This window comes from Carassius auratus, chromosome 38 (assembly GCF_003368295.1).
Source record: "Carassius auratus strain Wakin chromosome 38, ASM336829v1, whole genome shotgun sequence".
NCBI classification, from domain to species: Eukaryota; Metazoa; Chordata; class Actinopteri; order Cypriniformes; family Cyprinidae; genus Carassius; species Carassius auratus.
In genome coordinates, this window is record NC_039280.1 from 22,506,027 (window position 1) to 22,633,751 (window position 127,725).

Consider the following 127,725-nt stretch of genomic DNA (forward strand, 5'->3'; position numbering starts at 1 on the left):
AGAGACCATTTCAAGGCCTTTGCAGGTGTCAATTAGCAGTTTAGAGTGGGGCACCAGGTGTCTTCAATATTGAAGGCGAACTAATAATTCGATGTAACTGGATCTTTTTGAACCAGTTCACCAAATCGAACTGAATCGCTTTACTCGGTTCGCATCTCCAATACGTTTTAATCCACAAATGCCTTAGCTGTTAACTTTTTTAATGTGGCTGACACTCCCTCTGAGTTCAAACAAACTAATATCCCGGAGTTATTCATTTACTCAAACAGTACACTGACTGAACTGCTGTGAAGAGAGAACTGAAGATGAACACCGAGCCGAGCCAGATAACGAACAAAAGACTGACTCGTTCTCAAGTTTGTCGGGTTGAGTTTGGGGTTGAATTTAGAGGTTATCACAATTTCTGAGCATTTCAGAAAACCAAAAAAGCCAATAGGAACATTGCATCTAGGGTACGAGTGGTATGGATTGAACGGTAATTTTGGAAGGTGAGATTTTGGAACCAGTTTGTAAGGATGTCCAGAGTTATAGGTTGACTGGAATTTGTGTTTGATGGGCAAGATCACTGAATTCCTTTGATCAGAAGAGAAGTTTGAGAATTATTTATTTCGGAGAAGGGGAAACTGTGGATTAGTTTATGAAAAAATTTAATGCCACTTAAGTAACCTTTAATAGACCCTGCTTGCAGGTTCACCACAGAACTGAGGTAGGAAATAAATGAAGTAATTGTGAGGAGAGAAACATCTGGAAATGTCAGGTTAGGTGAATAGTTTTTAAACATTTCCACGCTGTTAGATGAGAATGGATGCTTGTAGGATAGAGTCGATAGATGTTTCTATGAGGTGTTTAAGGGAATGAGTTATGGGAATATGAGTTGTGAATAGAGAGGTCTTGGGATTTGGTGATGATTCTGCCTCCGGAGCCAGCGCTCTGAATTTCTGAGAGAATCTGCTATTTAATGATACTAGGCACAGGAGGTGGTTGCAGAGGGGCTGCCTTCGGTGAAGTAGGTAGAGGGGTCACTGTGAATAAGTATACTGTGGTTTAGCTTTGGTGGAAAGTTAGAAGGAAGATAAGGAGGGGCCATAACCGTTTGCAGAGGCAGCCTCACGCACAGATTATCCACTGGTGCTTGGGGAGGCCCGTAGGGAGATGGATATAAAGAGAAAGATGGAAATAAAGGAGGGGCTGTAAGCATTTGCAGAGGCATCCTCATGCATGGATTAACCCTTGGCGCTTATGGAAGCCTGTAAGAAGAGGAAGAGAAAGATGGAAGTGAGGAAGGAGGCCAGTATATGCTTGTGTTGCTGGCTGAAGATGCCCAACATGGAGGAACCATTTCTGTAGCTCCTTTTGCCAGCAGATTCATCACCTCTGAGTGCAGGACGTGAGTGTCCCTGCTTTGCACTAAGGTGGGGACCAAGCTGCTAAAGTGGTTGGATGAACTCAGGTGACTGAGTTGGGTATTGGCAGTCTACAGATGGTACTGATTGAGTTGTTTTTTCTATCTATCTATCTATCTATCTATCTATCTATCTATCTATCTATCTATCTATCTATCTATCTATATTTTATATATGTAGTTATGTATTGATTGATTGATTGATTGATTGAAACTATCTTCTTGGTTTTTAATGGTGACTGGCATCAAAGTAATAGGCACATTTTCATCACAGTCTTCTCTTGTAGGGAACAGAGTTTCTATTCATCAGTTCTATTCTTTTCAATTTATAAGCCTTTTTTCTTTAATAAAATCAATGAAAGCTTTACTATTTTCCTCATTTGACCATCTTATTACAACCTCAATATTTATTCCTGAACTTTTACTCCTTTCATCTAACATATTTTTTCTTTTCTGTTTGTATATAGTCGTCAAATCTGTTCGTATATAGTCATCAAACCTGGACATATAAAAAATGGAAATGGTGACTACATTAGGACTAAATTAAGGATTAATTTCTACAACAAATTCATACCCAGATTTTATTATTATTTTTCTCTTATAATTCTATAATCTATATTTAAAAAAATGTAGCCTCTGCCAATATTAGCTTGCTCTGAATATGAAGAAATCCACTGGAGTGATGCTGTCAACCTAAACTGTATATCCCCTAATAATGTGATTTATTCTACCTAACTGGGATGTTCACATGTTGCAAAACTAACTTATTAGATTGCAGACATGGAAAACCAGTAAAAAAAAAACATTCATTTAGCTGAGGAAAGCAACAATATTTCTAATTGAATATTTTATTCCTGTATCACTTTTATTCAGCCAAGAATTGGACTGTTTTACTGGCCTGCTGGTATGTCACATGCCATTTAAAAGATGTTTATATTTGGAAAGATTGACAATAGAGCTTTTTATAATGTGTGGAGGATACAGTCTTGTAAAGTTGTCAGGTTTTATGTCTTCTTCACAGAATGAAACTGCGGCTGCAACACTGTCTTAATGTGTGTGTACCTGAAGGACATACAACAAGGTGAGGGGCTAGGTCTTCTTCAGCTCACAATCCCGATCTCAGCAGCCTACAGAAGATAAATGACCAGTATTCGATGGACATTTCCTTATGGGAGAATCTCTTATTGGGACATTTATTTCTGAACAGGGAGCTTGTGGAAATAAGGGCTGTCAAATAAGACTTGTAAATGGAGGAGAGGTTATATGCTCTTTTGCTTTCCACAGGATCCCTCAAGGTGTCTCGGGTGGACAAAACGCAGCAGAGAGGGATAGCCAAGCAAATGCATGCAAAGACCTTCTCCAGTGTCATACATTAATAACTACAATATGGCCCTCAAGTGAAAATTAACTGTGTGTGAGCTTGTGGTATGTGTGTGTGTGTGTGTGTGTGTGTGTGTGTGTGTGTGAGAGGGTGCTTTGTCATTATCTGCAGCCGCTATGCAGCACATTCATTACTGCTAGATAAGGTTAAGTACCTTTAATGCATGTGTGCGTGGACCTACAGGCGGTGTCTCCTAAATGTCATTTAAAAGGGTCAATGAAGATGTCTAATAACATTTGAAGAAAAGAGAAAGCCACCCACAAGATGAAGCATTTTTGTTTGTACTTCCTACCATGTGATACATGACATTTAAAAAAGTGAAAATGCCTCAATCAATTAAAAAAACAACTGGGAAAAAAATGACAAGCAGCTATTAGAGGAATTCAGCAGGGTATAGTTACTGTAAAGAAGTATACACAATGCACTTAGTCACAACTGTTCATCATCTCATCCCAAATAATAAACTTTGGATTGAGTAGACTTTGAACTTTCACCTATAATTCTGCAAAGACGTGTACTTGTGTCAAAGAACAGAAAAACAAAATTAACACCTGCCAAGAATCAAATGCTAGTAAATGTTCAGTTTAGCAACCCACTAAGGTGGGTAATAATTTCATCATCAATTAGTTGAAAACGGGCTGTGGCACGAATAGCCCCAGTCAGTAACATCAATTACAGAAGAAAAAAGCAATTTTGTATTGCTACAAAAATCCACACAATAACTTAGATCAGGGATCCTAAAATCTGGCTTGAGAAATCCACTTTCATAAGCATTAGAGATTAGATCTCACCCTAATCAAACGCCTGAGCATGCTAATCAATGTCTTCAAGATCATTAGAAAATTACAGTTAGGTGAATTTGATCAGAGTTGGAACGACGTTATTTTTTCAGTAACGCGGTAATCTAACTAATTACTTTTCCCATCGTTACAACGCCGTTAACGTTACTGAACGTTAAATGTGGTGTGTTACTATGCATTGATTGCGCCAGCGTCGCCAAACACACACACGCAACAGCTACACAGAGATTCGCAGCAGAGATGGCGAGATGGCGAGTCAGGAGCAATCCGATGAAAAGTTGGCATTTTCAAGGTGAAGATATAAGCACTACTTCAAATTCATTGTGGTCAAAAGCAAGAACGTGCATGTAATGCACTACAAAGCTAGTGGCCAAAAACACCCTTTCTTACAAAGATAAAAAAAGTAAAGTGGCATTCAGCCAAGTATGGTGACCCATACTCAGAATTTGTGCTCTGCATTTAACCCATCCGAAATGCACACACACAGAGCAGTGAACACACACACACACACACTGTGAGCACACACCCGGAGCAGTGGGCAGCCATTTATGCTGCGGCGCCCGGGGAGCAGTTGGGGGTTCGATGCCTTGCTCAAGGGCACCTAAGTCGTGGTATTGAAGGTGGAGAGAGAACTGTTCATGCACTCCCCCCACCCACAATTCCGTCCGTCCCGAGACTAGAACCCACAACCCTTCGATTGAGAGTCCAACCCTCTAACCATTAGGCCACAACTTACCCATAATACCATAATACTTGAAGTGCAGGATAAAACTCTTGCTGTCTGTTGAAGTGCAATAAATATTGAAAGTTATGTACCTGTCTGTTCTACACATTTCAACTGACTTGTGAAAACTGCAAAAAAAATAAATAAAGTACAAATTCTCTGACATGTAGCTACTTTCTTTTTTCTTTTTTTTTTCTTTTTTATAGTAACGCAAATAGTTACTTTCCCTGGTAACGAGTTACTTTTGTTATAGAGTAATTCAGTTACTAACTCAGTTACTTTTTGGAACAAGAGTAACTATAACTAATTACTTTTTTAAAGTAACGTTCCCAACAGTGTTGATAGCTGATTTTGCAGCTAGGAAATGTAGGCGTGTGCCTCTGTAGGGCCTCTGACAACTGATGGTAGTAAAAATGTTTAATATAGTTCTATAGAATAGCAGAATGGTCTCTTTATAGAGATGTAGTCCCTCTGTTGAGTAATTTCTACTGTGCAGTTATGCATGGTTATTTGCAGTTTAAAATGTGCACTTTAAAATTCATACTTCATAAAATTCATACACTTATACTGTTATTTGCACTAAACTTTATTTGCACTTTTAACTTTCTGTGTTTACATTGTTCAGTTCCAATTATTCATTTGCAGCAGTTATTTTGGAAGTAAAGAGAACCTAACTAAGAAATTCTGAATGGTAGTTATTTCTTTGGTTGGTGGGTGGTTGGTTGGGGGGGCGACGAGGAGGGGGGGGGGGGTGCACCGCCTAGCATTTGTGCTTCGGGCACCCAAATGGCTAGCGCCGGCCCTGATCCCTTATTATTTTAGTTGAGATAAGGCAAAGTTTGTTTATATAACACATTTCACACAATGGTAATTCAAAGTGCTTTATAATGAATTAAATGAATTAAAATAATCATTAAAAAATAAAACAAATCTATCAACAGTAAAAATAAAAAAAAAAATGGTGTGAAGGTCTGTCTAGCTGTGCCTGGTTCCATAATGAAACCATAAAGACTATTTTTGGAAATGCTATATTGAATTTCAATTTTCGACTCCTTCCACAAACGCTCAGATTTTCTGTATTGTCTTTTGATGCCGCCTTCTGCTGTTTATTGTACTATTTCTATTAGTTCTCACAATTTGTAAATGAATTTATTTTTAAAGAAAATGCCATTATATTTTTAAGAAAGATGTCCCTTAACTTAAAAAAAAATATATATATATATATTTCAAGTTGCTTCTGTATAACACATAATTTCATTTCAGAATTGCATGTATTGTAACCCTCTTAGAATTATTATATTATATTGTTTTTTATGCTTATGAATGTTGTGTGTTTTTTTTAATGGCATGACAGATTGCCTGGATTTTTTTCTCAGTGTAATCTCAATCAGAATTAAACAACTAAGACACTAAAGCAATTTCATCTGTGATCTTCCCTATGTGAGTTGTGCTGGATTTGGAAGGCTAACAGTGAATTATTGATTAAAAGATGGCAGCGAACAAGTATAAGACCTGCTAGACATCCCTTCCTCCCTAACAACACTCGTTGATACAACAGCCCTATGACAATGGCCAGAGGAGCTAATAGAAACAAACACACACACATGCACAAACAAAGAGAAAGGGCAGGCCTCAGGCCATGATGGACTTGCACTGAGGCAGAGGTCGATTGTGGCTCAGATGAAAGGCTCATCGAGGTCTGTGATGATGCTAAGCTATTCTGATATGTGTAAACCTGATTGAAAAGTACCACTTCACCACACTCCAAAATAAACAGAGGATCAAGCAACAAACTTCACTTTCATTTGAGACATGCACTTCAGAACAATTATTTACTGCAGGAAATTGATGAATATTTTATACAACAATGGTGCTGTAAAACACAATGATAAATAATCAGTTCTTTTTCGGAGTGTACTCAAGTCTATCTGTCCAGAAGAGCAAACCTTGAGACTTTCAATGGTTGAAAACCTTTCATTCAGCTGCTCATAATCCAACCTGAATAAATAAAATATACTGTACAGAACATGAAAATAGAGACACCAGCAACCATAGTCCAATGTTTACTTTGAGCCAGAGCACCTGACATCTTGGCAAAAAAAAAAAAAAAGTGCTGGCTAATGCTAAATGCAAATACAGTAAGATTGTTATTCACACCGGCGCTAATGATCTTTGACTGTTCCAGTCAGAGATCACTAAAAACAACATAAAAGTGGTGTGTGAACTTGCAAGTATGATGTCAGACACTTTAATACGATCTGGTCCCCTCCCTGCTCACCATGGTGATGATACACAACAGACTATCATTACTCATTTGCTGGATGTCTAAGTGGTTCCTGCAGAATAAAATAGGTTTAATAGACAATCGAATGAGTTTTTGGGGCAGAACTGACCTGTTGAAAAGAGAAGGAAGTATACAGAATGGCTAAACTGACCATCTGTTAGCCATCTCATGCCACAGAATTCAGTAAATTCTCAGCACATAGGGACTCTTTCAACTAGATATCACACTATAGAGACTGTGTCTGTTCCCCGAACTAGAAAATATAAGAACAAAGCCCAAACCAATTTAAGATTAACAATTTAATTGAGGTTCAACAAATAATAATATTAAAAAAAACATATGTCATAAGGATGAACAAATGATAAAGCTTGGCTTATTGAGTATCATGTCCCTTTCTACAAAACCACTTTTTGTAAATGATATGATCACTGTTCATAACCTAGATGTGCTCTGTTTGACAGAAACCTGGCTAAAACTGAAAAAAACTTGATGATTATATTATTTTAAATTAGTCCCCCCCCCCCAAGATTACTGTTATAATTATGAGCGACATCCAAAAGGCAAAAGGGGAGGTGTTGCTTCAGTTTATAACAATATATTCTATATTTCTCAGAGGACAGGCTTCAAGTATAACTCATTTGAAGTAATGGTGCTTCATATAACATTATCCAGAGAAACATGTTAATGATAAATCCCCTGTGATGTTTGTACTGGCTACTGTATACAGGCACCGTACAGACTTTATTAAATAATATGCTGATTTTATATCCGAAATAGTGCTGCCTGCAGATACATTTTTAATTGTTGGTGATTTTAATATCCATGATGATAATGAAAAAGATGCAATATTCATAGGCATTCTGAACTCTATTGGGGTTAGACAACACGTCTACTCATTGTCAAAATAATACTCTAGATTTTATACTGTCACATGGAATTGATGTGGATGGTGTTGAAATTATTCATCCAAGCAATGATATCTCAGATCAATGTTTAGTCTTGTGCTAAAATCCTTTAACGGATTTGGATATTAACTTCATATAGTCAAGTCAAGTCACCTTTATTTATATAGTGCTTTAAACAAAAAATATTGTGTCAAAGCAACTGAATGACATTATTTAGGAAAACAGTGTGTCAATAATGCAAAATGACAGTTCATCATTGAATTCAGTGATGTCATCATCTCAGTTCAGTTTAAATAATTTCTGTGCAATCATTTGCAATCTAGTCAATGATTATCACTGTAAATGAAGTGTCCATAAGCAAGCCAATAAGCAAGCCAGAGGCGACAGCGGCAAGGAACCAAAACTCCATCGGTGACAGAATGGAGATTAAACCAGGCTCAGTTGGGGGGCCAGTTCTCCTCTGACCAGACGAAACCAGCAGTTCACTTCCAGGCTGCAGCAAAGTCAGATTGTGCAAAAGAATCCTGTTTCCTGTGGTCTTGTCCTGATGGTCGTCTGAGACAAGGTCTTTACAGGGGATCTGTATCTGGGGCTCTAGTTGTCCTGGTCTCCACTGTCTTTCAGGACTGTAGAGGTCCTTTCTAGGTGCTGATCCACCATCTGGTCTGGATACATACTGGATCCAGGTGACTGCAGTGACTCTCTGATCTGGATAGAGACTGGATCTGGTGGCCACGGTGACCTCGGAATAACAGAGAAACAAACTAATATTAGTGCCATTGTTCTAGTGATGTAGCAAGTACATTGGGTGTTATAGGAAGTGTTTCTGGTTCCGGTTTACCTTATTAATGCAGCCTAAAAATCCTTTAACGGATTTGTATATTAAAAAGATATTAGTATGTTATGTGTAAGCCAGGTTAAAGAGATGGGTCTTTTAATCTAGATTTAAACTGCAAGAGTGTGTCTGCCTCCCGAACAATTTTAGGTAGGTTATTCCAGAGTTTACGAGCCAAATAAGAAAAGGATTTGCTGCCCACAGTTGATTTTGATATTCTAGGTATTATCAAATTGCCTGAGTTTTGAGAACGTAGCGGACGTAGAGGATTATGATGTAAAAGGAGCTCATTCAAATACTGAAGTGCTAAACCATTCAAGGCTTTATAAGTAATAAGCAATATTTTAAAATCTATACAATGTTTGATAGGGAGCCAGTGCAGTGTGGACAGGACCGGGCTAATATGGTCATACTTCCTGGTTCTAGTAAGAACTCTTGTTGCTGCATTTTGGACTAGCTGTAGTTTGTTTACCAAGCGTGCAGAACAACCACCCAATAAAGCATTACAATAATCTAAGCTTGAGGTCATAAATGCATGGATTAACATTTCTGCATTTGACATTGAGAGCATAGGACGTAATTTAGATATATTTTTGAGATGGAAAAATGCAGTTTTACAAATGCTAGAAACGTGGCTTTCTAAGGAAAGATTGCGATCAAAACGCACACCTAGGTTCCTAACTGATGACGAAGAATTGACAGAGCAGCCATCAAGTCTTAGATGGTGTTCTAGGTTATTAAATGCAGAGATTTTAGGTCCTATAATTAACACCTCTGTTTTTTTTTCAGAATTTAGCAGCAAGAAATTACTCTTCATCCAGTTTTTTATATCGACTATGCATTTCATTCGTTTTTCAAATTGGTGTGTTTCACCGGGCCGCAAAGAAATATAGAGCTGAGTATCATCAGCATAACAGTGAAAGCTAACACCATGTTTCCTGATGATATCCAGTGGCGGTTCTACATTGAAATACACCCTGGGCGAGACCCCTTTCGAGCGCCAAAACACACACAAAAAAAAATAGCAAACAAAGTTCTGCACAAACAGCAATATTTTATTATAACAACTGTTTTCATATGATGTGAGATCATTGCATGCATGTCTCCAATTTGCCATTCCTGCACTTGTTAAATTGATGTTCCTCTTGGAAAACAATTTGCAGCAGAAGCAAAAGAGGCTGTTGTTCTTGATTGAATAAATCAGCCAACTTCTTGCCATCTTTTCACCACTTACTAATGTCTTCTTAAAATATTAGTGGTGGCAACTTCTCCCATTACTCTCATTCCTACAGAAAACAAAGCCAGGTGGCACTTTACTTGGTCCTCTGTGAACCAGCTCAGTCCGAATCCTGTCAGTCAGATGTGAGGGCCAGTGGGGCTCAGTGGGGGTTCAGCTCCAGGCATTTCTATCAGACAGCATATTGGCATATTACTCAAAACACATAGCAGTGAAAAAACACAGTCCTACTCATAAATTATCAGAAATATTAAAATTACATTAAATTGCAGTTGTCTTGTAGCCCACACACACACACATACACACACACACACACACACACACACACACACACACGATATTCACACCTGAAAGCTCATGCTAGGTAGAAGTAGAGGCAAAGAGGTCTTTTAACAGTTTTATTGCAAAGCACAATATTATAAATTAGATCTCGTGATTGAGTTGAAACCAAATTATTGTTGTATAAGCATAGCAAGCATCATAGCAAAAAGGTTAACAAAGACTTATACCCACCACCAATTAACATTAGCCCTTCATTCATGAAATGGATACTGTAATCATACAGAGACAATAGTTGCATACCTTTATCTTTTGCTCGTTTCTCCTCTTCTTCTTTTCTTTTTTTTCGAAATTGGGCACCTGGCTTTACCTTTTCTTCTCCATCTCTGTTTATTTGGCACTCGACAATCAATAGATTTCCCATCCCCCCAACTGTCACTCAGGACCAGAAGTCAGGACTAAACCAATTCACCTTGATGACCGCATAATCGTCTTGTATTACCTAGTTTCATTTGCAGGAACTATAGGCCTGTATTATAACATTATGAATGAAATGTGCGTTATTTGGAAGAAAGTCGAGGTGTGTGACTGACTTTAGCCTATTATTAATTATATTACTAGTGTGGATCCCCCGTCCCCGTCCACCCCCGCCCTGTCCGTTCCATTTGAGAGAGACCCAGAGGTGAAATGTCGCACGCGCCTCTCGCCCCACTCCCTTACACTTCTCTCACAACACAAAGCTTCAGTGGATATTTTCAGCAAGCAGGGGCGCCGGCAGCTGCAGGGAGCGCCAATTTGCCAATTCCACACACAGTGAAATGATATAAATGACGAAAAACCGCTTCGCGACACAGAGGATTTTTTGGTTATCTGCTCGTGCTGCCGCCCCCAATGTGTCACGAAAAAATGACGCCCCGGGCGGCTGCCCGGTTCGCCCGTGCCTAAAACCGCTACTGATGATATCTCCCAAGGGTAACATATACAGCATGAAGAGTAGCGGCCCTAGTACTGAGCCTAGAGCTACTCCATACTGCACTTGTGATCAATATGATACCTTTTCATTCACTGCTACGAACTGATGGTGGTCATATAAGTCATATGTAACCCGGTTAAAAAAGCATGAGCTGATACGTGATGATTGTAGTAGGCCTAACATTTAATTAACAGAGTGTATAAATAGTGTGATTTAAAAGGTTGACATTCATTTAAAAAGTTGTTATAAAAATGTTAAAAGCAGTTTAAAAATTATTTTGTTTATTGTTTCATGGTAAAAGATTATGTTATTCTGAAAACTGTCCAAACCAGCATTTATGTGGTTAATACCGATGGGGCGGAGAGTCAGAGCTCGCGGGTTTGTTTTGAGCACGGACAGCGAGAGGAAAGAGAAAAAAAGAGTGTGTGAGACGAACTGAGATTTTCTGATTTAATTTGTGAGTTAGTAGTGCACAAACCAGTGTGTAGATTGTGTCTTATGATTGTTTACACAACAACCGGTGAGAGTGACAAGCTGCATATTGCAAAACGGGAGGAATTTCTGCACGAAGTTCAGTGACTGTTTATTTTTGTGTTACTGCTAATATTAACGATCAGATAAATTTAAGTATAAGCTGGAGTCCGTTCATTACAAGTGAATGACATTTTCTAGCCAAAGTTTGACTAGCTCAGTTGAACTGTTTGAGGGGTTTATCTGCTGTTTTCGACCTGAAGACGGAAGGGACTGATCTTGGATTTACAAGGATTTCTCTCGTGAGTTTTACCGAAACTGTGAGGAGAAAAGAGAAACAAATAGAGTTCGTGCTGAAAGGCTGATCGGATGTGGAGCCTGCTCATTTGATTGTTGGAGAAGGACTGGACAGAAACGTTATCATCAGGTATTTTTTCCTTTTGTTTGCTCATTGACGAGCGAAGCGGCCATTACTTTTGGGCCACAACGAACACAAGCCTCGCATCAGGCCTGCTATGGTATTTTGTTTTATAAGAATTTTGTTTGCCGGCTTTAGATTGTATTAAGGTGTGTGTGTGGGCCCACAAATTATGTTGGTTTAAGTGATTTTGAAGTTATTCATCGAAGTTTTCTGAATTAAGCCAATTGAAGATTAATAGGGTTTAAATTGTTGTCTGTACATTTATATATACAGTTTTGACAGTATTTTCTTTTAAAAAAGAGAGACATTTTATGTTGAAGGTTTAAAAAATAACAATCATATTCTTATTTCGTTTTCATATTTCATGGGAGATAATAATTTCTTTGAGTAAATAATTGAGATATATTTTTCTAAAATCTTGTGTTGTGTTACTTTATTACTGAAATAGGTAATCATTTTGTTTGAGTAGAGACATATACAGACACAGGGGTAAAAATCTTCATTAAAACTATAACTTAAGAACTGTGAATTCATAAGTTAGTTATAAAAACCTTTCTGGTGTGTACTGTAAAAGAGAGATCCAAGATAACATTTAAAACTGAGTTAATCAGGGTTAAAACACATGTGATAAATACCTTAAAAGAACCCAAAAGCCCTGCCCTTAATAACATCCAGTTTGAGGGGAGCGCTACACATATAAGATTTAAACCATGCTAATGCACTTCCATTAATGCCAACAACGTGTTCAAGTCCATGCAAAAGAATGTGGTCAATTGTGTCAAACACAGTACTAAGATCCAATAGAACTAATAGAGAGATACAACCACGATCAGATGATAAGAGCAGATCATTTGTAACTCTAAGGAGAGCAGTCTCAGTACTATGATACGGTCTAAATCCTGACTGGAAATCCTCACATATACCATTTTTCTCTAAGAAGGAATATAATTGTGAGGATACCACCTTTTCTAGTGTCTTGGACAGAAAAGGGAGATTCAAGATTGGTCTATAATTAACTAGTTATTAGGGGTCAAGTTGTGTTTTTTTTTTGATAAGAGGCTTAACCTATTAGCCGGAACCCCACATTATGGGACTCACAGCTGAAAGTGCTCTACCAAACTTATAATTGTAACAGTTTCCTACTTCAGTCTGTTAAAGTCTGTCTTAAAGTCTGTTACAAACAGAATTTTGGTGTCTTTGAAAAGAAGACCCTTTGGGCTTTACTTTTTATCAACCAGATTTGATAATGCTCAAAAATATTAAAAGTTATATACACTGAAGTGCTTTGAATTTTTTTTTTACCACACTTAATTTTTTTATTTTTATTATTTGTTATAAAAATACATGAAATGAGTCCAGGAGCAATCTAGAAAAGTAATGGGTTGAAAGCCACATGTCTCATGAGTTTCTATTTCAAATCTGAATAAAAAATCAGACTCCTGCATATATTTTTCTGAGACTATGTCTAGACCCCCACCCCCCAAATATAAGAAAATATATTTCCCAATAGTATTGAAGGCTTCTACAAACTATTTAGTCAGTAAACATACCACTGCATAGTTTTTTCACTTATAAAACACTAGACAGAAACTTAGACATCACATAAGTGATTTATTTGAGCACTAGAAAAATAAAATAAGAATAATTTGAGTAAGAATAATAAGAATAATAAGAAAAATAAAAAAAAGATTTAACTTTGTTTGCCAATTAAAGAAAATCCTGAGATTGCTAGAAATGCAGTATTTACAATGAATTACGATGCAAATAAGTGCTGATTTGCTGATGGCCACTTATATAGAAGGTAATAACACAAATGTGCCAAAGTAAATAATCCACTCTCTCTATTCATATAGACACGTTCACTTTGATAGCCATGATCATACAGTAATAGCGAGCTGATTTGGGCTGATTTGTACTCAAACAGATGGTAATCATGCAGATACATTCACATTCAACATAAAACACACTCTCACATTTATAAAAACTGTTGAAAAATAATAATAAAAAAAAAAAAAAGCGATCACTATAAGTTCCGCCTTCATCAGCTGACAGGTGTTTCAGAGGGCGTCACGACGGAGTGCCAAATTCAAATAAACTATCTTTCGTCTATCTTTCATTCATTCTTTTTTCCGGTGGATCGCCTCATTCTGTTTGTGACACTGTACGCTGCAAAATCATGCTGTTTTTTTACTACCAAGACACAGTTTCCGACCGTGAGTTATTTCAAAACGGACGCAAACAGTTCTATTGCTGAAGAACTGAAACGTAAACAAAGGAATTATGATCCATATTACAACATTATTGCTTAGTTGGACTAAACGTGCTTCATGAGATGTCGTTTAGTGGACCCTTAGCTGTGGATGTGATTATGACTCGTTATTACGACGGATCTGGTATGTACAGTGTTACCATCGCTCATGTTTGTATGTGTACTGCTTACACATGTGTAGCAAATACAGTCTTTATAAGCTTTCCATTGAAAAACAGCAATCTGTCGTCGATGCTTGAGGCTTAGATTTTTATAATGATACATAATTTGTCAAGATTAAATATGCGCCGTTTCATTTAATATATTAATAAACACTGACCCGTGCAAGTTGAGAGGCTTTCAGGACAAGGGCATCGGGGTGCAGGCTAAGAGGTTAAAAACAGCCAGTTTGAAGGTTTCGGGGACATATCCTAATGACAATGAGGAATTAATAATAGTCAGAAGAGGATCTTTGACTTCTGGAAGCACAAGTTTTAGGAGCTTAGATGGTACAGGGTCTAACATACATGTTGTTGGTTTAGATGATTTAACAATTTTATACAATTCTTTCTCTCCTATAGTAGAGAATGAGTGAAACTGTTCCTCAGAGGTCTATAGTTGAAATGACTGGTGAAAGGAGTGGCAGGAATCAAGTGCGAGTAAATAGATATTTAATATAATGAAGTACACACAGTACATGAAGATGGAAACACAGGTGATACATGGCTGGGGATACACAGTACGAGAAGATGCAGGTGAGTGGAGGATCCGAAGTGCGGTGATGAGTTGGCAGCAGGAGAGGGTGACACAGGAACTGCAGGCCAGCGAGCCGAGAGGTAAGTGAGGATCCAATGGTGAGATGCGATGAGTGTGATTGCATCATATAATAATTGCTGTTAATAATGTTCATTGTCTGGCTGACTACGTCTTGTATAAATTTTTCTGAAAAATTAAACTGACAGTCACCACTTATAAGCTACTACTAAATATTGTAAAACGTAATTTTCTGTAAAGTTGCTTTGTAACGATTTCTATTGTAAAAAGCACTATAAAAATAAAATTAAATTGTATTGAATTGAATCCTCACTGATGTGAACGCAGAGGAATTTAAATCACCAATGTTGATTGGTGTGTGCTTGCTGCTCTGTCTCTGAAATCCACCACCAGCTCCTTGGTCTTGTCGATGTTGAGTAAGTGGTGGTTCCCCTGACACCATTTAGTCAAGGTACTCACCTCCTCTCTTTAGGCTGTCTCATCGTTGTCGGTGATCAGGCCTATCACCATTGTGTTATCAGTGAATTTGATGATGACATTGGAGCTGTGTGTGGCTGCACAGTCATGTGTGTACAGGGAGTACAGGAGTGGGCACCAGTGTTGTGGGTCAGTGGGGATGAAGTGTTCTTGCCCATTCTGACCACCTGACTTCTGCTTGTCAGAAAGTCCAAGATCCAGCTGTTATTGATGCCCTGCCACATGCTTCTTGCATAGTTGGTGTTAAATTGTTTTTCAACTTTGTTTTTATATTGTCATTTGCCGGCTTTGATGGATTTCCTGAGATCATAACTGGCTTTTTTGCGAGGGTTAGGAATTCCAGATTTAAAAGCAGATGTCTATGCTGATAAGGCTGCTCGAAACTTGCTGATAATCCATGGTTTTTGGTCGGGGTAGATGTAGATTGTTTTTAGTCAGCACTACATCATCTACACACTTCCTGATGAAACACGTTACAGTTTCTGAGTACACTTCTATGTTGTCATCAGACTCTGCTTGGAACGTGTCTAAGCCCACGTGATCAAAGCAGTCCTGTAGTATATTATCTGATTAGTCTGACCAGCATTGAATTGTCCTGAGGGCGGGTGCTTCACATTTCAGTTTCTGCCTATAAGCAGGCGATCCAATTTGCCGAAAGGTGGGCGGGGGAGGGATTTGTAGGCGTCCTGGATAGGAGAATAAGCAGTGCTTACTTAGGCATGCTAAAGGTGACATGCTGAATATATATTTGAGCTATTGTTCTGAAGTTGGCTTTGTTGGCTTGAGGGGAGATGTAAATGGCTGTGATAATGATCTCTGTACATTCCCTCTGTAGACAGAATGGTCAACACAGAAGCATATGAAATTCCAGATAAGGAGAGCAGAAGGATTTAATAGAATGTAGGTTCCTCTCATCACACCACAAGTTGTTGATGATGCAGCTAATAATGCACCATGCCCTTGTTTCTTGTTTCTATGAGGTGCATGCCCGCAGTTCTCAAAGCTGTGGGACTTCCCCCTTTTCCCACAGCTTTTCCTCAGTAGCAACCATGCGTGCCAGACAAAGGGCTCTGATGCAGTGTCTGTAAAGAAAGCACCGGCATTCAAGTGTGGTTTGCATTGTGCAATGTTTAAAAGTGTGTGTTTATTGTAGACAGTTATGCTAACAACATCCAACATGTAGACCAACAAAATAACAAGTAACGCATACCAAAAACTGCAGCAACACGGCTGCCATGCTCTGCGCCATCTTGACCTGAAGTCTTGGCCTTCAGGGCAGATAGCAGCTTGGCCCGTAGGACTGTGGCTTTGGTGGTGAGCTGCCATCAGCTTACAGGCTTTGGAAAGGAGACGAGGATGATTCTTGCAAATGGTGGCATTTTGCTGACACAGGTGCACCAAAGCCGCACTCACCACCTGGGGAAGGTCAACGTAACTCCTAGCCGCCCTGCTATTGAGAGTAGTGAGATAGGCAGATGAGCGGCTTCTGGCCAAAAAGGGGCTTTCCACAACTTCATCAGCTCCTCATGCACCTCCGGAATGAAAGGAACCAAGGCAGGGCATAGTCTCGAGCCATGCTCCATGCTGAAGAACCAATCATCCTGCCGTGAGGGCTCGGGACTAGGAAGTGTGTGTGCGTCCAGCCCGATGCTCATGGTGGCCCGGGAAAGCATGGCTGTCAACTCTGGTTCTGATACGGCAGTGGCGACAATACCTGAAGGGAGTAATCTTCATTCAATAAGGACAATGATCTCACGATGCTGCTATCAACATCTGATCCTCTATCGGTGCACAGAAATAAATATTGAGCACGCCGTCAGGTGGCACAGCAGAAACACCATGGAGCTGGAGGAATGAGAGATCCACGGGGACTGGCCCGGCAGAGAGGCTCTCACTTTAGTCCTCAGATTTCCTAGAGCAATAGCTGATGGTTATCTGCTTGTGGCAGAGAAGCCAGTGCAGGTAGGGATAGAGGGAGCCCCTCCCTTCCCCATGAGGAGAGAGAGGCAAGATTACAACACTGCCATGGTTACACGCTCATAGTGAAAGCATAAACCATCTACAAATGCAGCTTCAGCAAGCTGGACACCCAGACACTGAAGATAATGATAGTGGCTGTCAAATGAGGATAGGAAATGACCCCGCAACCAAGAGGACACAGATGGAACAGTGTCTTTAACAAAGCCATCCATGATGAGAAACTGTTCTTTTAAAAGAAAAACCATGGGCAGTCTGTGAATTAACATGGAAGCCACTGATTTGGCCATAACGCCACCCAAAACAACCACTTATTCCAGCAGCAGAATTAATTTGCCTGGTGAAATTTAAACTTTGTTCATTCACTCAGCTCTGAAGCAAAAATGTGATGAATGGATGCACCTCTTCATACCCGTGTGCAAAGAGAGTGGCTCAGCATACAATGTCCACTAGACAAATTTAATTGGCAATCAGAGAGAATTCAGACTCAAAATTAGGACCCCATAATGTTGAGTTATGACATAATTTGTACTGACTGACAGATAGGGAGCTGAGGTTACACCATCTCTTTTTTTTTTTTTTTTTTGCTCAATATTTAATTTAGGATTCAATTATAAATTATCAAATAGATAGTTATATATTTAAGAAGATATTGACAACATGTAATGAGTAAATAAGGAGACAAAAAGCAGACAGCTGTATAGAAGAGTACCACACATGTAGCGAGGTCGAGCCAAAGTATTTGTTTTCCAAATAGAACTGGAACGTGTTCAAACAAGTGCACTGTAGAAGCACTGTAGAGATGAATGTAGAAAGCAAATATTGAGTCATTGTCTCAGTGTTTGATAGCACATAAAGTGCAGCTTTGCTAAGACTTATCTAACTTAATTTTCTTATACAACCTGGACTTAGTAACAAGTTTTTTCTCAGTATTAATTACTACTGGTACATGAGTGTGAGTGTGACTTGACTGTTATATATCAAAATAATTCACATTCACAGAGATTTAATATGGTGCTGTCATCTTTATGTAAATATGGTCAATATGTGCATAGACCTTTAGCAACAAGACAGTGAAAAGCAACCAATGTGAAACAATGAGAATAACATAACAAAAACAAAAGTTTAAGGTCAATAAAAATCAAAACAGTATTCCTATAACAATACCAACATAATTTATTCATGCTGTATGTTAGTATGTTAGTGTATCTTTGCTTTAAGATCTTCCACGTTTTATCCTTGGTATCAAAATGATCTGTTTTTTATTCCTCAAACAATTAATGTACACTATGTGATCCTAAAATGCACCATACTATTTGTACCATAGTTTAGGTTACCAGATAACTAGTTCATCACGGCATTCATAAAACATGCAAATCAGGTGTCACTGAGACAAAAAAACACTTTCCCGCTGAAACTATATGCCTTGTAACTGGTCAATCCAACCAAACGGGGTGTTACCAGGAAACCTCTTTCACACCCAAAAAGTGGGTCTTCTTTTAACATGCGGTTCCCTGGAGACACCCATCACCTTGGACACCTTGCGATTCCCCTTCAGGGGGGAGAGTCTTTTGGCAGTTTTCAGCAACTTTGTTGATTTACTTCGAAGCAGTCAACCCATGGATGAAATGACAACAGTTTCACTCCTAACAGGATTCAACAGGAATCTACACATTATACATGCACCGGGACACTTTACTTTTACAGACCAGACACTTTACAGAACCAATGCAAGTATACTCTTGTTAACTATTAAGATTTGCTTCTAGGCTTTGATCCCTTTTAATTATAAGGTGATAATATTATTTGATGGTTCTTAACAGGTTGTGATTTGGTTTATGAGTAAATTATGCCATGACTCTCCACTGTCTTGCGCGTGAGCACTCTCTTTCTTTCTCCCGCTCTATATCCATGCCTTCCTTGCGTTGGCATCTATGTTTAATGTGTGTATGTTTGTGTTTAGTCAGATGTTCTATGTTCCCCTGTAGTGTAGTTTAATAAACATCCATATGTATTCACTCCTGGTTGTCTGTGTTTGCTGCTCACAGGACGAGGTCACTTTAACGTTCCGGTTTCGTGAAATGCTCTGGGAGCAATGTATTAGTAGTAAAAAAAAAAAAAATTGTGGCCACAGAGATAATTTTACTTAAGTCAATAAACGATTAACACAGTCCGCCCTGTGGACGGACAAATAATTTTATTGTGCTATTAATGATATAATGCTTCAAGAAATTCCTGAAGATGAATGTAGTTAATAACCCATTATTATTTATGTGGCGAGTGGGGCGGGGCCGAGAGGCGTGGGAACGAGGAGTGAGGCCAGGTGTAGTGATTTGAGATGAGCTACACCTGAGCCCCACCGCTAGTATCGAGTCCCACGTCTCTCGGCCCCGCCCCACTCGCCACAATTAATTATGTAAGGTCCATTAAGTCAAAAACACACAGACAATAAAAATAACTTAAGAATTTTTATTGAATGGATTGCAAACAAGTTAATGTTCCTGAATTAAAAATTTGGCGTCATGGCTCTGTTCAGGGAGTCTTCTGAACTCATGAGCACCACAGCAGCAGCAGCATTAAGTTACGCTCACATTGTTTAGGACTGTGGGAGCTAAATTATCCCCCCTGTGAACAGATCAGGCAACATGACCTAAAGCAAATGCCACGTTATGCATAAGGAGGAGCTGGGGAGGTGGCAGGCCTGCCTGCATGATGAACAGCGGCTCCTGTGGATAAGCACTGGGGAGGTACCTCAAATAGGACAGCATGGAAATCAGAGGACAAGATACAGTGTTAGACTCAGATATACAAAATTACGCCTTTACAATTTTATCAGTTTTGGAATGTTTTAAAAAATAATGTGATCTGGTGATCATGAATTGAGGCATCAGAAACTGTTAGATTGAGATTTGGGTCAAATGAACCCATGAAAAAGGGCGTGAAGAAGTTTCACCACCCCTTAGAAAACCAAAAAAGGCTGTCAAAATTATTGTTTTGAACAACTGATTGGTGTATGTCCCAAAACACCCATCCCGTAATTTTGATATGATTTGTTTAACCAAAGGTAGAGTAAAGGGAAGCGTTTATCATTGCCTTGTGTAGATTGTCTTTTGATCCCGTTCAGCAAAAAGCAAATGGAAGGATTTTCCAAAATACTGGAGGCAGATTGATCCAGGTAGCGCATAAGGGATTGAATGCCAACGACCGTACTTTTGATGGAAGAAGGTTTTTCGAACCTCAAAGCAGTGGACACTAAACGCAGTAATATATGGAATATTGACAGGCAGAGCAGCTACGGATAAAGCGCAAAACTGATGAAATAAGACCATGCAGAGTCATACGATTTTAATGAAGAACTAGCCATTTATTTATATCTCACTTTGATCTAATTTGTTACATTATTGGTAGAGAATTTAGGGCAACGTTTTAAACCTAGTTATGTGAGCAGACTCAGTAACTTTGGTGTGTTTCTTATGTGTGTTCATTCGAACCAAGACTACCTATCCAAACGTGTGTTTTTGTGAATGAATGTATAGGTAGCCGCTGTTAATGACTTAAGCTAACTGCAGTTTATAAAACTTGACCCTGTAAAATAGCTAAACCTTTTATAGTGTGTGTCCATGCAATTTTAAACGCCCTAAATTGAGCGAAGAAACCCTCTTTTAGCATAAAGAAGATAGCGAGCGAAGTTCCTTAAGCGTGCCTTAAGTTATGTATAGCTAGATCAATGCCATACAACTACACTATAACTCCCTTGGGTTTAACCATTAGTGTTGTTAACTATTGTGTTCCCTCTCACCCGTTCACGGAGCAAAATTAATCTTATAACACTGCAGGTCAGTGTTGGATTAATGATAACCAGGAGTCTTAAAATCTCAATCAAAATTGTTTCAACAACTGCATAAGTCCCATTTATCTGCAAATAAATCCCAGAGGCAGCATGTATAAATAGTTTTATACTAAATATATCTGATATTGGGCAAAGAAACCCCCACTTTCAGTTTTAAATGCATAAGTTTTAAGTCTGACGAAGAAACCTCAGATTAGCTGCATGAATTAAACTGCATGGTGAGGAAATCCCATTGTCAGTGATATTAGAACTGGGCGACGAAGAAATCTTGCAACAGTATATTTGCTTTTATTAGTGATTTGAGCGATGTTCCTGATCTCCTTAGATTAAGGCTTTACTTTAACCATTGCATATCATTGTGGTCAATGAAGTGGTGCAATTGAACAGCGAAGTAATGGTTTAATTCTAGTCTAGCTAACTAGTAACTTGCCATTGTCTGTGAAGTGAATGTGCTGTTTTGATTTGTGAATTAAGTTGCATTGCGTCATAACTGACAGAGCGTGAGTTTCCCATGCAGATTTACAGCAGTGCAAGTTCTGCTCCACTTGCAAGTGTTGTATGCTTGTATCGGTCTCTTAGCAACATCTGATCCTGGAAGTTGAGAGCAGCTTCTTCTGGTTCAATCTGATAACAGCACCCACTTCACAAACCCTTGTGTAACAAACAACTGAGTGTAGCCAAAGCTAACTTAGCATCCGACTAATTACACTTGCTGAGTTTCCACTGAAATTACCCGGAACATTTGAACCAGGAACTTTTTTCCCCAGGAACTTTTTCCCCCCAGACCTGTTGCTTTCTGCGTTTCCACCGCGGTGTAAAGTACCGTGAAGATTAGGCAAATAGACTGGTGACGTAGGTCTGCGTGCATTTCTCAATACAAAGTATGCTGATTTTGGACGTGCATCCTAGGTAGTTCAGACTTTGTGCATGTGACTCGGAAGTGTGATGTCTGCACCGACGTGAATCCGGTAAATATGCAAACATTTTCATTTAAACATAATAACAGCTACAGAAATGTACTTAGTTCAGGGATATATGTATATATACAACCATTATAATGAAACTAAATATTATATAAATTGCCCTTTTTTCACATATAGATAAATTGAATACAGACCAAAAATAACCTGTTATCTGCTATATATATATTGTGAGCTGTGTCCCGGGCACCTATCAGCGTCGCCCTGGCAATGAAGGAGATTCACCTGTACACAATCACCACAGGCTGATCGGTCCCAGCTGAAGCGGATGAGGAGAGGACTATAAAAGCTGCGCCCGAAGATGACACAGGGAGAGAGGATCTCCAGATGACAGCAAACTAATGTTGTGTCTCTTGTCCCTCCAGAGAGCTGGTGAACGACCAGCCCGCCACCCGAGCACCGGACACCAAGTCCCACTGCACTCAGACGGCTGGCGAACAGGATCACGCGGCACCGAGGACGAGCACCTGACACCCTCACGGTTAAATTGTCTGTCAATAAATACACCCTCCGGGGCTTCACTTTTCACTACAACCTGTCGTGTGATTCTTCAGCCTGCTACTGGCTTATGAAGGGGTTTCACAAACCACCATGCGCTGACCCCTCAACAACGGCTGTACAACTACCGACTGAGCTCAGTAGGAATGGTTATCGAGAACGCTTTCGAACAACTCAAAGGGCATTGGCGGTGCTTACTGATATAAATATTATATAATTTGTACTATAAAAAAAAAAATAATTTCATATAAATGCGACTACTGCAGTACTGTGGAATATTCAGCAATTGTTATACAATAACAATTAACTTTTGAAACAGTCCAACTCAAGCTGCAATGATGGCAACGGGTTGAATAGGCCATTTTTTGTATTGTCTGATGTGCTTTGCTGAAAACGGGCATGACGAGCAGGCACATAATAGGGCGTGGGTGCTGGAGCTGGCATACGGCTAAGAATTTTAACTCAAAAAACGTTTTTTGGGTGTCTTGAAGCTCACACAGCATCTGTTTAGCCAGCTCTTCCTGACTCGCTCTCTCCTCAATTGGTTTTCATACTCCCTCTGCTCTGCCAAACGGACACGTTTCCTCTCCTCAAAGTCTCTGTCCATTTAAAAAAAAAGAGGTCCTACACCTCTTTCACGATTAAATCTGTTCTGAACTGGTGTTTTCTGGCTTTTTTTAGCAGGGGGCGATTGAGGTGATTCTGAAAAGACAAAACAATGTGGTTTAGTAACCTGAGGGAAGCATGTGATACATGGCAGACAAAGGACAAACAGTCCAGCAAGGTACATAATAGCATAGTTATGTAACTCACCTGAATTGCTTTCCTTGGAAATTGCCTCGACGGTCTCCGAGCTGGACGCAACTGTGGACACAATGGTGCAAGAAGAAGCGGCTACCTCTGCTGTTGTCTCATGTTCGTCATTCCTACACGGAGACGCCGCCATACTGCCCAGTAATGCTACTGGGTTAGCCGAGTGGCTTGTTCCCCATATGCTGTTGCATAAATCGAAGAAAGGCCAGTCTAATCTTCCACTGCCGCTCCTTCCGTTGTGATCCAGCACTTGGTGATTTTTTTTTTTCAAAGCCTTCAACTTACTGATTACCTCTGCTTTCTCTCTCGAGAAACCACACTGTTGCATTTTTATTTTTATTTGCTCATACACAACCGCATCACGTACCGTTCCACTGAGCTGGCGAACGATCTCAACTTCAGCGCAGATAGTAAGGAGCTCCGTGGTCTCGACTTCTGTCCAGTTTCGCACATTTCTGTTTGTTTAGTTTTAGTTTCTTTTGTATACGAACACTCTCTGTGCCAACCACCTAGCATCTGACCATCAGGATGCACCTTCCATCCAGCTTTACTGATCCACCTGCTGTCCGACCATCATGACAACTCTTGTCTGATGATGTTCGCAGGTGAATTTTGTCAGCCAAAAGGGGGGATTCTGTAGCATCTGCTTAAGATAATGTATGATCGTTTAGGCTTTATGATGTAGGGATTCCTTTATCCTTTTTACATTTGCATATAAATTCCAGTACCTGGCCCCATGGTATACATTTATATGAGTGCTTAGTGGCAAAGTTTACCCGTTATCTGGGAGATACTAAGCAGACCAACTCTCAGGTCTCCCCATCCAACTTGAAACACATTCCGAGATAACTAGATAGCCCTCGATGCCAGACACCAAATAGGCCTACCTGACTAGCCAACTCACATTCTCACAACACACACACACACATTGTATTTATTTAGACTATAATTAATCAGTTACAAATGTATCTAGTATATGCATGTATTGTTTGTGTGTTTCAGTATTGTAGTAGCCTAGTTCCAATACTTTATTTGTATTAGTTAGACTCTCAATGCTTCTATTCAGGTATATTAGTGTACCTTTGCTTTAAGATCTTCCACAAGTTATATCAAAATGATCTGCTTTTATTCTTCAAACAATTATGTACACTATGTGATCCTAAACTGCATCATACTATTTGTACCATAGTTTAGGTTACCAGATAACCAGTTCATCACGCCATTTATAAAATATGCAAATCAGGTGTCACTGAGACACCCGCTGAAACTATATGCTTTGTAATTGGTCAATCCAACCAAACGGGGTGTTACCAGGAAACCGGATAAAACCTCTTTCACACCCAAAAAGTGGGTCTTCTTTTAACTTACGGTTCCCTGGAGACACCCATCTATTGGACACCTATTGGACTCCGATCTTCTGCCAGTTTTCAGCAACTTTGTTGATTCACTTCAAAGCAGTCAACCCATGGATGAAATGGTGACGGTTTCACTCGTAACAAGATTAAACAGGAATCTACGCATTATACATGCACCGGGACACTTTAATTTTACAGACCAGACACTTTACAGAAATAATGCAAGTATACTTTTGTTAACTATTAAGATGTGCTTCTAGGGTTTGACCCCTTTTAATTAAGCTGATAAGATTCTTTGATGTTTCTTAACAGGTTGTGACTGACTTTTGGTCGTTCCTAGGATAGCAAAGTCCACTAAAGGAGGTAGAGCCTTTTCACATTTGGCTCTCAAACTCTGGAATAGCCTTCCTGATAATGTTCAGGGTTCAGACACACTGTCTCTGTTTAAATCTAGATTAAAAACGCATCTCTTTCGCCAAGCATTCGAAATAATGTATCTCTTAAATTGTGACTGTAGCTGCATCTGACCAAATGTGCATTGTTATTCTTTAGCTTGGGTTAAACTAATTAATTTTACTTTGTTAGATCAGCAGCTATGCTAATGATGTCTCTATTTGTTTCTACGTTTTGCCACGGGTTACACAAGCTCCAGTCTGGATCCAGAACACCTGAGAAGAGATGATGCTGACCCTCAGAGGACCTCAGATGATGCTGACCCTGAATCAACAAACAGAACTAACAAATATTGCTACAAGTGTGACTGCATCATATAATAATTACTAATTATTAATAATAGTAATAATGTTCATCTCTGGCTGACTACATTTTGTATTAATTTTCTAAAAATCCTGTAATATTTGCACAAACTGATAGTCACCGCTTATAAGCTACTACTAAATATTGTAGAAACATAATTTTCTGTAAAGTTGCTTTGTAATGATTTATTACAAACACTGTCCGCCCTGTGGACGGACAAATCATTTTACTGTACTATTAATTATATAATGCTACAAGTAATTCCTGAAGATGAATGTAGTTAATACCAACCCGTAATGATTAATTAAGTACGTCTCACTTATATAATTTGTTTGTTTGTTACACCTGTGTCATGGTAAAGAAGGAGCTGAGCTGCAAGGTCAATTTACCGGTCGATCTATATTCCTACTCTCACCTTTGGTCATGATCTGTGGGTCATGACGAAAGGACAAGATCCCAGATACATGTGGCCGAAATTATCTGGGTCCCTTATTCAATGCAGTCTTCCTATTTCTTTGGCATTTTATGTTTTTCCATGAATCTTAGTAGTATAGAAAGACTATTCACGAGCAAACAGTTTTGCGCACCTTTCATCTCGTTAAGAACACTTGCTGAGAATGTCTGCTGTTAAGCCAATTCATAAGAATCATTTCATAAGAAATAAACAGCTGCCCTGTTTGTATGCACACTGCATGTGAAACAGCACAAAACTTCAAAATCACAGCAAAAGTGAAATGTTTTTACTATATGCTAATATTTTTGTATCATAATTTTTTCATAGAAAATATATATTAACATAATATATTATTTCAGTAAAATGTACTAAATGCAGAAGACAACAAACGGGTTTTTATGAATTCAGTAAAGTGCTGTGGTGGTCTATGAATAAATGAACAAACAAACAAGTAAATAAAAGTTGCTTTTAGCTGTATCCATTCAAACTTTGATTTTATTTTATTTTTGTCTGTTTTATTATTTTGTACATTTTAAATGAAATGAAAATGTAATCTATCCTATTCAACATAATGTTTGTGATTCCAAATCCAACAGTGTTCAGGCCATCACAATATTTGCAAACTAAAGTCTGACTGGCAAGAAATTTTAATATCTCAGCTTCTTTGTTGATGATGCTTCATTGCTCCATTTCAAATGTAAATGTTCACACACATCCACACAAACAAACTCAATAAAGAAAAAAAAAGATATCAAGGCTTGTCTCCAATTGTCTGTTTTGCTGTAGTAAATGTACGCTAGTTACAGCAGAGTTGCACAAAATATTCCCACCGCATCTATTTTTCATCAGACAACAGCTTATACTTATCTCAGACTGCTCTGAAAACATCAATATATTATCCACATAAACACAGTCAAAGGGAAAAGATTCCTGTGATTCAGTACCAGCAGAATGAGGTTAGAGAAAATCAATACTTTGCCAGGGTACTTCTGTATTGACATGAAAGTTTTAAGAGTCCTTCTTTTACAAATTACAAACTTTGCAATTACAAGGTTAACAGGTGTTTTTGGAGTAAACTCGTGTCATAAAACTGGGGTGTTTTTAGGGGCGTGATATTTTAATGACGATTGTTTTCTGCCACCACATTTATCAACGTGTGATCATTCATACGTTTAGATTGGCGGCTTACTAAAGTTTCATGAATCACATGTAAACGCTGTCATAAGTTGGTTTGTGTGCGTTTGTGTGTTGGTTTGTTGTGCGTTCTTTCTACATTAGATTGATGAATGAGTCCACTTACTAATGACTGTGCTGCTTATGAACACAGAAATAAGACAGACAAGACCTCACAATGTTTTAAGGCTATCAAGGAATTTAATCCCACTGGTCACAATAGTGACTGTTGAAAAGGTTTTCATTTATAAAGCTATAAAACCTTTTAGTGTAATTCCTCCAAATATGGAAAAAATTAATTTAAAAAATCTCAATTAAATATGTATAATATCATATAATGTTGCAATTACAAAATATTGAACTAAATAAAAAAAATTAAATGTTAAAAAAGTACAACAATGATTTTGTAATACTATTATATATATATATATATATATATATATATATATATATATATATATATATATATATATATATATATATATATATATATATATATTATTTTTATTTATTTATTTATTTATTTTTTCTCAATGGTCCTATCAATGTTGCATATGTTTTTTATGCATGATAGTAACCCTGGAATGTGATCAAAATAGCTGGACTTTTTTTTTTTTTTCGGAATATAAGTGGCACTGGACTATAAGTCGCATTTATTTATAACCAAGAACCAAGAGAAAACATTACCGTCTACAGCCACCATAGGGCGCTCTATGTTTTTAGTGGTAGACTACAGGAGAACTGAGCAGCATAGAGCGCCCTCTCGTGGCTGTAGACGGTAATGTTTTCTCTTGGTTCATTTCTCTCGGTTCATGTCAAATTAATTTTGATAAATAAGTCACACCTGACTATAAATCGCAGGACCAGCCAAATTATGAAAAAAAGTGTGAATTATAGTCCGAAAAATACGGTATTATTATTATTGATTATTTCAAAGGGTTACTAATGACACATCATTTGGATATTTTAATGTCTGCGAAAAATATGGGATTAAATGAGTTAACATTAGGGCTGTGTCTGAAAGCTGAAAGTGCTGGATTCAGAGGATGCTTTCCAAGCTAGGAATTGTAATTGTATTACCTCTTTAATTAATTGTACTCCACAAATTAAAAAGATTTTTAAAAATACTGGATGAATGTTTTAATTAGATGCATGTTTGATCTTTCTATTTAACTATTACATTATATTTCCTCTTTCAAAGGAATCTTGGTCACTCAAGGTGTATTACGCCAGCATCTACACCATGATCACAAACTCTCCTGTCTAATCATTAGCCAGAGGTTATGACTAACTATTAAATAGACCACATCTTGCTTGTTCTTGTACTTATTCTTTAAATAGTGGTTTAAATAGTGGTTCCCCCTACAGTAACCTATGTAACAATGGTTAATTCTATGAAATATGGCCGAACCATGCTAGTATTCCAACAATATTTTATCTACTAACACCCCCCCCCCCCTGAATAGATTTAGTGTGCCCTAACCCTGAACCCAAATTTGCAGTAACATACGCCTACATTGCTAATGCTCTATTCACACGCATCACCATTGTTTTACTCACTGTTACTTGCTTTAATGGTGGATGTGTGTCTACCTTTGAGCTCAGGTGAGGACACATTCGTGCAGCATTCAGTGCAGCTCAAGCTGGAGGCCGTGGAGAAGCAGATTCATAACCTGAAGGTAAGGATACAGTGCACTGCTAACAGTCCCACCACCTCTACTCCATGTATTTCTCTGCACAGCCCCATTGCACCCAGGACGCAATCTTCTCAGATGTCCTTCACTCCAGCACCAGGACACCATGGACCCTGGGTGCATCCGCAGTGGAGGAAGCAAGCCAGGCCCTGGGTCACAACCTCTGCCATTTGACCGCCTCCGGTCTTTGAGATCTCCATTAAGAAGCATTAATCTCATTAAGAACTCCACCCACAAGATGGAACGCGACGCTTTGATCATCAGAGACTCCATGTCCGGCATGTCCGTGTTACTTTAGCCAAAGGTAAAGTTGTTCTCGATGTTGCTGCACAGATACTCCCAATCCTGAAGGGCAATGAGGGCTTCAGGAGCATGATCAAAACACAACGATGATCATTGTGTCAGGACTGCTTCCCACATATCAACGAGGACACAAAAAGTTTCAGTAGACATTTTTACTTTAAATGAATGGTTATTTTCATGGTGTAAAGAACAAAAACTGCTCTTTGTTAATAATTGGAATCTTTTCTGGGAGCGTCCTAAGCTTTTTCGCGCTGATGGCCTGAACCCCAGCAGAGTTGGAGTATAACTCCGGTTGGACAACATCTCCAGGACTCTATGCTACATTTGACTAGTTAAGCCAATTCTCAAATAACTTAAATGATGGCTTTTGTTCCACCCGGAAAAATGCTTAAATGATAGTGTGCTGTCCAATCTGTGTCCAGACTGTGTCTGTTCCCTGAATAGTGAGGACAAAATATACATTTAATGCAGGATCTAGAAGAAATCTCATTGTGATTAAACCAGAAATAATTTTATAAATTAACTAAAACAAATTGTAAAGTTTGGGCACATAAATATTAAATCACTCATATAAAAAATTGTTATTGTAAATGAAATGATCATATATAATAGTTTTGATGTACTCTGTTTAACTTAAACCTGGCTAAAACCAAATGATTATATTGGTCCAAATGAGCCTACTCCACTGTTATAAGCACGAGCCCTGTCAGACCTGGTAATGGCGGAGGTGTTGCAACAATATATATTTTCATTGTTACCCAGAAAACAGGATACAGGTTTAACTATTTTGAAATACTTCTGCTTAAATGTTATACTGTCAGATATGCAAAAGAAGTCTATTATATATCTTGTTCGTTACTGTGTATAGACCACCAGAAAATAATTTCCGAAAATAATTAGCAGATTTCCTGCAGACCTAACCATTAACTTAAGTCACATGGAATCGATCTTACTGATATAGTTATTGCACCTCAGAGTGATGATGTTACTGAAAATGTCCTTGTATCATGCATGCTGCGTTTACTAATATTAACTATATGTCTCTGCATTATCATCTGAGCAGAACTATTGTTCCAGCCACCAAAGACAGATTCACAAATACCTTGACTGATTTATCTCAACTGGTCTGTGTACCCATAAAAACATGTGAACCAGACGAAATGACTAGCAACCTAGGCAATATCTTCTCTAATACATTAGAAACTGTTGCTCCCATTAAATTGAAAAAGGTTGAATAAAAACGTACTGTGCCATCGTACAACAGTAATACCCACTCTCTCAAGAAAGAAACTTGGAGAAAAACTAACTTGGAAGTTTTTAGAATTGTGTGAAAAACAGTATGTCCAGCTATAGATAGGCTCTAAGAACTGCCAGGGCCGAACATATCCACAAGCGCATAGAAAATAACTAAAACAATCCATGTTTTTTTTTTTTTTTTTATTATTATTTAGCACAATGTCTAGATCAACATATAACCAGATGCCATCCGATCTAAATATTCGCTCAGAGTTTAAGACTTCATGAATTTCTTCATTGATAAAATAGGTAACATCAGAAATACAATAAGAAATGTAAAATCTAAGCTAAATAAACTGTAACACTACAAACTCCATAATCATCGGGAAGAAGGAGGTGGGAACCGGCAGACAATAAAATAGAAACTTTAATAATCAAAATAAACATAAAACACTCACGGCCGACTGCGAACACAAACTAAATCAAAATACAAACTAAAAAAAAATTTCCATTCAAGAGTGCTGTAAAAAACATGAGAAATGTATGTATGCCAGGCATGAAGTTAGCTTGGAGGAACACACATTCTCACACATGTACATTAATTTCACTGTTAGTACATCTGACCGTGAGCGTGAAAGCTTGTGTACACATAGTTTTTGTTCCTACGCAGCACTGATACATGAGGCCCCTGGTTAGATTATTGTATGAATTCATTGTCTTTTCAGACTGAGACCTTCTTCTAGAGGTAGTTTGAGGTAGACTGTCACCGGACTAATAATCTTGGTGATAGTAAATGGGGCAATAAATTTGGGAGCTAATTTATTAGATACGGAACGCAGAGGAATGTTACTGGTATAAAGCCAAACCTTTTGACCCACAACGTAAATGGGAGGCTTTGACCGGTGGCGATCGCCCTTGGCCTTAGCGCGCTCCCTCATCCGGAGCAGAGTCTCGCTGGCTCTGGTCCAGGTGCGGTGACACCTCTGGACAAACGCGTGAGGGGACCGCGACTTCAGATTCCAGACTGGGAAAAACTGGTGGCTGGTAACCTAAACTGCACTGGAATGGAGAAAGGCCCGTAGCTGACACTGGTAATGAATTGTGACCATACTCCACCATAGAGAGTTGTTGACTCCAGGAAGAAGGATTCAAACATTGCAACGTCCTCTCTAAATCTTGGTTGGCTCGCTCAGACTGTCTGTTACTTTGGGGATGATAACCCGAAGACAAGCTAACTGACGCTCCTAGCAATTTACAAAACTCTTTCCAAAATGTGGATATAAATTGAGAAACCACGTCTACCGGGAGGCCATAAAGCCTAAAGACGTGATCTAGGACAGTGACCGCTGTCTCCTTGGCTGTTGGTAATTTGGGCAAGGGAATGAAATGTGCCGCCTTCAAGAACCGGTCCACTACGTTCAAAACGACCATCATGCCATTAGAGGGCGGGAGGGCGGTAACAAAATCTAGTGCGATGTGGGACCAGGGTCTCGAAGGGATAGACAGCAGTTGAAGGAGCCCATCAGGAGGTCGGTTAGATGACTTACTACTGGCACAAACTGAGCAAGCCAAAAAAAAAATCGCGGATGTCACGAGCCATACGTGGTCACCAGAATCGTTTTTTAACCAACCCATTAGTTCGACTTATCCCTGGGTGACAAGCCATGTTAGAGCAGTGACCCCACTGGATGACTTCAGACCTTAACTCCTCCGGCACAAATAAAGAGGTTAGTGAATGCAGTCTCAGCTGCGTCCGACCACCTGAACGGAGTACTGGGAGAGGTCAAGGCTGTCAGAGGTGAGGCTAGTTGGCTGAATTTGCTAATGAAACGCCAAATTGGCAAACCCCAGAAACCGCTGTAGGGCCTTACGAGAATCTGGAGATGGCCAATCTATCACAGCCTTAACTTTGTCAGGGTCCATAAGTTTTCCCTCGGATGAGACGATATACGCTAGGAAGGAAACAGACTGTGCATGGAATATGCATTTCTCCACCTTGACAAAAAGCCCATTCTCAAGTAACCTCTGGAGCACTCGTCTGACGTGTTGAATGTGTTCCTGGAGAGATGAAGAAAAAATCAGTATGTCATCCAGGTAAACATATATAAACTGATATACCATATCTCTCAACATGTCATTAACGAGTGCTTGGAAAACCCCTGGCGAGTTGGAGAGCCCGAACGGCATCACCAAGTATTCAAAGTGCCCTCTGGGGGTATTAAAGGCAGTTTTCCATTCATCCCAATTCCTGATGCGGACCAAATGATAAGCATTACGTAAATCCAATTTTGTGAATACGGATGCTACCTGTAACCTCTCGAAAGCTGAAGACATGAGTGGTAACGGATAAGTGTTCTTTATCGTAATGTTGTTCAGCTCTCGGTAATCAATACAAGGTCACAGAGAACCATCCTTCTTACCCACAAAAAAAGAATCCCACCTGCTGGAGAAGAGGAAGGACGGATGAACCCAGATGCTAAGGAATCAAAAATGTATTTCTCCATGGCCTCCCTCTCAGGAATAGAAAGAGAGTATAACTTGCCTTTAAGCAGAGACTTACCTGGCACTAAATCTGGCACTAAATCTATGGCACAGTCGTAGGGATGATGCGGAGGATCTTACTGAACACCTCCTTCAGGTCCAGATACTCTGCGGGCATGTTTGGCTATACCATGTTCTCCTTCTGAAAGACAGAAACAGGGACAACAGGACAAGCAGAAACCAGACAAGACTCATGATAACTTTCACTCCACAATGTGACTGTGTTGGAACCCCACTCCACTTGTGGATTATGTTTTATTAACCAGGGGTGACCTAACACAATGGGAGCTACAGGGGAGTCCATGAGGAAAAAGGATATGGTTTCACAATGATTGCCAGAGGTAAGCAGAGTGATGGGTTCTGTGTAGTGTGTGACGAAAGGCAGTTCCTGGCCGTTGAGTGCGGTGACATGGATGGGAAGAGACACAGGCAGGACAGGAATGTTCAGGTGACATGCAAGGAGTGAAATTACCTTCAGCTCCAGAGTCCAGAAGGGCGTGACAGTCGTGAGTGTGATTCTCCCACCACAGTTTCACCGGAAGGAGAATCAATGATGTTGTTGAGGACTTCCCAGTGGAGATCCCACCCGATAGTAGCCTCAAGTTTACTACCGGGCTGGCTTTTTTACCGGACAGGAGAAGATGGTATGTCCTGAGCCTCCACAGTACAGGCATAGTCCTTGGGGCCTCTGCCGTTCTCTCTCCCTCCGGGACAGCCGATGTCTACCCACCTGCATGGGTTCGTGTTCATCGACGGGACCGAGCGCGTTCTCTCGACTCGAGCGCCCCCTGTCCGGAGAGATGGTATTTGGCACAGGACTGGTCATGCAGGAATCGATCCCACTGTGCTGCCTCGTTCCACTGGCACGCGGCCGCCAGGGTACGGAACTGAATGGAGTGCTCCTTGACTGAAGAGATTCCCTGATGTAGGTCTGAGAGCTGGTGAGCGGCTTCCCTGCCAGCCGCGGCTCGATCGAATACCTTCCTCATTTCCTCCGAGAGGGTGTGGAACGAGGCGCAACACGGATGCTGATTTTCCCACACACGGCCGTCCCCCATAGGGTGGCCTTGCCCGACAGTAGAGTGAGTGTGAACGCCACCTTTGATTCCTCGGTGCATGGAACATTTATCCATGTTCCATGCACAAGGCAAAGTGCATGGAACATTTATTTAGAAAAGTTCTGCAGAAAGAACCTGACTCGACTCTGGAGGGTCAATTGTGACTGTCATCCTGTACAGAGGCACTGGACAAGCAGCCTTCTTGTGCCATGACTCTGGACCAGCGGCTGTCTTGGGCAGTGGTTGATGGGCCGGTGGCCATCTTGGGCAGTGGCGATGAGCTGGCGGCCATCTTGGGCAGTAGTGCTGGGCTGGCGGACATCTTGTGCTGTGGCGCTGGACAAATCACAGACAACAAGCGCTCATCTTCACTGCTCAAAACTGGCATTTGAATCATCAGTGGTAAATCCATTAAATATAAATAACTTACTTATAGTCTGTGAGTCAGAACAGCCAGTATTGTATTCTACTCTCCCAGGATCAGTAAACAGACCTCCATTAAATTTGTTTCACACATATTTTTGGGTGGAACTTTTCTGGAACAGTGTTGTAAATACAGCTGAACCACACACAGCACCTCCACAACATGGTGGCGGCGGCAAGAACAATACAACAGGAAGAATAAAAGTTACACCTTCTTTCTTTGCTTGAACATTTGGATATCCAAATCTGTAGAGGTGGGGGCGTGTTAGAATAAGCCGTTTTATGAGTGGTTATCTCTTAACTTTTATAAGGAATATTTCTTTGGATTTGAGACTTTAGTGTTTGCAACTTTACAGAACTTTTTTATGTACCAATAGCTTGTAACACTCCAAAGAGAAAGGACAAATTTAAATCGCATCATATGACCCCTTTAATACAACTAGTTCCAAACAAAGGTTTTTTCCAAAAAAAGAGCTTTGAAAGCTTCCATCAGTAGTTTTCAGACATTTTGAAGCAAAGGGCTACCTGCACTAAGTGTAGAGTAAGTGCAAGCAGGATCTCTTGATGATGCAAGCACCTATTGTTAAGCCTGTTCACACTGAATCAGCCTACCATTTTTTGGTCTGCCCAGACAAAATGATAAAAGAAACCCACTTAGTGACAGTAGCTGCAGTGTGGCGAGTAAGGAGAGTGGACTTAACTTTTAAGCTCAAATGTGTTTAACCCGTCTCATTCTTTACCCTATTCCTATCTCACATCAGCTCAGATAGGCATTTATTTTAAATAACAATGAAGAAAATACCTGAAAACTGTAAAGAAAGTATACTGCAGGTATTTAATCGGCCTGTAATTGAAATCAGACATGGTGCTCTCGTGTTAATTGGACAAGTTGGCACCAGAGATGTATAAAGTACTAGAGAACCATACTTGAGTAAAAGTACAAGTGCTCTATCAAAAAAGTGACTTGAGTAGAAGTAGAAGTGCTCTTTAAGCACCACACTTAAGTAGAAGTACTAAAGTATTCAACATTTTTTGTACTTAAGTATTGCAAGTATTCTATTTTAAAATTTACTACTCAAGTACTGAAAGTAAAAGTAGAAGTATTGTGTTATGTAGCTATTAAAGAAAATAGTCAAAAGTTTGAACATATTGTTTTTACTATTTCAAATGATTAACCTAAAGGACAGTCACAATTCCTTTGACTGTAACTTCTTGTAAACAAAAAACGGTTACTAGGGTTAGTTAGCCCAATTTGCAAAATGATGTCATTGATAACTTACCCTCATGTTGTTTCAAACCGGTAAGACATCAGAGGGTCATTTAGAATTTTTTGAAGCATCGAAAATACATTTTGGTCAAAAAATAGCAAAAACTACGACTTTATTCAGCATTGTCTTCTCTTCCGTGTCTGTTGTAAGACAGTTAAAAACAAAGCAGTTTGTGATATCTGGTTCGCGAACTAATCATTCGATGTAACCGGATCTTTTTGAAACAGTCCACAAAATCGAACTGAATCGTTTTAAACAGTTCGCGTCTCCAATACGCATTAATCCACAGATGAATTAAGCTTTAAGTTTAATGTGTCTGACACTCCCTCTGAGTTAAAACAAACCAATATCCCGGAGTAATTCATTGACTCAAACAGTACACTGACTGAACTGATGTGAAGAGAGAAATGAAGATGAACACCGAGCCAAGCCAGATAATGACTCGTTCACGAGTCAAGAACCGTTTCTGTCAGACGCGTCCGATTCGTGAACTGATGAGCTGATGATACTGCGCATGTGTGATTCAGCGTGAAGCAAACCGACACACAGAGCATCTGGAACCGAACTGATTCTTTTGGTGATTGATTCTGAACTGATTCTTAATGTTATGAGCCAATGTGCAGTCAACGCCAATGACGCCATTGCATCGAGCGCAAAAGAATCGGTGAACTGTTTTCTTCAACTGGTTTACTGAATCGAACTGTCAGAAAGAACTAACGTTACTGGTCATCCGAAAACCGATGCAACCGGTTCTTGACTCGTGAACGAGTCATTATCTGGCTCGGTTCGGTGTTCATCTCTCTCTTCACAGCAGTTCAGTCAGCATGTGCAGTCTTCTTAATCGCTTGATTCACTCAATGATGTGCCAGCTTCATCAAACCTGCCATCTACAGTTCTGGCAGTGGTTTGTAATGGAATGATTCGTAACATCATAATTGTAACGAGTAACGATGCAGCACATAAAAAAATATCGGAGTAAAAGTATTAAACTCAGCGAAAATATGTACTGAAGTAAAAGTGGAAGTAGGAGAAAAAAATAATATTCTAGCAAAGTACAGATACCGCCTTTTAGTACTTAAGTACAGTAGTGAAGTAGTTCTACTTCGTTACTATACATCTCTGGTTGGCACATTGACCCTACGTGGTATTTATAATGAATTATCTTTTTTTTCTAGCATTAATTATACTGCTTTTAATGTTTAATATTATTTTCTACAGATTTCCTATAGTAATCTCCCCTTTTGCAGGTCCCCTCAATTTGAAGATCATGGGTTTATAATTTTTGCCCAAAATGAATGCAAATAATTTGTATGTATTACAAGCATCTTCATGTGATTTGCTTTCTAGCCTTTTTTATATCTTTAAAATCCTGGACAATCATATTTTCAGAGTTTCTAGGACAAACACTTAGGGGTGTTATTTATAATTAAAGCCACCAAAATGAAGAATGAAGCTGTAACCACAGAAGGCATCTAATCTCATACAGTGATCAGTGATTTAAATGTCGTGGTAACTAGGATTTACACAAGCTCCAGTCTGGATCCAGAACACCTGAGAAGAGATGATGCTGACCCCTCAGAGGACATCAGATGATGCTGACCCTGAATCAACAAACAGAACTAACAAATACTGCTACAAGTGTGACTGCATCATATAATAATTGCTGTTAATATCAACTTCTGTATCAACTTCGTGCGATTGCTTCAGAAATCGACAGTACATACAATTGTTTGGTATATCATCTTCTTCATATGATTTTCAGATAAACTGACTCGTGACATATGCGAGGACATACGATCTTCCGACCAACCGAATTCGCACTGTGTACACCCGTCTTTAGTACTGAACTCCCTGTCAGGTGCTGCAATATGGCGTTATTTTTTGCCTCAATCCTGAGCGAGTAATTGTACGTTTTGAGCACAGAGAACTATTTTTTCCAAGCACAATGCAAGCTCAACCTCTTAATACTGTGCGCGCTCAACTCTTGGGTTACTCCAGGGGTTACTCTAAGTACGGGCCATTCCAGAGCTCGGAGCCCTTCCACGGAGGGCACGTCAAATATGAATTATAATACTTCAGTATATATATATATATATATATATATATATATATATATATATATATACAGTTGGACAGACTAAAATATTTTGAAAATCGAGGAGAAAAAGCTTAATGTACTATTTCCCTGTTTACAAATCAAGCTAATTAGGAATGTATAAATATTATAAAATATAAAATATAAAGTATAGTAGTATAAATAGACAAAAGCCAATATGGACATTTGTGGGGTAATGCTGTCATCCTCAATTATCAACAAACATGCTGTTTCAGTGCTGTGTCCATTCCCTGACTGAATCAGAACTGAACTCAATCAGAATCCTTCATCAAACACAGTCGAGATTCGGTTTTGGTAAAATATATGCCTAATAATTCAACTGTGTAATATCATACCCTGAATGGCCGTAAATAGATTTAAAAGATCTGTAAGATCATCTTGTAGATTCATTTCAGTGATGACAGACAGCTGATCAATGAATTATCAAACTAACTATGTAAAGGGAGAATGCATCTGAATGCTCAGTATAAATCACAATTTAAACCCAGATCTTATCATCTCTAATTTATATAAAAAAATAAAGAAGATAAAATCAGATTCTGTCTAAATCTGTTGTTATTCAAACCTAAACCACAACACTATATAAACAGCATCTAGCGAGGCTAATCTAGATTTATAATACACTGCACTTGTCATAAAACAGAAATCAAAGCTAGTGTTTTTCTCACTTGCATCTTTTTTCTTTGGGCTTTGACTGTCCTCTTGTGTCCTAAACATCTATCTGCAGGTATAAACACATATTGTACTCATATGTGTGTGGTTACATTTTTATCATCTTATTTATGGAAATGCAACCACTTCGTTGCATGTATATTATTGCTACTTTTTGCATGTGTAGTATTGACACTATATAGAAAAGCACCAAATATAACATTCAAATTCCACAAAAACTACTCAAACACTCTCAAATCAAGCCATTCTTCACAAAACAAACATGTAACATAACACGACACGTTTTCTTTTTTATAAATGCTCTTAGCAAAACAAGAATGACACTCTCTACTGTTAGAATTCACTGCAGTAAATCACATGGTCCACGTTTATATTACAGGGCAACATCCCATTCCTCCTCTATCCACTTTTGTATTGATGCAGTGAAGTTGAAAGACTAACGGTGTTCAGCTACATCTAATTGTTTTTACAAAATGTCATCTGTCAGAGCTGGAATATATTTCAGTGTGGTCCTACTGTAGAAATATTACAAATTGCTGTCTTACTCCGTTTTGTATTATGTTAGGTCATGAACTCAAGTTCAACAGTTTTGAGAACCGGAAACAGAGAGTTTCGGTGATGTCTGTGTCTGAGTGAGAAATTAATTTATATAATGTGAAAGACGTAGTCACTGAATTTATCACAGCAATGAGTTTATCCAGATAGACTGTGCTGATGTGTGAAATGTTTAGTCTGTAAGCTGTGTAGCATTGCATATTAGGGACATAAAATGTATTCTACTGTAATCAGGTTTATGAAAAAAAAAATTACAAATATATTAATCAGAAATGGAACATCCTACAGACAGACCACATTTAGAGATAGATAGAGTTCTGTGGGCTGAAATAAGCATCTGTGAACAGGAAACAGAGTGTATATAGATATACGCTGGGGCCTCTGTGGAGGTGTGACAACATGTCTTTACACAAGTTTGCTTTTAACGCAGAAAAAAGTTAGCACTCACATTTGACCTTTGCGTTAAATAGCAGCACTCAATATGCTGCAAGTGAAGGGTGTTAAAGCAGGAGTGTGACACAGTTATTCACGCTGAGTGTGTGAGAATATTGAAAACAGCCTCATATTATATGAGCTCATGCTTTCAGAGATCCTTAACACCAGCTTTAAAAATGGTGTTCGGTACAAGACAGCATCTGAGACATGATGTCTGAATACACTCATCCCTCAGTTCAACTCAAATCACATTTAGCCCTTCAAAATGATTTGCAATGGAAGTGTATTGGTCCAGGATTTCAGAGAGGTAGAAATAAGAGAGTTGTATAATTATTCTGTTAATATTTGAGCTTTTTTTTTTTTTTTACATTATGCAAATTTAATTTCTGTATAGTTTGTTCAATGAAAACAGTCATTTGCTGGTTTATCTTTGCACATCATAAAAAGTTACCAAGTTTACCCATATGTTAGGTGGTCATTACATTTTGATTTTGAGTTACATATTAATCCTCAAGCATCTTTTGGGACAAATGTGGACAAGATGTTTTCATAGTTTCCTTAATGTGAGTGAAAAAATTCAACTACACACACACACACACACACACACACACGCACACACACACTTTAAAGTCAGATCAAAGTCCTACTGCTAGATCTGTTGATTCGAAGAAGAAAAAAACACGTCTGAAACATGCTATCTGTTGGGTTATTGTTTATTATTACCTGTTTGTCTATGAGCATATTTTGGCATCTTTATATAGTCTCACCAAACACAATTTTTGGTAACACTTTCAAATACTGTTCCATCATAAATGAATAACTACACAAGTACTACAATATTAGCACTCTAGTAACTACTATTATCTAACAAGAAACTCTGATTAATGAATTAGTAAGTAATAGTGCTTTACTAAGCTACCTGGAAAGCTATGTAAGTTGAATAAATTTACAATATGTACACATTCATTATTAACATATGCCTAATATAGCCTATGCTAAAAATGGCTTCTTTTCTTCTCCCCTTATGTTGACAGTTACGAATCACACTACATGAATCAAGTCAATGTGAAATGGTTAATACTATATAAGGCAATTTATTTCACAAAGTAGCCTACACCTCTGAAAAATACCAAGGTCCTGACCTCGGTGACCTCATAGCTGGCTAAGGTGCATGTGAGTGAGTAATCAATGACAGAATTTTAATTTTTGGGTGAACTGACCCTTTAAAAGTGTCCTCAGAGGATTGTCGACACCGCCATCTGCTGGCTCAGAAAATTTTACAACAGCTAAAGAATGCACATTTGACATCTTTTGTGTGTATGTGTATATATATATATATATATATATATATATATATATATATATATATATATATGCTATTTACACCCGCTCACTAAAATCTATTTTGATTGATAAATTAACCAAGAAGTTTTTTAAAAAAAAGTAAAATGAAAAGATGTTAAAATACATTATTTTAAAACCAATCAAAATAAAACATATTCATTAAGATGTATTTTTATTTTTTTTTACCTGCATGTCATGTGACCATAACCATCGTCAGAGAACCATGAACTTGCAAATGGGATACTTTGTTATTAACATATTTATTTTATAATATCAGGGATATTTCAAGCTTTTACATACTGATTTAAAAAAATGTATAGCCTGAATGCACTGTGAGTCGCTTTGGATAAAAACGTCTGCCAAATGCATGAATGTAAAATGAATGTAAGTAAATATATTGGGCGAAAGCGGATCAGATGACTAAAAAGTTTGTGTATTTGTGCAATATGTTTGAAAGACAAAAGCCTTCCAAAAACATGTAAATAATATGTAATCATGTAATCTATGAAAAGTAACTGTAGTATGATTACTAGTATTTTAAAATATTATTTTCATTTCTGGAATCTGATTATGTAATCCAGACTACATGTTACTACCCAGCTCTATACATAGGAATAGTGAGCTAAGTAAAGATGTGATATTTTGAGTCCATTTCGTGTTACACCACCTCATCATCAGACTGGTACATCTCTATATCTAGACAGACTCAAGAAAAGAAACAGGAAGTGCTACTAGTTAACATGAAAACAGGAAAATGCTGAGCACTGAAGATTCTCTCCACTGTGTTGACAGTTCTGGACGGGCAGATCAATCTCATTTACTATCAGTTTCTGGTTAAACAACACATTTGCCCACATCCTGTCTCTAACTTAGTGTGAGTTTGTTTTTTTTCACTTGAGAAATTGTCACATGACTGTTAGAAATCCTGTTTTGTGTAAATGCGGAAAGTGAAGAAAAAAAAAACTGTAATGTTTATTTTTAGAAAATGCTGAAGAGGAGACATATTTGGTGCGTAGACAAAACACACCCCCACACTGATCCTCACCCTTAACTCTGTGTGTCTTTTACGAGTGAGCTTGCAGTTCTCCACCATGGGATGGACCTGATACAGTTATTTTCCTGTTTTTGAGACGCTCTGAATGGCTTTGATCCAGTCCTTGCGCTCATCGGCTGTCGCGGCCTGCAGGTAGTAGTGTATCTCATCTGACGTGATGATCTCAAAGAGATTGCCATCCGCCTCGTGTCTCTTGGCTGCAGGAGTTTAGAAGAGAGACAAACATTTAAATTATATAGTCTGCCCTGAACACATAGGAAAATAATAACATTTGGTACACTGGTAGAGGTGGTCCTGAATAGTAATCAGACCAACTCTTGTGTCTTTACGATGTACTCCATAGCGCCACCACCAGTTCAAAAATGCACTTTTTTGTTATAACTTCGGAACACTTGGTCCTAAAAACTAAATTATAAGTTGATCTGATCACACTTATCATGTCTCTTAAAGTCCACATGAAATCAAAATTAAAATTTTTTTAGCTTTTAGTATTAAAATGTTAGCATTAAGGTTATGAATAAGCTGGCGTGTTCCAAAACAATGACACAATTCACATTTAGGAGATATAAGCATTCAAATCTTACAGTCTCTCACTTCTGCTCAAATCACAGATTCTCATGACATCACTTCGCACTTCACCTTCTCATCAAATCTTCTGACCAATCAAATGCTCTCTAGAATCCTGCACTATAAATAGATGCTGAAGCGCTGCTTGAGATTGGTCACTTGTTCACAGTTTAGTATTTCCTGTACAGTGGATGGTTTGTAGTGCATAATGTATTGAAAGAGAATGATTCAGGTAGAGTAAATATGTTTTCGATTCATGAAAATTAGGTCTGGTTTCACGTTGTTTCACGTGAACCGCGGCGCTCACAGTCTGATCCGGACTTTAGCTCCACAATCACATAAAGCGGATCGTACATGCGAGTCGGCATATATTAAAAACTTTTACAACTACACAGCCTTAGCATTATAATGGCCACTATTTTTTTTTTACTAAGAGTTTTATACTGAATGACTGTGGCTGTCAAATGTGGCTTTACTGAGCTCAATGGATCTGCCTGTGGCCCGAGCAGATCTAAAAAAGAAAAATGCTATTGGCTATTTTGAAAAAGGGGGCGGGCTGCTCAATATGCCCCACCCTCACTTACTGTTTCAGCTGAAATTACGTCACCACATAGAATAACACTGCGTGTTTAAAGGCACTTCAGGGGGCCTTTAAATTTAGACTCCAGCCATTACATTATTCATGATTTAAAAAATCGTGTATTATGTTATTTTTGCTGCTCCTCCTTTAAATCATGTTGAAAAATATATAGATGTATATTTTGCTTTCATTTTGAAGTGAAACATGTTATTTATGTTTTTTTTTTATATATTAATTAGTCTCATTAAGATTGCATGTTTATAAAACGGTGGACTGTCAAATGTGTTTAGTTATTTAGATATTCATCATACCATCAGGCACATATTCCACCGCAGTCACGACTGAACCACGCAGGTGAATGGAGCCGAGAGGATCGTCTTCACCCTATAACAGAGACACAAAGAGCAGCCAAAACTTAAACAAAAGTCTTAGTTTTACATGAAAAACAAAACTAACCAATCTTTAGAAATGACAGGAACACGCTTACTTTGGTGGGATCATAGTAGTGGATAAAAGCAGGATCATCTCTCAGAATAAACTTTCTGACTTTCCAGTTCTTTCGCCTGTGACCCTGTGAAATTATGAAGAAATATCTGAGAGCATCTAATATCTTATATTCTTATAAATGTTTAGATTTTGCAAGAAGAACACAATTTCGGGCCTTTGAAGTCAATGCTTGCTAAGTTAATCAAGTTTGGTGTTGAAACACATGCTTGATGTCACAGGTTTTGTGAGAATCACACGTCTACGCTCACATTCAGCCAGCATCAGAAGATCACAGGTATTCGTTCATCGTGTGCTTGTTTGGCACTTACCTGTTTCACCAAACAGCCCTGTTTGACTATGGCCCCTCTGAACTCCTCCTTCACGACCTCGTCTTCATCGCTGGAGTAACCCTCACAAAAGAAACCACTATCTGCCTGCAGATCAACACACATGCACACCCTCAACAACAGCTCTCGCTTCACTGACACGCCATTAGTTCCTGAACGCACCCAATACACCCACATTTAAAATATAGTACAGCGTAAAGTGATTGATTTTAAAGTGATTGATTTTGAGCACTTAGATGAGAGACTTCAGTTTCACTTTAACATAATGCTAAGAATCAAACCATTTTAAATACATTTTTACAATATCTTTTAAATGTATATTTCTTTTCTTCAAAAAACAGACCGTCATGTCACAAGAGTGCTTAAGGTGTCCTAAAATACTGCCTATGTAGGCAGCTCACTAATCTAATCTGTGATGTATACGCTTAAAAATAAAATGTTCCAAAAGGGGGTTTTCACAGTGACGCCTTAGAAGAACCAGTTTTGGTTCCCCAAAGAACCTTTCCATGAACATTCCATTTTCTCTTAGTGTGAAGAACATTGTAATAATCTAAAGAACCTTTTTTTCCAATGTAAAGAACATTTTCATTGGACTGTAAAGTTTCTTTATTGAACAATTTTTAAGAGTGTAGCCTGGAGTCATAATCACACTGTGTTTGTTAACTTGGCCAGAGGAAACTTTATTCACCACAATTCTGACGTTGTTACTTGCAATTGTGAGTTTATATCATACAGTTCTGATTTTTTTTTTAAAAAAGTAAAAAAATAAATAAATAAAAGTTGCTAGAAAAGTTCTGAGTTGCTAGAAAAGAAAATCAGAATTGCAGGAAAAAAATACTTTATATATTTATTTTTATTCAGAGGCAGAAACCGACTTCTATAAGCTTGTGTTTAAAAGACACTTTATCTTCTGCAGCTAAATGAGAACAACCTCTCGAACTTCAACCGAGCTGAACAGTGACAAGTGTCTTTGTAGAGCTGCTTTTCAGCAGAACTTGCAACTTATTTGAAGTTTGCATCACTGATTTAGTATTTCCCTGTTTATGTTTGAAACAGACTGCATTGTATACAGCACTACAAAAATCAAAGTGACTTTTGGAATAGAGCCAATAATAATGTGCATTATGTAATATGTTAACTCACAAAGTAATAAAGAGCCTCGGTTTGGTCCAGGAAAACACACTCTGCTCTTTTTTCGGCGGCTTCTTTGGACACGTCTCCGGCGGGCAGCAGGAATCCCTCGTTCAGCAGTCCGGTGGCTAACATCAGGCCCTCGGGTCTGTTTCTGGCCTTCCCCTCAGAAATCAGCCAGTCGATCACTGTGTTTCCTGCCAGCAGATCCACCAGGAGACTTTTACAGGTCAACAACACTCACGCAAAGAGAGATTTACTGGAGATATTCCTCTGATAAAACAAAGAAACAAAACTCTGACCTGCCGTCCCAACCCCCCCCCCCCCCCCCCCCCCCCATGGGAGCATCATGTCGAGGACACAGTGTGTTTTTAATTGTAAAGGCAAGTTTGTTTTATTTTCACTGTATTTGTGCCAAAGAATGAAGATCAGAAGAACCAATGGCATTTCACTGATGACTGCTTTTCTAATCTCGGTGAGTACAGCGGGATTTTCAAAGCGTTAGGCCATAAAAGAGGGTTCATTACCAACTTTATTTAGAACAAGGAGCATCTCCGAATCACAACGCGAAGTATGATTATGAAGTTATGTGTTTGTTTTCTCCCAAGCGTCTTATCAGTAAGTCGCGCTAGCACTAACAGTTATATGTTTAAACCCTCTGGAGTCGATTATCGCGGATACGCGTTATGAGTCATTTTCCCCTGATAACCCCGAAAAAGTAATGTACAAACACGTCATTAAAATGAAGTGTAACTCCGTGAATACTCAACGAAGAGACATGAGAGAGATATCTATAGAAAGCTTGACATGTCTACTTTAAAACTAAACAAGTGCTGCTGAAATCAGATATTCTGTGATAAAGTAATCCATATGAAAACAACGCGATGTCTGTTTTTCACGTCTCCCTTCACTATATCTAATGTGACCACGCCCCCGCGCTGAATGCGCTTTTCAGATTCAAACTGAAGCGCGCGGCGTGAATACACCCACACAGAAGAAAAAGCAGCGAGACTGATCAAGTTTTTTATTTTACTGTTTGCTTCGCGATGAGAGGAATAAGACATAATTCACCCCAAACAGATGCTAACGCATTGTTTACCATGAAGTTGTGTGCGGAAAAACCAATCAAACCTGACTATGTTAGTTGACCAATCAGAACACAGTATGCTACCGAAAGGTGGGGTTTAAGGAAACTGAATCTTTTGAACAGCTTCGCGCGAACCGTTTGGGGATCTCTGAGAACTGAGGTAATTTTAAAATGATATGTTGACAAAATGATAATGTTTTTAACCTTGGATGGATTAAAACCTGTTGTACAGGACTTATAAACAGTGATAGGAAGCTTAGAATTTTCATCTTACTGGCTCTTTAATGCAGGGAGCAATTCTCACTATTAACTAGTTTCTTATTAGCATGTTGTATTGGATGTTTATTATTACTTATAAGGCAAATATTCTGCATGATTTTATTCTGCCTGCCTAATCCTACCCAATACCTAAACTGAACAACTACCACATTAACTATTAACAAGCTGCAAAATTAAATGGTTTGTTTATGGCGAGAACTGGACCTTAAAATAAAGTATGATTAAAAAAAAGAAAAATCCTCTGTGATCACTGATACTTCTTATTTATGGTAGTAATAAGGTTTGGTCTAGTTCTTCATTTTACCTGTGAAACAGTGACTGAACAGCCTTTTATCCTTCTCTACCTTCAGCTCTTTCACTCCTTTGTCTTGATCTCTCATTAGAACATACAGTTCACTGCGGACAGACAGAAACAAAGGCAGCGTTTAACAGCTTTGTAATTCACAGCAGGGTCTGTCTATTTCTTAGGTTTTAGCAGAAAACAGAAACTCTTTTATTCAGTCATGAACCAAGAACAAGATGAACAAAGATCCCAAGATGAGCTGAATACAAAACAAGAGTAATGCCACTGAGACCACCAATATTTCAAATGCGATACATTTTTATTACTGAAATCACAGTGTAATACCTCAGGTTAACATTTTGTGGTAAGCGAATGGATCGTCGCGTTGACTTCCTGGCAAACTTCTTGCCTCCCTGTAAACAGGTGATGGCCCTCTTGATATCTTTAACCCAGAGCTCCCTCTCCTCCAGGTGAGTCGCTTGGAAGAAATGGTCCTGGTTCTTAGTCGACCTGACCTTAAACACTAGCTGTTGACAAAAGCATATGAAAGCTATTTATGGAAAACTCTGGATATGTCATCAGTATACTTGTCTTAAAGCCGTCTGATTCCTTCACCATTCTTTTAGTGAAATCCTGGCACGGGCTGGTCAGAGTCGCACCCTTCAGAGGGACCATTCCCTTCGGACTGTTGTCTGTCTTCTTCTTGTAAAACTCAATGGCATCATCTGCTAACACCACCCACACCACCTTCCACGAGTTGAGCATCGTCCCCTGTAAAACAACAACCCTTCTCTACTGTAGCTTCCTAAAATTACAGATCAAATTCTGAATCCAAAAGCAGGAGTGCTTAGCTATCAACAAATAGCTTGCTACGTCAATCCACAGCTGAAGGAAAGATATGGTTCAATATTAAAGGATTAGATAAGTGTGAACGTTCAAGTTCGGTCATTTTCACTTCTGTGTTTTAGCTCACACACACAGCTGTGGGTTGAATTGTACTTTATTTTTAGCTGCCAGATTCTGATGCACAAGTGTAGTTTTGTTTTCATTAGTTAAAGACAAGAATATCATCAAATGCTTTTCCAAAACTTTTTTAGGGGTTCAAACCCTTAATAAATAAAGGAATGTGTGGACAAAATGAAATGTGCGTTACAGTACATGCTGCTATGAGCAGGAGGATGTTTCAAAATCTATTCCCAAAATAGAGCAACTTTACAACTTCATGGAAAAACATGACAAAACATCAGCACATGACATCAGTACTGTCATACATGGGATTGTCATGGTGCATGTTCAAAAAACAAGAGAGTACAGCCTTGCCTTGATATTTCTAATATATGACCCTGGACCACAAAACCTTTTTATTAAGATCTGAAAGCTGATTACAATATCTTTCCACTGATGTATGGTTTCTTAGTAAAGGACAATATTTGGCCAAAATACAACTATTTGAAAACTGGGAATCTGAGTTTGCAAAAATATACAGAGAAAATTGCCTTTAAAGTTGTCCAAATGAAGTTCTTAGTAATGTATAGTTTTGATATATTTACAACAGGACATTTACAAAATATTATCATTTAAACATGATCTTTACTAAATAACCTAACGATTTCGGGCATAACAGAAAAATCTCTCATTTTGACTCAATGTATTGTTGGGTCACATTAGCCCATATTGTTCAGTGTCAGCAACGAAAAATATCAGCAGACATACAAATCCTGTTGGGTTAATCTCAAGTCTGAGTTGCTGAGTTAATTTTGTTGGTGTAGACTTTAAAAAAGTTTAACAACTGGAGTTTTTGGATGAACACTAAAACATCTAGTCAATTCTTTTTATGTAGTCCATTGATTTTATATAAAGAGTTTATCTGGAAAATCTATAATTTTACTTATCAGCAAACTTTCCTTTTAAGGTCACCAGTGACACAGACATTGACACATTTTACAGAAAACGTAACGCTCCATATCCCAAACCCTGAAGCACACCACAGAAAAGCTGTTACTGCATCACAGAATCACAGATAAACGGAAGATAAAGCCCAGTCTTACCTTCTTCACGAGGTATCCTTCTCTGATTGTTGTTGGTTCCATAGCTGTGAGGTAAAGCAGTGAGTCTTGGTCTACAGGGGGTGCTGAACACAAGACCCATACAGTTCAGCTCAATCTGTGTCTGACGTCTAACCTCTGTTAACAGTTATAGACACATTTTGTGACGGGGAAAGGGAAGTTACGCACTGGCTGACAGGCAACTTCAAGGTCAGATAGTTTCCTTTGTGTTTTTCAACCCACACAGCTAACGCGTCAGAGGGCAAATGATACACTTGTGTTTAGAGATAACTCACCCACAGTCATACATGATTACTTTATGCTTGTCAATGACAGTGAAAGACTTTTTTTTTTTTTTTGCCATATTTTTTAAGAAGGTCGGACTTGAGTTTAGCGAGTTTTTATAGTCTTACTCATACAACTGCCTGCTGTTGCTTCTGCTTGCTTTTAGATCTAAAAGCTGCCCATAACCCCTGGTCTAGGATCAGCAAAACGAAATAGATTTGGCAAACAATCCAGAGTATCTTCTTCTTTGTAAAGCATCAAATGATTTTACAATGCATTTTCAAGGAGGTGAACAATGTAGCCAATCACAGATGTTTGTTGATTTCTAAAACTCAATGGCCAATCAGAGGTGTTTAGTTTGTAATCCACGCACTCACCGCTCCAGTCACCCTTTTTTTGGCCAGTGCTGAGTTCTGCCATACTTCTAACTTTTTTCTAACAAAGACATTTAAAAAAAAATTATAGTTTTTTTTGTATGTGTATGTGTGTGTGTGTTTGTGTGTTTTTGGAACTTTGTTAGATCGTGATGAATGAGTGACAGTTTTTTTTTTTAATTTAAAGGGAGCACTCTTTGCATGTTGTATACGGATGATATATTTAGAATTTAAATAAACTTGTGCTTTTCATGCTTGACAAGCTGCCAGGCAGGACACAGATAAAGATAACTACTGCACTATACAGAAAAAAAGTTAATTTTAGAAGCACAGATGTGATTCTGCAACCGATCTGGTCCAAACGCAGGATTTATTTAAAGAAACAATTATTATTTGTATTGGCTGCCATGCCAATATTTTTGTGCACATGTATATATATACTTTAATAACAAATAATTGTAACACTTTACAATAAGGTTCGATTTGTTAATCTATCAAAGCGTATTAATGTGTTAATTATTGTAAAGTACTACCTGAATAATGTATTTTGAGCGTTCACTTGAAAATATTAACCGGTGCCTCTCCAACGATTCCCCATAAGCCCCTTGCACCCCCCCCCCCTCACAAACACACACACAAAAAAGAGTGTGTCCTTGCGCCGGCCTGCAAATGTCTATTCTGACCGTAATATGGCCTTTGACTTAACATCTGCAAAGAAATACGTTATCAAAAAATGGTTATTGATAATAAAAAAGGCCCTTTATGAACCTATTTTTGTACAGAAATGAACCAGATTTTAAAGCCTGCACCTTCTGTGGGAATAATACTTCAACAAACTAATCACATTAGAAAAATAAAGCCTTCTATCGCCAAAAAGCTGAATGCTGCGGTGTATATTTGCGTTCACAGAAAAAGGACCAGACCTAGGCTGTGTTCACAGTTTATCTAGAATAATAAAGTACTGTTTTAACACCTGAGAATTTAAAACATTATCTAGTTGTTTACTTGATTATTGAAATATATCTTTTGTTTGTTTATTATTATTGTTTGTTTGTATAAAAGGCGTTTTTCACACATGGTTTTGAAAGGAAGTGAGAGAGTTGGACCTCGGTACATGAGATAATATGCTTTATTTTCATTACGTCATCTGTGCCTTCAGATGCAGCTGAGAGTCAAGTCAAATCAGCTTTATTTGAGCCTGTCTTTCAAAAAATTAAAAAATGACCATATAGGTTGTTTGTGTAAGCACCTTATTATGACCTATATTTGCATTTTAAAGTTAAGCGACCTCTAACGGGCGTAAAAATAATGATTTTTCGTGTTGCATCTGTCGTCATGAAATTACATATTACGTCATTACCAATCAAACTGCACGTTTATATAAATGCAATGTGTGGACATTCGTACACAGGACCGAAGCTGGGGTTATCGGGCCCCCGGTGCAGCTTGTACCAGTGGGACCTGTTTGAAATTTGATTTGTATGCTCATTCTATTTATTTATTTGTGCTATTTACACAGTGTTTAATTTTTTTCAAGTTTGTAAGTGTCCAGATACAGAAACATACCCAGAGACATAACCACACGAACACGACATCGAACACACTCCAAGATGGGTATTTTAATATATTTTGTATGTATTTGAGAGAGGTTTTGTCACAGTGTCTGGGTTGTGTCCCTGGGTTTCCACTAGGTGTCCTCCTTTCCCACGGTGTCTGTCACTTTATGAACTGTCTGTTCCCTTATTTGGTCACCTTCCTCCTTGTTTGAGTTAATTGATTATTCCCCACCTGTCTCCAGTTCCCTCATTACCTTCTGTGTATTTATACCCGGTCTGTCTGAGTATGTGTCACGGAGTCCTTGTCTAATGTCTTGTTATTCCGTAGTCTTGATCCTGCCTTGTGTTTTGTCTGTTCTTATTTATTTGGATTTTCTGGTTTTGACCCTGCCTAGACTGTTTACCCTTTTGGATTGCCCCTTAATAAATATCTTACCTGCACTTGGATCTCTCCGTGTTTCCTGTATCACCGAACGTGACAGATTTAGCCTCGCCAAGCCGCTTGGTTCCTCTTAAATCATCGCACTGGGTCCTGGCACAGCCTCTCCAACCTGAGTGCTCACCCCCCTTTCCCACCGTCTCGTTTTCATAGGTCATACCACTAAATACATACTGTATTGTAATAAATAATTTCCAAATCAAGTACTGTGGTGTTAACATAGTAATAACATCTTTGTGATTTGTATTTTGATACCATGGTTCTGATTCTTGTAAGTGTACCATGTCATTTACACCCTGCTAAAAAACAAATAACAAACAAACAAAAAACAACACATAATTTGTAATGCTTTTACGGGTCATAATGGCATTTATATCGGTCTTAATGGAAACTGCAATGGTCCCTGTGGGTCTCTATGGATAATTTGTCACCTTTTATTGATGGCTTGGTAAAACCACTGAATCCTAATGGAATATGTCCCAAAACATTGTTTTATTTTTATTTTTTTTCTGGTTAATAGTTAATAGTTTGTAATGTTTCTCTAATTGTATTCTATGTTTCTATAGATTTTTATAGATCAGGGCAGTACATACTTCAAGGTAGCTAAAGAAATACCATTGTATTTGATGCCCAAAACCACATGATATTGTCATGGTGCATGTTCAAAAACCAAGATAGTATTGCCTGCCATATTTTTTTATGTTAATATGGTCAACACTGCAGAACTATACTAGTCACACTTGATATCCTTGAGCAAAACAAGCCTGTTGATCTGGAAGACACATACTTTGGCAGAAGCATATTTGACTCATCAAAATGTGGGTTAATCTGAAGTTTGCTCCACCGTCTCTCTCCAGACTGCCAGCTTTCTGCATAGTTTGGCGTCAAGGCTGTGAATCCATGACTATTGGTGGAGTGACTTTTCCCTTGGAGCAGTAGTCTAAAGACCCTCAGTCTGTAGTGTACACTGAGGGAGTAACACAAACCAAATCAAGAGATAGGCAACATTTTCAAGTCAAAGGTGCTAATTGACCTCCAGAGGGGCTGATCGCTTTCCAAATGGGATTTTCTTGAGAAACAAGTATAGCAATGCAGCTTGAGGATTTGAAACCTTGAATACAGGCTGAGGAAGTATGCAACTGTAAAAACAACAGATGACACAGTCTACAACAAGAGAGACCACTGCCAATGGGGCAACAGCTTCGACAGTATTGAGTACGAGTGTAAACCCAACAACACACATACCCTCACGTGGATCAGTAAGGAACTGTTCCTGTTAAAGAGTCTGTGGTCACCAGTGAGATAAGACAATCTTGTGAAGAAAGAGACACTGGGCTAGACAGAACACTGTCATTCTCATTGAAGTATGAATAAGAGTAGGGATGCTGCCTTTCCTGTTAGTGCCGTGTGACGAAGTTTGTGAAGTGGGAGTTTTGTTGGATTTGTCTGATGCAATAGTTGCACTTTACCCTGTTTGCTGCAGTGTTGTCTCTTTTAAAGTTTTCCTTCCAGATGTCTCAGAAGAACCCAGTGAAGATGAAGTTTACTTTTATATTTGAGTTTACAGATTTTATATAGATTTCATGTTAATCCATGTAGAGTTTCACAGTAAATTTTACCCATATAGATATATTTCTAGTGTGTCTTTCTATTTATGAGTATTTTGGAATGGTGCAACGTGATTTACGTATAGTAATTGTAAGTTGGGTGTATTTTTCCATATTTTTGCACTTTTCACAATGGTAATACTGTTTGAAAGAAAAATAAACTATGCCAAAAATGGGATGTGGTGTGCTGTAACTGAGTGGTCTTGGACTGACACATGCATGCAGTAGAAGAGGTTTTCAGACCGTTATTACCGAAATACCCTTATTGTAGATTTTTTGCTCATCCCACAGCTGGAAATGGCTGACAACAGAGAGTTACCAAAATAAAGTAGCACTTGGCTGTTGAAATGATCTCAACATGCAGCCAGCAGGTGGCGCTCTAGCATAGGTTAATGAAATCTAAAGAAGATTAGGTGTTAGTATGCTCATAAAACATTTTAAGATCCTAGCATCTTAAATGAGTTAAGACCCTAAGACCACGATAAGATAAAGTAAAGTGGACCAAGAGCACTTTAAAACCATCTTAAAGGGTTTAGTTCTAATTGAATCAGATTAGATTTCAACATACAAATATATAGGCTACTACAATGCGAACAGTTTAAAAATATACTTTTTTTTATTTATTTTTTTAGGTGATTTTATATAGGTTACTCCAGGCTTTGAATTAAAATATTTGTAATGGTTTTTAAATAATTATCTTCTGCTCACAAATACTGCATTTATTTGATCCAAAAATACAGCAAAATCAGTAACATTGTGAAATATTTTTACTGTTTAAAATAACCGTTTTTCTATTTGAATATATTTTTAAATGCAAGTTATTTCTGTGATCAAAGCTGAATTTTCAGCATCATTACTCCAGTCACATGATCATCATTCTAGTATGCTGATTAAGAAACATTTATTATTATTATTATCATTCATGCGCGTAATTTGCAGGGGGGTTACGGGGGTCATGACCCCCCCAAAAAATCTGATCCAACTAATATAACCCCCTCAATATCATAACATCATTCAGATTAAAATAATATGAAATATTCAGAATGAATACTTTTGTTCGTTTTCTTTATTAATTTAATTTGCCAGCAAGAAAGATAGTATCATATTTTAAATAATCTGTAATGTAAATTAGCATGTTACCTTTTACACAAGAAAATTATTCATATGCCGCGAGTTTAACCCCCCCAATGGTAGACCCAAAGTTACGCCCTTGTTATCATTATTATTATTACTACTACTAATACTATTATTATCAATATTTAAACCAGTTAAATGCATTTTTATTAAAGATTATTTGATGAATAGAAAGATCGAAGCATTTATCTGAAATAAAATTAGCTTTGTAACATTACACACTATACCATTAAAAGGCTTGGAGTCAGTAATTTATTTATTTATTTATTTATCTCTCTCTCTCTCTCTCTCTCTCTCTCGCTCTTCTTTTTAATAATAATAATACATTTTATTAATAATATTTTTTTAGCAACAAATCAGATTATTACAAAGATTTCTAATGATGCTAAAAAAATCATATTTGAAATAAATTACATTTTACAATATATTCAAATAGAAAACAGCTAAATAATAAAAAATATTTCACACTTTTGCTCTACTTTGGATCAAATAAATTTGTCTTGGTGAGCAGAATAGACATTTAAAAATAAAAAACCGTATATACTTAGTACTACTGTACTTCCCCACCAAATAAAAAACAACAAAATGTATTTGATCTCTCAGAGATAATATAAAATGACTAACAGCTGTGAAGTAATTTTTATGGAGCCAAGGTTTCCCGTATGTAGTGTATCGAAGGACCGCCCATCAGCGTCTCTTGTCCCCGCCCCCTTCTCGTCTCGTCCAATAGTAGCGCGCCTCCTCCGCCCCTCCCCCTCCCCGCCCTGCGGCTCTTCCTCGCGTCGCTGCTGCAGTGAAACCCACGGAAACGGGCGGAAAATAGGTTACTCTGCTGTCGTGTCCAAAACAGCCTATTCTTTACAAAACAACAAGACCAGGAGCAGAATTTCCCTCTTATTTTTGTGCTCTCATTTACTGCTGTTCATTTCCGAAGCGGAATTCCGTCGCGCAGGCAGCAAAATGGTAAGTAACACAACGCATTCACTGTAAACAAATACCAAATATCATAGTTTCAAATGCATCCTGCAAACACTGGTCAACAAATACAACGTTTGGCTGAGCTGTCATAACATGAAGATTTCTGGGTTCCCTATCGTGCATCTGCCAGGTTGATGATCTATTCTTAGTCTATTTCATGCAAAGTGGTTGCAAAATGAACGCTTCCCTTAGTAACACAGCACTGAATGCGTCTGCTGCTCTGTGATGCTGTGTGGTGACATTTAAAGTTAAAGCCAGAGCCATTAAGTATGACATTGGCTATTACAAGAAGCCATTTCTATCATTGTATCAACAGTTTGATAAATAGAGAACTGGATGCCTTAAGGCTCGTATTCAGGTTGTCTTTATTATTTAAAGTGTTTCATCTCACCTCTTATAAAATGTTCTTGTTATTTGAATTGTGCACTTATCCATACAATCTAGCCTACAGTAATACAACTCCAGCCCTTTTAATAATTAGGATTATAAAATGGTATCCGATGGTAACACCATGATTTACATGGTACTTAAAAGAAATAAAAAATAAACTTGTTACTCTACAGATGTTGTTGTAACAATGTTGTAAATCTCTGTTAACACTAGAAATTCAGTAGTGAATTCAGTCATGCTTCAGAAACTCATAACAGTTGGTTGTTAATGTGACGAAATACAGATTACGATGGTAACAAGAAGATACAGTCATACTAGTAGAGCTGTACGATTAATCGAACGAGATTAATCACGATTTTCATGTGTGTTTAGTCAGTAAAGCCGGTTCTGTGATTAGTAATAAATCTAAAGCTACGCAAAATCGTGTTCTTAACAGATGATATAATTGTAGGATTATAAAAACCCTGAAAACGTTCTCAATTATGACAGATAAACCACATATTGCCGTAGTCCTGTGTTTATCAGTCATGTTGAATCAATGAAAGCAGTTAAATCTTCTGTTTATTCAGCCGCAGCGACGGACATTTCCTGGATTTCTTCTTCGGGGCATATTTCGATTTTAGCGTGAGAGCGCAATTTGGCCTTTGGATGGATATTTACTGCTTATCATGCAACTGTGCTTTACTGAAAGATACGCAATTAATCAATATTAATTGCCTTTGCGATTAAATTTTGATTAATTGTGCAGCCCAACATACTAGAAGCCTCACTTATAGTAGCCTGCCTTAGAAAGCTGCAAGCTTCTGGCTGATTGTTTCCATTCAAGTTAACTGGAACAAAAACTAGGTCTGGCCTGCCATGTTCTGTTCCAGGTCCTTAGGGCTTCAGCGTTTTAATAAAACTGTGTGCTGTTCTTTTTCTGGAAGAGTCTTGTGACAGACTGACAGCGGTCGGGTCAAACACAGGCCTGAAATACTGAGCTCATGTTGGGACGCGTGTCAGACGAAAACTGAATATCAGGCTTTATGAAGACTGATGTGGTGCTGCTTATTCAGTGCCGGTAATTCATCACTGACTGTGTTACACATATTGTGTTGGTGTTCCTGTAGAAGAACCAAAAGCAGTTTATATCTGCTCTTAAGTGTGCAGACTGTGGCTCTGACAGATTTCAATAGTTTTGAAAACTTTGGTGACGCTAGAAGCGCAGAAACATTTCATGTGGTCATATGATGCTTTTTTATAAAGATCATTATTTTGTGTATTGGGTGTAACAGAATATGTTGACATCCTTTAATGTTCAAAAAACACAATATGTTTCAAATTCTGAACATGTAGGTCCCCTGTGTCCCGTGTCTCTCAAACATGTCGTTTTCTACAAAGCCCCTCCTTCTGACGAGCACAGTCTTCTCTGATTGGCCAGCTGAGCCAGTGCACTGTGATTGGCCAAACACCACAAGCACTGGTCGGAAATGTAACACCCCTTTCCATAATTGCAAGTGTCATCTTTCTAAATATATGTAAAGACAGTTAATAATCTCCTTAGTTTTACAATCAGTTCAAGCTCAAAAGAGGAACGGAGTCGTGACAGACACAGTGATGAATAGGGTAGGGTATCGATTGGGTTTTTTACAATACCGGTGCCATTTCGATACTTTTAAAATGGTATCGGTGCCTAAACGGTGCCAGAACTGATACTTATAAAAAAGTAAAAAAAAAAAAAAGAACCACAAAGTTGCTGTATAAGTTGACTAAGAGCACAATTCATGTATATATTTATATGCTTATATGATAAAGTTTTCATTTCTCTTTTATTTACATTTAAACAATGATTTACAGACATACAGAGAGCATATGTGCATGATTTTTGAGGCACCGAAATCTACGTTCTTCGGAAATTCAGTTCAGTGCATACTGGCTCCATCAGTACCCAACCCTAGTGATGAAGCTCGTATTTGTTTGCAGTACACAAGCCAGGGACAGTTAAAACAACTGACTCCACTGTGTGACCATCTCTCTCTCTCTCTCTCTCTCGTGTGCGCACACACACACACACACACACACACAACGTGCAAAACTCCACATTTGAACATTCCTAAATGCATCTATTTTCAGAAGAACAAATAAAGTGCTCTTGCTTCCGTCTAGATACACACAGCATCTCTGACATGACTGCTTCAACACTGTGTTACTGAAACCACGCCTTCTTTCTTTGCATCAACATGTGGGCGGCATTACACATATATTTCCACATAGTGACATAGACATGTGGGGGCGTGTTTGAATGACCTGTTTTTTGAGGGGGACATGGCAGAGTCTTAACTTTGATAAAGAATACGTCTTTGGATTTGAGACTTTAGTGTTTGCAACTTTACAGATCTTCTTTATGCACCAAGAGAAAGAAAAATTGCATCACATGACCCCTTTAAAGATGAACCTTCTTCCAAGCTTCAGACCATCACGAGGTGCTGTCGCCACTGTAGTTGGCTTATACTGTAAAGATCTAGGCTCCTCTCAGTGTGTGCGGATGATATTGCAGCTAGAGAACTGCTTTACTTCAGTATTTTAGCTGTTACAGCTGTGGGCAAACATCTTCTGCAGTAATGGCTTTTATGGCCTTTCCTTACAGAAGAGTGTCATGTTCATTAGGATCTGCAATTCAGTGAGTCGGGAACTAACACTGTATATATGACCCTATGAAATTACCTCTGTGTGTGTGTGTGTGTGTGTACATTCAAACACGAGTCCATATCACAATGTGATTAATCTGTGACATTCTGCATTGTACAGTGATTTTAATACAGTGTAATTCTGATGTTTCTCCATCGTGGAGAGTTATTATTAGGATGCCTTCCTGGAGTTTTCACTGGACATCATGTAAGGTCTGGTACATACTGCAGTTTATTCTGTGGAGAACCGCCCACATAGACAGGAAGAGTCTGTCTGACATGTACAGCTAGTGTTGTTCCTGCGTGGAGCGGAGATCAATAGGAAGGCTAGCAGCTGGCTTTCTCCAGGTATCACTCACACACTTACACACACACACACACACACACACACACACACACATACACTATAACACACTCATTCACAAACGCACACATATGAACAAACACACACACACACACACACTCACTCACAATAACACACACACACACACACACACAAACACACACACACATCCACACACACAAGAACTGACACACACACACACACACACACACACACTCTCTCACTATAACACCCACACACACAAGCACTGACACACACACACACACACACATCCACACACACACGCACTGACACACACTCACACACACAAGCACTGACACACACACACACAAGCACTAGTCAAGCGGAGGCCGACTCTCAGGCAGTGTGCAGCTGTTTGTGAGCATTAGTCATTTTTCTGTGGGCTTCGTGAAGGAGAATGAAGAACGATCATATCAGTTCTCTTCCCTTTGTTACTAATGCTTGCTATTTTACCAAATAATAATCTTAAGTTTTAGGACTGATATTTTAAGTTATTACTACGTGGATATCAGAAAACATTCTTACGTTGAGAAGCGTCTATTTTAAATATATTCCTATAGAGTCTAATGCAAACCTTATAGAGCCGGGAGAATCTCACAGAACCGGTGTCTATTCTTTGTTTTGTGAAAAACCAGGAATGGATCGTAATGCCATGGCTACGGTTTGAGGTGTGTGTAATATATGATGTCTAACCCCATCACAAACCACTTCTTTACCCTCAAACCGTATTAAATGTAATTGGCCTGAGCATCAAAGACACAGTTATGATTATGGTCAGCCATAAGCAGCATCTCCAGCCATGAAACATCTCTCGGTCTGTTTTACTCTGTGTTATTGAAGAGGTTTGGTGTGTATTTATGTTTGCTTTGCAGGGAGCAGCATTTACGTTCACCATGCGGTCTAATTGACTCTGAATGGCCAATGCATTATTTATGAACTGGACTCTTAGGTCTTCCAGACAATGTTCAGCCCACTAAAGAGTTAATTTCCATCTCAGAAGAGCCCGCTAATGAGTCAGGATTGCATTAGATGCAGTCTTCTCTGTTTTTTGAGCTGCAAGGCTTAATTTTCTCTTATCTACTCATGGATGGTAAGGTCTACTGTGAATAATCACTGCTGTAAATCATGTTTATTTTGGACTCGGGGGATTTGATATTAATAACCCAGTCCCACTCTTCAAAAACACTTCAGATGCCATTTTACTGCGGCTCTGCATTTGCATACACCGCTTCTGCTTTTCACAGTCGGTTTCATAGCTTTGTCTGAGGATGCAGGACAAAACCACAGAGAGTCCTGCAGAATCAGTATAACTCTGTCAATGTAGAAAGATTGTGAATTTGAATTAAGCCAGATGAAATCTACGATGAAATAATGATATTTACCTTTTTTCACTCAAAACAGAAGGAATCCATACTCCTTATGTGTGAATAATCTCTCATCTGTCCCTCAGTGCGGTGACAGATACTGAATATGGGCCTTTGAGCCCTTCAACTGAATGGCTTTATAAATAATAAATCAAAGCAGATGGAGATACAGAGAGTGGAGCCCTTTAGTATTTCATCTTCTAGAACAGAGCGGCAGCGTTTGGCTTTGTTTCAGTGTCTGTGTCAAAGCCAAAACGTTCTTATGCAGAATTATTATCATGATCATGATATTTTCAATGTAAGGTCAATTTGGTGGTGATTGACTCGTCTCTTCACAGGTGTTGAGCTCATCTGACATCTTTCTAATGGTTTACTGACTTTGAACGTCTCCCAAATGACACGAACATGAAATATGATGCTTATTCATATTCTTCTCTTTCACACTAATCTATTGTCTGTATGTATGACAGAAGCCATGTGTAGTGCAGAAAAGCACATGGGATCTGCATGTTCATGTTGCTCATGTTTTTTTTTTCTTTTGTAGGGAAATGAGGCAAGTTATCCCCTGGAAATGTGCTCACATTGTAAGTATCATTACATTTCTAGTTATTTTGCATACGAAACTTTAATTTGCTAAAATGTCTATCAAACCTAGATGTTGCCTGAAATGTGATCACTCATACTATCTAGTCGTCAAACAGATACGAACAGATGAAGTAAAGCTCGTCTCCAGAGATGCCAAGGCTTATTTTTAGCTTTGAAACTTTTCAATTAGTCTTGCTTCCCTTTGATGTGTGTGAATGTTTAACGCATGCAAAACTAAGCCAGAGATCAGAAGCGTCTACGAAGGGCCAGGGAGTCTGACACACGCTAGAGTTAGTCATTGTGTGCCATATTAATGACAACTCATGCAAATGACACACGGCACCAGATCTCTGACAGAGAGGAAGAGAGAAAGACGCTAAGAGCCATAGCTTGGAGTCAGCAGCTCTGTGCACATGAGCTCCAGCGCAGCTGTTAATGAGCTGTGAGGATCTGGCGCCCGTGGGGCTCGAGCCGCTCTCAGTCTTACCTCACCTCACCACATCGTGTGAAGAGCTCTGCTAGGATTAGGGTAGCTTGGGTAACACTGTGTGTGTGTCATGAAACCACAAAAATGTGTGTGAGCTTGACCTGTAACAGCTTTGGCAACTTCAGCAATCTGGAATACAGATGAGGTCAAAAGTTTACACCCCCCTTTCAGAATCTGCAAAATGTTAATTATTTTACCAAAATAAGAGGGATCGTATAAAATGCATGTTATTTTTTATTTAGTCCTGACATGAATAATTTTTGTATTTGAACCCTTTCCAACAATGACTCCATCTTTTCACACTGGGGATCAAATTCTGGAAAACCAAATAATTATTGGGAACTGAAGGATTTTTCTGAAGAACAGCAGGAAACTGTTCAGGACAAACAAGGGACTCATGAACAACTATCACTAAACACAAAAACACCGCTGTGGATCATTCAGCTAACAACACAGTATTAAGAGTCAAAACTTTTGAACCGGGTCATTTTTTTATAAATTCAACTATTATTTTCTCTTATGGACTGTGTAAACATCTTTATGCGAAATATCTTATTCACTTCACCACAAAGTGTGAAGAGCATTTTGCAGATTCTGAAAGGGGGATGTTAACTTTTGTCTTCAACTGCATGCAGCTCTCCCTCTCTCTCTCTCTCTCTCTCTCTCTCTCTCTCTCTCTCTCTCTCTCACACACACACACACACAGGACAGCTGTTCACTGTATCAACTCACGTCTGCTTATGGGTCTGTCCATTTGGAGAGCTTCTGGGTGAAGCGAAACAAAAATTAAGAAAATTTATTTTAGATAAATACATTTTTGCATTGTGATTTTTTTTTTACAGGAACAGTTCAGCCAGATTATAGCAGAACTGTATTAATTACTCCTTTGTTTGTTGATAAAGTACAGTGTTGTTATTGCTTATTTCAATTTAAAGATAAAATTGTTGCAGTTAAACAAATACTACATACTTGAAAACTTAAATGTCTTTATTTTTCTCTTGACATAAACTGGGTGAAATCCTCATTACTGAAAGCATCTGTTTTGATTTTGATTCTTAACTATATAAAAATATTGTAATGAGATATATTAATATTTTCACTGCTCTAGCTCTTTTCTTAAAGCCACTTCACTAATTTGTAAAGATATGGAAATATATTCTTTGGTTTTTCCCATTTTTATGGATGATTAAGGGAATTTGGGCTTTGTTTTCCCTCTTCTTTATATTTCATTGAAACAGGAAACCATGGCTGGATAAGTTCATGTTTATAATCACACTGGAGTGCTCAAAATTGTGAATATGAATGGGAATATACGTTTAGAGATATATTACTCATAAGAATTTATATGGGTGCCAATAATTGTGTCCAATGAGTATTTGAGAAAAACATTTATTTCATAATGATATTTCCCCCCATTTTAAATTATTTTTATCCAATGAAAGGATACATTTTTGTGATCATTTTTTTAAATAAAATATTAAAAGGATTAACAATGCAGATTAATTTTCACAGCCTTTGATCCACACATATATAGCATAATATACATATATAGCATATTTTTTTGCATCTTTTTATTTGTTCACTTTTGGATGAGACGGTGCAATTCTTTTTATCACATTTTAGATTTTAAGCTAAATTTTACCATGGGTCAGTTTTGTTTGATTTATACATAAAGAAACCAACAGAACTAGAAGAAAGTCTGCTGTAGTACACTTGATGTTCAAAAATGCACCGTCTTCAAGTAATCTATTGAACTCTTTTTGAGAGCTGGCGCCTCGCTCATGCAATTGACCTACTTACAGAAGTGTATGTGGAGTAATGTACTAGCATGTGGCGTCCCAAACTGTCTGTGAGTGCTCAAAATAAACCCGGCCCATGTGCTGGAGTCCCGTGTCACTGGGGGTTTTCCTCAGGGCGCTTTTGGGGGCTTCTTATGAGCTCATGGCTAAAAACAAGTGTTCTTGGGGTCTTGCCCAGTGGTCATTAATAGGGTGATGTCAGGCTTTGGCTGTCGGCGACGAGAGTAACGTTTATGGATCTGAAACAAGCTGTGGTACACGAAGAGAAGCTCAGTTCCAGCGCTCAGACTTTATTTATACGTCCATGCAGCTGTAGTCGGCGCATGATGAAACCCAGTTGTTATTGAAGCCCAAGTATGAAATATCACCTCTAGGCAAAGCAAAGCTTTCGAACACTCATGAGAAGCTTAGCTAATTTAGTTGTTTTTCATTTTATTTATTCATGAACCAACTAATCATCTGAATTAAAACAAATCTTAATTATAAATGCTTAATTATTCACAAACATTGATGAGACCATATTTTCTAGTACCATCATACAAGGCTATTAAAAAATAAAAGTTATGAACACTATTACTATTTGAGGGTGCTTGATTTAACTCATTTAGTGGATGAATGGGTTTTGTTGGCTTATGTCACACCATTGAATAAAAAATAAAACAAGGTCATTTCAACTATTTATCTTCCAAAAAAATTCCAAAGCCATCAGAAGGGAAAGGCTGTCTCAAGCAGAGGTTATCCCACTGGATAGTGGATGCTATTGTCCTGGCTCATCAGACTCAAGACCTGCCATGCCCCCTGGGGTGAGAGCTCACTCAACTAGGAGTGTATCTTCCTCCTGGGCACTGGTGCATGGCGTCTCACTAACAGAAATCTGTAGAGCTTGGCTGGGCGACACCTAACATGTTTTGTGAGATTTTATAATCTCTGTGTAGAGCCAGTGTCCTCCCAGTTGCTCGCCCCTTCGGGCCAGTAAGGACCTGCTCGGTGTCAATCCGCTTGCTGCGTCACTCCACTCCGCGGGTTGGATGCGTGCGCTATTCCCCTCGGGTGAGTTCCTGAATTCAGAACCCTGGGTTCCTCCAGCGCTGTTCAGCCCCGAAAGTGTTGTGATTCTCCTTTTTTTTTGAGCAATCCCATGCGTGTATTTCCACAGTAAGTCTCTTGGTAGCATGTGTCTTTCCCTTGGCAAGCCACCTTGCCAGCTCTGTTGTTGAAACTTCCACCCTGCGGGCCGGGTCTCTCAGAGATTCATGTGTATCACCACCATCTGGCTGATACCCTTTGTAAGTTCTCCTATGAGCAGGCAGCCTGCTAGCATACGTCCAGCTGGAATATGCTACCAAGTGCATTCTGTCATGAACTGATATCATGGTCTTTATGATCCGCACACCTGTAGTTGCCTGACAACACAAGTCTGTTAGAGTAGAAGAACTCATTTAAACAGCTGATAATAACATCCATCCAATCAGAAGTGATCAGTGCTGAAATAACCGCAATCAAAAAGGCCATATGTGCACAATTTATTTGATAAAAAATACAGTAATATTATTGCAATTTAAAATAGCAGTTTTCTGTGTAGGTGTTAAAATTTAGTTTATTTCCGTGATGCGCAGCTGTATTTTCAGTCGAAATATTACGAGAATAAAGTCTAAACGTTTTAGCGGAGTATGTTGTGGAAGTTTGACAAATTTGGAATTTTCACAAAGAAAACCGTATAATTTAATGAATTGGTTCACATTAATACAGTGATCTGATCATTAAAGAGCTTGAAAAACACATTATCGTAAGACACAGAATTTGTGTTTCGCTATAAAAGTAATTTTGAAAGCTGAGACTCCCAAAAAGCACAAATCTTATTGATATTGGATGGCTGGTGAACTACAAATGAATGCAATGGAAGACATTAAATATTATTTCCAAACATACTGTCCCATGACACATGGTATGATTTCTGCTTATAACCCCACATATATTTGTAGTGTATTTACAAAAAGGGTTAAGTGAGAGCTACAGCGCCCCCCAAAAGGTAAGTTGATTGGGTGTGTGAGCCGATGTTAAGATAATAGCTTCTTCCTGTTCGGTCTGTTAATGAATATCATTTTATTGATATTAATCTGTTTCCGCGAGTCCTTAAAATTGACTCTTCCTCATCACAGTAAGATGATGTGGCCACTCGGATGCAACAATATTAAATTAAATCTCGGTGGCCTGGAAACTTCTCCCGCTGCTCTCATTCTAATTTATCATTTGCATGTGCAATAAAGGCTATACTTTCAAACGATTATAACTTTATTTCATATGATTTCAATTCTCAAAACATTTAGACTTTATTCTAAAAAAATTTCGACTTTATTCTTGAAACATTTCAACTTTATTCTCATAATATTTCAACTTTATTTGCGAAATATATAAACTTTTTTCTCGTAATCTTAGTATTTTTTTTTTTTTTTTTTTACGTGATACTAAAACGCAGTTGTAGAAAAGAGTTGTGCTTTCCAATATTTTTGGGAAAACCGTGATCCATTTTATTTTATTTTTTCATAGTTCTTTGAATATAAAATTCAGTTAACAGCTTTTTGTGTGTGTGTGTGTGAATTATTAAACCCTGTGCTGTTGCTTATAATCAATATAATGGGTTTGTGCTGAATGAAAGTATTTGTTAAATGGTAGTATATCACAGCTTCCATAAATATATCGATAATAATCAGAAATGTTTCTTGAGCAGCAAATCAGCTTATTAGAATGATTTCGGAAAAATCATGTGAAAATTCAGCTTTAATCACAGCAATAAATTACATTTTACAATATTACACTATAAAAATGTATTCACTATTTAAATGTCAATCATTCACAACTTTATTTAAAGTTCGAGTGAAACCGTTCCTCACCGATACAAATGTGTGCGTGCATTGCCCATGTTTTGCTTGACATTAATTGTATTAGTTGATTGACTTGTATTAGCCGCAGCACATTTCAGGGGATAAAAATGTGACATAAATGTAAAAAATATGTGTTCATCGCTGTATAATGAGAAAAAAATTACAAATGCAATGAACACACAGGTACTCGGATTGGCAAGTATTAAAAAATAAAAGTACCTGTATCGGCCTTGTTCTGGGAAAAAAGCGGTATCAGTGCATCCCTAAAATGCAGTCTCTGTGACTTATTTTAAAAGCAATAAAACTCTCTTGACTGGCAGTGTATGAAAGGGCAGATATGTTTCAGAGTTGTGTAGGGTCATGTGACTGGATCTGAAAGAGCTTACAGTAGTGAGTGAGTCTGATATTCAAGGCTCAGCAGTGCTGTTAGTCAGCGCATGGCTCTTCGGTACGGTGCGATGGGCAAACCTCTGTGTGTGGTGACCCGAGCGATGCCAGCGCGAGCCAAGGATCCCGTCACGGGGTGTGAGTGTCTCATGCTTCCTTCATTTGTTGTGCTGTTTGTCTGGCGCTCAGATAGAGGGGTGAGCGTTGGTCACGTGTGCTGGATTCAAGTGTTTGCTAATGTTGTCCATTTCTGTGTTTGTTGTGCATGTCTGGTGTCTTCTCTCGGTCCACGCCAGTCGATGCTGATGAGATTAAAAGGCTGGGAAAGAGGTTTAAGAAACTCGACCTAGATAACTCGGGATCCCTCAGCGTGGATGAGTTCATGTCCTTGCCCGAGTTACAGCAGAATCCACTGGTGCAGAGGGTCATCGAGATATTCGACACGGACGGCAACGGAGAGGTGGACTTCAAAGGTGAGGCATGCCAGAAATCATTCGGCTGTTTGTTTGAAAGAGGAAATCTTACATTAAATGTGTCTCATAAAACATGTGCAAGTGACAGCAAATGAAGCCTATTTTAGCTCTATGTGACACTGTGACCTAACTTTTATGACGAGTAAGCACATTTGATCCGTTTCACATAAACGAGGATCTCATTAGTGCAGTAAAATGACTTAAATTTCAGTTGAATCTAAACCAGTATAAAGGCAGTACAACAAATAATACCATGACGTGTTAAATTAAACACTTTTTTTTATTTTTGTAAAGGGTTTTTATTTTTTTAAAGTAACTGGGCTATGATGCAAACAGACTAAATGTTAATGTTTCTTAAAATAGCCTTTTTTTTTGATTGTTAGGCTGTGCTACACATGTTGATGAGTTTGGTGAAACTCAAGGTCAATGCCGTGTAATGATTTTAATGCAGAATTGAGGAATGTTTTCTGTGAGAGCACTGCATGCAAACACACATCATGTGTATGAACTCAAACTCTTGAGCTGTGCAGCTGTGAAATGCTTAAATTAGCTCAGACCTGTTGCATCACATCCTGAAAAGAAGCCTTTTGTGTTGTTTGCCAAAAACATTCACATTCTCTCACGCTGATTCTGTCTTGATTAAAAAATCTCTTTTATTTTTTCTTTTTTTTTCTTTTTCTTTTCAGAAGGGTGATTATAGTTAAGTTAGCTAAAATTACAACCATTAAAGGTCCCGTTCGTCGAGGTCCCATGTTTTAAACTTTAGTTAATGTGTAATGTTGTTGTTAGAGTATAAATAATATCTGTAAAATGCTAAAGCTCAAAGTTCAATGCCAAGGGAGTTATTTGATTTAACAGAATTCGCCTACAAAAAACGACCGGTTTGGACTACACCCCTCTAGTTCCTGCAGTAATGACATCACTAAAACAGTTTTTTGACTAACCTCCGCCCACATGAATACACAAAAAAGGGGGCGTGGCCTTGTTGCGATCTGACGGAGAAGAGGAAGAGCTGTGTTTGTTGCCAATTCGTCGAAACGCTGTTATTTTCATCTCTGAGTCCAATCATCTTTGTTTGGGCTTCCCAGGGACGCTGTACTTGGAGATTAATGGTTACAATTTATGTTTAACTCGGTTCCCGAAAATTATAATCCACATGTAAAACTATCTGCAGCACATTTTGCTGAGGACAGCGATCTTCCTCAATCTCAATCAGTTTAATGCCGGATTCGCACAAAGATTATTCCTGAAAGATGGAGCAGTTCCCTCTTTGTCTGGAGAAGGCGTTGTTTATGGACCACAGTAAGTGTATTTTATTATTTAAGTTGGTGCGTTTAACAGTTTCTGTAACTTATTACACAAAGGGCAACACTGTTTAGCTTTGTTAACTAGATGTTAGGGCTGTGCAAAAAAAACAAATGCGGTTTTCATGCGCATCTCGTCAGTAAAAACGCTCCTGTGATTATAAATACATCTCCAGCACATGCTCCTGCACACTTGCTTCTCAAAACAAGTCCAAAACTAGTCTAATCGCACGTTTCCAGGAGGGCAGCGCGTGCTCAGCTGCTGTCGAATCACAACACAGGAACCGCTGGCCCAATCAGACGACGCTGAAAAGGATGAGTTCCAGGATGTGCTCCAGACTGTGATTGATGAAGCTCTGACACATGGACTCAAAATTGATATTTGCAACATCAACGCTCCATTCAGCCGTGAAAAACAGGGTTTCAAAGACACTGCCACATCCTCAAAATGTCAAAATGTGGCTTTGCATATTTAACAAACTGCGTAACAAGAAGCTTTTTTCAGGTTAAGTTGATTCACAAGAAGATGATTATCTAGGCCTTATAAACCTCAAACTGTGGCACCATCAGAGAAGCTTAAAGACTGAACTATTGCAGGAGTCTTCATCCTTCAGCTTGTTTCTCTCTCTATAGTCGATCTGCTTGTATCCGTCCTGTGCACTCAAATTGAGCGTGCTCTTCTCTCTATCATTACTAGACACACACCTTACTGCTGATTGACTACAGATGTGTTTTAGGACTCGGCTCAACACTGCGGTCAACATCAATTTCCAGCAGTATTGTCCACCTGATTGCACAGATACTGAATCACTGAACATTTTGAGTGTTTACCATCATCCTTCTGCATTATTGATGCACTGTTTTTCTATTTAACACTAACTCTGCTTTGACACGATCTGTATTGTTAAAAGCACGATATAAATAAAAGAGACTTGCGATTTCTAAACCGTAAGGGAAATGCCTGTGTGTTCGTGCAGTTATTGGTGTAATGATGTGTTGTTTGTGTGTGTAGAGTTCATCGAGGGCGTCTCTCAGTTCAGTGTGAAGGGTGATAAAGAGCAGAAACTGCGCTGTGAGTACAACACACTTCACCTCTGATCTCACATCACTCAGTGCTGGACTCTCAGTCATCTTCTGCTGTTCTCCCGGACCCAGTCGCTTTCAGGATCTATGACATGGACAAGGACGGCTACATTTCCAACGGAGAGCTGTTCCAGGTGCTGAAGATGATGGTGGGCAACAACCTGAAGGACACCCAGCTGCAGCAGATCGTGGACAAGACCATCATCAACGCTGACAAGGACGGGGACGGGAGGATATCCTTCGAGGAGTTCTGTGCTGTAAGACCATTTCAAACAAACACCACACATTTATCTCCATTTGAACAGCTTTTTAATAACTTTATTATTTTTAAAGGACATTGTATTATAGATAGAAGTGTGATGAGAGAAAAAAGTTGGGATTATTTTAAAATGCAAGACATTTACATTGTTACAAAAGATTCTATTTTAAATAAAGCTGTTCTTTTGAACTTTCTATTCATCTGTGAATCCTGAAAAACAATATCTATCACAATTTCCACAAACATATTAGGCAGCACAACCGTTTTCAACACTGATAATAATCAGAAATGTGTTGTTAGAGCAGCAAATCAAATCAGAATGACTTCTGAAGATCATGTGACTGGAGACAAGGACGAATGATGCTGAAAATACAGCTGTGCATCACAGAAATACATTAGTTTGCAGTATACATGCATATAAAACAGTTATTTTAAATTGTAATTATATTTCACAGTGTTACTGCCTCGGTGAGCAGAAGAGTTTTCAGTCCAAAAAAAGACATTTCAGTATGATTTCTTTAGGGAAATCCAGTCTTTTTTATTTTGACTGTGGTCAGCATGTGTTCCCTCATGAAGATATTGAGTGTTTAAAGTCTGATGACGACTGGTCACACCAGGAGCCTGATAAAAGCTGTTCACAGGTTAATGTTTGCGTGTGTCGTCAGGTCGTCGGAGGTCTGGATATACACAAGAAGATGGTGGTGGACGTGTGAGTCCATCTCCAGCAGATCCGCTTTCCTCTCCATCCACGACGACCTGCTCCAGATATCCAGCAAATGCTCTCTGTGTGTCTCAATGGAAGTATTTAAGCCACTTTTGTCCAATAGAAGTAAGTGTAAGTGTTACTGAACTCCAGTCTGCTCTTAACCTGGTGTAGCACTCGATGGGCTTACGGACTCCATTCAAGAGGAAAGAGCATCGGCTTCTTCATATTTATTTAGGGTTTTTTTTATATTTATTTGGTTTCGTCTTTTTTAAGATCTTAAGTATGATATAATAAGTATATGTAGGTATGATGTGCCAAGAAGAAAACCATCAGAACAGTGCTGTGCAGAAGCTTGTTCGATCGCATGACGTAAAGACGTTGGCTTCCTTCTGTTACACTTTGTGATATTACACTATTTATATCATTCTAGCATTTAACCATGTTTAATAAGCGTTTTGTATCAATGGTGATGTAATGTTTATATTGTTAGGTCCGAAGTGTTGAGAACGGTCCAGCAGAGAAAAATGATTGGGTTTACTTGAGATCTAACAACCAAAGCTTTCATCATTTGATCAGATGATTCGCTCGTGCCATCTTTCTTTCCGTCGTCTGTAGTGCGTGGATTATACCGATGGCCATCTTTTGTGACGGCAGCAGGAGATCCTCAAAACCTCTGAATGTTTACACGCATGAGAGGAGCAGCGTAACCAAATTCATCTCTGATCTCAGCATATGGATGTCATACGTCAGTAATAATGCCACGTCTGAGGCTTCTGCTGTATCTGTGCTTGCTTTTTGCATGATTACTTTCATCTGTTCCAATGGTTTACACCCAAGCTGTGAAATTTCTATCTGATATCAAGAGAACTATGAAATGCATTACATAAGTTGCCAAATTAGATTCAAACAGACATCTATTGCTTTCGGATTCAGCTCACATCATTTGCCCATTCGTTTTGTAAATGCAGATTTAAAAGGTTCTTTTGGTGAATGAAAGCGTGTCTCATACATATGAAGCTCGTCAGTTATGGGATGTCTATTCTGCATGCTGCATCAATTCAACTATTATGGGATATATGGACTGCTTGATACCTTATGAAACAATAAACATGTAAAACTTTACTGCTTGGATCCATACGCGTCTGGTTTTGTTTATTATCATCTGAAGAGTCACATCAGTCAGCGTGTGAATCAGGCCAATATGGCACTAGTATTAATGCAAACGGTGATTTCTGCTGTAGTCCACGAGCGGTGTGTTAAAACCTCTCGGCTGCGCGGCTGGCCACCGCCCGGATGTTGCCATACACCTTCGACGGAGGACTTCCTGTAAAAGTAACATGAAGCAGAAAGATTTCCTCTTATTTTGAACATTTCTTCATTAAGATGCATGCGTTAGAAGTTTTACTTCCACTAACCGAGGATGAGGTTGCATATCGCTGTTCGTGCCATTTTGATATTCTGGAAAGATCCCAAAATATGAACCTTCCTGTGTAGAAGAAAACAACACAAAACCATCAACTGTTCACTATGGATCAAAATACTGAACTTACGGCTTGGTAGCTCTGCATTTCTGTTGCATTTAGATATATAAAAAAATTAAACGTAATGAAACCTGTGCATTAAAATATTGCAATACATTTCAAACCTTTAAATAAACAAATACATTGTGAATATTCATCATATCCCCAGCCCTAACGAAATACTGAGACAGTTTTCATTTGTAGTGGGAATTCATCAAACACAGATTGAAGTGCACTCACGTGTCTGCGAGCACAATCCTGGTTTTTGTCACGTTCTCGATGGTGAACTTGGTTTTCCCTCCTTTCCCTGCGATCCTGCCGATGGCTCTGGATAAATGATCTCCTTTCAGAGGCTTGACTGCACACACGGACAGAAGAATCAGCGCCTGGACACCGCTCTCTCTCTCGTGAAGCGTCTGAGGCTAAAGACTCACCGTCTGTGACATCAAACGTCTCCAGAAACAGCTCGTCCAATCGGATCAGAGCAAGAGCATCCTGTGCAGTGACACAGCAGAACACACTTCATGACATCACTGCAATAATACCACAAGCTCGGAATAATAAGACCATAGAAGAACTACCCAAAGAAAGGGCTGGGTTGAGAATTAAAACTTGGTTTTCTGATGACAATGTATCGTTACATTTATGTACACTGTAAAAATTTGTAAAAAGTTTGGGATTTTTGAGAATACTTTTATTCATCAAAGATTACACAGACATTATTATATTTCAATGCTGATCTTTTGGACAATCTGTCCATCGAAGAATCCTTAAAAATAAAATGTATCACTGTTTCCACGAGAATATTGGGCAGTTTTCAACACTGATGAATATCAGAAATAGGGATATAGTATGATATTTGACTTTAGCCGATCTCTGACAAGTGTCTTCCATGCTGAAATAAGCTGAATATTTTTCATTTTTAACAAGAACTTATCAGTTAGAATTAAATAATGAAGGTTTTTTGACAGTACACTGAAGCCTTGAAAATAACTAATATATATCTCAATCGCTGCATTTTTCCCCAGAAAGATGTTTACATTTTAAGATTGAACATTTTTAGATGGTTAAAAGCAAAAGAGTTGCAAACATTCTGAAAATCTTTTAGAGCTTATGATTGGCTTAAAAAAATAAAACATTATGCATTAATGAATAAGTCAGTATATACAAAATGATTTGTTTCTTTAAATCAAAACATGCTCATTATTTTACATCCATTACTGCTTTATTTAATCAGAAACGGTCCAAAATGTTATTTGTGTAGGCCATTTTACTTTTAATTTTATTAGAAGAAGGCCAACAGCACAAGACATATCAGCATACTTCATATCGGGCTGATGCACATATTTACATTTAAAGCCATTATCGTCCGATATCTGTCCGATAATATCATGCATCCCTAATCAGAAATGTTTCTTGAGCAGTAAATCATCATATTAGAATGATTTCTGAAGATCATGTGACGCTGAAGGCTGGAGGAATGATGCTGAAAATACATGACAGAAATAATGAAGAGACTCATGTATTTGCACCGAGAGGAGACACTCACCTCCACCTGAAAGCCCAAGACAAACGCCTTGACGAAGTCAGCAGCTCTGGTCAGAGCAGCGATGTCTGATGTTTCTCTGCATGTCTGCAACACATTACTACAGATGATCAACCCTCACTAATAACACAAGCTTTAATAACTGCCAGCACTCACTTTGATCTCCACGTTTCTGGTTTTGAGGTTGAACCGCACTTGGAGCTGCAGATGTTCCACGATGGGGGTGAAGATCTTCATCCAGTTCTCTTTGAGAGGAGTGTAACGGTGAGCAGGAACAGGCACCCTGCGCATCTCCACCGAGCCTCCCTGAAACACACACAACCCTTACAACACATTCACACACACACACACACACACACACACACACACACTCATCTCTAAAAACAGCAGCTTGTTCATGTTCATAGTACACCTATCTGTATACCATGCTGATAGTATTTAAAATCTGTAAATTATGTCCATAATACTGCCTTATCTGTATAGTTATTGTACATTTGTAACATATTGTAGAACGTGTATATTCTGTACTTACTGCTTATTACACTTCTGCTTAGATGCGTGAACCTTAACGTTACATGTGCAGTGACGATAAAGTTGAATTTAATCTAAGCAAAAACTTAAACATTAACGTAATTAATTACTTTTTAGATAATAACGCAATATTTTGACCTATTAGTGTTAAAGTGACTGCTCCAGCACTAGTGTCGTGCTCGGAGTGTAGCGCTGTGGGAGCGCAGGGCTCGAGGTGAGTACCGTGAGCAGATCTCCTGATAGCGCGGGGAGCTGCGGTCTCTTGGCCGGGACCGTGTCCTCCTCAGCCGCGCCCCGCGTCCGTTTATGACTCCTCTTGGATGTGACGGTCTCAAACGTGTCCGTGTTTCCGTCGCAGTCCATAGCAGCGCTCGCCTCCGCCGGCGTGTCTGACTCCATCGCGAAGGGATTTAAACACTAACACTTCAGTCACCAGAGAGGATGTTTACCACCAACATGTGGCTTCAGCCGTGTTACAGGAAGGACCTTATTGCTGCCCATTCAGTGCCAAATATTACTACTTATTAAAATAATCATATGCGTCCATGCAAGCTGCCAAAATGATTTAAAATCAAGTAATATTTTAAAAAAAAAATATTACATACAATATTGTTATAGTCTAACCGCATGGTAAATATTTGCTGTTGATTTTACTCAGGCTAGGAGTAGGCCAGCTATGTGCTGTGGGAGGGTCCTTGAAAAGGAAACACACGGGCGCAGTGTTTGTTTGAGCAGCGCTATTATAATCTCTCCTGCTTAAACTGACAGGAGTCCGCTGTTTAGTTGAGTTCACAATAAAAGCAAGATGTCAGCGGCGCTGGAGAAGCCCCAGATCATTGCGCACATCCAGAAGAGTCTGAACTACACGGTGTTTGACAGCAGGTGGATCCCCTGCAGCGCTAAGTTTGTCTGTATGGGGAACCTCGCCCGAGGAAGCGGAGTCCTGCAGATCTACGAGATCCAGCGCGGCGAATTGCTGCTGCTCAGAGAGGTCAGAGGGGTCAGGGCTCAGGGCTCAGGGCTCAGAGAGGTCAGATTCATTCATGTGAAGAGCCACTGTTCTAGAACAGACCTAACGCCTGGTTGTCATGGCAACAGCGACGCGGTTTGTTTACATCCTTCCTCGTGAGAAACCGTTACAGCCCAAACCAGAGCCGGTGTGAAATAGCTTTTAAGATGTAAGTTAATTATTAAGAACCCGCTCAGAGACACGAAATAAAATGTCTGTAGTCTGTCTTGGGGACTATTTTTGACCTTAATTAATTAATTGGCAGTTTTATTAAATAGACTGCTGTCCAATTAATCATGATTAATAGCATTAAAAATAAAAGTGTTTACATACATTTGTTTGCATACTATGTCTCTGTACTATGTGTATTATGTATATAAGTTACACATCGGCATATATTTTGAAAGTATTAACAGGTGCATCTCAGTAAATTAGAATGTGTGTTTATTTCAGTAATTCAACACAAATTGTGAAACTCGTGTATTTGAAAAAAATTAAATGCACACAGACTGAAGTAGTTTAAGTCTTTGATTTTTTTAATTGTGAAGATTTTGGCTCACATTTAATAAAAACCCACCGATTCACTATCTCAACAAACTACAATATGATGACATGCTAATCATCTTATCAACTCAAAACACCTGCAAAGGTTTCCTGAACCTTCAAAATGGTCAGTTTGGTTCACTAGGCTACACAATCACGGGGAAGACTGCTGATCTGAAAGATGTCCCGAAGACAATCATTGACACCATTCACAAGGAGAGTAAGCCACAAACATTCACTGCCAGAGAAGCTGGCTGTTCACAGAGTGCTGTATCCAAGCATGTTAACAGAAAGTTGAGTGGAAGGAAAAGATGCACAGCCAACCGAGGGATATTATGAGGATTGTCAAGCAAAATCTATTCAAGAATTTGAGTGAACTCCACAAGGAATGGACTGAGGCTGGGGTCAAGGCATCAAGAGTACCACACACAGACGTGTCAGGAATCTGCTGAACCACAGACAATATCAGAGGCGTCTTACCTGGGCTAAGGAGAAGAAGAACTAAGCCCCTTTCACACTGCACGTCGGACCCGCAATATTCCCGTAACATTGCCTGGTCGCCTTCTGTGTGAAAGCAACCACGTCCCGGAATTGATTACCGAATTGAACCCGGGTCGGGGACCTAGTAACATTGCGGTAATCGATCCGGAACGAGCGCTGTGTGAACAAAAGCCAGATCTAATTCCGTATCGAAGTGATGGCGCGCGTTATCGCGCGACTCTTTTACCGGCTGTTTTGAAGGAAGATCAACATTCGCGACGAAAACATATGTGCAAACTGTAATGAAGCAGAGATCAGTTCCTCACTTTCCGCGCTGATGCCGAGATCGTTTGCTTGCTTCTGGATCTTCAAGGGTTGTGTGTGAAAGCACGCACATATACTGAGTCATCACTGGCAGTATGAAAGTGCAGAATCTAGCGACCAGGGAACAATTGCAGGAACACTTTACCCCTGTATTTGCCGGAATGGCAGTGTGAAAGGGGCTCTAGACTGTTACCCAAGCAATCAATTCCGGGACGTGGTTGCTTTCACACAGAAGGCGACCAGGCAATGTTACGGGAATATTGCGGGTCCGACGTGCAGTGTGAAAGGGGCTGTAGAAACCAAGGTCCTAGAGTCTGGAGGAAGGGTGGAGAAGCTCATAGCCCAAGCTGCTTGAAGTCCAGTGTTAAGTTTCCACAGTCTGTGATGATTTGGGTGCAATGTCATCTGCTGGTGTTGGTCCCTTGTGTTTTTTGAAAATCAAAGTCACTGCACACGTTTACCAAGAAATCTTGGAGCACTTCATGCTTCCCTCTGCTGACCAACTTTTTGAAGATGCTGATTTAATTTTCCAGCAGGATTTGGCACCTGCCCACTCTGCCAAAAGCACCAAAAGTTGGTTAAATGACCATGGTGTTGTGCTTGACTGGTCAGCAAACTCACAAGACCTGAACCCCAGAGAGAATCTATGAGCTATCGTCAAGAGGAAGATGAGAAACAAGAGACCAAACAATGCAGATGAGCTGAAGGCCACTGTGAAAGAAACCTGGGCTCCAGACCACCTCAGCAGTGCCACACACTGATCACCTCCATGCCACGCTGAACTGAGACAGTAATTAAAGCAAAATTAGCCTCTACCAAGTATTGAGTACATGTACAATAAATGAACATACTTTCCAGAAGGCCAACAATTCACTAAAAAAGGTTTTTTTTTTTTTATTGGTCTTATGAAGTATTCTAATTTGTTGAGATCGTGAATTGGTGGGTTTTTGTTAAATGTGGGCCAAAATCATCGCAATTAAAGGAACCAAAGACTTGTGCATTTATTTTTTTTAAAAACACAAGTTTCACAATTTGAGTTGAATTACTGAAATAAATGAACTTTTTCACAACATGCTAATTTATTGAGATGCACCTGTACATGTATTTACATGTAACTTACATTCTATATAAATATATTTTAAATATATAAACATTAAAAAAAAAACTGTACATGCATGTGTGTGTGTGTGTGTGTGTATTTCTATATACATAACACATATAAACACACATTTTATGTATACAAACAATTTGGATACAATCAGTCGTGATTAATCATTTGACAGTATTACGTTTTACGAACCTGCTTTTTTATTTTATTTTATTATTATTATTTTTTTTGTTCTCCTGTCGTCCAGATAGAAAAAGCCAAGCCGATCAAGTGTGGGACGTTTGGAGCCACATCTCTCCAGCAGAGGCATCTGGCCACGGGGGACTTCGACGGCACTCTGAGTGTTTGGTAGGATAACGTTTGGTTGTTTAGTGGTTTTGGCAGACGGCTGCAGTGATGGGCGATCTGAGATCACACCTTGCTTTGCAGGAATCTGGAGATGCCAGAGAGCCCGGTGTACTCAGTGAAAGCACACAAGGAGATCATCAACAGCATTGATGGAGTGGGGGGCCTGGGCATCGGGGACGGGCCCCGGAGATCATCACTGGGAGCCGAGATGGTGACTACACTTACTTTGACCACTTTTGATCACGCATACATAGACACTGTACTTTATTTGACTAGGAACTGACGCTGATATGTTGGTTCTCAATGTTTTATTATTATTATTTTCTTTCTACGGTGCTTTATGCAGTACAGGTGTTTCAACACAGATGAGGAATGAGCAGTCAGTTCAGTTCAATAAATGTGGAAACCTCATTTATTACGAAACCAATTCATTTCAGCTAGAAGCAGCTCTGCAGGAGGCAGTGATGTCATCGTCCAGCTGCGTTCACGTTTAGTTTGTTCTCATCTGATAATCACGTGTGTGTGGTTTTATCAACAGGCACAGTCAAAGTGTGGGACTCCAGGCAGAAGGACACGCCTGTGGTGAACATGGAGCCCATGGAGGGAGAAACCAAGAGAGACTGCTGGACCGTTGCTTTCGGTGGGGGCTTTTGTGACTCATATTGTAGGCGTCCCATTAAAACATAGGAATAAAGGAGTTCTCATGCTCATGCAAAGTCTCAAAATATCATGAGGGCTTTCCATAGTGTGCTTAACCCTGGGTTATCGTCGTTCTGAACCCTTTTTTATAGTCTGAAAAATTCATTTTAGGAAAAACAGTAATTTCCGGGCTTTTAAACATCATTGAAAATAATAAAACTCTAAAACAACTTCATTGAATGGCCTTTGTGAATGCAGTCTCTGTAACTGTAATTTGATAAAATCAGTCACAAACAAATGCAGGGTCACACGTTCATTGGTCGAAAGGAGCAGAAGCTCACACTGAAATCTGTTCAGAAGTGTAAGGCCCTTAAATACTTCATTTCAAATCAAATCTCCATCTGTGTTTTATCTCCAGATCATGCTTTCAATGAGCAGGACCGCTGTGTGTGTGCTGGATATGACAACGGTGACATCAAGCTATTTGATCTCAGAAATATGTCTTTACGATGGGAGAAAACATCAAAAACGGGGTAAGTGGGTTAGATACATGGATATATTGCTAGATAAGCTTTGATGAGAGATGCAACGATTCACAGTTGCGATGCGATTGAAGATATTTCACAGAATTATTTTCTTTTTATAGCTTTAAGAGATTTAAGCCGGCCGGACAAGGCTTCACAATATGTTAAGGAGCGTAACATTTCCGTCACATGCTTGAGGTTTTCGGACAATCACGACTTTTCACTTTTCAGACCGATAAGCTTTGTGAAAATCTACACATTTCAGAAAACAGGGCATAGAGGAGAAACAATAATGTACAGTATGTGGAAAATAACGTGTTTTTTTTAACCATTAACTGCATAAACATATTTCATTAAGCCAAATACACAACATAATGTTGTTTTTAGCCTTTAACATCTCAACTGACCTGAACTGTCACATATTTGGTTCGGTGTTGGAGATAACCCAATATAATTTAATCAATTACTTTTTCAAATTAACTAGTAAAGTAAAGCATTAAATTAACAAGAAAACATCAGAGCTATGTTTTTTTAAAAAGTAACGCAAGTTACTTTGTTTCCTTGTCTATTCACAGTCCCTGTGTTGAGAGAAATGTAGGCATTTTCTTCAGTCTGAGGCTTATTCACTCACTCTTGGTATGAAAGGGCCTTTACAGTCACCAAAAATATAACTTTTGGTTTTTCTGTTATTAAAAACAAAAAAGCAAACGCAAAAGTAACACAATGCACTAATTACTTTACATAAAAAAAGTAATGCAATTACTTATTCTACAGAGTAATACAATATTGTAATGCATTACTTTTAAAAGTAACTTTCCCCAACACTGATTTTGTTCGTTACAAAACTAAAAAGCTTTTTCAGTGTACATTATTAAAGGCCTCTGGACACCTAATCAGTGCTGTCTAGCTGCCTGTGTAGACTGTGTAGTGTTCACTAGAGAGCGATCGGCTGTGTGCTCAAGTGCACTTCATCTGCAGATAACCTGTGCCCAGTGTCAGCTAGTCATTCACTCTCATCTGAAATGCATGTGAACGTTGCCTGTGAAGAAATACGGTTACAAATAAAGGTTGATTTAAATTCGAAGAGCACAAATGTAATCCGATCTGATTCAGTTTCAGATGGCCAGGGATTATAAAGTGTCTGAGCAGGAATAGGAACAGGGTTTCTGTCACGAACGACGCAGCGGAGGCGTCCGGTGTGGAGAGCTGCTTCATGTAGCGCGAGTAGATCCAGTGAAACAGATTAAAAAACAACTTCTGTGTGTCTTTGTCTTCCGCAGGTGTGCTCTGTTGAATTTGACAGGAAAGACATCAACATGAACAAACTAGTGGCCACGTCTTTAGAGGGCAAGTTTCATGTGTTTGACCTGAGGACGCAGCACCCTGCCAAAGCCTTCGCTTCAGTGTCGGAGAAGGTAGACCACACTCAACACTAGGATCATTTACAGAAATGAACAGTGACTGTCGGGTTTTGATTGATTTATGTGAAGAATGATCATGAAAAATGTTATTTGACTTCATGCATTTACATTTTAAGCTTAAAAAATGATGGAAAAGCGGCATAAAAAGTATTATATAAGATGTGTGCACTACGTTAATTCTTCTAAAGCCAAATGATGACTGTAAGGTTTCAAATCAATACATGATAACAAATATTTGAAGGGAATATTTCATTGAATAAAGACTGAATTCTGTCTGTTCTTCAGAAGACTTAGCTGTAGCACACGAGGCACAGACCTTTTATAATCGCTTTTGCACATTTACTGTTAAAGCACAAACTCTGAGGGGTCTTCTGATCGATCCACTGTTTTAACTGACGTTGATGATGAGCACTGTTTGCAAATGTTGAAATTTGACACATGGTCTTAAAAACGCACCTCTCATGTGCGAGATGCTGCAAAAGATGCGAGCGCACATTTACATAGAAAACTGAGTGAATGAAATATTATTACTCTTATTCTCTTTTCAGAGTGTTGAACATTTGCTTCCTGTATTTCAGGCTCACAAGTCTACAATATGGCAAGTGAGGCATTTGCCTCAGAACCGCGACATCTTCCTGACGGCCGGTGGAGCCGGTAATCTGCATCTATGGAAATAGTAAGTGATTCCTTTGAGAGAATGTCTTTAACATCTGAAGAGTGTTTTGTTCATATTCTTCCTGTGCACTTCTTGATATATCATTGTTGGTGTGTTGTCACAGTGAGTATCCAGCCCAGAGGACTAAAAAGGGTGCGGATGATGTAGACATGGGCGTAGCTGGCTCGGTGAACCTCCTGCAGAACGTGACTCTGTCCACACAACCCATATCCAGTGTAGACTGGAGCCCGGACAAACAGGGCCTGTGTGTCTCCTCTTCATTTGACCAGTCTGTCTAGTCCTCATCGTGACCAAACTCAGCACCGTCTGACTGAACATCTCCAACAGACTGGAATGACTGTTACATGCACATCTCAAGTTCATACTATATTCGAGTTCTTGATTTTTAAGAAAACGATAAATCTTTGTGATATTCGCCGGTGTTCTTATGCACATTGTGAAGACCATGATGAAGTTATTTTATGACTCAAAGAATGTAATTAAAAATATACATTTTGTCTTTGCAGTGTTTTATCAGCTTGTAATAATTTGCTCGGCCTCTTAACTGAGGTGTTTTTCAGGCTGATGTCACACTTCCTCCTCTCTTTCTGTAACGCCTTACTTCTGAAGATCCAGTCAATTCCCCGTCATCCCATCTTACGTTTTCTCCATGCATATCTAGTTTCACACTGACTAAAATATATGTGCTGGAATAGATTTTGACCAAAGCATCGGTTAATATTCAGAGTGCATTTAAATAAGGCATTTCCAGTCTCTCAGCTCCTGGTCCTCCACTGACTTGTCATGAATTCCAGCGTAAACTCTCCTCAGAAGTCTGCTCATGAACTTCCCTTCAACTGCTTCAGTATATTTTGTAAGACATCCTTACGAGCATCAGCAGTAACATTACTCAGACTGAAGCTAAATGTCACACATAAATGGATATACAGCTAAAGAGCAGATCTTTCCCAGTCCCGTGACTTTTTTGGCCAGGTTGGTCAGTAGCTGAGTATGTTCATACAGTTCATGTTTCATCAGAATATGCAGAATCTCTCCTGTAATGAAAGGTTTGTTCACAGACCAGCATCAGCAGGAATCTACTGTAAACGTCCACAGCAGTCAGAGGATCCTCCTCCAAAAGCAGACTGGCCAGCTCAGTGTACACATCATGTTGTACTAGTGAAGTGCACTAATATGATGTGAAATGTGTCCCTGCATGCTAACCAAGACTCCGCTCAAGAGTCATGTCAGTGACCTCCAGGTAAACACGACAGGATTGTTTCTGTGAGTCAGCGGTTCTGGCTTATCTCTGCAGGATCCCCAGATGTCTCAGCCACTGGTTTGACCTCAAGACTTTCACGTTTGTCCTTTTCTTCATCAAGCTTTCCACCATGTCTGCTCTAATTTAAAGGGGTCATGGCCTGAGAAATCTAAATTCCCTTGATCCTTTGACATGTAATATGTCATTGTAACATAAAAACATCCTGTAAGTTTCAGAACTCCAACTTACTTGCTAGACTAAACACTTGCATTGGAAAAGCTTATATTGAAGGCAGTCTGCCGAAACAGCTTGTGGAGTGTTACATTCTTATGATGATGTAATAGTGTGGATAAGCACCACCTCTACAGGAGCAGATCGACTCCTGCTTCTACTTCTTTGCCTGTTTAGCCCCACCCACCGATTCATTACTGTCTGTTTAGCCCTGGGCACTGATTCATTACCGTCTGTTTAGCCACTCCCACCGATTCTACATTACTTTCTATTTAACCCCGCCCACAGATTATTACTGTATGTTTAGCCACACCCACCGATTCTACATGACTTTCTATTTAACCCCGCCCACAGATCAATTACTGAATGTTTAGCCACGCCCACCGATTCTACATTACTTTCTTTTTAGCCACGTCCGCCGATTCCACATTACTGTCTGTTTAGCCACGCCCACCGATATTACATTGCTTTCTGTTAAGCCCTGCCCACCGATTCATTACTGTGTTTAGCCACGCCCACATATTCTACATTACTTCCTTTTTAGCCCTGCACACCGATTAATTACTGTCTGTTTAGCCACACCCACCGATTCCACATAACTGTCTGTTTAGCCACGCCCACCGATATTACATTGCTTTCTGTTAAGCCCTGCCCACCGATTCATTACTGTGTTTAGCCACGCCCACATATTCTACATTACTTTATTTTTAGCCCTGCCCACCAATTACTGTGTTTAGCCACGCCCACAGATTCTACATTACTTTCTTTTTAGCCCCGCCCACCGATTAATTACTGTCAGTTTAGTCACGCCCACCGATTCTACCTTACTGTCTGTTTAGCCACACCCACCGATTCCACATAACTGTCTGTTTAGCCACGCCCACCGATATTACATTGTTTTCTGTTAAGCCCTGCCCACCGATTCATTACTGTGTTTAGCCACGCCCACATATTCTACATTACTTTATTTTTAGCCCTGCTCACCAATTACTGTGTTTAGCCACGCCCACAGTTTCTACATTACTTTCTTTTTAGCCCCGCCCACCGATTGATTACTGTCAGTTTAGTCACACCCACCGATTCTACATTACTGTCTGTTTAGCCACGGCCATCCATGTAGTTTTTAAGCTTTAAGCCCTGGCTCGCACTGGCCCGACAGTTGGAATGCGGCTACTGTATGAGCTTAAATGGCACTTTTCTGAAAATGTGTTTGACTTTGGTATTTAATGTTCATGACTTTATTGTTGTTTTTCATCTCCCCCTGCAGATTTGTTATTCTTAGAGTAGGCCTGTCAAAAACAACACATTTATTTCTGCAGAAAATAAAATAACAATAATAATTTTACTGTTTAATGCATTAAAAATATTTATCTCAATTAATGTAACATCGTTTTTCCTATTCTGACGGAAACCCGGAAAAATCTGTGTTAAGCGGGGATCAAGCCTATCTGTGTTAAGGGTTAATCAAGCCAAAGAAATGAAAGACTAGGTCTGATTGTTATTTAGGTGGAACGGAAGAGAGTTTTGAAAGCTATGGGATTGCTAAGGTGTTGTTAACAATGTTTATAGAAGCATTTGACAGGAGAGTTAGACATTCTCCGGTCGAGCTCTGATTCCAGAACTTTCCAGGCCTCTCTCAAGGGACACTTTTGACCTCTGCATCAGCATGTCAATATATGGAGCTGAAAATATAGCGTTTGGTTCACTGCATACAAACATGACACAGACACACACACACACACACACACTAATGGGAGTGTCAGAATGTATGAAGGGTTCTCTCACCTCTGATGTACTGACACTGGCTCATTTGTTCAGGGCACTTCATGCTAACGGACACTCAAGCGTTCACATCACAGGCCGATACACAGGAAGTGGATATCTACTAACATTTATTGTTATATTCTTTCATTTTCTCAGAATGTTTTTTTTTTCTTCCTCCCTTGGCATCACTTCAGTGAATAAAAGAATGGAAACTGTCAGAGTCCAAAAATGATTTACTTGTTATTAGGTTGTATTACATTTTAAAGTAATTTTAATCACACTACAGTTGCTTTCTTATCGATTACATAGTCACACAAAATTAATAAATTATGCATAAATTATTGATCAATTACATGAATACTGATTAATACCGATTCATTTTTACTTGAATGGTCACTCAGTATGTTATTTTATCATGTATTAATATGTCTTTAGAAAAGCTTTTGTCTTTTTGTCAAACACATTAAAATGCACAAATTTGTTATTACTTAGTTATATTTAAGGATTCCCAAACTTTCTTAGCCAAACTTGTTTCACCTAAAATATTCACTTGAACTATATTCGGAGAATTGAAAAGAAATGTTTTAATGAATTAAGACATTCTGTGACTCTGGTGAATGGTCACATGACATGCAGGAAAACAGTTAAAATATTTCATTTTTTTAGTATTATTGTTTGGATTGTTACTTTAAAATGAATAGCTTTAATAGTTTAATTAATATTTTTTAATTAATAGCTTTTTATCAAAATCATGAACCCAGTTTGAGAAAACTTGATGTAATGCAATGCTTAATGGATTTCATGTAGTAAATTGTGTATTTTTATATCAATATGGTAACATGGTTATCCTTGTATTATGTAATTTGGAATGAATAATAGACTACAATTTGCGAGTAATCTACCCAGCACTGCTAAACTATTAGAAAAAGTATTGCTTATATCGAAAAATAATTTCACAATGGAAGAATATAACCCCAAAATATCATGGACATACTACTCTACACTCTTTGACAGTTTTCGTTCAGACACTGCTAGTAAATTACACAATTAATTATGAGGAAAAGGCAAGTAACATTAAATTAAACACAGCAATTTAAAGCAGAAGGACTGAAAATAAAATAAAAATGAAAACATGGCAGCACTGAGGGTCTTGTGGGCAGTGGCAGGTTTTAGTTCTTACTGGAGTGTTTGCGTCATCTGCTGACGTCACCTTTATAATAATGACTGTTTCTCCCGCATTTAACACGAGGGTTCAGAGCAAGCCATGTCATTCACAGCAGTCTCAGTCATGATAATGCGGATAAGTTGTGGCATTACCTTCCTCTGGCATTATTGCTTGCCCACCCACATCCCTCTGATCCTGATATAAATTGCATTACTAGAACTAAAAATCTTTTTTAAAAAACGAAACATTTTCTTACAAACTTATGTGATTTCTTCTGATAAAATGTCATGAAAATCACAGTTTGCTTAAACTTTGCTATGGAAAGGTAGATCAACTCTGCTGTTTAATGAATGGTATGATGATGATGTGTTTTTTTTACTTATGTTAAACACATCAATATTGCAACATTTTAGATAAATACATTCAGTTTAATGTTTAATATAGGTCATCTTCCAAACTGAGATTGTGACTGGTGAGGCATCATCAGTTCTCTCTATGCTGCCCCCCAATGGATGAATCCGGAACTACCTGGAAAGTTCATGAACTTGCTGGTGCTGATGACACACAGTATAAAGCTGAGAGACTCCCAGAACTGGAGTCAAATCTAAAAGCCTTACGACGCCACCAGAGAGACAACTCGACTGAGGAGCAAAACTAAAAGCCATTGAAAATGTTGAGCCTGCATGGATTCCAGCCTTCCCTCAGCTCATTCATGGGAATGGACTGGCCAGTGCGCAGTCTCTGGCCGGAGATCACATCTCTTTACAGACACGGAGAGGAACTGCAGGAGCTGAAGAGAAGCCTGGAGCAGCTGGAGAAACTTCAGGATAAGATCCTTGAGGAGATCCAACTGATGCCACCCTCACAGGAGATCTACCCAGTGGCCTGCACAATAGAGAAAGAAGGAAGCGGCTTTGCTTTGACGCTGGACACTAAAGACTTTTCCCCAGAAGAACTGTCAGTCAGACAGGTGGGCAGGAAGCTGCATGTCAGCGGAAAGAGTGAGAAGAAGCACGAGGATAGAAAGGGGTCGTACTCTTTCAGAACCCAAGAGTTCAGGCGGGTGTTTGATCTTCCTCAAGGAGTGAATCCTGAGGCGGTGACCTGCTCCATGGCTGATGGAAAGCTCTATATACAGGCACCAGTAAATCAGCCATCAGATGCCGCTGAGAGGATGCTGCCCATTGACTGTCAAACTGTGAAGACAACGCAGCCGGAGACAGCAGACACCAGCACCACCCAGACGAGCTGAAAGCATCGAGGATGAGATCTGCTCAACTCTACTGGACTACATGATGACCTCTCATTTTATATTTTTAGATATAAGTCTTTGGTTATTGTTTTGTTTAAGTGTTGTAATAGAAGAAAAAAAAACACCTTCTATTGAACAATGTATAAATAATGAGATAAAATGTCATCTTCCGTTGATTTGCTCTTCTCCTCATCATAAAGGAAAGTTGTAAATCATACCCTGAGATCATGTCTGTATAAGAGGGAAAAAACTGTGACTCATTTTGTCCAAAACAGACATTATATTTGTGAATACTCATCTACAATAACAAATGCTGGAAAATATTTACAGTTATGAATAAAAAGACCAAATTTGAACACTGACATTTTATTATAATGTTACCGTGGTAAAGGATAAACATCTTAATTGAAATACGAAGCAAAAAAGTGTATATTAAAAATATTTTAAATAAATATTTTACTACAGATGGAATGCCAACACATTTGGTCAGTGTTCATGTCTGATCTTTAGTGTTGGAGAGTTGGGTCACTACAAGCCTAGTGAAGCCGCTAGTTTTTAACTTAACCAGTTTTTCAGTAGTAAAGATGTAGCAGCAGGGTATTGATATAAGCTACAACAGTGTGTTCCTGGATGAAACATAAATCACAATAAGCTTTAGAGCAAAAAAAAAAAACAAAAAAAAACACTATTATGTTTTCTGCTACTATAGTTTTAAAGTTGTTAGTTTCAACCAGCTCTACTTCACCCGTCTCTTGAAACTGGAATTAAACAAACAACAAGATTGAGAATGAACAAAATGGATCCTTTAATTCCCTTTTAGCATAATGAAATGTAAAATTTAAACAGATATGAAGAAAAGAAACAAACAAAAAGGGGAAAATCACATTTTTTTATGTTACCATTTTACTTTGTTGATGTCTTTCTCTTACATAAATATGAAAGAAATTAAAGTAAAATTGTATTCTTCAAAAATGTGAATGTCTTAATTCACTCTGAAAGGAAAGAACATTATGCAAATTGTAATGACTTGTCTTATTTCAGCTCACAATGTAAATGAGCTATAGATTAGTTCTTACATGTCAAAATGTGTAGAACAGCTAAGCTTTCTATAAATGAAAACAAAACAGCTTATTGGGAAAAGTCTCAAAACTGTAATTAACTTTTATTTCTACAGAATTCAAAAATTAAAAGGTTAACTTCGTTACCCTTTAAATGTGTATAATAATCACTCAAAAGCTTGAAGGTGATGTTCACTCAATGTTCCCCATTTTAAACGCTCACTAGCACAAAGTTTACCCCATAGTTCAACCATAAACATTCACAAGTGTTCATTTAACAGTTCAACACCGTTCACAGGTATTGTCCATCCAAAGGTTCAGTAACAATGTTCACTGGTCCCAGGCTCAACCTAAGCTGGCGATAAAATAAAGGAAACAAATTAAAAATAGCCCTTCTGTTGTAGATGTGGATTGTGCTTGGGAGCGTTGTGGCATTAAAGAAAATGCCCCTTCAGACCAGTGAGCAAATATAAAGTACTCACGAACCATAGCTATCCTTCAAGGTTACTTGTTCCAGGTGATCCACAAGCAGGAGAAGGAAGCAGAACGATGAGAAGATGGATGAGAACGCTTCTCCAACATTATCAGCAGAGATCAGTGAGCATCTTGGAAACTGGAGCACTGACTATCTGAAAAGCAGAAACATATGTTTATTTTACATAAAAATCAGCAAACTGCAAAAAAGCAGGAACAGAATTCATCTCCAGTCACCTGTGAGCAGAACAGGATTGGAGAAATGGAAAAGGAGAAAAACACAAGCGCTTCAAAGGTGAGCTACAACATAGCCACATATAGTATTTATAGCCAACCAAAATATTGGCTATTTGAGCCAAAAATATTCATGGTATCAGTATTGGCCTATTTGTTTTTTGTTTTTGTTTTTATTTGTATAGCCTGTGATAATTAATACATTACAAAAACACTCTAAAAATAAAAAACTAGGCTACATTATGAATGAAAAAAGTAATCACACTCCTCTACATCTGTTACTATCATCGCTTGGATTGCAGTGCCACACACTTTCTTTTTGAACGTAACTTTTCTTCAGTCTCTCATTGAAGGAAAATCACATTTTTAAAAGAAGGCACGTGAGGAGGGGGCGAATATTTGACAAATTACGCCATGTCCACAAATACACAGGTATTTTTATAAAGTTTTTCCTTCCGTTTTTAAAAATGTCTGCATCCACATGAAAATGCAAACGTATGTTATTACATGAAGCTGAAGCTCTGTCAAGACCACGCCAAGCCAACAGGTGGCGATATAATCTCAACCGTAAAGCCATGTTGGTCCATCAGAAGTGTGAAAAAGTTTCCAGTAGATGGAGTTAACAGCATAGGCTCTTACATCACAGGCTAAAATCTCCAGTTTCGCTGTCTACAAAAATCTTCACCCTGGCAGGAGTTTTCAAACATCTTCAGTTTCAGTGACCTGATTCTGTGTTTGCATGTGGACGAATGGCCAAATCACACAGAAAAAGCTGCGTTTTTGAAAATAACTGCATTCTTGTGGACAGGGCCTTACATTTTTGCACTGATTGGCTATTAACTGTCAGCAGACAGAGTTTCAATGCATTGGAGAAAAACATTCCAAGTAATGCACAAAACGTGTGTACACACATTAATTTGTTCTTAACCTCATCTTAATGTAAGTGAATTTAGAGTTCTCTAAATAAGCAGCTGCATGCATACGGTCAGTCATTTGCATGGAACACACCCAAAATAAGTGCTTTCCGCACAACCTTTCCTTTACAGCACTTTAGTCAACATATGCCGCTTTCTACAGACACACTCCTGCCAGATCCTTGAGCAATGCCAAGTGTGCAGACTTCAAAATGAGTTCAATCACAGTAAACACCATTTATACAGACCCAGTTTACAGAGTTCTCATTAGCTGGCTCTACATATACATAATCAGTGCAAAACCTCACAGATTCACATAGTTGAATTGAAAACAACTCTGGAATGTCTAGCTTTGAATGTTATTTTATTACCTACAATGAATTTTCACCTTCATATAACACTGCTTTTTATGATGAATTAAGTCTTGTTGCTAAACAACTTGATTCTTATAGAGAAACTGTATGGTATGGTGATTATAATATTAATTGGTCGGGAAAAAGTGGTAAACAAAAATTAAAAACAATTATGACAAAATTTAATTATCTACAAATGATTAAAGGGCCCACTAGGATAACAAGGCAGACCAAGACCCTGATTGATATGGCGTTTACCAATAAACCAGAACATATAACAAGGACGTACAATCTGATAACAGGTCTCTCAGACCACAACATGATTCTGACAGTTAGAAAACTGACCAGCAAGTGGCTACAGTATTTTGGCAAAACTGGTTGTGATAAATTATAATTTATCATTCCTGGAGCTAAAACTGTGCAGTTCGAAAGAGAACTTAATAACTTAAATTGGGAGCAGATCATGGCTTTGGATGATGTAGATGAGTGCTGTAATTCTATGACTACAGCTATTTCAGGATTAATAGACACATTTCTAATAAAAAAAAGATGTAGTAAGAAAGACACTGTACCATGGATAAGTAATGAACTCAGAAAGCTTATGAAGAAGAGAGATCTGGCTCTGAAAAAATCATTATGCTCAAAAATGAATACTGATTTGTTAACCTACAAAAGTCTAAGAAATAAAGTGGTGTTAGAACTACGTAAAGCAAAAGTTTCATATTATACTCAACTTATAGGTAATGCTAAAGGCAATACTAATTCCATTTGGAGACAATTAAACAATCTGACTAATAAACCAAATAAACAGGGGATCAAGGAACTTAACATAAATGGAAAGAACATAAATAACGCCGTTATGGCTAATGAATTAAATTCATATTTTGTGCATTCAGTAGAAGAACTAATAAAATATTTTGAATCTAAAGACTTCAATTATACAACTGGAGTGACTTCTGTAGATTCATTTCATATTACAGAGGTTCCGGAGACAAACATCTTAGAAATTATTAATAAATTGTCTAATTCCAAAACAAATTATTTATATATGATGAATAGTTGTAACAGTGTTAGTTAAACCTCTTACATATCTTGTCAATCTTTCTATAAGAACCTGTACATTTCCTTTAGGATGGAAAAATGCAGTAATTGTTCCAGTATTTACGTAAATCTGGAAGTCAGGACTCTATGTGTAACTATCGTCCCATATCTATTTTACCTATTTTATCTAAAGTTATTGGGAAAGTTGTAGCAGCACAAATGGTTGATCACTTAGAAGCCAATCAGTTCCTCCACCCACAGCAGTTTGGTTTTAGATCAGGTTATTCCACTGAAATTGCAAACTGCTGTTTTATTGAAAATGTAAAGAAATCACTGGATAGGGGTGACGTGGTGGGAGCTGTTTTCCTTGACCTTAAAAAGGCATTTGATACAATCAACCATAGTTTACTTTTAACTAAAATGTCATCTTTTAATTTTTCTACTAAGGCAGTACAGTGGTTTGCGTCTTATCTTCAGGCTAGAGTACAGGGTGTTAAAGTTGACCAGGAAAAATCCTCACTCTTGAACATCAAAAGGGGCATACCACAGGGCTCCGTGCTTGGTCCTTTGTTGTTCAGTCTTTTTATTAATAACCTACCATTACACTGTTCAGGTGCCAGCTTCCAGCTCTATGCAGACGATGCTGTTCTTTATGCACCCGCTAAGTCACCAGAGTTGGCTGCTGATGTTCTCTCTGCATGTATGGCTGATGTCGGACAGTGGCTCAATCAAAATCAGTTGGTGCTAAATTTTACAAAGACAGTCTCTATGTGTTTTTCTATTAAGAAACTTGATCTAAATAAAAGATTTAAAATTAACTTGCAAAATGAAAAAAATCAATCTGTAACAGAATTCACATACCTTGGATTGGTTATAGATCCTCAACTTAATTTTACTTTTTGAATCAGACACTATATACCAAATCAGGCAGCCTTACCGTACATGCATGCTATGGTGCTTTCACATATTTCATACTGCATGACAGTTTGGGGGCAAGCAGCTCCGTCTGCAACAAAACACATTGGTTCACTTTACAATCGAGCAATAAAAATTATGGATAAAAAGCCAATCCGCTATCATCACTGTTACATTCTGGAGAAATATAAAATATTAAGCTTTGAAAGCTTTAGTAATTTATGTTTCCTAAAATTAATCTTCAAGTGTATTAATAATTTAGCACCTGAGCCTCTTAGTAAATTTATTAAAATACAGAACAACCAAAGAGTTACTAGAACTAGTACAAATCATAACTGTACAATACCATACTGTAATAATAATAATAATAATACGTTTTATTTATATAGCGCCTTTCCAGAGCTCAAGGACACGTTACAATAAACAAACAACAATAAAGGCAATTGACAAAGAGAGCAGACAGAACAACAATAGGCAAATGAGAGTGCAAGTACAGTAAGTGAGAATTGTGTAGATGGGGCAGCAACCAGCAGAGAGAGAGGGAAAAAAAATAAAATAAAAAATAAAAAACACACTAAGACCTATAACATTCAGAAAATAGGTGTGTTTTGAGCATGGATTTGAATTCAGAGATAGTGTTAACAAAACGGAGTGATGGGGGGAGAGAGTTCCACATTTTGGGCGCAACAACACTGAATGATCTGCCCCCCATTGAAGCAAGGCAATGCCGAGGGACAACGAGAAGGCTGGAATCAGCAGATCGTAAAGAGCGAGTTGGGGTGTAGAGGAGAAGCAGGTTACAGAGGTAGGGGGGAGCAAGGCCATGCAGAGACTTAAAAGCGAGAAGGAGAATTTTGAATTTAATACGGTAAGCCACAGGAAGCCAGTGAAGATCATGCAGAATTGGGGAAATATGTGCAGAACGCTTGGTGTGGGTGAGTAGTCTGGCAGCAGAGTTTTGAATGTATTGTAATTTGGAAATGGAGCTAGCTGATAGGCCGATGAAAAGTGCATTGCAGTAATCAAGACGTGAGGTGACAAATGCATGGATGACAGTTTCAGCATCTGAGATACTGATAAAGGGACAGAGCTGAGTGATACGACGTAGATGAAAGAATGCCAATTTAGTGATGGAATTAATGTGAGAGTGGAAAGATAGAGAGGAATCAAAAATTACACCAAGATTTTTAACAGTACTAGATGGTTTGATAAGAGAGCCGGCGATCTCACAGGTGAAGTTAGTAGGAATTTTATTAGTGAGTGATGAAGGTCCAGTGAAAATAATCTCAGTTTTGTCCATGTTAAGTTTTAGAAAATTTGAATGAAGCCAATCTTTTATTTCATGTACACAGGCAGAGATTTTGTCAGTTGTGAAAGATAAAGTTGATGTACAGGTAGTATATAATTGAATGTCGTCAGCGTAGAAATGATAATTAAAACCATGACGGCGGAGGATCTGACCAAGAGGGATTATATAGATTATAAATAATAATGGCCCAAGAACGGATCCCTGAGGGACACCTTGCTTCAGGGGGACAGTGGGTGAGCGAAAATAAGTGAAATGTAAAACAGTCTGTCAGAGAGATAAGATGAGAACCAGGAAAGAGCAGCACCAGAAATACCCACATCCGAAATGCGTGAAATGAGTAGTTGATGGGAGACGGTATCGAAGGCAGAGCTGAGGTCGAGCAGCAAAAGCATAGACAGAGAACCAGAATCACCAGAGAGAAGTAGATCATTCAGTACCTTAACTAGTTCAGTTTCAGTACTATGCATAGTGCGAAAACCAGATTGAAAAGGATCAAAAAGATTATTTTCAACTAGAAAAGACTGAAGCTGGGAGGCAACAGTACTTTCCAGTAATTTAGCTATGAAGGGGAGATTTGAAATGGGACGATAATTAGATAAAACTGAGGGATCAAGGTTGGGTTTCTTGAGAACAGGGGTAACAGCTGCAGTTTTAAGTGACAGAGGAAATGAAGCAGAGGTAAGAGAAGCATTGATGAAGTGAGAGATAGGTGCAGAAATAACTGAATGGCAAAGTTTCAGTAGAGTAGTAGGAGCAGGGTCAAGATGACAAGATGAAGGGTTGGATTTCAAGATTAACTCAGAGACAGAAGAAGGAGTAGACAGAGAGAAAAAAGGCAGGGATTGACCAGGTTGATTCAGCAGATGACTAATGTTAGTGGCATCATTAAAGAGGCACTGGTTTACGGCATCAGTCTTTTCTAGCATGTGAGCCAAGAATTAAGTGCAAAGTTCATCAGAAGCTAGAGCAACATGAGATTGAGGTTTGGTAAGTTTATTTATTGTGTTGAATAATGCTTTTGGCCTGTTGCTTGATTTATTGATTATAGCAGATACAAAACTGGAACGAGCCAAACTCAGGGCCGATTTATAAATCTTGATATGTTTGATGAATGCCAAATGGTGAACAGTCAGGCCAGTTTTCCTATAGTAACGCTCAAGCCGTCTACCAGTGGCCTTTAAGATACGGAGTTCAGAAGTGTACCAAGGAGACGAATGTGTGGAAGGGACACTTCTAGTGTTGACAGGAGCATGCTTATCTAAGATATCCGATATTATGGAGTTATAGTTGGATAGTATCAGTGAGGGTGAGGAGATATCAAAGACATCAGAGAGATTAGAAGAGGAAACGGAGGTACAAAATAATGCAGTATCAACAGCTTTGAGATTGCGGTAAGATATGACAGTTGTAGAACAATTCTTATGCATAGGCAGGCTGAAGCTAAAATCAAGAAATTTATGATCAGAAATACCAGTGTCAGTAGAGGTGATGGAAGAGATATTGGCCATTGATGTACAAATCAAATCAAGGGTATGACCACGGGTATGAGTAGGAAAATTAACATGCTGAATTAGATTAAAACAATCAAAAATAGAAAGTAACTGGTTGGAGTTAGAGCAAACAGCATCAACATGAATATTGAAATCACCAAGCAGTAGAATGGGAAATGACAATGAGCAGACAAGGGTCAACAGTTCACTGAGTTCAGAAAAGAAGTTAGACAGGACCTTAGGAGGTCAAGCTGTAGGACAAGCTTTGCACAGACTGCCTTTTCTGTTAAGAGCTGTAGGCTATGGAATGCATTACCATCTGATATTAAGGCCATATCTGACTTCAAATACTTCAATAATCTCTATATGCTGCACATCAGTTACAGGCTTTGTATTGTAGCTATGTTTGCTTGTATGGTCCCTGTTAAATAAATTTTAAATAAAAAATAAAATAAAAACAGTTCGGCTATACGCAACTTCTTACTCTTTCACTGCAAAAAATGTATATATAAATATATATAAAATTATATAATATATATATATATATTATCCTGAGATGAAACATTTATTTTGTATTAATTATGTAGCTTGTGTTAAGATGCAATATAATTTTGACACCGATTATTAAAGGGGTCATATGATGTTGCTAAAAACAACAGAATTTTGTGTATTTGGTTTAATGAAATGTGTTAATGCGGTTGAAGATTCGAAAAAACATTCTTTTCCACTTAATGTACATTTCCCGTCTATTCCCAGCCTTTCTGAAAAGCATTGTTTTTTACTAAGCTCATTGGTCTGAAAAGCGAGGTGTGCTCTGATTGGCCAGCTATCCAGTGCGTTGTGAATGGCCAAATGCTTAAAGCGTCTGATGGAAATGTTACCCCCCTCAACATTAGAGCTCTGCATTTCAGCCGAATTTTTTACGCCCCTTGGGCCGAGCTTCAGGCCAGTTTTCAAATCATAGTTGAGACCCAGGCCGGGCATCGGGCCTGTTTTAGACTTCTCCTTATTCATATATTTTAAACATCTATCAATTAGTGATGAAAAAATTACCATGCTGGTGAAACAACATGAAACCATGCTACCTCGTCTGTCAAGACCAGCTCAAAAGTGTTTAGTGTCCCGCAGCAGCAGCATGTATATATGGTGCGTGCCATCGGCATAGTTCACTATAGGAAACGCATTCACTGCAACTACTTTGTGTCTGGCAGAGCACAGTTAACCAGTTACTGCACTCCAGAATGCTTATTGATACCTGACAGAACAAAAAGGACCTGAAGGATGAAGCCACTGCTCTTTATCGGAACTGATAATACCCAACTCCTGACACCAACCCAGCCCATATGCAAAGACCCAGTAGGGGGATCCACTGCTGTCTGCACACAACTTGGATGGTATCTCCAGGGCCTGATGAGTCCTATGCAGACCTCAAAAGGTAAGCAGCAGTGTCTTAATGTCATGACAGTTCCAGCCCGTTGTAACAATTAGTCTAGAATTCATACGCAGACTAATTGCCACAAGATTTATATTAGGGAAGGAACCACAGGCTATGGTCTGTGTTAGTTCAAATACTCAAAAAGACAAGAAATAGATGCAGAAGTGAGTATTATTCCAAAAGAAAGAGGTAAAGAATACATATGATCATCAATACATGATAGGAAATCACACATATAATAACCAGAGTCATAGGTTTGGGGATGCTGTTTTTTTTTCAAGGGATGCTGTTCTCTGTAGTTTTGCGGCAGTCTGGCACGGGATCCAGAGAGGGCTAAAGCGTACTGCACTGAGATCCAGAAGTTAGAGGTAGCTAGTTATGTTGCCAAGATAACTCCAGGAGAAGCTGACAAGAGTTCAGAGTCTTGGTACATTCCGCATCACGTAGTACATCATAACAGTAAAGACAGCATAGTCTTTAACTGTTCCTTCCAACATCAAGGACAGTCTTTTAATAGTCATCTGCTGCCTGGACCAACTTTGAGACCATCCTAACTTGGTGTCCTCCTGAGATTACGCCAGCACGCTGTTGCTATTAACTACATAAAAGGCATGTTTCACCAGGTACACCTGCTAGAGAGGATCCAGTGCACCTTATATCTCAAAATTTGATTGATGAGGGTCATAAAAGCCATCTGAACAAACACGTGCGTTTCACTTATGGTAAAGTTGTGGCTAAACTTCACTTCAGACCGGTGAAATAAGTTTAGTTTTAGCAAAACTATTACGCAACTATAGACCCCGAGCGATATGTTACATACTACAGGAACCAGGCGGGTAACGGGTTACCAGGATATGCGGGCGGTCCTGTTATGTACGGAGCAGGCATAGGTGGCATCTTCAAATCTCTTTTTAGGATAGCACTACCGCTGTTGAAAAGAGGTTTTAGTATAGTAAAACCACATCTAAAAACTGCTGCTAGATATATAGCTAGCGATGTTGTGACCAGCGCTCTATCAAGATCGTATAACGACAATAATAATAATAATAATGGACAAAATGGCACAGGTTAATGGTGATGTCACAAGGTTCTTTTAAACCACCGGGTGAGCGTCTACATAGGGGGAGTGGCCGTGTGAAGAAAGCTAAACGTCGCAGTAACAAGCGCGCGGCCCCAAAACGTAACCGGCGTCCCCGCACTAAACGTGTAAAGAGAACCGTCCGTACCAAAAGACTTCTGAACACTATTTTCTAATCATGGCTCTATTCCATCGCATGTCTGAGGAGTGTATTAAATCAGAGTTAGACTTATTTACAATCCCCATGACACAGACGTCCACTGAAAAAAATACTTACGTGGAAATACCACCTCTATCCGCAATAACCGATTCATCACCATTAGAATTTTTTATCGCTGGCACGGGAGAGGATTATTTGGATCTTAATAACACTCTTTTATACATTAGACTCAAAATAACCGGAACCGACGGTTCTAATATACCAGACGGATCGCCTGTCGGTTTAATAAACTATCCGGGAGCATGTATATTCTCACAGGTGGATGTCTCTCTGGGGGATCGTCTGATAACCTAGAGTTGCAGTACCTACCCCTACAGATGTTTGATTGAAGCTCTGATTAATTTTGGAAAAGATACACTCGAAAGTGTCTTTTCAGCCGGTTTGTTCTACAAAGATACACCGGGTCACATGGATGCTACTGACCCTGCTGGAGAAAAGATGGGGTTAATGAAGAGAGCTGCATTTACCAATGCTAGTAATGTGATAGAATTACTAGCCCCCATTCATAGTGACATTTTCTTTCAAGAAAAATTAATGTTGAATGGTGTAGATATAAAAATAAGAATGACAAGAGCTAAAGATGAGTTCTGCCTAATGTGAGATGACGCTGTTGCTTATAAACTCAATATTGTGTCAGCATCTCTTTTTGTCAAAAAAGTTACTGTTTCACCAGGCGTCTGGTTGGGGCATGCTCAGGCACTTCTAGGCACTACTGCTAAATACCCCATAGACCTTTTCAGGGGCGTATGATAAAAACCCCTTTGCTTTTAAACATTTTAACCTGGAGTTTTTGGCTTTATATCAAGACGGCGTCCAAATTCCATCCAAACCGTTTCAACCGGAATATGAGAGCGGATTAGCCATTAGGGACTTTTATCAACTCATGACGGCTAACGGAAGACAACTTAAAAATCAACCTCTTGTAATAGATCGTCAGGATTTTCTAGACGGATATACGCTCTACGCATTTAATTTGACCCCTGATGAAGATTGTTCGAATCATGTTTCACTAATTAAATTGGGAAATATTAGACTAGAAGCATGATTCAGACAACCTCTCAGACAATCCATAACCATTATCGTATATTCGATTTTTGATTCAATTGTTGAAATATCCAATCGAAGACAGGTGTTAGTGGATTATTATTGAGGAGGAAGGAAAATGAATACGGTTCAACTAACGTCTGTTATGGATAAAATTTATCACATTACAAGTTTTTTAGGAGTGCTTCCCAGCTATTATCTACCCAAAGTGACCGTAAAGAATACCCCCGTCTATGCTTATTTTTAACTCGGATCCCTCCACAAAACCGGGGTTGCATTGGTTAGCAATTTACATAACCAAGGATGGCGTGAGCTGCTTTTTTGATACCTTTGGAGGATCTCCAAAAGATCCCCGTTTTCCAAAGACTGTACAAACCTTTTTAAAAATTTTTACAACTCTATCTGTGTACAATACTCTAACAAACAGGTTCAAGACTTCACATCAGATACTTGCGGACAACATTGTGTGTTTTTTAATCTTGAATGTATTAACAATATGGTTGCACTGTATAAATAAAGGCAACGTATAGACAGACCTCTTTTTTTCATTTTTTTTATTAACATCAAAAACTTAATACATAACACGACACAATTATTTAAAAAACATATTTACACACACACACAAAATTTTTTTTTTCAAAGATAACCAGGCAGTAGTATCGAGTGAGGGTGAATTAAACAACTTTCCAGCAGTGGCAGTAGATTGTGGCATAGTCTTTGATGTGTGCTTTTTACGACTGCCTTTTTTCATGGGGTTAGGCGATTTCCTTTTAAGGGTTTCAATCGTGCATTTAACCTGCGGATTTGTGATAGTGGAAAATGGTATATTTAAAGTTGCAAAAGCACCCAGAAATTCATCCCAACCGCGCGGTCTGTATTCATCACGGAGGTATTCATCACTAACAGGTGCAGTGGCAGGTGCAGTAGCAGGTGTATTAGCAGGTGTAATAACAGGTTCATTGGGATGAATAGCGTCCATTTTCAGTAGTGAAAGAGTTAAAGTACTACTCTCCAAATCACCTTGTTTTACCATAGTTAAAAACCTCTGTAAGACGCTGGAATAAAGTTTAGCCTTCCCATGCGAATCTAAATCACTCCTCTGCAATACGTTTCTTATAACTGTATCTAAATTGTTCTCCACAGTTTGTTGGATTGTCTCACGAGCACCTGCAGTTCTTAATTTATTCATCTGATTCTGAGGGATTAGGTAAAGTTTTTCGGCATATTCCATTCCTAATGCTGTCTGGAGGTTATTAAACTAGTGATAAATGGTATTGCCACACTTAACAGAGGTACAAGAAAACCGCCTCGTTGATTAATCAACCGCTTTTTACTTTTGATGTTAATCTTTTTACTAGCGGCGTATTTGATCTCCTGTTTTTTTTTCTTTTTTTAACCTCCGGAACTGGTTGGTGTTTAGAGATATGTTGCCGTGAAGTACATTAAGAGCTATCTCACACAGGGATAGAATCAGCTGATCTGACGCTGAGTGTAAAATAACACGGCGTTGTCTCAGTGAAGCCTTATATAATAGTTTTAAAAGAGGTACGTTTTTACAGAGCCTATCACTCATTTTTTTTTTCGAAAACGCTCCGGTGTTTTAGCTTTAAAGTCAATCAAAAGGAATCCGTTAGGCTGATTGGTAGCATCCTTATAACACTCCATAAAGAATTTTGTATTTCCAGGGTAAATCTGGCGTCCTAAAGTCATTATTTGCATCGAGTCTCTCGGACTCTTGTACAAAATAAGATAGTGAGTATTGAGTGCGATAGTCCTACTGGTTTTACCGTGAAAAAACAGATTCTGGGTTATCAATATGATAGAAAATGGTATATGATGCACGTATTGTGTGAAAGCTCGTGAGAGTTCATCGTTTGAAAATGCCTCACACATCAGGTCGTCACAGATAATAAGTACATTGACATTAGGCTTTATTAAAGTTTCATCGGTTAAAGAGTTTGGAATACCTTCAATAAATTTTATATCATACAATGACAACAGTTCATCATACAAAGGTTGCCAACAACTGTACAAAAATACAATACTGTAAATTTTTACATTGATCAACTTGTATGCATTACGCAATAAATTCTTTACAAAAACAGTCTTTCCGCTTCCGGATGGCCCAGAGACTAAGGCTGCGAAAGGATATTGCAAACGAAAGTCAAAATCCTCTTCAACATACACATTTTGTGTGTTAGAAATACCCTTAGTAGCCATAAGGAAGTGTGGTGTAATAAGGAAGTAGCACGCGTTTGTCATAAACCACTTTGAATCTTTTCAAAAATGATCTATTATGCAGAGTGAACTTCTTTTTATTCCGCACAATGGTCTATGTGCATGTGAGCAGGTGGCTAGTGTCACGTGATGTTACATAACCCTGTATCAGACATATCATGCTTTCTAAAGTTACAATTTTCGCATTAGCAGAATGGAGCGTGATCCCTTTAGCTTTAAGAGTTACTTTATTTTTTGCGTTTTTTTACGCGTATGTTTTCGGACCCATTGACGCAAAAGTCCTTATGAAATCTCCATCATCAAGTTCATCCGTCAACTCACCAAGATATGCACCTGTTTAGGTACCCAATCTCCATCTTTCGATACAAAGTTAACGCTGTCTGTATCTACATAAAAAACACGGGGCCCTAACTGATCCATGAGCTCATATAACTCCAGACGCCCGTAAGCCGTGGTAAATGCAGCGATGAACACATTAACATCACTGGCGGGGGCGGAGTCTTCATCGCCATAGCACCATTGAACTAAAGCCACAGTGTCCGACACGAATGAGAAGTGTTTAATGACGTGACCGTTTCCAAAGATATAGCGGGCGAAATCTTCACGGTCTGTTAAAAGCTCCGCTGTAGCTTGATTACACCTAAGACCAAATCTACCCCAAAGCGAGTTGAATAAATATTTATTTATAGATCTGCGTGAGGGGTTAAGCGCTATTTTGTCAAGGTCGAGCTGAACTCCCTATAATAATAATCTGTGGAAAATGCCAGACTTCCTCAATTCTGACTACCGAATAACCTTTATCAATAGCTCTGGAGAGCTTGACAGAGGTCCAAACTCCTGAAATGATTCTTTCATCATCACTGTGCCAACACTGCCCCTGATACTGCGCCTCAGCACAGGTGCGACACAACGCAAATAGTAGTTTCCCCTGAGAGGATTTGACAGGTAATATTGGATGCAGTAGTTTACGTGGGGGCAGTACACTGCATTTAATGAGACTGAAATAAGATTTGACCGGTTCAAAATCTTTTAAAATGATCTCAGGAAATAGGGTAGGTTTTACACGATTGTACGTACGGATATAGAGATGTGAAATCCAGATATGACACGCGTTCGCCCTTGGCGGTCTCGTGGTACAAGTGGAGTGCGTTCGTGAGACCTCCGTAAAGTGCTTCTCTAGGATTCAGTCTCGCTGGTGCATTATAATTACTCATAAATGTAATGACATTGGGATTGTTTTGTTTAGCAGCCTCCCACTGACATTCCCAAATCTTGTGCACTTTGAGATTATAGGTATCACGCAAAACTTTCAGCTTATTGTCAGATTGTCTTCTGAGCAGGCCAAAAGGTGTTTTTGACACCGGATTCAAATCGTTAGGATTAAAACGACAACAATGCCCGTGCCAGAAACATCCAAGAATCTCCAAAGCTATTTTATCTCCATTATCAGCCTCATAATACCCATCCACATGATACGGTCCAAATTTGGCTTCGCCATAATTTAAAGCATGATGAACATTGACGTTTCTGCTTGCTTTAATGTATTCCAACCATTGTATGGAAGGGTTTGAGTAAGATTTGTACTGATTGATGTAGCCATTTTGGTGCGTTAAGGCAATTGTGTCTTTAGTTAAAAAAAGCGTTTTGAACACTTTCATAGCACAGCCGGCTAATGTTATACATCCGAAAGGATCTAAGTTGGTACATTCTATAAACTCTTTTCTGTATTTCATACATCCTTCACATAGCAAAACAACGTCATTCTTGCAGTACAAAGCTAATTGTTTTTTGAAGTCAAACACCTCTCCTGCTACGCCCTCGTACCACGAATCAAATTTCACACGTTCAGCGTCAGACATCGTCTGATATCCATAATACTCTTTTGACGGATACGGGCCGATATAGTTTGCATTCTGCAAGCGATTAAAATGATGCTGAAAGAACCCTTTTTCGCTGGTGTTTAGGTTTAAAGCAGAGGTCATTTTTGACAATTTTATGGGCAAGAAGCTATAGCTGTCGATGTATCTCTGTTTAAAGGCTTGGTCGTACATGTAAACAAGTCTACAGCCTTGGAGTATGATTTTTGGAGTTAGTCCCTGACTAGTAAAATACTCGAGCAGTATAAAAGAGTTGAAACCTCTGGAACATCTGCACATCTGGAAGGTGCACATTTGTGCATTAATAGCTTATCACCCGACCATTTTGTTCTGTACTGTCTGTAACATTTATCACAGTATTTTATGCTATCACACTGAGACTTTGATCCGTCACTTGTGTGTTTGTTTATGCATTTTATAACAGAAATCAGATCTACAGTCTCTCAAACAATCATCGCATTGTACCGATTTCTTGGGATGCGTGTAGCAAGACATGTTCATGCACACATTACATGTAAGTTTGCAATAATGTACACTACGATCATTAAACCCTTGATAGCAGTACTCACAAACATACGTGTAACCTAAGAAGCCTTTCAGATTTTTTATCCCATAAAAATGTTCTTCATGCAGGTACAAATGCAACGTCTTGTGATGGAGCTCATCTGTATTTTTATACACGTCCAATTTACCTGAATCAGATCTGTGAAAGATAACTATTTTCAGGTCTAGAAAGGCTTCAAATTTAGAAACATCATGCAACGAAATTTTTTCTTGTGGATCGTAACCCAGATCGGTATGTATATTTCTGGCTAATGTCATCAATTCTGCGTCGGTACACTGTGGATTTAGAAAATGCTAAAACACATATTGTCTGTGAAATTTTTGGGGACAAACAAATGCATTCTATTTTTCTGTATGATCTGATTATGTACCAGGTCTGCCAAATTCCTACGACCACCACCTTGTTTGTTTCGCGCTACAAAGACACATAACTCTAAAGCGGTATCAAAACTCACATCCGTATTGCTTTGAACGGTTCGTTCGATTTGGTCTACAAATACATTAACGTCGAGATTGTTATCAGGCATTAGAACGGCATTTATATCTGTGGGTAGACTTGCACCTTGCAGAGAGATGTATAAAAAAAAAAAAAACTCGCCAGCTAATAATCTGGAAAGCGTAACAATCTCGTTCAAAATATCATGTAAAAATATATTATACGCTGCAAAATCATCTGTTGCTATTTCACAAAAATTTAAAGTTCTGCAAATTTCTAAACCATTAAATCGAGGTCTTGGGACAATCGTAAAATCACCCACACTACCTCCTTCTCTCACTAGTCTATCTATGTAAGGCTGAGTGAGACCCATATCTGGAGCTGTGGGATCGTAACCTGAGAGATCGTTATTAGAAGGTCATCGCTGTCTATAGCGGCACCCAACCATTCGTGTTGTTCATCTAGAAGTTTGTGTAATCTATCATGTTAAGAGGATTAGACGGTAACATCTGTAAATGATTGTTAATAATTTCATGTAACTGTTGTGTATTGTTTTGAAAATCATATCTGGGCCTTAATGGTCTTTGATCATCTTCTGAAGTGTGGGTATGTAAATCATCATGACATCTTTTACTATTCATTTTGAATTATTATTTTTTATTTTAAATTCGAAAACACACCTTTTCTAAATTTTAAAGACAAGCGTGCACACTCCTGAAAACACCAACACCGATTCACAATGCGATATAGATGACAAAACAGAAACATACAGCAGGTATAAATTCAAAACACCTTTTCTCCGCAAGTAAAACAATGCCTAATATGGGAGACAATAACATGCAATACGGTATAAATCAATGACAACAGACAATATTAATAAATGGAGGAAACTAATGATAATTCACTACCAAGAACAAAACAATAATACATGTAAGAAATAACAAACAATAATGTAAGAAATATTTGGTGGTAATAACGAATCGAAGCCAAAATTTAAAAACAAAAATTTTTTAACAATAATAATAACAAAAAACAACAATATAATACATATCAAGGGCGATCACGCCGGTACAAATCTGATAACATTCTTTGCATTAGATTTAAACGTTCCGTGATCAGAGTAAGAGCATTAACAGATACATTTTGTTCAACTTGTACCTGATGGATTTCTCCGGGTACCCCGCTCATGCGCTGTTGAAACTGTCGAATTTCACCATATAGCTGTTCGTGGCAACTTCTCAAAAATTCAGCCGCGTGACGCAAGGATTTGTTGAGCTGTTGTTGACACTCTATGATGTTCCTCAAAATCGCCACCACATCACTTTGTGCATTACCGACGATCTCTTCTGCACCCCGATAGGACAATGCTTGACCGCTCAAATCGAAAAGTGTGTCAAACCGTCGATTAACACAGCGAAGCATATCATAATCAAGCCTTCTATTTAAATCATGTTCACGGAACAGCTCTTGAGGGTCTTCGTTAGGTAACTCTTCCGTCTCCTCCTCGCTTGCCGAATCGTTAAAAAATGCACGATCCCAGGCGCTCACCATAGAATCGGTCCAGGCTGTTAGTCCTCCTTCGTCATATCCTTGCTCTGTAAATGTAGATAAAGGTTTTTTTATTATTATTTTGTCGAATAAAACGCAAAACATAAAAACAAGTTTTTTCTGCTTTAATACATACCGTTATTCTCCTAAGTCCTTAAACGACTGGTGGTTGGAATATCATCCGTTTCCCACTCTGGTAACCTCAGACGTTTTACCCCCTGACCCTCCGATTGGCGCAGCCTACACGTAACGCTAGCTTCAGTGCGAACGCTTGAGACACCTGGGAGATTGTGAGAAGCTTCTTCGGGAGCCAGAACATCGGCGGGGGCGGGATTTGTGACGTGTCCTAGGTCGTGTTGTGATTCGGCAATAATCACAACCTCTTGTGCAACGCTTTCTGGAGGAATTATCACCGCTTGATTTTTGACAACAGCTTGTTCGTCTGTCAAAAAAAAAGAAAAGCATTTCATCATTATTTTTTTTCTGGCAAGCATGTTATGTGAACCTGTCATTTTTAACTTATTGAGAAAAAGGCTTACCGTTATTAACAGCTCCGGATCCATCACAGGCAAACAACACGTCCTCATCAACTATAAGAATCATAGCAAAGTTATTGATGTTAATATTAGACATTGAATTAATAAAATAAAATTGGAAAATACTCACATAACTCATCAAGGATCTGATCCAAACCTTCATCGAAATCCTGATTCTCAAAACCACCTAGAAATCATCCACGAGACATTAAACAAATATTCACTTTAAAATATATTTAAATCATTTGTATAAAAAAACTCACCCTGGTAGTTGTCTGCCATTGTTTCGTTTATTGTTGGATTTGTAACGTAGCACGGCTTGAAGATAATTTGCAGGTAATGAGTATGACTCTATATATAACACCCTCTGTCTTGTTAATCCTAACATTGGGTGTATGGGTGGCTGGGTTTTTGGCGGTTAAATGACACAACACCAGATGCCGGACATGGTCACGTTTCGATGCACAACCTGAGATGAGATATTTCTTCCCTGCTATATTGTTAAATGGGGATACTTTTAACTACATATGTCTGGTTTATTTACTAGATAACACGACACAAGCGCGAAGGAAAGTGTGTGTGTGTGTGCGTGTTGAGGCTTGGAAAATCAAGGTACGTGTGTTTGTATGACCTGTTTGCATTGGTGTTTGAAAAATCACCTTGTGAATAAAAATACTAAATGTAATTAAAATAAAACCAACAATATCATATATATATAACACCCTCTGAAATTAGTTTCACAAGCCAGTTACAAGCATTTCAAAACCCATTAGATGTTTTTACAGCCGCTTGATGTCTAACTGATATGCAGGCGCCAGTAATCACACAGACACCAGATGCCAGACACATTCGCGTTTCGATGGTTGAGATGACACCTCTTTCCTGCTATATTGTGAAACCGAGTACTTTTAATTACATATGTCTGTTTTATTTACTAGATAACGTGACCGAGCTCTCGTCGTGGGAGGAAAAACCTGTGACGGTGGGCTTTGTGTTTACGTCAATGACGCTTGGTGCCGCGATACTGTTGTAACCCCCCCCTCGCCCACCTCGGAGCCTCAGACCACATCACTGTTATGCTAATGCCTGCATACAGACCACTCATTAAAGTCGCCAAACCAGTTCAAAAACAGATTCAAGTGTGGCCAGAAGGATCATCAGAGATTCGTCAGGACTGCTTCAACACAACTGACTGGGACATGTTTAAACAGGCTGCCACATGCAATAACACCACTGACCTCCAGGAGTACTCGGAGACTGTTACTGCCTACATCAATAAGTGTATTGATGATGTAACGGTCACAAAAAACATCACACGGAATGCTGTCTTCAGAGCTGGAGATGAGATGGGCCTGAGAACAGCTAGGGCCAACCTGTCCAGTGGCATCAGAGAGGCTAAGAGACAGCACTCCAGGAGGATAGCTCACCAATTCAGCGACAGCAGAGACACTAGGAATCTGTGGCAGGGGATACAGACCATTACGGACTACAAGCCCCCACCACGGACCTGTGACAACAACATCTCTCTGCTAAATGAGCTGAACACCTTCTTCGCTCGCTTTGAGCAACAAAACAGCACCACTCCACAGAAGACTCCACCTCCTCCCGGCGACCATGGGATTGCGCTGACCCCAGACAGCGTGAGGAGATCCTTCAGCAGGATCAATGCCCGCAAAGCTCCGGGTCCTGACAACATCCCTGGGTGTGTACTGAAAGTCTGTGCAGCAGAACTCACTGATGTCTTCACAGACATTTTTAACATCTCACTGAGTCAGGCTGTTGTTCCCACATGCTTTAAAACTACCACCATCATCCCAGTCCCGAAGAAGCCATCAACACTTCGCTGTGCAACTGGCTGTTGGACTTTCTGACTGGAAGACCTCAGGCAGTACGGGTCGGCAGCAACACATTCAGCACCATCACACTGAACACTGGGGCCCCCCAAGGATGTGTGCTGAGCCCCCTCCTCTTCACTCTGCTGACCCACGACTGCACACCGTCACACAGCTCCAACCTCTTCATTAAGTTTGCAGATGACACGACTGTGGTGGGTCTCATTAGTAACAAAGATGAGACAAACTACAGGAGTGAGGTGAGCCGCCTGGCCAAGTGTTGCAGTGACAACAATCTCTCTCTGAACGTGGAGAAGACGAAGGAGATTGTTGTAGACTTCAGGAGAGCACACACTCAGCACGTTCCTCTGACCATCAACGGTGCGACTGTGGAGAGAGTGAGCAGCACCAAGTTCCTGGGTGTGCACATCACAAAGGACCTCTCCTGGACTGAAAACACCACAGCACTGGCCAAGAAATCACAACAGCGTCTCCACTTCCTCCGCAAACTGAGGAGAGCCAGAGCCCCACCCCCCATCATGTACACCTTCTACAGAGGCACCATCGAGAGCATTCTGTTGAACTGCATCACTGTGTGGTATGGCGCCTGCAACGCGTCCTGCTGAAAGACTCTGCAACGCATAGTGAGAGCAGCAGAGAAGATCATTGGTGTCTCTCTCCCCTCCCTCCAGGACATTTATGGAACACGTCTCACCCGCAAAGCCCTCTGCATCACAGGTGATCCCACCCACCCATCACACAGCTTCTTCAGCCTGCTACCATCAGGGAGGAGACTGCGGAGTCTCCAGGCCAGGACCAGCAGACTGAAGGACAGCTTCATCCACCAGGCTGTCAGGATGCTGAACTCCCTCCCAAACCTGCCCCCCCTCCCCTCTTCTTCCCCAGGCACCACTGAACTATGAACCCCCCCCCACTAATTATATGATGGCATGCACTAGTCACTTGTGCAGCATTGGTCTGCTCACTCACCGCTCACTACCTCATTCGGCATGGAACTGACGTCATTCCACTACCTCATCAGTCAGTTCAATAACTGCTCTTGGTCACTTGTCACTTTAATCAGACTTAAGATATTCTTAAGTGATTTTTTGCACAAAAAAATCTTTTAACTGAACTGTTGTTTTATTAATAAGTGATTTTTTGCACAAAAAAATCTTTTAACTGCACTGTTGTTCACTTCATTGATTTGCAATATATCTGTCATTTACCTTGCGCTGCTTTATTTAACTTTATTTTTAACTTTATTTTTAATTTTTATTATGTCTTTTTTTTATATAATTCCCTTATTGTATAGTTGTATCTACATTTTATATTTGATCTAGTTATTTTTTTAGGCTTTAATGTTAATGTTATCTGTATGCACCGGGGTCTGAGAGTAATGCAATTTTGATTATCTGTATGTACTGTACATGTGGAAATTGACAATAAAGAAGACTTGAACTTGATATGCCTTAACACTTTGCTGTGAGATCTTTTTTTCTTTTGTTTAACTCTCTGTCAGTAACATTCTCGATTTTTTTTTAAATTGTAGTTAGTGGTAAAGTACAACATAGATTTGACAAGTATCTTGTCTGATGGATTTTATTTTAAATCAGCATAATGCCTACCTCTTTTTTCTTTTGTTTTAACTTTTTCTAACATCGTGACAAAACGCCAAGTTTTCTGGTTTGTATCCTTTAAATTCATTTCTTTTTTCAGTTTGAGGTAAGGTACACATCCTATAAAACTCTGTAATCTAGTTTTCTTTCTTTTCTTGCTGGTAACAAACCTTAAAAGTTTAAATTGTAATGCTACAAGCTCTCACATCTTTTTCACGTGTTGCTTAACGAAAACATATCTGATAGTTTTTGACTCGTTTAATTGTTTTAGATAAATAAACAGTAACCTAGTTTTCTTTTTATTTCATTTGTTGCAACTTTAACAACGTTTTACACTTTTCCAAGTAGGACAAAACGATCATTACATTGTTTCCATTTCGTATGTGTTTATATCCTTTTTCTTGAAATCCACTGTGTACTTAAAACCTTAATAAAAACTTTCCCTTATACCATTTTCGTGATTTCACCCTTTTCAGAGTTTAAAAAAAAAAGCACATAGATCCCAACACATTTTCCCCTCCCTCACCGAAATTCCTTCTTAGGTTCAAAAGTTCATATTTAGGTCACTGGGGTGTACAGGGAGGGGAGGGGAGGGGGTGTACAAACAGGTGTCCAGAACAGATGGCTTTTATGACCCTCATCAATCAAATTTTGAGATATAAGGTGTACTGGATCCTCTCTCCTGCTGCCCAAAGACAAGCCTGCTGCGGTTCCTGTGGAGTTACATGTGCAAAGACAAAGAGCCTGATATTTACATTACATTTAATCATTTAACAGACACTTTCATCCAAATTGACTTACAAATGAGAACAATAGAAGCAATCAGACCACTGAGAGAACAACAACAGTATACAAGTGCCATGACAAGTCTCAGTTAGTCTAGCACAGAACACGTAGCTGTGTGTTTTTTTTTTTTTTTCAAGAATAGAACAGAACAGAAAAGGTAAGTGCTAGTATTAGTTGGTCAAATGCTGGTGAAAAAGCTGTGTCTTTAGATGTTTTTTTGAAAATGAGCAATGACTCAAATTGAGATTGGGAGTTCATTCCACCAGCTGGGTACAGTCCAGGAAAAGGTCCTTGAGAGTGAATTTGAACCTCTTTGGGATGGCACCACAAGGACAGAATGAGGAGAGAGAGAGTGTATTAGTCAACGTGAGCTTTTTTGGCTTATTGAAGACAAGCCTCGCTGCTGCATTCTGGATCAGTTGCAGAGGCTTGACAGTACATGCAGGAAGGCCCGCCAGGAGAGCATTACAATAGTCCAGTCTGGAGAGAACAAGAGCTTGGACATGAAGTTGTGTGGTTTGCTCTGACAGAAAGGGTCTAATCTTCCTAATGTTGTCTAAGGCAAATCTGCAGGACTGGGTCATTATAGCAATTTGGTCTGTGAAGCTTATCTGATGATTGATTACAACTCCTAGGTTTCTGGCTGTCTTGCAAAGAATTATGGTTGACAAACCCTGCTGTATAGATTAGTTGTGATGAAATGATGAGTTGGCAGGAACCACAAGCAGTTCTGTCATTGCAAGGTTGAGCTAAAGGAGATGGTCATTCATCCAGCTAGAAATGTCGCTCAGACAAGCTGAAATGCAAGCAGCTACCATCAGATCATCTGGCATTAATGAGAAGTAGAGTTAAGTGTCATCAGCATAGCAGTGATAGCAAAAGCCATGCTTCTGAATGACAGATCCTACTGGCGTTATGTAGATGGAGAAGAGAAGCGGTCCAAGCACTGAGCCTTGAGGAACCCCAGTAGCAAGAAATTGTGACTTAGAAAACTCACCCCTCCAAGACACCCTGAAGGATCTATGTGAGAGGTAGGATTTAAACCACAGGAGTGCGGTTCCATGCCCATCTTTCTGAGGGAGGACAGGATTATCTGGTATTTAACTGTGTCAAAAGCAGCAGACAGATCAAGCAAGATGAGTACTGAGGATATGGATGCTGCTCTTGCCAGCTGTAGAGCTTCAGTAACCGAGAGCAGGGCAGTCTAAGTTGAGTGCCCGCATTTGAAGCCAGATTGGTTGCTGTCCAGGAGGTTGATCTGTACAAAAAACATTGAGTGTTGGCTGAACACAACTCGCCCAAGTGTCTTTGCAATGAATGGAAGAAGGGATACCGGTCTGAAGTTTTCTAAAAGTGCTGGATTTAGAGATGGTTTCTTAAGCAGTGGGTTTACCCGAGCCTGCTTAAATGCTGAGGGAAGTCTACCAGAGTGAAGAGAGGTGTTGATAATGTGAGTAAGTGAAGGTATGACTGAAGAAGAACTGGCTTGAAGGAGGTGAGTGGGGATAGGATCAAGTGTCACCTTTATTAATTTATATATAGCGCTTTAAAGTGGACAAGTAGTAGGATGATTGGAAAGGATAAGTTTGGAAACGTCTTTCTCTGAGAGTGGAGAGAATGAGGAGAGAGAGTGTGTATTAGTCATAATGAAGTTATCATCAGTCTGCAGTGTGGAGAATTGGTCACAGATGGGTCTTTTCTTATTTGTGATGATAAGTCATCGGCTGTAAGAGACGATGAAGGAGGAGGACAAAGAAGAGAAGAGAAAGTTGCGAAAAATGTGCAAGAGTCAGAACAGTTGTTAATTTTGTTGTGGTAGTATGATGTTTTAGCAGTGAAGACATTTGCAGACAAGGAAGAGAGGAGTGAATTATACACACTGGGGTTGGTGGAGTTTCTTGATTTATGCCATTTCCTCTCTGCAACCCTGAGTTTAGAGCCGGAGAAAGCCATGGGGCAGATGGGGTGGTGCATGCTGGTCTGTGTATCTGTGCAATCATTTGCAATCAAGTCAACGATATTGCTGTAAATGAAGTATCCCCAAATAAGCAAGCCAGAGGCAACAGCAGCAAGGAACCAAAACTCCATCGGTGACAGAATGGAGAAAAAACCTTGGGAGGAACCAGGCTCAGTCAAATTGCCTGAGTTTTGAGAATGCAGTGGACGTGGTGGATTATAATGTAACAAGAGCTTGTTCAAATACTGAGGTGCTAAACCATTCAGGGCTTTATAGGTAATAAGCAAGATTTTAAAATCTATATGATGTTTGATATCGGTGTTGACAGAACCAGGCTAATATGGTCATACTTCCTGGTTCTAGTAAGAAATCTAGCTGCTGAATTTGGACTAACTGGAGTTTGTTTATTAAGCGTGCAGAACAACCACCCAATAAAGCATTACAATAACCTACATTGAGGTCATAAACAAATGGATAAAAATTTCTGCTTTTGTCATTGAGAACATAGGCCATAATTTAGATATATTTTTGAGATGGAAAAATGCAGTTTTACAAATGCTAGAAACGTGGCTTTTTAAGGAAAGATTGCAATCAAATAGCACACCTAGTTTCCTAACAGATGACGAAGAATTGACAGAGCAGCCATCAAGTCTTAGACAGCGTTCTAGGTTATTACATGCAGAGTTTTTAGGTTTTATAATTAATACCTCTGTTTATTTCAGAATTTAGCAATAAGAAATTACTCTTCATCCAGCTTTATAAATCGACTATGCACTCATTTAATTAATGTTTTGCTGGGCCGCAAAGAAATATAGAGCTGAGTATCATCAGCATAACGGTGAAAGCTAACACTGTGTTTCCTGATGATATCTCTCAAGGGAAATATGTAAAGCGTGAAGAATCGTTACTAGTATTGAGCTTTGAGGTACTCCATACTGCACTTGTGATCGATATGATGCCTCTTCATTCACTGCTACGAACTGATGGCGGTCATATACTGTAAGTATGGTTTAAACCATGCCAATGTACTTACATTAATGCCAACAAAGTTTTCTAGTTGCAAAAGTATGTTGTGGTCAATTGTGTCAAACGCAGCGCTAAGATCCAATAGCACTAATAGAGAGATAAACCCACGATTAGATGATAAGAGGAGGTCGTTTGTAACTCTAAGGAGATCAGTTTAAGTACCATGATACGATCTAAATCCTGACTGGAAATCCTCACAGATAACCATTTTTTCTCTAAGAAGGAATGCTAAGAAGTGGTGGCTGTACAAGCATGACCAATCCCTTAAAATCTAACAGAGGTATCAAACTTTATGGGCTTAGCATCGTATTATAGGTGATTTGTAAAGGGCTTTGTAGAATCAGATATACCATTGCATAGACTGAAAGAAAAAGGGAGCATTTCAATGGAATGATTGTTGACAGGTTGCTTTTGAGAGGTTAAAATCTTTATCGTATTACAGCTCTAATCTTATTTTATCCAGACCCCAAATGCCCTTACATCTTGGATATGGATACAAGTGATGTGGGTATTGGGGCTTTTTTGTCTCAGGAAGTAAGTTAGTGGCCAGGACTAGGTGGTGGCATAAGCAAGAAAGAAAATATGCCACCACAAACAAAGAATTGATAAGTTCTGGTTAAATTTGCAATATATTTTAATTAGGTCAACTGGAACCAGGAACACTTCCCACAAAACTCGATGAATTCACTACATCGTAAGAAAAATTATATATACACTATTATTCATCTGTTTCTTTCTTATTCCAAGGTCACTGTAGCCACCCAGATCAGATTGTCACTGCAGTCACCTGGATCCAGTCCGGGAACTGGGTCTGGCAATGACTGGTAATCGGTTTAGAAAATATATATATATATATATATATATATATTTTTTAATTGTGCATTATTCTCAATCAAACTTCAGCTGGGTTATTTTGTTTAGATAAAAAAAAAAAAAACAGCTAACTTACACAATAATAAAAAAAATTGATTATTGAAAATTTCAACAACAAAAAATCAGTTTTTGAAAGTAAGCTCTCCATATACATTGTGAACTAGTGAAACAGCTTTAATTACGACATTACACTATCCTTTAGAAAACAGATCCATATGTGTAATAATGAAGAAACTGTAAATCTGGACACAGTTTTCAGTCCTACAAAAGTCTTAATAATAAGGATGCAGTTTTTACTGCAGTTTTTTTAGGCTGTGGTCCTGATTCCTTGTAATTTATAATCTTGAATTGATTTTCTGAGACATTTAGTAAACATTAAATTATCAGTATGCCCTATTCTAGTTCAGAAGAGCCCCTTTCCCACAGAGTTTAGTTTGATATTTAATTAAAGACACCTGAATCAACAAGCCAGGTCTTTGTATTTATTTAATAACAGCTAGGTGTGTCGAGTAGGAATGAGGAATCTGCTTTACATATTCAAAGACAAACCTGTTTTACACACGTCACTCAAACACAGATGCAGGAAACATGAATCATCTGAGTTCATAGGAAAAGAAACTTAAGGCAGTTGAGCTGTTGTGTATTTGTCTCTGTATTCATGCAGTAAAATGGCAGATGCTAGAATTTTCCAGGCTGAGTTCACATGTCCAGCTTGTCAGGATCTCCTGCATGATCCAGTGGCCATTCCCTGTGGACACAGTTACTGTAAGATCTGTATCACAGACTGCTGGGATCAGGAGGATCAGAAGGGAGTCTACAGCTGTCCTCAGTGCAGACAGACCTTCAGTCCAAGACCTGCTTTAGCTAAAATCACTGTGCTGGCTGAAGTGGTGGAGAAACTGAAGAAGACCAGACTCTCTGCTGACTGTTACGCTGGAGCTGGAGATGTGCAGTGTGACGTCTGTACTGGAAGAAAATACAAAGCTGTCAAGTCCTGTCTGGTGTGTCTGAACTCTTACTGTCAGAATCACCTCGAACAACACGAGAGTTTATTTAAAGGAAAGAAACACAAAGTGACTGAAGCCACTGGACGACTGCAGGAGATGATCTGCCAGAAACATCAGAAGCTTCTTGAAGTTTTCTGTCGCACTGACCAGAAATGTATATGTGTGCTCTGTGCGATGGATGAACATAAAGACCACAGCACTGTATCAGCTGCGGCACAGATGACAGAGACACAGGTATTTAGCACTAGACACTGATGAAATGGTTAAAATAAGTGGAGCTGAATGCAGTGATGTGGGTGATTTTCCATATCTGACTGAATCCAGATTTATCTATTTATAGCTTCAATTCATTTTATTTTCTGGGTCCCTACTATGTCCTTAAATAATAAAAAAAATAAGTTAAATGTATTCATATTATATTGCAAAACACCTACTGTTATTGAGATGAGAAGTTAGGAAAGGTTTGCTGGTATGGGTAGGTTCCAGGTTAGGTTAAGGTGTAAGGGATGGGTCATAATTTTAACTATAAATGTTATTAAAGAAACCTATTACAGATGTAATTACATGCTAGTATTTGTAAAATATGTATATGTATGTATGCAGTAAGTGCACTGTATCAAGTTATTATTTTGAAGGTAAGTACATCGTAATATGAGGTGGGACCTTTCTGTGTAGAGCAGCAGGTCTGTTAAACAGCAGTCATTGTGAAGTTCTATGTCTGAGTCAGTTTCACTTTTATATACTTATGCTTGCAGTGTGAAACAGTCCTCATGCTCCATATTAATGTATGAGGATTGTGACTGATCATCCTCCTTGGAGCTTGAACCTACAGCCACTGATTATTAGTTCAAATAAACCTTTTCACCCTACTTTTACTGAATCCAGTTGTTCATAGTAACTTTCTGTGGTATTTATGATCATTGATTTCTCCAGCACCAGCTGAAAGAGAAGCACAAGACGTTCCAGCAGAGACTCCAGCAGAGAGAGAAAGATCTCCAGCAGCTGAGAGAGACTGTGGAGTCTCATAAGGTGAGTCTGGAGAAGAAGAGAAGTGTGTCTCCGTCTCAGTTCAGACTCACTGAAGCTGAATCACTGTGTGTCCTAACAGCGCTCTGCACAGACAGCAGTGGAGGACAGTGAGAGGATCTTTACTGAGCTCATCCGCTCCATTGAGAGAAGCCGCTCTGAGCTGATACGACTGATCAGAGATCAGGAAAAGACTGCAGTGAGTCGAGCTGAAGAACGACTGGAGCGACTGGAGCAGGAGATCAATGATCTGAGGAGGAGAGACGCTGAGCTGGAGCAGCTTTCACACACACAGGATCACATCCAGTTCCTGCAGGTAACACACATCTAGAAGAACAGGATCATAGTGGACTTGAGCAGATCCTGCTGTGACAGAGACTCACAGAGAAACAGTTCATGAAAGCAGAATGTGACAAAACGTCACTAACATTTCACCTTTTTAACTATTATTTATTTCTGATTTGAAACCAAGCAAAACCTGAACGTGGTCCCGGTCTTAAAGGTCCTGAGTTTTCAGTGTCACTAACGGCTCCAAAGTTATAGCTAAATTATGGTTTGTACACTCATAGCCTTTGAGCTACTTCTGCTGAACAAATCAACTCAACTCTTGATGTGCTCCAGCTGTTAGATGGACATTTATATTCTTAGCAGATGTTTCATCATCCAAGCGATTGTCTAGGAAGTTCACATATAGTGTAAGAGGCAAATACTGGAGTCTGTAGCTCTAATGTGATTTATCGAATATGAGAAGAATGAAGCTGATGCAGTGAAAGTGCTGGACTGAGGTGAAATACTAAAGATCAGTCAAGTCAAATCTGATGTCCCTGCAGGTTATTGAGTGAAGTGTGGAGCTGATGAGTTTGGTTTCTGTTTTCTGTAGAGTTTCCAGTCTCTCTCAGCACCTCCTGAATCTACAGACGTAAATGATGATCTCTTCAGTTCTCTCTTCTCTTCTGATGCTCTGAGAGAATCTGTCCATCAGCTGAGAGACAAACTGGAGGATTTCTGCAAAGAGCAGCTCAAGAAGATCTCAGACAGAGGTAAAGTCCTGGAGATTCATCTGCTCTCAGAAACAAGTCCTCCATCATCTCACAGCACGTTAAAAAATACATTTCTTAACATAATACATTTGTATTTATTATACAGTTTTTATTCCTATACATTTTTTACATGTATATCTTTAATATTTACTTATATACTGTAAGGTTTTAGGATATATGTGAATAAACAATTTACACAGGAGTTATGTGTTTACATGTCTGATATATAATAAAAGACATATTTACAAACCCATTGGAGATATTATTTATGGTTTTATCGGTCTGTTTAAAAAGCACCTTTTATGCCCCTTTTACAAGATTTAAGTCTTAGATGTACTTAAGTAATGAAGTAATTATGCTAATATTATTACAAGTAATACTACAATGAATATTTTATTTCATAAACCCCCAAATATGTCATTTTTGTTAAACATTTGAACATTTGTCCAGTACAGTTTATCTCTCTCTCTCTCTTTCTCTCTCTCTCTCTCTCTTAATTGGTTATAACAAGGTCATAAAAAGGTTTTAGATTTACCTTCATAAAACCCTGTAAATGGAGAATGACTGTTGGCAAAGAGAGAGAGAGAGAGAGAGAGAGAGAGAGAGAGAGAGAACCACATTTTTATACAGTAATTAAGACCCGCTGAAAACCATTCCTTTTTTTGTGTGTGTGTCAGTTGCTGGTGCTACAGGTCCCTCTGTGTGCTACAACCTGTCTCCAGCATATCCTCAGATTTCATCCAAGAAAACTGATCTGATAGCTCCTTCTACAGCAAAGGTGACACCTGTAGAGGAGCTCAAAGGCTCTGCTCCAGTGGCTCCTCCAGCCAAAGTGTTTTCTTTTGGACTGTCTGGAGATCCTGCTAAGAACACCACCAGTGCTGATGTCAGCTTGAAGGGCTTCACATTTGGATCTATGAAAACAGTGTCTTCTGGGTTTAGATTGAAGGATGCTGTGGTTATATCTGCTGGCTCTGGAGCTCAGGCAGAGAAGAAAACTATTCAGACCGATGCACCACAACAGATGAATGTGTCAGCAGCTCCAGTGGTCCCATGTAATACTGCCCCCTGCAGCACTGAAACAAAAAGGGATGCAACGCTGCAAGAAGGGTTATTTTTGGTTAAAAAAGATGGACAGGAGGATTTCCTGGGAGGAAATAAGGCTACATCTAGTCACAGCATTTTTAGTCAGACGGCAAAACCAAATATGAAAAACAAGACCTCTGCTGCTCCGTCAAGCTTCTCTTTTACCTCCAGTTTTGGGTCTGTCTGCCAACCTGCTGCGACAGCATTTAAAGACAATCCAGGCAATGCTCTTAGGTCCAGTACAATAACTGATAAAGCATCCTTAGAAGGCTTCAAGATTGAGTCCTCTACAACTGAGGCTGAAAAGTCATCAAGCGGTTCAACATTTTCATTTTCCATGCCAGTGTCCGGTGGTGTATTCAACTCTGGTATTTCAAAATCTGAGGTAAAAACATCAGACAAACAGTCACAAAATGGATCTGCATCAGACTTTCTGAAAAATGTTGCTGTAGTTCACAAAGAGGAAAAAGAAGAAGCAGCCCCAAGTTCCTCAGATCAGTCTGTAGATGCTTGCCGTCATGATAATAGTCCGCTCAATACCGGTAAGCCTGAATCATTTCGTTTTACCATTCCCTTTGTTATTAAGTCAATATCTTAGGCTTGTTTGAATCTTAAAAAAAAAAAGCAGTATTCAATTTAAATGTAATAAAAGCAAACCTCTACTACATCTTGCCATTTAGATTTTGATTTCACCACTCATACATTTTAAGTAGTGTCCTGTTACAGTAGTTATGGTTGATTGATTTCTCTATTCTGCCATATTTCTGAGTGAAACAGCTTTAAGAATGTGAAAAACTATAGGGTGGGACTTGCCTTTATTTATTAACACAAATACATAAATTCAAGCCAGTGATAACTGTGTTATATGTGGATGTTCTGGTGAACTGTCAATCACATGCACGATTCCTCCAGTTGTTTAGTACAATTAAACTCCTGAAAGCTCACGTTCATTTGCATATGCTTTTGATTGCCATGCCTAGTATCCACGGCTTCTAACTAAACGAGACGGTCTGTGTGATTGTGTGAAATGATTCACCTCAGATATACACCAGTGTATTGTCACTCTGTTGCACAGATCAAGGTTCTGAAGGTGCATTGAGGAATCTGAAGGGAAAGCCTTACGTGGATGGAGCTGATGGAGCATCTGATCATGGTATGGTGCTCTTGTGAAGTGTATTTCTGAGACTAGTTCAGGTGTCAGGGCTCAACAGTGAGGTCTGGCCACGGCTAGGAAAGTCGACTGAGCTACAGTATACTGGCCTGGGGTGCGTTTCCCAAAACCATAGTTGCTAACCTGTTAGCCACTTAGTTGGTTGGCAATGGGAAATTGCATTGCTAACTTAGTTAGCAACTGTTGTTTTGGGAAACGCACCCCTGGTCAGGTTTAGCATTTACAAATTTTTCAGTCTTGCCAGTTTAAACATTCAAGCACAGGAGCAACTTGACTTTGGATCTCTGTGGCCCAAACCTTACTCCGTATTGAAGTGACTGTGCTGTGATTACATAGATCAGCAGCAAACATGTGAGGTTGTCATGGCATGCAAATTACTTAAAAGGGTTGTGCTACATTTATTTTCGCTGTGCTAAACTTTCTAAAGTTCTATGAGAGCAGAGTGTGTTTTCTTCTGTTGGACCTATTCAGACAGGATAAAATCTACAATGAAAAGATAAAAAGCATGATGAGTGAGGATCAGGGTCTGAGAGTAAAGTAAAGGGCCACTCAAACAAGCTTGAAATAATTTGCCTGCTGAATGATGTTTTGTGTTTGACGTGTCTTTGCTCTGCTCCAGCAGGTCTTTCTTCAGGATTTGCATCTGAAAGTTCGGTTTCGTTTGCAGACTTGACCAAGAGTGCAGAGGAGTTTGCATTTGCCAAAAAAGGTCAGTGCCTAATAATTGTCTTCTGACAATAAATAGTTTTTATTGCTTACAGTATATGTCAGCATTAATGCTGCCTAAATCACACAGGTCAGTGCTATTTGTATTCTAATTGAATTGAATTGAATTTTGTTTGACTTTTGAAAATTATGTCCTTAAGCAGATCATAAGGTCTTTTTGGTTGTTTTTAAAGACCTACACGTTTCATTCTTCAGTTTTTATGACCTGAAGATTGAATGATTTACATTTCTTGCATTTTATAATAATGTATTTTCCTGACAGGCTATGTTTTCTGATGTCATGCTACTGTTCAGGACTGTTGTCTAAAGTCTGTGAAGAAGAAGCTCAAACCTTTCAAACATCTTGTTTTATTAGCTATTCAGAATGTGATTGTTTTTTTTGTTTTTTTTTTATTTTTTGCATGTGTCATACTTCAATGGAAGTATTAATATGAATTATTATAATAGTGCCAGTATATGTTAGCACACTGCTGCTGTCAATATTATTAATGTTGGCAGTGTAATGTTTTCAGCTAATTTTTTTTTTTTTTTTTTCTACAGATCCTCATTTTACTTGGTCAAACGCCGGAGCCAAAGTTTTTGGTTGTGCAGTGACACAAAATGAAGAGAAAGAGGAGGGCTGTGATGATGATAATGACGAGATCCACTTTGAGCCAATCGTGTCTCTGCCTGAGGTGAGTGCGTGCTGTAATGCTGTTAGCGCCGATCTTCATGTCTCTTGAGAAGTGTGACCTGTGCTGACGTTTCTCCTGCAGGTGGAGGTGAAGTCCGGTGAGGAGGACGAAGAGATCCTGTTCAAAGAAAGAGCCAAACTGTACCGTTGGGATCGTGAGCTCAATCAGTGGAAGGAGCGTGGCGTTGGAGACATTAAGATCCTCTTCCACCCCGTGAAAAAGCGCTACCGTGTGGTGATGAGACGCGAGCAGGTGCTAAACGTCTGCGCCAACCACACCATCACCCAGAGCATCACGCTCAAGCCCATGAACACCTCGGCTAACGCACTGGTGTGGACCGCCAACGACTACTCTGGTACAAGTCTCACTCATCTCCTCATACACATATCTCTCCTGCCGGTGTCTTCACATCTGCATGTTTGTTCACACACACAGAAGGAGTGGAGAAAGTCGAGCAGCTTGCGGCCAAGTTCAAGACTCCAGAGCTGGCCGAGTCCTTCAGACGAGTGTTCACAGACTGCCAGAGCTGCATGTCGCAGACTGATGCCGCTCAGACGTCTGCCACCGAGGCCCTTTCCCAAGAGTCCAACCCTGTGGTGTTCTTCAACATCAGCATAGATGGTGAGGATGCTGGGAGGATCATCATGGAGCTCTTCGCTCACATTGTCCCCAAAACGGCGGAGAACTTCCGGGCTCTGTGTACGAGAGAGAAGGGCTTCGGCTACCACCAGTCTGTCTTCCACAGGATCATCCCTGGTCTCATGTGTCAGGTGAGAACACACTGTTAATATGTTTTTATGAAAACACAGCATGCATCAGAAATTGAATTAGATGCTCCATGTCAAAACAATCATATCATGCAAATCATATCAATAATGGGCGAGTTAGGGCATATTCCCACTTAGTGTCTTTTTTTTTTACAAGAAAATGATGACAAGAGAGCATGTTTTGTAAAATAAAAAGCTGGCAGTGTTTTGGTTACAAATAACAGCCGAGGGCTATAACAGCTGCAACAGTAGCCTAGTGTGTGGTGCAGAAATGTTGAGAAAGTGGCTCTTGTGTTGGCTTTTGAAGATAACGGGGTGAGAATGTTGGTTCACCACGACATTTGTGGGTGCGCAACTTTATAAGGTGAAGGAAACGGTATGGTGCTTACAACAATTTAGTCCAGGAGCTCTGGTTGAATGATGCACCGTTTGTATCTACCTTTTTCTTGCAATAAAAATGGGCGCAATGGCTAAAAATGGGTCTAGCTTCCTGTTTCATTCGAGTCCAGCTATTTTTAGCTCTGCAAAACAGTTTGTTTTGCTGCCTAATATTGAAAATCGGCGTCCTACCATATTTTTGCATGTATTATCTTAATTATGAACACTCTGGTTTGTAGTGCAAACAGTTTTACCATTTACTGCACGTTGTTATTCTTCACATTATTTAAGAATAATGACCTGGAAGTCTTGCCCATATGCTTGCTTCCACGTTGAAGAAAAAGGTGGATATTTAAGACTAGATATAGCTTTGTGCCCATATCATACAACTCCTTGTGCTCTGAAACTAATACGATCTCTCCACTGGCTATCGTCTCCATTTTTGTCTTGTTGTAAGAGAAATGACTTCAGCAGTTGTGGCCTAATGGTTAGAGAGTTGGACTTGCTGACAGGTTTCAGCACCTAAAACTTAAAACTTTTATTCTAAATATAAACAAAAAGTCATCAAAGAAAATAGATCTGCTGAACATCTTGAGCGAGACGGGTCAATATGGAACATTATGAACTAAACATATCAAACACTAGATATAAACAGAGACTTTAATGGCTGAAATATCTAGGTTTTTATGGTTATTTAAATAAGTGTGTGTGTTTTGTCCTGCTGTCACTCAGGGTGGAGATATCACCAACCAGGATGGGACGGGAGGAAAATCCATCTACGGAAGTAAGTTTGAAGACGAGAGCTTCGATGTGAGGCACACAGGGCCAGGGTTGCTCTCCATGGCCAACCGTGGCAGAGATACCAACAACTCACAGTTCTTCATCACCCTCAAGAAAGCAGAGCACTTGGACTTCAAGCACGTGGCCTTCGGCTTTATCAAAGAGGGCATGGATGTGGTGAGGAGAATCTGCAAGCTGGGCACTAAAGATGGGAAACCCACGAAAACTATCACCATCTCAAAGTGTGGACAGATTAAGTGAATTTTTCTATGCAAACAACTGTTCATCATGTTTGAGATTGTTTTAATAAACTGCACAGCATTAGTTGACAGTGAAACTTATGCTTTGCAAAAAAAAAAAAAAAACTAACGCTTTTGATTAGAGCCCACAATTTACAGCACAAGTAAAAAGAAATAACTTTGTAGCTTTTTTTTTTAAACTACAGTTTACCTATACAAGACACTTTAAAATGTGAATGAAATAAAATATGGCTCCGCATTTGTCCCATTCAAAGTGCATACACAGTAGTGAACACACACCTGGAGCAGTGGGAACATTTATGCTGCGGTGCCCAGGGAGCAGTTGGGGGTTTGGTGCTTTTCTCAAGGACACCTCAGTCATTGTATTAAAGGTTAGGAATGTGAAGGACTCTTCTGAGTTGAGTCTATCATGTTTGTGGCGCTCATGACAGAAATATGTGTGGAAAATAGAAGAAAACTAATCAAAGCAAAAAGGACTGGAGTTTTTTTTTCTCACAACAAAAAAGGTCTGGGTAAAGCCCAGACCTGAACAGTTGAAATGATGCTTGACCAGTAAATCATGGTAAAACCTTGTCAAATCGCTAAAATACACAGTTAATTCTATAAATCTAGAATGAAAAAAAAAAGTTATGCTGTAAATTCTTTTTTACTATCGCTGTAAATTGAGGGCTGCAAACTAAAGAGTTACCCCCCCCCCTCAAAAAATTTTAAAATAATATTTTTGATTTCCTCATGATTACAGGGACTTAACTGAACAGAATGTAAATCTTTGAATACTTTATTTAATAAATGTGTGTATTTTGTTGAAAGTCAACTTAATTTCTATGAGGTCCTACACAAACAGCCATGTTGCTTGCAATTTTCAATCTCCTGAACATTAAACAAGATAAGTGTGAAATAGGCTTCTGAATCAAATTAAATGAATGTACTTTATTTCTCCATTTGTTTTGACCAGTGTTGGGGAAAGTTACTTTTAAAAGTAATGCATTACAATATTGCATTACTCCCTAAAAAAATAACTAATTCTGTTACTTTTTATGGAAAGTAATGCGTTACGTTACTTTTGTGTTACATTTTAAATATGAGCAGAGTTGAAGGTTTGAAGGTTTGAAGGTTTATTTGCACATATAACATTCGAAATACAACTTTACAAATCCATTGAAGAAAAAAAGAAAACAAAATACTGTGCGGGAGAGAGTGAGAAGACCATAAGGTCTTATGAAACCACCTCCCCAAAATTTCATTAAATGAACGTAAAATTACATGATCAAGCAAGACAATACAATCAGTACATCAAACATTTTAATAAACAAATTACCAAGATAAACTTATTTATATGTTAACATTATTTTCAGCTCTCTTTTAAAAAATAATTTAGAGTGGTTTTAGTCTTTAAAGCAGGGTCTAAATGATTCCAGAGGGAAGGCCCTCTGTATTTCAGTGTAGATTGGTTGGCTGTAGTTCTACAAAAAGGAAGATAAAAATCTTTGCAGCGCCTTGTGGAGTGAGCATGAACACCTGAAGAATACATGAAAAAGTTATTAAAAACTCTGGGCATAATATTTGTCATATACACATACTTGTAAATAAAGGTATTTATGCAATAGATGTTAACAATGAATATTGTCAAAATGTTATATTTTATGAAAAGCGGAGCAGATGATGACAATCTATTTGAATTACTCATAATTCTTAAGAATTTCTTTTGTATTAATAAAATCTTATTTAGATATGTTTGGCATGTTGCACCCCAAACAATATTACAGTACAAAATGTGGGGATAGATCAAGCTGTAATATAATGTTTTCATACATGAAATATCAATTAAAGAACGAAATCTACTCAGTATAACAACAGATTTCATTATTTTTCTGCAAACATGCTGGATATGATATTTCCAGGTAAGTTTATGGTCGACAATGACACCTAAAAAATTTATTTGGTTCACTTGGCCAATTTTTAAACCATCACTTGATACCTCTATGTCGTGACAATCTCCTTCTATTTTTAGCAAATGCAAAAGCCCTTTCACACCAAAAAGTTTCATGAATAAACCTCAGGCTGAAGGAAAAGCAAATTCACGTCTGTACAGCAGAATACAGGAGGAGAAGGTTCAACACTCTTCAGCAAGAAAGAAAAAAAAAAGAAAAGAAAACACAATATAGCACTATTGTTAGTTTATCTAAAGTCATTTTTGCTTATTAGTATGGTCGAACTGTATCATCAAAGGCCAGCAGCAAAGACATTAGTTTTTGGGGTTTAGATACATTAGTATTATTTAACATCTTTAATTATTGCTGGTCTGTGTCATATTCTGAGTTTGCATTTCACTGTTTTAATTCATTTTGATGGATACTAAATCTGTTTTTTCTTTTGTTGTGTTTTTTTGCGAGGGGATGAATAAATGCACATTCACATTTAGTCTAGAACTACATCATGTTCACACAGTGCACACAACGCCACTGTACTTCTGATACGGGACAGGAGACTTGTCAGTCAATAAATGGAAAAACAAAGTAACTGGCGTTATTTTTTTTTTAAAGTAATGTGTTACTTTACTAGTTATTTGAAAAAAGTAATCTGATTACGTAACTCACGTTAATTGTAATGCTTTACCCCCAACACTGGTTTTGACAAATGTTTCATGACTTCATCTGCCCATCCAGTCCTGGTTGTTAAAGGGGTCACTGGATGGCCATTTTCCACAAGTTGATATGATTCTTCAGGCTCTTATTGGAAAGTCATTATATATATATATATATATATATATATATATATATATATATATATATATATATATATATATATGTGTGTGTGTGTGTGTGTGTGTGTGTGTGTGTGTGTATATGTATTTTGTACTAATGGTAGTTAAAACAACACTATTTTTATCAGAGCTCAAAAACAGCTCTGTTTTCAGCAACCCATTTTATTGCATGTTCCTTTAAATGCTAATGAGCTCTCGTCACCCCAGCCCTTCATTCCATGGGGTGAGAAGCCATTCTCATGAGACTGTTTACTTTGGCAGCGGAACTTGCTAACTAGCACGTTATAAGGAAAAGCGATTTGCTAAGATTCATAAAAGAATCTTACTGTATATTCACTTCTTCTGTAGGTAAAGCTGGATCATGAATGATTGGCGCGAACATAGATGCTTTTAGGAAGTCTTCAAGGGATAGTTCACCCACCAAACATTTAAATTCTGTCATTAATTATTCAAGACCTCATTTCCTCATGTCATTCTAAACCTGTAAGATAGTGATGTGTCGTTCGTGAACGAATCGTTCTTTTTGAACGAATCTTTTAGGTGAACGAATCGTTCTCGTTCACGCAATCCACTGACTCATATTTCTCGTTCAGTGAAGTTCCTCCCTCCACAGCAGCATGGCGATATAAGCAGCGCATGCGCAGCTCAGTGAAACGGGTAACAACCATTTCATCCTGTCAAAGAATTACTCAACCTCGAGCCAATAGCCTTCGAGTATGAAATGTGACAGAGCATGTGATTTGTTGAATGTAGTGAACTAATACGCCCTTCAATGAACGAGTTTCATTCATATAAGTCTGAACTAGATCTAGAGATCTTATCGTTCGTGAACGAAATGACTGAACTGATACCCATGTCGTTTGTGCACGAGTTGAATGATTTAGTACATCTCGTTCGTGAATGAAATGACTGAACTGGCACACATGTCATTTGTGAACAAGCTGAAAGAACGGATACATGTCGTTCGTGAATTAAATGAACTGGTACATAGCTTATCTCGTTCATGAATGAAATTAATGAGAGTAAACCGGGTTAGTCTGCCATTTTGCATGTCAATCTCGGAAAATGCAAAGCGCAGTTATAGGTACAGTACTGTGCACATACGCTTGTTTTTATATTTAGCAACTCCACATTTAATCCACAATTTATGAATGTGAATACATAATATACAGACTGTCTGACCAAACAATTAAAATACTAATTAGGCAAACCTTGTGCTTTGTTCATCTAAACAACTTAATTAGACTTTATATATATTGAATGCGATTATACACACATTTTTATAAAGCCAGATATGTTTTTGTAATAAGTGAATACGTTCGTTGACTAAAGACATAACAAATAATACACTCTTTTTTTGCCACCTGCTGGCATATTTTGTGTAATACGATGAAATTATCACTGAACCAATCAGAGAACAATTCTGAACAAATCATTTTGGTGAACGAACTGAAAATGAACGAATCTCTAGAAAGAATCATAATTTCCACCACTACTGTAAGACTTCCTTTGTTTTTGTAACACTAATTAAGATATTTTTTTAATAAATTCTGAGAGGTCTCTGAATAGAATTCAGTTTATGTTCAGTGGATATTCTCCCAAATGGCACCAGTGATGCGTAGGAGACAAATTGCAGTACTTTGCGTACAAAAAGTATTCTTGTAGCTTTGTAAAATTTTGGATGTCACATAGGTTATTTTTCCGATATCCTTGCTACATTTCTGCATTTTTCATGCTTTTTTGAAGCTTTGGTTGTGTTTACAGTATTCAATATAACGTGTTCATGTTTCGCGTGTAGAAAAAACAGAATTTTTCACACAATTCACTTATCTGTATACTGCTGTTTTCACTGTCATAAAAACGGGCTGATGACTTCCTTGTTCTATAAAGTCCCTCCTTCAGAAATACGTAACGAGTTCTGATTGGGCCAGCGGTTCCTGTGTTGTGATTCGACAGCAGCTGAGCGCAGGCTGCCCTCCTGGAAATGCGATTGGGCTAGTTTTGAGAAGCAAGTGGGCAGGAGCATGTGCTGGAAATGTACTTATAATCACAGGAGCGTTTTTATGAAAATGTACAAAAAATCGCATAAAACATTTTTTTGCCCAACCCTAACATCTAGTTAACAAAGCTAAACAGTGTTGCCCTTTGTGTAATAAGGTACAGAAACTGTTAAACGCAAGAACTTACATAATAAAATACACTTACCGGTTGTGGTCCATTAACAACGCCTTCTCCAGACAAAGAGGGAACTGCTCAATCTTTTAAGAATAATCTTTGTGCGAATCCGGCATTAAACTGATTGAGATTGAGGAAGCTCGCTGTCCTCAGCAAAATGTGCTGCACATAGTGTTACATGTGGATCATAATTTTCGGGAAACGAGTTAAACATAAATTGTAACCATTAATCTCCAAGTACAGCGTCCCTGGGAAGCCCAAACAAAGGTGATTGGACTTTTTGTAGGCGAATTCTGTTAAATAAAATATCTTGCTTGGCATTGAACTTTGAGCTTTAGAATTTTACAGATATTATTTATACTCTAACAACAACATTACACACTAACTAAAGTTTAAAACATGGGATCACTAAGAACGGGACCTTCAAGTCAAAAGGTACTAGGTATGTACCAACTAGAACTTTAATGTTTCACCAAATTCAGCTCAGATCTTCAGACTTGTCTGACTCGTTGCTGTATAAATGGTCAGACTTACCTTCTTATAAAATCCTAGTGACCTTTGTTATCTAAGCAATGAAGGCCTTAACACTTAATGTCCACTAGAGGGGACATTAAGTCAGTTTAAATGACAAATAATTACATGAATTTCATGTGTACTGCCACCAGATAACAAAAGTCACTAGGATTTTTTGAGAAGGTAAGTCTGACCAGTCATACAGCAACGAGTCAGACAAGTCTGAAGATCTGAGCTGAATTTGGTGAAACATTAAAGTTCTAGTCAGTGTCAATTACTCTCGTAATAAATAATAATAATGTTTAAATACATGTTGGCTTTCTCAAGCCCAACAAAGAGGACTAAGAAGAGAAACTTCATTGAATTTAGTATGTAATAAATCTAATACTACTAATTTATTTCAGAAATTTGACTATATGAATTTTCACAATTATTTATTAATGTCACACAGACATACTTAGTGCCCTTTGACTTAAAAGAGGAGAGT

At 38.7% G+C, this 127,725-nt stretch overlaps 6 protein-coding genes and 1 pseudogene across 7 annotated transcripts; 5 read left to right on the forward strand and 2 right to left on the reverse strand.

The window, feature by feature from the left end:
* Window positions 1-39,719: 39,719 nt before the first annotated feature.
* LOC113057410 (pleckstrin-like) lies at window positions 39,720-48,731 on the reverse strand. The gene is made up of 9 exons (XM_026224789.1): window positions 48,575-48,731; window positions 47,142-47,297; window positions 46,872-47,053; window positions 46,548-46,639; window positions 44,890-45,074; window positions 43,729-43,833; window positions 43,401-43,484; window positions 43,225-43,297; window positions 39,720-41,963 (listed from the first exon to the last, which is right to left on the reverse strand). The coding sequence occupies exons 1-9, from the start codon at window positions 48,614-48,616 to the stop codon at window positions 41,824-41,826; spliced, it is 1,059 nt and encodes a 352-aa protein (XP_026080574.1). The 5' UTR covers window positions 48,617-48,731; the 3' UTR covers window positions 39,720-41,823.
* Window positions 48,732-54,708: 5,977 nt separating this feature from the next.
* On the forward strand, window positions 54,709-70,815 carry LOC113057414 (calcineurin subunit B type 1-like). Its single transcript, XM_026224793.1, has 6 exons — window positions 54,709-54,929; window positions 60,273-60,312; window positions 66,165-66,341; window positions 68,658-68,717; window positions 68,801-68,985; window positions 69,653-70,815. The coding sequence occupies exons 1-6, from the start codon at window positions 54,927-54,929 to the stop codon at window positions 69,698-69,700; spliced, it is 513 nt and encodes a 170-aa protein (XP_026080578.1). The 5' UTR covers window positions 54,709-54,926; the 3' UTR covers window positions 69,701-70,815.
* A 1-nt stretch (window position 70,816) lies between these two features.
* Window positions 70,817-73,796, reverse strand: LOC113057411 (RNA-binding protein PNO1-like). Its single transcript, XM_026224791.1, has 7 exons — window positions 73,513-73,796; window positions 72,916-73,065; window positions 72,763-72,846; window positions 71,648-71,708; window positions 71,454-71,571; window positions 71,109-71,179; window positions 70,817-71,017 (listed from the first exon to the last, which is right to left on the reverse strand). Exons 1-7 carry the CDS (start codon window positions 73,687-73,689, stop codon window positions 70,950-70,952), a joined length of 729 nt encoding a protein of 242 aa, XP_026080576.1. The 5' UTR covers window positions 73,690-73,796; the 3' UTR covers window positions 70,817-70,949.
* Window positions 73,797-73,871: 75 nt separating this feature from the next.
* Window positions 73,872-83,770, forward strand: LOC113057415 (WD repeat-containing protein 92-like; annotated as a pseudogene).
* Window positions 83,771-85,297: 1,527 nt separating this feature from the next.
* On the forward strand, window positions 85,298-86,029 carry LOC113057413 (heat shock protein 30-like). The gene has a single exon (XM_026224792.1). It carries the CDS (start codon window positions 85,433-85,435, stop codon window positions 86,012-86,014), a length of 582 nt encoding a protein of 193 aa, XP_026080577.1. The 5' UTR covers window positions 85,298-85,432; the 3' UTR covers window positions 86,015-86,029.
* Window positions 86,030-113,492: 27,463 nt separating this feature from the next.
* LOC113057557 (E3 ubiquitin/ISG15 ligase TRIM25-like) lies at window positions 113,493-115,298 on the forward strand. Its single transcript, XM_026224978.1, has 3 exons — window positions 113,493-114,112; window positions 114,812-114,907; window positions 114,987-115,298. Exons 1-3 carry the CDS (start codon window positions 113,540-113,542, stop codon window positions 115,233-115,235), a joined length of 918 nt encoding a protein of 305 aa, XP_026080763.1. The 5' UTR covers window positions 113,493-113,539; the 3' UTR covers window positions 115,236-115,298.
* A 594-nt stretch (window positions 115,299-115,892) lies between these two features.
* On the forward strand, window positions 115,893-122,270 carry LOC113057416 (E3 SUMO-protein ligase RanBP2-like). 2 transcript variants are annotated; one of them, XM_026224795.1, is made up of 8 exons: window positions 115,893-115,944; window positions 116,622-117,572; window positions 118,106-118,183; window positions 118,821-118,910; window positions 119,468-119,601; window positions 119,683-119,956; window positions 120,037-120,371; window positions 121,479-122,270. In XM_026224795.1, the coding sequence occupies exons 2-8, from the start codon at window positions 116,861-116,863 to the stop codon at window positions 121,785-121,787; spliced, it is 1,932 nt and encodes a 643-aa protein (XP_026080580.1). In that variant the 5' UTR covers window positions 115,893-115,944; window positions 116,622-116,860; the 3' UTR covers window positions 121,788-122,270. The 2 variants fall into 2 exon arrangements, with proteins under 2 accessions (XP_026080580.1, XP_026080581.1); XM_026224796.1 differs by having other exon boundaries at window positions 118,824-118,910.
* The last annotated feature ends 5,455 nt before the right edge of the window (window positions 122,271-127,725 follow it).

Coding starts and splice junctions, on each gene's coding strand:
- LOC113057410 (XM_026224789.1), bottom strand. CDS start 48,616: ATGGAACCAACAACAATCAGAGAAGGATACCTCGTGAAGAAG. Junction 45,075..46,547: donor GTTCAGTCACTGTTTCACAG/GTAAAATGAAGA, acceptor ATCTGCTGGCAG/GAAACACAGTGATCGACTGG. Junction 43,834..44,889: donor CCGAGGCTCTTTATTACTTT/GTGAGTTAACAT, acceptor GTTGATCTGCAG/GCAGATAGTGGTTTCTTTTG.
- LOC113057414 (XM_026224793.1), top strand. Junction 66,342..68,657: donor CGGAGAGGTGGACTTCAAAG/GTGAGGCATGCC, acceptor TTGTGTGTGTAG/AGTTCATCGAGGGCGTCTCT. Junction 68,986..69,652: donor CCTTCGAGGAGTTCTGTGCT/GTAAGACCATTT, acceptor GTGTGTCGTCAG/GTCGTCGGAGGTCTGGATAT.
- LOC113057411 (XM_026224791.1), bottom strand. CDS start 73,689: ATGGAGTCAGACACGCCGGCGGAGGCGAGCGCTGCTATGGACTGCGAC. Junction 72,847..72,915: donor CCAGAAACGTGGAGATCAAA/GTGAGTGCTGGC, acceptor AATGTGTTGCAG/ACATGCAGAGAAACATCAGA. Junction 71,709..72,762: donor TCTTGGGCTTTCAGGTGGAG/GTGAGTGTCTCC, acceptor GTCACTGCACAG/GATGCTCTTGCTCTGATCCG.
- LOC113057413 (XM_026224792.1), top strand. CDS start 85,433: ATGTTGAGCCTGCATGGATTCCAGCCTTCCCTCAGCTCATTCATGGGA.
- LOC113057557 (XM_026224978.1), top strand. CDS start 113,540: ATGGCAGATGCTAGAATTTTCCAGGCTGAGTTCACATGTCCAGCTTGT. Junction 114,113..114,811: donor CACAGATGACAGAGACACAG/GTATTTAGCACT, acceptor TGATTTCTCCAG/CACCAGCTGAAAGAGAAGCA. Junction 114,908..114,986: donor AGACTGTGGAGTCTCATAAG/GTGAGTCTGGAG, acceptor GTGTCCTAACAG/CGCTCTGCACAGACAGCAGT.
- LOC113057416 (XM_026224795.1), top strand. CDS start 116,861: ATGAAAACAGTGTCTTCTGGGTTTAGATTGAAGGATGCTGTGGTTATA. Junction 119,957..120,036: donor GACCGCCAACGACTACTCTG/GTACAAGTCTCA, acceptor TCACACACACAG/AAGGAGTGGAGAAAGTCGAG. Junction 120,372..121,478: donor TCCCTGGTCTCATGTGTCAG/GTGAGAACACAC, acceptor GCTGTCACTCAG/GGTGGAGATATCACCAACCA.